Source organism: Ascaphus truei, chromosome 2 (genome assembly GCF_040206685.1).
Source record: "Ascaphus truei isolate aAscTru1 chromosome 2, aAscTru1.hap1, whole genome shotgun sequence".
Lineage (NCBI taxonomy): Eukaryota > Metazoa > Chordata > Amphibia > Anura > Ascaphidae > Ascaphus > Ascaphus truei.
In genome coordinates this window covers 240197059-240341237 of record NC_134484.1, presented here as the reverse complement: position 1 = coordinate 240341237, position 144179 = coordinate 240197059, and the positions used below count along the sequence as shown (strand labels likewise).

The window sequence follows — 144179 nt, the reverse complement described above, 5'->3', positions numbered from 1 at the left end:
CCGGAAACCGGAAGTCAACGTCACGCAGCGCCAGTGACACCGGCGCCATCTTGGAGGTGGCAGACCTCACCGGAACGGACGCCAGTCATGAAGGCCCCGCAGGCAGACAGAGCCAACTATTCACAGAGGGGGAACTGTCATCTCCCAAGCGCCAGCTGTGACACACATGTAGCAGGGAGTAATACAGCGAGGCACAGAGGGGAATAAAGAGGCACCCACACCCAGCGGGGACACGGCAGTTAGTCATATGCAGGGAAGCCCATAAAATTGTGGTAGGACGTGCCAGGGGGGATGGTACTATAAGGGGCACGCAGTAGAGGGAACATGCGAGCTAAAAGCCAAAGGGGGGATAGAAAGATAAAAGTATAGAAACAAGGAGAGCAGCCAACGGGCAGTGACAAGGGAAGGGCGTTCATTAAAACAGGGGGATAAATAACAAAAGTTTGAGTTCAGAGGTTTGGCAGTTCAGGAGACCCTACAGGGGCTATAGTTACAGCCGAGGTTTACTTCACTAGGGTATTAAAGGTTAGATCGTTTAGCTACATAAAATTCAAGGGGGTAGTTAAAGAGAGAGAGCGGGCCGGAGGATTGGAGGGGGCTTCATACCTCGAGGTCGGCATGTGCTGTGGGCGAGATCTAGGGAGGAGGGTCTCCCGAGATCCCGTCAAAGTCCTTTGGGGAGGGAGAGAGGGTAATGGCCCGAATGGTACGGGGTCCCACTCCCTGAAGGCGTTGGACTCTACTCCGGGACATGGGGGTCCCGAAGCAGAGAACATATTGTTCATACATGTATACTTACATGGTGTTTTTTCTTTTGTGTCATTTGTGTACCTGTCCTCATGTGTCTTACCCCTCCCCCCCCACACCTCCCGCCGGCGACAAGGTTAACCAGCAGTGCAGCGGACCCAGCTCAACAAAATCGAGACTGGAGCAGGACCTCATAGAGGAGACCCAGACCAACCCCAACAGCTAGCGTGCAGGCACCATACGATGACAACCTCAATGAATAGAGAAATACGATGCCTCTCCCATAACGTAAAGGGCCTGAATAACCCAGCTAAGCGTAAGTTGGCCTTTAAAGATTATAGAAGACACAAAGCAGACATCCTCTTCCTTCAAGAGACTCACTTTTCTAAAACCAGTTACCCCAAATATATAGACAAAGAATTTAACACAATATACCTAGCCTCCGCATCAGTGAAGAAAAGAGGGGTGGCCATTGTCTTTCATAAAAACTTATTGTTCGAGCTAGAAAAAAAGGTGATGGATACTGAAGGCAGATTTATCATTTTGATAGGATCCATACAAGGTCAAGCCCTCACATTAGTATCAATATATGCCCCATGCGAACAGGCGAATGATTTCTTTGCCCTCTTCTTCAGGCGGTTGCAACAAGAAGCAAAGGGCCAAATAATTATGGCAGGGGACCTGAATAGGACGCTAAACCCAAAGCTAGATAGATGTACAGCACCTAATCCTCCCAACAAACGTGACATACTAACCATTACCCATGGACTCCGAGACTGTCAGCTGGTGGATATATGGCGAGAGCAACATCCACAGACCAAAGACTACACTTTTTATTCCCACCCTCATAACCGATATAGCCGAATAGATTACTTCCTGGTATCCAACAGACTGGTCCCAGGGGTCTCCCATTCGGGAATACACGATATTTCGTGGTCAGACCACGCTCCTATAGAGATACGGTGTGAGCTAAATTTACTAGATAGACCGGGAGCGAATTAGAGATTAAATGAGCTACTGTTAAAAATTCCCAAATTTAACTTGGAAATCGCAGACAAAATCAGAGAATATTTCGAAGAGAATGAGGGGAGTGTACCTTCACCTGCCACATTGTGGGAGGCCCATAAGGCTACCCTCAGGGGCTCTCTTATGTGCCTAGCTGCTAGACGCAAAAGAGAACAAGAGAGTCAGATAAAAGACCTAAAAGGGAAATTGGCATCCCTGACCGCTTTACACAAAATCTCTAAAAAAGGGACAATCCTGGAACAAATTCAAGATACCAAAAAGCAATTACACTGGCGACACACTTTATTCGAGCTCGGCTAGTCCCACAAATTCGGGTATACCCGGGTGTATTGAGGTTTGTGACTGTTTTCTGCCCGAGTGCATTGAGGTATTTTCTAGGCAGGGATTGAAGCATTTTATTCCCGCTGGCTGCAATACTGCACAGTATATATATATATACTGCATTACAATTCATGAATTTATGCCATCTGGTAGACACGCGAAGCATTGCAGCCTATTAAATCCTAATCATTATCATTTAACAGATCAGCCGCCCGTCAGCCAGGCATGAACCCAGGCTGGGAAGGCAAACGCAACGGGGCTTGTCAGAGGTGAGGAGCGGCGCATTCCAGGTATCTGCCAGGTACATTCTGGGTATTTGCTCGAATAAAGTGTGTCGGTGCAGTAAATCTAAAGCTGACATCTCAGGTTGAAAAAGAAATGAGCTGGACTAAGCGTCGATTCTTCGAAAAGGCAAACAGGCCGGACACTCTTCTGGCGAACAGACTTAGAACCAAACAACCAAATTTCCACATTCAATCTATTCGTATGCAGGGAGGGGAACTTACCTCTAATCTTAAGCGCATCGTAGAGGAATTTAAGAACTACTATGAGTCGCTGTATGATGGAGGTAAAGTTGCCCATAATCACAAAACAAAAGACAATCTCCGGGAATTTCTGGGAGAGGCAAATTTGCCCACACTGAGTAGAGCAGAAAGAGAGGCACTACAGGAGGACTTCTCTTTAGAAGAGTTGACAGACGTCGTAAAGTCTCTCAAGCCAGCCAAGGCGCCCGGCCCAGATGGCTACTCAAATCTTTACTATAAAAAATACCTAAAACTTCTAGCCCCACATTTATTAAAACTCTTTAATTCGGTACTACAAGGAGCTTCGTTCCCGGCACAGATGCTCCAGGCGTCAATCTCACTGATCTACAAAGCTGGAAAGGACCCGGCAGACTGTAAGAGCTACCGGCCCATCTCTTTAATCAATACAGATACTGCACCGACACACTTTATTCGAGCAAATACCCAGTATGTACCTGGCAGATACCTGGAATGCGCCGCTCCTCACCTCTGACAAGCCCCGTTACGTTTGCCTTCCCAGCCTGGGTTCATGCCTGGCTGACGGGCGGCTAATCTGTTAAATGATAATGATTAGGATTTAATAGGCTGCAATGCTTCGCGTGTCTACCAGATGGCATAAATTCATGAATTGTAATGCAGTATATATATATATACTGTGCAGTATTGCAGCCAGCGGGAATAAAATGCTTCAATCCCTGCTTGGAAAATACCTCAATGCACTCGGGCAGAAAACAGTCACAAACCTCAATACACCCGGGTATACCCGAATTCGTGGGACTAGCCGAGCTCGAATAAAGTGTGTCGCCAGTGTATAAAAAAATTCTCTAAACTAATAGCCAATAGAGTGGGTACCGTCCTTCCCAAGCTGATACATCCAGATCAGGTGGGGTTCATTAGTGGTAGGCAAGCGGCAGACAACACCAGACGAATAATTGATGTAATTGATCTGGCCCAAAAGCAAAATATCCCTTCGCTGGTGCTTAGTCTGGACACCGAGAAAGCTTTTGATCGAATAGATTGGCCCTACCTGAGAGAGACGCTGGGGGCATTTGGCTTCGGAGGAAGTATTTTGGGAGCCATTCTGGCACTGTACGATGGGCCAGCAGCGAGGGTGAGACACCAGGGTTTCCCATCGGAGCTTTTCCAGATTCGTAGTGGCACGAGACAGGGATGCCCGCTGTCCCCTTTGCTGTTTGCCCTCTGTATTGAACCCTTGGCGGCACACGTTAGGAACAGCCCAGATGTCATGGGCAAGGAGCAGACACACAAAGTGGCCCTGTATGCGGATGATGTGATCCTGACATTGTCCCAGCCTCTTATCTCTCTACCCAATGTGTTCTCAATCCTGGGGAGATTTAATCAAATCTCGGGTTTCAAAATTAATCAGGCCAAATCAGAAGCTCTCAATCTAAATTTATCCAAATCAACAGAAAAACTAATTGGACTCAATTTTAACTTTAAATGGCAGCCCTCCACGATCAAATATTTAGGGGTAAATCTCACGAAAGATTATAAGACCTTATATAAGGCAAATTACCCACAGTTGCTCAAGACTCTAAAAGAGGATCTACGGAGATGGGCAGAATATAGCATCTCGTGGATAGGCAGGATTCAAAGCATAAAAATGAATCTGCTCCCAAGGGTGCTATATCTCTTCCAGACCCTCCCGATACCCCTGCCAAAAGATGAGATCCTCTCATTACAGTCCGCAATCACGAAATGTATCTGGAACAAAAAACGCCCCAGAATTAGGAAAGATATCTTGAGGAGGCCGACCTCAAGAGGAGGGCTGGGGGTGCCGTGTCTGCTGGCCTATTACGAAGCAGCTCAACTAACGCAGATTCTGCAGTGGCACACAGACCCGACCCTTAGGAGATGGGTGGCACTGGAGAAAGAGTGTTGCGCTCCGGTAGAATTAAAAAACCTGATCTGGCTACCCAGGAACAGCCAGGTACGGATGCAAACACCACTGCAGGCCATAAAAAATTCCCTAAAAGTATGAAAGGCCACCAAATTTAGATGTTCTCTCACATCGCAGCACTCACTGATGACTCCCATCTGGGGTAACCCAGAGTTCGCTCCAGGCCTAGATACAGCTCATTTCGCAAATTGGATTCAGGCAGGATATCTCCGATTGTACGATCTGGAGGGCAGGGATGTAATCAAATCCTTTGCTCATGTAAAAGAGGAAAAAAACATTCCGAATACTGAATTATTTAGATATCTACAGATCTGGGCCTTTTATAACAAGACCCCTATTCGGCCGCGGAGAACAAATTTCGAGCAGATGTGTGCCAGACAAGCGGACACACGGGGACTAACCTCTCGAATGTACAAGGAAGTAATCTGTCCCAAGACAGCAGACGCTCCCCGACTTAAATACATGAGGCAATGGGAAACAGACTTAGGAGATACACTAGAGGACGACGACTGGGATAGGATCCTACAGGCAGCGGCGAAGAGCTCTATCTGTACCACGCTAAAGGAGAACGCCTATAAAGTCCTGATGCGTTGGTACTATACCCCAACAAAACTCTCTAAATTCGTCAAAGGCTATTCTCCGCTCTGCCCCAAGCAGTGTGGAGAAAGAGCAGACCTGCACCACATGCTGTGGTCCTGCACTAAGGTGGCCCCGATTTGGGGAGAGATTCGGGAATGGCTGCAACAGCTAACGGAGCTCGAGGTCCCCCTAGATCCATGGCTGTTCTTGTTAGGACGGCGGGTCCGGGGGTTCTCAAACGCAACGCACAAATTAATTGCACACTTTGCCACGGCCACCAGATGCGAGATCGCAGCATTGTGGAAGCAACCAGAGATCCCGATTATACCCAAAATCAGAAACAGAATTTGGTTCGTCTGCCGGATGGAACAGTTGACAAGTCTGGTCAACGACACCGGCACAAATTTCCTAAAAGTCTGGTCGCCCTGGTTGACACAGACAGACATCCCGGGGATAGACGCAACCAACATACTGCAATAATAGTAAGAAAGGTGTTCTCCGGTAGCAAAATGGATCCTAGACATTAGGGCAGACGACGGTACTTACCTGTATTGAAACCCAACCTGGAGAGAAAGAGTTAGGCCAAAGTCACTCCCACGACGAGGATCCCATCAACAGCTATGGAGGATCAACTAGAAGAGCAGCTAACGCCCCAGTCGCCACCCCACCCCCCACCCCCCCTTTTCTTCCTAACCCTACCCTCCCCCTGTTCCCATGTTCGTCTGGTGCGTCATGTCATTTAAATGTATGTTGATTGGAGGAGAAAAATGGAAATAAGGTGATTCTTTGTAAGCCAGTGGATTGTGTTACCATATTTGTATTGTCTCACCCAATAAAATGAAAGTTACAAAAAAAAAAAAATGCGGGAAAAATGTGAACAGATCACCAATCTCTTCTAATATTAGAAGGCTTCAGAATTGATTAAATTCAATTTATTCAGTTGGAGAATGTACAGTTTATAGAATAGTGGTTTTCAACTTCTTTTTTGTTAAGGAACCCCAGAATTCGATTGTGAAATTCTTGGTAAACCCAACCCTAGGCCCCCCCCCAAACCTCTCTCACCCCCATCTCCCGCCCCTTACACTCTCCCCCTTACACTCTCCCCCTTACACTCCCTAACCCCACACACTCTCCCCCTTCCCCTCTCTCTCCTATACACACACACATTCTCCCCCTCTAACTCACACACACACACACACACTCCCCCTCTCATTTACACGCACAGACTCTCTCCTCCTCTCACTTACACACACATTCTCCCTCTCTTACTTACTTACACACACACACACACACACTCTCCCCTTCTCACACACAGGGCCGCCAACAGGAGGGACAGCAGGGGCAAGTGTCCAGGGCCTGTTGGCAGCGGGGGGTCCGGCAGCCATGCAAAGAAGTTGGCCCAACCTCTAGTTGCCACCGTCCTCAGCTGTCCTCAGCTGCAGGCCTCCCTCCACACTTATTGTCCCATGCTTCTGATGTCAGCGTGTCACAGAGCCTCCCTCTCATGCTGGTGCATGCTGGACAGTGTGCTGACATCAGAGAGGCCCGGCATGCGCCAGAAGCTCGGCATGGGACAGTCTGTGAGGAGAGAGAAGCCTGCAGCATGGGAGAGTCACGGCTCGGCGGCAAACTAGGTGACCGGTGGCTGGGCACCCATAGCCCTCGGGGTCCAGCCTGAGACCATCCCCAAGGTAAGTCTGTATTATATATGGATTTGTTTATATATATATATATATATATATATATATATATATATATATATATATATATATATATATATATATATATATATTGCTTTCCTGTGGAGGGTTTTTGTCACTTTTTTTACTCACCATAACTTAACTCAGTATTATGGTTTATATATATATAGGAGGTGGTGCCATGTTACTCTGAATACAGCTTCATTGGAACTACTGGACTGTGTGCTGTCTCGTTTTTTCCGGACTCCAATCTGGTCAAATCTACTTTTATATATATATATATATATATATATATATATATATATATATATATATATATATATATATATATATATATATATATATATATATATATATATATATATATATATATATATATATATATGTGTAATTTGGGGCTTTTTATATGTACTGGTGGGGCTTATATTATTTGTTTGTTTTTTTTATATGTATTTGTGTGTATATATATATATATATATATATATATATATATATATATATATATATATATATATATATATATATATATATATATATATATATATAGCAACTGTAAATATTACTGTATGTTCATTTGCATGTCTTAGACAGGTCTGCAACCCTGTATATGTATATACATATGTATATGTATGTATGTATTTATGTGGAGATAGGGAGTAAGACTGAGATGCAGGGGAGAGAAATACATGTGAGACGGGGGGGGCAGGGATTGAGTGAGAGTGGGGTAATTGATGGATGGGGAGACTGAGAGGTGAGGCTGAGGGGAGAGAAATACATGGGAAGAGGGAGGGAACTAGAAGAAGCTCGCGAGGTGCGAAATGGGAGGGGTCACAACATTGCAGACAGAGGTGGAGGATGGGGGGGGGGGTCCCCAGTCATAACTCTAGTCCTGGGCCCTGGGAAGTCTGTCTGCATCCCTGATTACACACACACACACACTTTAAGGGAACTGCCTGCGCTGAGGAGCGTGCGTTCTTACCTGATCCTTCCTCTCCCTCTTGTCAGGCGGTAGTTGACACAACTTCCGATGCCGGAAGGAGCAAAGAAGAAGTATAGCAGTGACCGGGTGGCTGCTTCTGCTGAGCTCGCGAGACGCTAGGTCACTGCTACGTGGGGTACTACAGCACTGCAAGGCCTGGGGCAGTTGGGTGAGTTGTCCCAGCTCTCACCCCCTGCCGTCTGCGGATGCCCCTGAGTGGTTTTCGCAGAACCCCCGGTTGAAAATCACTGATACAGAATATGGCTCCATGTTCTCAACACTTTTTTTTTTTTTTTTTACTATTTTCTTAGCATAACATAAAACATATACAGTACCCAAGTCTAACTTGCCCCTGGGTAATTATCTAATATGAATTAAATGTATATGTTTCTGAGAATTGATATTTCTATATTTTTGCAAATGGTGGTATTTTGTATATACTGTAAGACAATGAATGCCGTTGTACAGTAGTTTTGATGCACCGCTCCCTCACTCAGTCACCCTCCCCAAATACCATTCCCTACTTCTCTCCACCGTACAGCAAATAAAAATGCCACATTCACAGACAGGTTCACAAACCTGCCTTTTCCCATAATCACATACCGTACGATGCATCCACTGCAGCAAAGGATTCTTGGTAATGAAATGCAAAAAAAAAACCTTAGAGAGGTCTGCAACCCTGTCTTTCCCCATTGTCTCTTAGCATACAATGCTTCCATTGCAGCCAGGGATTCTGGGTAATGACATGCAAATGAGCACACAGTGTCACCTTTTGCTTCTTGTTCATGGACCCCTATAAGCTTATGCCTGTCATATTACACAGCATTTCAGCACACCCTGGGTTAAAGAAGTGCATAGCTAGTAAACCTACTCGCAGAAAGCGGTTTCAACCTTCTAAGTTTTATTAGTGTGAGGATTGTTACTACAGTAGCCTTGCAATGTGAAGCTGGTTTTTTTTTTTAAACCATAAGTACAGAGGCAAATGTGCCCGATCTGAGATTGATCTGTGAATATTTGCATTTGCAAATAAATGCCATATTTGCGTCAAATTCGAATGATGAAGAATAATTTCCACAACTCTAATAACAATTCCCTCAAATGTAATATAACTTTGACAGCCCGTGATGATTGAAACATTGGATATGGCCAATAAATAACACAGATCCTTCAGATTGTTATATACTGTATTTTAACTTCTGATTGAAGTCAGGCAGCCGAAGCAAATATTTTCTACCAAATCACAGAAACTATCTGGTTATTGACACCGATAACGCTGGGAAATATTGCAGATGAATATCTACTAGGAAATCAAGACTTGACACATGAAGGGTACAAAATTTGAGAAAAGTAGCTTACATATAAAATTGCAATGTACCTGAGGCATTTAACTACAGTACTTTGCTGAATATTGCTGCATTGCTATTCCAGCATAAATTTTGAAAGAAAGATCAGATCATCTAAAGAAAATAAATAACCATACAAGAGAAACACAGAGATTGACATTAAATACATTGCGAAAGGTATTTTTGATATAAATAAAAATAATTGTTTGTTCATATTAAACCATGAGACGTCAATCCAACTGAGAAATTCTGTAAATAAAAAATTGTAACGTTTACCAACACAATAATATTTGCTCTTCCTTAGAAAAAGTTTATAGTAAAAAAGAAATCTTATTTTATCTAGAGTATTTTTATTAATATAATTGTATCTACTTAATAAAAAAAAATTCTCACACCTTGGCAAACTTTAGTGGAGGGGAGTGCCATTTTTTTCCCAAATGAAATCAGAAATCATGTAAGAATCTTGCCCTGTAAAGTTCTCATATAAAGGACTCCCTTGTTTCAGAAATGTAAACGCTTTACATTTGTGTTTTATGTGGAATCTAGGTATTATTACCAAAATGAGCGCATGAATAAGAGATGTGCAAACTTTTCGCCTGACTTTGGGAACATGGCTAAAATGATCCCTTTTTGCGAACATCGAACTTTACGAAAACTTAATTTACAGGCAAAGTGAACTTTGGCAATTTTGCACCTCTCTAGGCCAGAACTTCACAAAAAAATGCATAAAACCTATTCCTACCCTAGCACAACCCTGGATTTTTTAAAAAAATCCTGATAACTCAACAAATAACCTATTCTTCATAAAGTCCCAAACATGTTGAGAATATTTGTACATGTTATTTGTACGTTTGAATTTACAGTACAGCCAAACATTTAAAAACACTAGCAGAAAGCTAGTACTCGTTCCGTCAAAATGTGTTATATTAAAGTATGAGGGAGTATCAGTAACATTCCCCTTATCTTATTTTTTCATGATGAATTTCTAGTGTTCAGTTTTTCAGTACGAAATAATGCTGGGAATGAAGATTATCTTTAAATATGAGAAAACACCAATAAGACCTTTTACGCATATGGTGCTTCCCACCTAAGAGTAAGTGGCTCTATGCCATGTGGAGCAATGATTGTCCAGCATGTTGATGAGGATGTGGGAAGGTAAGGTCACTGTGCTTCATATTTGGGGGAGCTGATTACTCTGCTATAAAAAAAAAAGTTTTTTAATCGCTTGAGAAATATGTTTTCAAGTTAGGATTACTTGGGATCCCTTAGTACATGTTTAGAAAAAAAATCAGTCCCTAATGTGAGCACACTTAAAGAAGAAACCTAGGAGGTTTTGAGAAGCTCTGTCCACTATACTGTAACTTTGTCTATAAAAAAACTCTAATATGGGTCTGATGTGTCTGTCACCAAAATGGATGCAATGCTGGCTTGACTCATAACTTTTCTTGCTCTAATATGTGATTAAACTAGACGTATCAAATACGGATGCTTTCAGATCTGATGCATTTCCTGCTTATACTCATTAGCTGAAATCTGTTCAGTACAATGGGAGCTGGCATCTGATTCTGACCTCTGTGGACTATTGTCAAAACTAGAGATAAATGAAAAAATGAAAACTCTGCAAAATTGTATGTATTAATTGGGTTAAAATGACTGTGGGCTTGAACTCTGTACCCAGTTCCCCGCTATACTGTACCACTACCACTTAATCACTGAAGACTCCACAATTAAATTAAATGTTAGTGTATGACACGGTAGCAGTCCAAGATCTGATCTTAAGGGTAAATTCAATATATGCTGAGGCGGCTATCTATAAGGATTTAAAGCCAAAAACACCCCCAAGCCCACTTGACCACTTTGGCATATAGAGAACTTACCACTTTACCCCTTATTCTGTAAGCTATGAAACTTCCGAGCAAGGAAATCCCCAAAGACTTCAATAGAGTTTCCATGCGATAGCGGCAGATTGGTGCTATCGCAGTTTTCTGAATATGGACCTTAGTCTCACATGGGTACATCAAGAGAGAGCAGAATTTCTAACAGCAACTAATATTTCACTTTGAATAACATTTCAAATGAAATACTAAAGCCTAACTTGTTCTTTTCGCCGTACAGTACCCGTCATTTCTATTTATTATGACACAAAAACAAGATTTTATACATTTTTTTTTTTTAAATCTTTGGGTTTTGGGTCACTTCCCCAAAATACCAGTATTTGTACAGACAATAAAAAAATGTAGTTTTTGTATCGCACATTTACACATTTCAGACTATTACACAGGATGACAGTCATTTGTTGTTTTCCCATACTTAATCATTACAGTAAAAGCTGTAATGAAGCGCTGAGGGGAAAAAAACATGTTATCATTATGTGTAGGTCACTTTTAACCTTGATATCCTTCCCTCCAATATAATCATGAAAAATCATATAATTGTCCTCAAACAATATTTGCAGGTGCTAAAACTTCTAGGAGGGCTCCAAGATATAGCATTCAGAAGAAAGAGTAGCACCCCAAAGCGAAAGACACTATTTTTCCAACATTTAGGTCTAATGGAATAGACCTTTCACAAGAATGTCTTTCCCATTGGACTGAAAGATTGGAAAAATGGATTGTTTTTCGCTTAAATTTGGAGTGCTACTCTTTTTTTCTGAATACTCCAATATAAACAGGCAAATACTGTAGGTAAGGCAGACACATAAGAGATTTTAAATAGTTGTTCTTGCCAATGACTTGATTAAAGTTTTGCAATACTTCTTTAAAACTACTTGAAGGTAAAATCTTTATTTGTCCTGTTAGGTACAAGAAATTGTAGTCCAGTCTTTTCGTCTTTCTGCTGTTGCAAATTTGTTGCATGCACCGGATTTCCTGCCTATAAATATCTTAGCATTGCATGACATTGTTAGTAAGGGCCTTTATACAGTACATTCTGCTCCATTTAATCAATGGTGGGGAAATAAAGGGCAAAACTATCCTAATCAAGAAATCAATAAATGCTCATACAGTGCATCTTCATGGGGCACATGGGGCACATTTATTAAATGCCGGTAGGAGTTATGGCACCCGTTCCAGCGTTAACTTCCATTGACTTCACTTGGACTTATCACACCCATTCTGGCATTAACTACTGTACCATTGAAGATGTGGATAAAGAAATTATCCTATCAGGTGCATCAGAATAATAAAAGCAGTCGCTGCAGATTGAATATCATAAACATATGAATATAAAGTATTAGATGGCAACTGGCCCAGCTCTGGGCACCAGTGGTTGCAAAAGACTCACGGTTAAGGAGAACGGCAATGCTGTGTTGGATCCTCAGTAGTGACGATGTAGTGTTGCACCGCCAACCCTGTCGTGACTGTGACGTCACGTGGGGCGGTCAGGTGACCGGCGGTGATCTCCTCCGGTGTCAGTGGGGTAAGGAAATACCGGTTGCCGTGCCTCGGATAGGCAGCTTGAACTGATGTGGCACCGCTAACTCCAGCGTGATAGCAGCATCGCATGGGGCTGTCAGCTGACCGGCGGTGTTCTCCTCCGTGTCTCCTCCGTGTGCAGCGGCTGCTCGGCGTGCATGTCAGCAGCAAGTAATAGTGGAATTCCTCCAGCAGCAGCGGGAAGATAGCGAAGCACAGCCGTAAGAAGAACCAGGGTTAACATAGGTGGTGACTAAAAAAAGAATTTATTGCACAAACATGTGTAGCTGGTGGATCCTTTGACGCGTTTCAGCCCTTAGGCCTTTGTCAAAAAGTTTTTCTTACTGTACCATTGATGTCACTAGTTAACACTGGAAGACGAATGCAAATTATGAAGTATGATACATTTATAAAAGTGAAGACTGAATTAATCATGAAGACAATGAAACTGTATATATTACATGCTCTGCAAACCCCAACCTTACTGGTTGGTAAGGGAGTTTATGCTGGCCTTAGATACAAGTTTTCCAATGTGTAACGCAGTATTCTTAGCAGTCCTTTTTTATTTGCTTTGTATTGAACGGGTAATTCTGCAGATATAGAGGGTATTGTTGACTTGTGCTGTGGACATTATGTTTTCTTCAGCCCAGGCTACCCTAACCTCAACCTAGCAAAATGTTCAAGACTCACTCATGCCTAAAGAAGCAACTCTCTTACACACAGCCAGCATTGATTTTATAATTATTATTTTATATTCCAAAAGCAAGTGTAGGCACATTCAATAACATTGTCAGTAAAAATTGATCAATTTGAACCGCCAATGGTTAGAATTAAAATAATCTAAAATATAGAATCAAACAAAAAGAGACAACCTGGCTAAAATCTATAAAAATACATTAATAAAAAATAAGCATTGATTAATGTTTCAATACGTTGGAGCCTTCCCCCGGCCATCAGTATAAATACACAAAACTAGTAGAGTAGAGCATTTATAATTCCTTGACATACAAGTTCAGTTTAATACTACAAGAACATAACATATAAATAACATGTCCAATGTTCAGTACTGTAACTGCAAAATGCTAGACAGAGTAAATTAGATGTGTCCTGACATTTGTACAGATGTATCTAGACTTACTATCCTCTGTTTCCCAATTTTCAGTGCTCCGGTGTGGCTGTAGTGTGGCTGCAGCTCTTGTGGCACGAGAACAATAAGCAGCCCAGGAGCATTAACTCTGCAGGGTTCCATCCTTTCAGACCATCTGTAGAGCGAGAAATACAGGTACTCGCCTTTCAGGTGAGCTGGGCAGCCAAAGGTGAACAAAAGAAAAGTGCGCAACAACAATATATATATAAATAACGTGATAAGTGTGATCAATTAAATAGGTGACCTTGTGTATAATTTGAAAAGTATGGAGCGTCTGCAGCTGTGACACCAGGGATGCTCTGGTCCCCCCTATATGCACACAAAAAAACAAGAAACACAGCGCACAACGCTCATAGTGTATTAAATGATATCTTTAGTAACCAAAATAAGGAGGTAAGTATTGTGCGTACATGAAATAAAATTTAAACAAGCATTTCAGGGTTATTGTTACCCAAGCACCAACGGACGCCCGTGATAGTCTCGTGGCTCTCTCCTTCTCGCTCCAACAACCTCGGTGTAGGGCCTGGAATCTCAACTCCAAACGCTGGTATTTCAGCCTCTCGCCTTAGGGTAAGGCTAATGCAGCTTCAGCAGTCCAGAAAAGACCTCCGCTTGTATGCGTTATGCCCGTCACTGCATGGATCTCGTTTGTAACGGAGCAGCGGGGTACACGCTGTTTGGCGTCCTGGTCGAGCGCTTCCGGGTCTGTGACGTCACAAAACCGCGAGACTTCGTCGCAAGTCTACAAGACACCGGACCGGTTCTCTGGGAGTGCTGGGATATAGAGGGTTCGCAATGTTCTTAGTCCAACGCGTTTCGAAACCACATGGGTCTCTTCATCAGGGAATAAAGACTAATCAGTCTATTGACACTTAAATACCCCTCATGCGTCACTAATTGGTCCCTCCATTAAGGGTTTTAACCAATCGCAAAGCAACGGGGAGGAGTCAAAGAGCTCCATGGTAACAGAGAATGCATCCTAACAAAAAAACTAAAAACAACTTTATTTATACATATTGTAACAAACAATTAAAGAACGGTGACTCTAAAATAAAGAAAAAAGAATTAGTACACAATACTATTGGCAGATGTATTTGAACATATTTAGTAATTTAAAAAACAGACAAAAATATATTTGAAGATGAAGCACGAGCTAAAAAATCAATGAATAGCTTAAAACTATAAATTAAGGTTAATAGAAATTTAAAAAGTTAAGATATTTATTTAAAAAAGTATGCCAGCTCAGAATATAAATGTTATTTGTAAATACATAACCTAGCTACATCACCAGTGTGGGATGGTCAGTAGAGGGACCATATATCTATATCCTCATTGAGGCCTCCCGGATATAGTGTGCCCAATTTATATATCCAGAAGGTCTCTTGAAAGGATAAATCTTTTACCCTATCCCCACCCCTTCTGCTCCTAGGGACATGTTTGATACCCTTAAAGCGCAGGGACATGGGGTCTTTATTATGATGTAGGGCATAGTGCTTGGAGAGGCTATGGGTTAACAGACCATTCTTTATGTTTCGTATATGTTCTTGTATACGTATTTTTAATTGGCGTTTGGTGCGCCCTACATAGAACAAGCCACACGGGCATTCTATTAAGTATACAATGTGATCCGAATTACAATTGATAAAATCTAATATTTCATAAGTTTCCTCAGTTTTAGGACAAACAAAAGTTTTACTATTAGAGTGTAGGTGTTTGCACACTGAACATATTCCACATTTGAAGTTTCCACAGGGTTTTTTTAATATTTAACCATGTTTTTTCTCCCACAGGTACAGTTTTAATATTTATGTCACTAGGGGACAGAGCATTCTTTAGATTTTTTGCTCTTCTATATATGAACCTTGGGTACTTAGAAATGTGTGTCCCCAAAATTGGGTCATTTGACAGGATTGACCAGTGCTTCTTTACAATCTTCTCCATATATGAAGTCATAGAATTAAAGTTTGTAATAAAGGCAACATTACATTTTTCATCACTTGCAAATTGTTTCTTTTGATGTTTGGTTTTTGGGACTAGCATTTGTTTTCTATCTATTTTTCTCACCCTATCAAGATCATCAGTAAGTTTTTTAAGGGGATAACCCCTTTCTAGGAATTTTGAGGTTAAATCACCCGCCTGTTTTTCAAAGTCTGTGTCCAAACTACAGTTTTTTCTCAACCTGTAAAATTGGCCCCCAGGTATGTTCTGAATCCAAGATTTTTTATGGTTACTTGAGGCCATCAGGAGGTTATTTGAATCCACATCCTTGAAATGAGTTTTGCTTATAAGGTTTCCCTCATCAGACACCCTCAAATTCAAATCCAAGAAGTTAATTTCCTTGACACTTTCCACATGGGTAAATGTCAAGTTTCTATTGTTATTATTTATATACTTCAAAAAAAGACTTACAGAATATTGGTCCCCATCCCACAGACATATAATGTCATCTATGAAGCGACGCCAAATAATAATATTTCCTCCAAAGGGATTGTTATTAAGGATGCAGTTATGTTCCCATTCTCCCATATACAGGTTTGCGAAACTGGGGGCAAATCTAGTGCCCATAGCAGTTCCGCAAACCTGCAGGAAAAATTCCTCCAGAAACATAAAATAATTATGTTTCAGAATAAAATGGATTGAATCCAAAATAAAGTTTTTGTTCAAATCATGTAATTCGGCATCGCTAGATAGAATTTTTTTTACAGATGCTAGGCCCTGTTGATGTGGTATATTAGTATATAGGGCCTGCACGTCACAAGTTAACCACCTATACGAATCCTTCCACTTTAGATTTTGTAACAAATTGAGCAATGAAGTGGAGTCCCTTAGGTGGGAGGGGAGTTTTTCAACATAGGGTTGCAAAAAGTGGTCAACATACTGGGACAAGTTCGCTGTTAGACTATTTATTCCTGAAATTATCGGTCTGCCTGGGGGGTTGGTTACTGATTTGTGGGTTTTTGGAAGGTGCTAAAATATCGGGATTTTGGGGGAACTGGTGAACAAAAATTCATACTCAGTCTTGGTGATAACACCAGAGTTTAATGCTTGATCCAATAGAGATCTAAGTAAATTTAGAAAATCCAATGGATCAAGCATTAAAATCTGGTGTTATCACCAAGACTGAGTATGAATTTTTGTTCACCAGTTCCCCCAAAATCCCGATATTTTAGCACCTTCCAAAAACCCACAAATCAGTAACCAACCCCCCAGGCAGACCGATAATTTCAGGAATAAATAGTCTAACAGCGAACTTGTCCCAGTATGTTGACCACTTTTTGCAACTCTATGTTGAAAAACTCCCCTCCCACCTAAGGGACTCCACTTCATTGCTCAATTTGTTACAAAATCTAAAGTGGAAGGATTCGTATAGGTGGTTAACTTGTGACGTGCAGGCCCTATATACTAATATACCACATCAACAGGGCCTAGCATCTGTAAAAAAAATTCTATCTAGCGATGCCGAATTACATGATTTGAACAAAAACTTTATTTTGGATTCAATCCATTTTATTCTGAAACATAATTATTTTATGTTTCTGGAGGAATTTTTCCTGCAGGTTTGCGGAACTGCTATGGGCACTAGATTTGCCCCCAGTTTCGCAAACCTGTATATGGGAGAATGGGAACATAACTGCATCCTTAATAACAATCCCTTTGGAGGAAATATTATTATTTGGCGTCGCTTCATAGATGACATTATATGTCTGTGGGATGGGGACCAATATTCTGTAAGTCTTTTTATGAAGTATATAAATAATAACAATAGAAACTTGACATTTACCCATGTGGAAAGTGTCAAGGAAATTAACTTCTTGGATTTGAATTTGAGGGTGTCTGATGAGGGAAACCTTATAAGCAAAACTCATTTCAAGGATGTGGATTCAAATAACCTCCTGATGGCCTCAAGTAACCATAAAAAATCTTGGATTCAGAACATACCTGGGGGCCAATTTTACAGGTTGAGAAAAAACTGTAGTTTGGACACAGACTTTGAAAAACAGGCGGGTGATTTAACCTCAAAATTCCTAGAAAGGGGTTATCCCCTTAAAAAACTTACTGATGATCTTGATAGGGTGAGAAAAATAGATAGAAAACAAATGCTAGTCCCAAAAGCCAAACATCAAAAGAAACAATTTGCAAGTGATGAAAAATGTAATGTTGCCTTTATTACAAACTTTAATTCTATGACTTCATATATAGAGAAGATTGTAAAGAAGCACTGGTCAATCCTGTCAAATGACCCAATTTTGGGGACACACATTTCTAAGTACCCAAGGTTCATATATAGAAGAGCAAAAAATCTAAAGAATGCTCTGTCCCCTAGTGACATAAATATTAAAACTGTACCTGTGGGAGAAAAAACATGGTTAAATATTAAAAAACCCTGTGGAAACTTCAAATGTGGAAAATGTTCAGTGTGCAAACACCTACACTCTAATAGTAAAACTTTTGTTTGTCCTAAAACTGAGGAAACTTATGAAATATTAGATTTTATCAATTGTAATTCGGATCACATTGTATACTTAATAGAATGCCCGTGTGGCTTGTTCTATGTAGGGCGCACCAAACGCCAATTAAAAATACGTATACAAGAACATATACGAAACATAAAGAATGGTCTGTTAACCCATAGCCTCTCCAAGCACTATGCCCTACATCATAATAAAGACCCCATGTCCCTGCGCTTTAAGGGTATCAAACATGTCCCTAGGAGCAGAAGGGGTGGGGATAGGGTAAAAGATTTATCCTTTCAAGAGACCTTCTGGATATATAAATTGGGCACACTATATCCGGGAGGCCTCAATGAGGATATAGATATATGGTCCCTCTACTGACCATCCCACACTGGTGATGTAGCTAGGTTATGTATTTACAAATAACATTTATATTCTGAGCTGGCATACTTTTTTAAATAAATATCTTAACTTTTTAAATTTCTATTAACCTTAATTTATGGTTTTAAGCTATTCATTGATTTTTTAGCTCGTGCTTCATCTTCAAATATATTTTTGTCTGTTTTTTAAATTACTAAATATGTTCAAATACAGTACATCTGCCAATAGTATTGTGTACTAATTCTTTTTTCTTTATTTTAGAGTCACCGTTCTTTAATTGTTTGTTACAATATGTATAAATAAAGTTGTTTTTAGTTTTTTTGTTAGGATGCATTCTCTGTTACCATGGAGCTCTTTGACTCCTCCCCGTTGCTTTGCGATTGGTTAAAACCCTTAATGGAGGGACCAATTAGTGACGCATGAGGGGTATTTAAGTGTCAATAGACTGATTAGTCTTTATTCCCTGATGAAGAGACCCATGTGGTTTCGAAACGCGTTGGACTAAGAACATTGCGAACCCTCTATATCCCAGCACTCCCAGAGAACCGGTCCGGTGTCTTGTAGACTTGCGACGAAGTCTCACGGTTTTGTGACGTCACAGACCCGGAAGCGCTCGACCAGGACGCCAAACAGCGTGTACCCCGCTGCTCCGTTACAAACGAGATCCATGCAGTGACGGGCATAACGCATACAAGCGGAGGTCTTTTCTGGACTGCTGAAGCTGCATTAGCCTTACCCTAAGGCGAGAGGCTGAAATACCAGCGTTTGGAGTTGAGATTCCAGGCCCTACACCGAGGTTGTTGGAGCGAGAAGGAGAGAGCCACGAGACTATCACGGGCGTCCGTTGGTGCTTGGGTAACAATAACCCTGAAATGCTTGTTTAAATTTTATTTCATGTACGCACAATACTTACCTCCTTATTTTGGTTACTAAAGATATCATTTAATACACTATGAGCGTTGTGCGCTGTGTTTCTTGTTTTTTTGTGAGCTGGGCAGCCGTCTGCAGCAGTCTCTGGATCCATATCCCCGCTCGCTGAAGGTAAGCAGGGCTGCATTTTCCCGTGAATGATGTAGATGCCCTTATTTGGGGCTCTACTTTATGAGGGGGAAGCTACTGTACACTATACTGCACCGACACACTTTATTCGAGCAAATACCCGGTATGTACCTGGCAGATACCTGGAATGCGCCACTCCTCACCTCTGACAAGCCCCGTTGCATTTGCCTTCCCAGCCTGGGTTCATGCCTGGCTGATGGGCGGCTGATCTGTTAAATGATAATGATTAGGATTTAATAGGCTGCAATGCTTCGCGTGTCTACCAGATGGCATAAATTCATGAATTGTAATGCAGTATATATATATATACTGTGCATTATTGCAGCCAGCGGGAATAAAATGCTTCAATCCCTGCTTGGAAAATACCTCAATGCACTCGGGCAGAAAACAGTCACAAACCTCAATACACCCGGGTATACCCGAATTCGTGGGACTAGCCAAGCTCGAATAAAGTGTGTCGCCAGTGTATGGCTATGTTTGGTCATCTATATCACCAAGGGGGCTGCACAGGACACATAACATGGCCATATAGCCTCCCCCCATGATGTAGAGCCCCATATAAGGACATCTCTCATACAGGGCAAGGAAATACAGCCCTGCTTACCTTAAGTGAGCAGGGACATGGATATAGATGGAGGGATGCTGAGACGGCTGCTGACTGCCTCGCAGCTCATCCAAAAGGTGAGTTCCGGTATTTCTCTCCCTGCAGATGCCCACTCAAGCGAAAGATTAACACTACAGGGTCCCATTCAAAAGCATGCAGCATTAATCCTTCAGGGCCGCATTACTTGCTGTCCATGACGTGGAGTGACCGCGTTTGGTCTCGTTTTCCCTTTTTTTACCCGTAGCCACAAGGATAGTAAATCTGGATAGATCTGTATACATATCAGGTGATGGTAGAAAAATTAGTTAATTGCAATTCGCTATACTAATCCTCCCTTACTGATGCATGGGAACACCATACAGTATACTGCTACCTTAATTTATGTTTTGTAACATTTTATACTTGTTTGATTTAAACATAAATTGCAAAATTCATCAAAAAGAATATGAATATTCTTAAACCGCAAACAGGGTCTAACTGTTGTAACTCAATCTAAACCCTCAAGAAATAATCAATGCACAGGGGCAATAATCCTTTTGCTTGATTTCATGCAAATACTGTTTTTTTTTGCTTTTTATCTATGCATAAACAAGCATGTTTGCCATAGTAACCCTGATAAGAACAGCCACAAGGGCATTTGTTTGACATGTATACAGAATTCACAGCTCATAATAGAAATATTATCTGTCTGACATTTATCATACAGGAATTTAAGCACTGACCTCATATACTGTAGGTACATTTTCACAAAAACAGCAAAATGGACTACAGATAAGGATTTGGGGCTCTACTTTATGAGGGGGAAGCTACTGTACACTATATGGCTATGTTTGGTCATCTATATCACCAAGGGGGCTGCACAGGACACATAACATGGCCATATAGCCTCCCCCCATGACATATACTGTAGGTACACTTTCACAAAAACAGCAAAATGGACTACAGATAAGGATAGGTTGACAAATCTAGTTTGCCTGTTACATACCATACCATCTACTTTATTTCTATATGTTATTCTTTGTATAATACATTTATTGCCATGGTTCATAACATGACAAATTGAACTTTTAAAATTGTAAATTCTAACTTTAATCTCCATCATATGCCCCATCTACACTTCTCTTTCAAGTTTTGCTTTTTGAAATCTGCAATGCTTTTCTCAAAAAAGCTTTGAATGATAACCCTGCATTAACCTTGTACAGAGCACCTCCAGACTGCCTGTGCTATCCTGGAAATGTGGCTTCCAATTTAGAAACTTAAAAACATAGATAACATATAGAAACCACTTGGTCCACCTAGTCTTCCCAGTTTTCAGTCTGCTGTAAAGCCTCAGATCCTTTATGATCCTTGACTCTCTTTCAAATCTAGCCTTATGTTTATCCCAAACATTTTTTAATTCACTTACTGCCTTAGCCTCTGCAACCTGTGCTAGGAGGCTACTTCGCAAATCCAACACCCTTTCTGTGAAGAAGTCCACAGAACGGACGTGCCTCTCATTTATCTGCTGTTAATAATTCCCTAACATTGTAGCCTCCTCCTGCTAGGGACTATTAGTAGTTAAGAACCCTAGAGTGTTAACTGTGTGGGGTCACACAGTTACTCCCCTCCCCATCATATGATACAAGATGGCTTGCAGAAAGAATAGCCACTCCCCAGCAGGTTTTATGACAATGAATGTCACCATAGGGAAATGGGAGCATATATATCTATATATCTATCTTGGTGCCCCCAGTGTTCTAGAATCTGGTTACCTGGAAGTAGCAGTTTGAGAGGGCCTCACTGTAAGTTATGTAAATATGTTAAGTGTGTAGTTAGGAATGTGTCCTTCATAGATAGAGGCCTTATTAATGAACAGGGATTGTTGTTTGACTAGAAGAGGAGCAGCCAAGTTGGAAGTTCTCAGAGTTGAATTTTTGGGTCCACCATAGAGTCCCTAGTGAAGCCCCGATCCAATAGATATGGACACGGTAGATGGTGCACAGAGTGATGAGATACTGATCCCTGATGATAGAGTGAACTCCTATCGACAGGTCCTCAGTAAACTCCTGCTCTATTAAGTATTGAGGAAGAATGCACTTCCACAGTAAAGTGATACTGATCCCCAAGAATAGAGTGTGTCCTCAACAAGGGTCTCCCAGATACACGGGCATTGAGGAAGCTATACAAGGCATTGCCAATCTAACATTACTAAAGGACACAAGTATAATTACCTCTCCAGTGTATGAATGAGAGATACCAAGGGGGATGAAATCCTGAAGAATGCCAAGTACCTTCCTTGTGTAGGAGTGAGAGCTAGCAAAGGAAGAAGCACAGAGTAACTATATTTTTTGACAACAGTTAACAATTACCAATGGATGTGAACAAAGCTCTTTATTTGAACTATAAAAGTTCCCGGTGCCCTTCATACTAAAATCTGCATATCTGTACTCAGTTTGCACTATTCTAGCACCCTGAAAAGGTATGAGACACTGAGCACAACCATGTAACTAGTTTATATGATGTAAACTCCTAAGAGCCGGGCAAAGAGAGTTATATCATCATGGAACTTACTCAACATTTTTTACAGTTGTGTCACTTTTATATAATGCAATACAATAATATCCTTTCCTCAGCAGCAGCTTTCACTTATGTGTTAAGGCTTAAGCTGTCGTCACTGTGCAAATAAAAAGCTGTAATTACCCATCTTATTGCTTTCTTTCCCATATCTGCCTGATTTTCGTGGTGCCATCCCCCTGCTTATAGAATACATCCTCTAAATCAGCGATTACTAAAACTGTGCTTTAGAATCTGAAGCCAGAACAAAGAGTTGAGGTAACCATTAAATATCAATTTGATGTTGTACATGGGTATTGATTAAACATTTAGAGTGTAAGATGATACTTAAAACTCTTAGTTATAAGTGAAAATGTATATTGTATTATTCACAATACTGGTATATAAATGCAAATATTATAAAATGCAATATTAATAAAAAATAAAATGTTGGAAAGAATGGAAAATTAACCATACTGTACTATACAAAATAATAATTAATACAAGTGGATCTAATAAAATGACAATAGTGACAAGTGACAATAAAAAAGTACCAATGTAACAATGATAAATAGTAGTACTGTATTTGTAGCATCTGTTCCTATTCTTGTTATCTGTCTTCAGGGCCTTCCCAAACTTTTTTAGACCCTTAAGCAATTCAATGGATGCACAGGTGTGGGCAGAAGACAAGGACAAAAGAAGATGAAGAGGATAAATCCTCTATAGTGTAGTGAAGTACTGTTAGTAGGTCAGTAATATAAAAATGGTTTGTCATGCACTCCCATATGGGTTGCTTGCTAGTAGCCTGTCTTAGTTGGATGGTCTTTGGGTTGATTTGTGGAATCATGTGTTTTGCTTTGCTCTTTGTGTGTGTGTACAGTAATTCCTTTATTGAGATTAAAAAGTAAAAGCATTACACTCAATGGGGCCTATTCAGTAAGCGTCGATACAGCACTTATCGACCAAAACGGCTACTCATTTTCAGTAAGCCTCGATAAGTGGGCGATAACGGCCTGTATCGCCGAAAAATCTTATGTACAAAATCAAATCGACGATTGAGCGGTGATAAGCCACTTATCGACAATTTTCGTAATGATCATAAACTCGCGCGATTCTAGTAGCCGCGATTCGCCTATCGCCGTAAATCGCCGCCTATCACCACCCTAAAAAGGCGATCTTATCCCCAAAATTCGCCTCAAAATTTTGGCAGATTGGTGGGGAGATGCGTCGATGAGCGGCAATAAGTGGGGACTTAGAAAAAAATGTGGCCTTTTTCCAGCATAGGATTGATGCCGGTGGTCCCCGGACCTCAAACCAATGTGGTTAAGCTCAGAAGACCCCCTGCACATCTACACTATGAAAGAAATGTATATTAAAAAACATTATTTGCGGGCGAGATTTTTGCTAGCAGAGGCGGCTCTCTCAGAGCAGCTCTCTCTGCAGCAGAAATGTATCGCCGGGTCAGGCCTTTTCAGAGGGTCGAGGCTATCGCTGCCAGCAAACCGCTCGTTTTGGGAATTTTGCTATGAACGGTAATGAAAGCTTGCTGAATACCGTGATAGCGACGCTAAAAAAAAGGCGATTTAAATGCCATGGAGATCATTTTTATCAACCTTTACTGAATAAGGCACATAGTGTTGCATGAATAGATGAAGTGCCACAGAGGAGATGCGTATGAATGATGTTATTTCCAGGCATTCACAGAGCTTCACTCCGCAGAGCTACCTTAGGAAGGATGCTTGGAGCACTACCATCCAACATGAAACACAATGTCGGCGGAAGTCTGGGAAGCCATGTGGGTGAAAAATAGGGAAACTATAGCACTCCCCTGAAATGCTGATAAATAAGTGGTAATAGGGACTCAGATGGTCAAATACTAGCCCTTAAATTTGTCCTCCAATTTGCAGCTCAACTTGAAAGCAGGATCATTCCTTGATCCTCAATAGTTAGTGATCAGAGAAGAGTGGTGAGCACATAAAACAAAAATGAAAATATAGTAATAAACAGAATAAATGTGTGACCACAAGTAACAGTATACACACAAAAGGATGGAAGAGTGTGTAAAAAATGCTAATAATATTGCAACTCACACGGGCATGTGTGAGCCTCTCCTATCATAGTTTCTTTCAGCACATGCTTCCAAGACGCTCCCTGTCACATCAGGGGTGGACAGCTTAATCTCACAGGGTAATCCCTCTTGCAAAGTCCCAAGCAGGGGGCGACAACCACAGAATGTGTAAGAAAATCGATAATTTATTGAACATAAAAATAAGCATAGAGAACTCACATGTAGGTACAACTCTATTGAACATAAAAATAAGCATACAGAACTCCCATGTACTGTAGGTACAACTCTATTGAACATAAAAATAAGCATACAGAACACACATGTAGGTACAACTCTGTTGAACATAAAAATAAGCATACAGAACTTTTCCTGAAACCAGGGTCACGAATGATGTATGATTAGTTCCAGTAAGCTTAACTCATGTCTTCCCTCTTCCAAGGCACAAACAAGTCCTTTTCTCGTTTTTAGTTTTATTGAGGGAAAATCACAGGGAGAAAGGTACTTGTAGATGTAATGTAGATGAAGAGTACTTCTCTGTCTGAAGTGCAGTGTATCAAGGATGAGACAGTGTAAAACAGAAAGGCCTTGCTGGGGTAAATAGCAGGCAGTTACTCACTCAGAGTCCAGGGTGAAAAGGAAGTGAGGAGCAAGGGTCACACTAGATGGGAAGTGAGACTATACTAACTGTCAGCAAGCATAGGGGGGTAGGAATAGCCCACTCTCAGCTAGGAGAATATGAGCTGCAGGCAACCAACACAGGCAACCAACAAAGGCTGTGTAAACAACATGTAACAATAATGTTGCCTTTTCACATGCTGCAAGCTGCTGGGACAGGGAAAATAACAGGCAGCCAAGCTAGAGAGAAATGGATCCCATAGCTGTAAAGGGGAACAGAGGAATATGGAATCTAGTACCAGGACACTCCCCGTCTGGTATCTGGAGATACCACTATATTCCTGGAATATGTGGAACATATGTGCAGTACAACAACATAACAATGCAAAGTACATGTCCACATAACGGTGTGATACCGGCCGGTACCACCAGCTTGAAATCCTTTGGCCATCTCGGTAAGGGAGGCCAGGTGGATGCACAGCTCTAGGTTAGCTTGATGCACCAAAATGTCTCTCAGAGTCCACGGAACTGGTAGTCAGTTCTTCTGTGTTATAGTCCGATTGTGTTTCTGTGCAGTACATAGTGAGTAGCACTGATACTTGAGGCCTTATCTTCATGTCCTTCTCAGGATCCATGAGTACAAAAGCGCCAACTGGGGTTGATGACGTTTCCGCGGGCTGCGTCAGAAACGTTGGTCCTGTGAGCCACGACGTGTTCTGTAGTTGCCCTGCAGGCACTAATCTGGTGGCATGGTCTGCAGGATTTTGATCTGTGGGCACGTGGTGCCATTGTTCTGGTTGGGTTGACTTCCTGATTCTTTCTACACGGTTGGCCACGTATACGTAGAATCTTCTTTTCTTGTTGCATATGTAGCCCAGTACCACCTTGCTATCTGTGTAGAATCTGACAGCATCTGGTCTGCAGTCCATCTCTTTTTGAGAAGTTCTGCCAGTTCTACCGCTAACACTGCGCCACATAGCTCGAGTCTGGGTATAGTGTGGTCGGGTTGTGGCGCCAGCTTAGCCTTGCCAAGGATGAACCTGATATGGTAAATTCCACCCACGTCCGTGGTTTTTAGGTAGGCCACCGCTGCTATGGCCTTTGTGGAGGCATCTGAGAACACGTAAAGGTCTTTGCTGTGTGCAGCGGTAAGAGATATAGGCGAGTAGGGGCGTGGGATCTGAAGTTGCTCAAGGGTCTTCAAGGAATACTTCCACGTTTCCCACTCTTTCCGTTTTTCTGGAGGTAGTGGGGTGTCCCAGTCCTGCTTCTCGAAGGACATTTCTCTGAGAAGAGACTTGCCTTGTATAGTGACAGGAGCTACAAATCCTAACGGGTCGTAAAGACAGTTAACAGTGGACAGGACTTTGCGTCGTGTGTAGGGTTTTTCCTCGATGGCTACCTGGAACGTAAATGTATCTGTTTTAAGATTCCAGCTTATCCCCAGGCTCTGCTGTATGGGAGGCGTGTCGGCCCCCAGGTCCAAATTCTTGAGATCGTTTGCGTGATCATCTGCGTGGAACGCCTTCATCACTATGGCACTATTGGAAGCTATTTTGTGCAATCTTAGGTTGGCATTTGCTAACATCTTTTGTGTCTCTTTGTTAACTGCCGTTAGGAGGTTGTTCTCTCCCTGGACATGACGAAGAACAGTCTCTTTTGTCCTTGTAAATCCCTTTGAGAAATGTCTCTGCGACTGTTTCTTTTTTGACGTGTGAGATGACAGTCTTTTTGCCACTGTGGCTTCACTTGCAGGGCGCAATCTTTTGCGGCTATGCCAGCCGTGGCAGCTGGCTGCTTTGACACTTGGTATTCTGCGGAGAGGAACAACTGTACGTCTTAGCCGTGCCATTGCTCGCGGGACAACCGTCCGATTGTTTATTGTCTTTTGGACGATCCCTTTGTCGGTCACCTTTGGGAGGTTACTTTCTTCCTTCAGTGGAGTCGACTCATCATCCTTAGCTGTCTGGACTACTGAGCATCCTAGGCCATTGTTACATCCCTCTGATGCGAAGATGTTTTTGATGGTCTCGGGAGTACTCTTCTCTTCACTTGCCCTTCCTGTCACTTGGAGATGGCCAAGACACGGTTCGGAGAGAGATGTGTGTCCGCATTCTGTTATCACCGTTCTGCGGGCGTTGACATAGTCAGGTTCGTGTCCTCTGTCAGTGCACATGTTGTCCACTATCACCCATCCTAGGTCAAGTCTTTGGGCCAATGGTGTGTTGCGGGGTCCGTTATGCTGTTTACGGACTTTGTGCACCCTCAAGATGTCCCTACTGAGCAGCAGCAAGATCTTGGCGCCTTGTTCTACCGGTGGGATGTAGTTGGCTATTCCTCTGAGGTGCGGGTGATGACGTGCCACGTCTGGTGTGGGAATCTCGTCCCTATTTGCAGCCATGTAGTTGCACTCGATGAGGGTGGGGAGAGCTATCTTCACTCTGTTATCCACTTAACTTATGACGTAGCCACTCACTCTTCTCCCTGTTGTCTCAGTTAGCCCTGCACAGGTTCTGAGGGTGTAGGGTGAGGCATTGTCTTGTGAGTTGAATACGTTGAAGAATTCCCTCTTCGCCAACGATCTGTTACTTTGATCGTCGAGGATTACATACATCCAGATAGCCTTCTCAGGTTGTCCCTGGGGGTGCACTGCGACAAGGCATATTTTGGAGCAGGATATTTTGTCACTTCCTTTTCCGCAAACCTCGGTGCACTGAGAAGTGATGGACGTTGGCTCTCCTTCTCCTTCCTCCCCGCCATGCTCCGCTACGGAGGAAGGGTTGTTGACTTGGTGGAGTGTCAGCGCCTCTGGATGTAGCGATGTTACGTGCTTGTCACTTTTGCACACTACACATTTGATGTCTTCTTTACAGTCTCTGGCTAGGTGAGTCGTGGAATTGCAGCACCTGAAGCAAACTCCGAATTCTCTGAGTAACTTCTTGCGTTCCTCTAGGGACTTCACCCTGAACCCAAAGCACTTGTTAAGTGGGTGTGGCTTCTTGTGTATGGGACATTCCCTGCTTGAGTCCCTTGGTTCCTCGTCTCCGGCGACCGACTGATCGGGAGTAGTTTGGGTCATGGGAGATGGGTGTTTGAGTGTTACCGTATCTCGCCACTGGTCTCTCATTCCTCAGACTGCTTGCACTGTGTGTGGTTTGCGCACCCAAGATGAAACTGGGATCGTTCCTTGTCCTTGCCGCTTCGCGGATGAAGCTCAAGAAGAATGAGAATAGGGGGAAGGCGTGTGGATTACTGTTGCGGCTGTGGCTATCCCAGGTAGCGTGTACCCTTAAAGGAACGGCGTCTTCTCCACGTGAACCTATCAAGTCTTCGGTGTCTGTGGAGTCACTCCCTCCGTGTTGAGATGGTGCGCTGGTGTTTACACTGAAGAGGCTCCTTACGTAGTCTTCAGTGCGTTGGATTGGATCCTCTGAGGCTATTCGTCTGTATGGTTGCTCCCCGCCGTCCTGTTGCGTGGCTGCTTCTAGGACTTCAGCTTGGACTATGGTGGCGGCGGCTTCCTTCTCTTGATTAAGTGCCTGTAGTTCCGCATCTAATTTGGCTTTCCTACGCGTAGTGGCTGTGGCAGTAGCGGCGGTAGCGGCGGCTGCAGTGGCAGAAGCATTAGCAGCGGCTGTCTGCTCCTCCTCTTCTATGCGCGCTCTTTCTGCTCTTACGGTTGCCTCTCTCCGACTATACTCGGCCCTGGCACGTGTGGCCTCTGCGGTGGCTCACGCTTTGGTAGCGTTTGCATTTGCGCTGGACGTGTTGCACTGACCTTGCTGACCTTGATGAATGCCTGGATGTGCTTGAGCGCTGTGATGCGGTTTCCAGCAAAAGATCTTTTCTCCTACTCTCAGCCTCCGTGATAGTGGTTCGCACGCCGCTGTCTCGTGTCAGGTCAATGTTACTCTGTAAGTCTCTTTCTTGTAGGCTTTCGCGGGTGTTGGCCCTGGTCAGGTAAGTAATGTATGCCTCTGACAGCTCTTGGTAACACGAGTGATCAGTCCTTAATTGCGTTATTGCCTGCTCGAGCTGTTGCGCATAGTTGCCAACGCTAGTAACATTGCGTATTCCCAGTGTGGTTGTTTCCCAGGCCAACTCTAGTTTAGCGCGGTGCGCTTCAATGTGAGTCTCATATTTTTCGCGGGCCTTTTGTGTCAGTGTGACTGTCCGTTTAGTGCGCCTGTTGCAGTTGCGCAGCGGTCTCTGTGTTTGAGTGGTCACTCTCCTGCGTGATGTCTGGTGAGGATCTGAGTTCTGCCATGCTGTAGCTGTGTGTAGGCCTTTAGCCAGTGCGTGTGGCGTGTGGTCTTTTACCTGCGTCAGCGATGGGCGACTGTCTCAGATTATGCCGAGCGGTGTCCTGCAGCATTCAGCGTAGGGTTAGCTGTACTCACAGGTGTCCGGTGGCTCTGACCCGTGTCATAGCGGGCGTCCGCTGGCGTGGCCCTTGGTGGCGCTAGCCGTGGGGACGTGCGCAGGGGTAGGTGAGATAGTAGCTCCTCACTATGGGGCTGTGCAGAGGGTGAACTCAAACAGAAAAAGGCAATCAAAGTTCTGTGTAAGATGTACTATCTGACTGCGGTGCTGCTGCCTTGTGTGAAGTTGCAGGCTCTGTGACCAGTGTAAATCTGCTTGCTTGTTTGTAAGGCTGCAGGCTGTGTGCAGTTTGCTGTATAAAGCTTGCTGCCCTGTCTGGCAGTGTAAAGCTGCTTGCTTGTCCTGAGGTGCAGAGACTATTCTGGATTAGCATAAAGTCTTTGAGTAGTAGCTCCTGTGTGATTCCCCAACACACGGTCTCTGTTTTACTTTCCTGAAACCAGGGTCACGAATGATGTATGATTAGTTCCAGTAAGCTTAACTCATGTCTTCCCTCTTCCAAGGCACAAACAAGTCATTTTCTCTTTCTTAGTTTTATTGAGGGAAAATCACAGGGAGAAAGGTACTTGTAGATGTAATGTAGATGGAGAGTACTTCTCTGTCTGAAGTGCAGTGTATCAAGGATGAGACAGTGTAAAACAGAAAGGCCTTGCTGGGGTAAATAGCAGGCAGTTACTCACTCAGAGTCCAGGGTGAAAAGGAAGTGAGGAGCAGGGGTCACACTAGATGGGAAGTGAGACTATACTAACTGTCAGCAAGCACAGGGGGGTAGGAATAGCCTACTCTCAGCAAGGAGAATATGAGCTGCAGGCAACCAACACAGGCAACCAACACAGGCTGTGTAAACAACATGTAACAATAATGTTGCCTTTTCACATTTTGTATATTGTACAACACAACCCATTTCGATTGAGAAAGTATTTCATTTTTGCACCAGGGTTATTTCAGTGATAGCCATGCTATTTTAGTTTCAATAGATATAACAGACAATATATTCTTGAAAAGGAGATTATTCTTGGAACAGCTGCTTCATATGTGAAGCATTATTTCTCTGAGGACCAATCATTTCTTCCAGAACAATGACCCAAAATACACAGCATCTGCTGCTTTCATAGAAGCTCAAGTAGTAAATTACTTTCAAAATGCACACAAGTATGGTATACAGTAGTTCTCCTTATCGAGTTCTCATAGAAAGATAAAACATTTTTTAAAAAATGAGTGATAACACTAATGATTTATAATATGAACCATTTTTTATTGTTCGAGCATGGGCTATATGTGATATTTTTGCTTATTATTGGCCGCTGGGCAGGGATTTGTTGGTGCAATCACTCCCAAACATTTAGCTTTCTTGAAGCCAACAGACTAGTATCTGCTCAATGTCTATGACCCCCCCCCCCCCAAACCCTATGTCCTGGAACTACACATTTTCTGTCTCTTTGCAGCTCACAGATTTGTCTCCCTAGTTCAGTTGCTTGTTAGTTCCCCTGTTCCAGCAGTTAGCTGCATGTGTAAAGATACATTATTGACACATTCCCTCTTTACACAGCCACTAGTTGTTTGCCCTGGCAACCTCCCATTTCTCATTACCATGAGAATGGTTTAGCCTGTTGTTCCCCTGCCCCTTTCTGTTTTATGGAATGGTCCTTAGACTCTTCCTGTCTACCACAGGGCAATGTGCCCTTTTCCATTCAAGCTGGCTTTGGGAGTACATTTTACACTCCATTATACTCACTGCAAGGCCATCCTTTTTTATCGTCCCCCCATACCAAGGCACCTTCAGCTAGAGAAGTACTCTCTCACTACATTTCACCATCTGCAAGTACCTTTTATCTTTCTGTTGACTCCCCAAATAAAGTTAAAGAAAATAGAAAGACTTTGTGTGCTTTCAAAAGGGGATGAGTTAAACCACTGGAGTCATTCACATCCTACATGTGATCCTGGTTCCTGAAGACCGTACGTGTCACTTTTAATGGGCTATCCTTGACAGGCTCCCCCATTTAAGTTTGGTGTGAAGCGCAGCACCCACCTTTGACAAGTCTAGACTTGTCATAAACCCAATATATACTGTATTTTTAAACTCAGACTTTAGCTCATTAACCCCTTAAGCAACAAAGGGATTAAAATATCTAATATCTCATGATATTATCATGACATCCTCCTAGTACAGCTCAACCCCATTATAACGCGGTCCTCGGGGGCCACCCAATCCGACCGCGCTATAAACGGGGTCGCGCTAATTTTGTAAAAAAATGGCTGCCGCACGCCCGATCGGGAGGAGGGAGAAGGGGAGAAGAGGTCGAGTGAGGCTTTGGCAGCCCTACACGTCCCCTAGCAGCCACCATACTTCTCCCAGCATTCCCTGCACTCCCCTCAACAGCTCCGCACCATCCAACCACCGATCCCCGCACCAATCCCCCAGCCTCGAACCGATCCCCCCCCCAGCCTGGCATCGAACCCCGCATCATTCCCCCCCAGCCTCGCACCGATCTCCGCACCAATCCCACCAGCCTCGCACCGATCCTCCCCCCCAGCCTTGCACCGATCCCCGCACTGACACCCCCAGCCTCGTGCCGATCCCCGCACCAATCCCCCAGCCTCGCACCGATTACCCCCCCCCCCCCCAGCCTCACACCGATCCCTGCCAGCAGCCCCACAATGCCCCAGCAGCTGACACCAAAGGTAGGGGGGCGGGGGGCTGTCAGTGTGTGCTGTGTGTGCTGTGTGTGCTGTGAGAGTGTGCTGTGTGTGCAGTGTGCTGTGAGTTTGTGCAGAGTGCTGTGAGTGTGTGCAGTGTGCAGTGTGCAGTGAGTGTTTGCAGTGTGTGTGCAAAAAAAACAACTTTTTTTTTTTTTTTAATTCGTTGTCCTCGCTCAAACCGCGTTATAGCAGATTGCGCTATAACGGGGTTGAGCTGTATCAGCTCACCATATTTACAAACAAAGTTAATTATAAAACAAAATATATAAAAAAAAATACTTATTGGTTTTAGATTTTGATAAAAAGGATTCAGTCACTCAGTTTAACTCCATAAATATGTTAGACTTTTGTCCGAAGAGGAACTGTCCCTTTAAGCAACAAATTATCATTTAAAAATGCTATAACTGATAACCTAGAAAAGTAAATTTAACATAGACGGCTACTGTAGGTAATCGGGGAGAATGGGTGATATTGTAATAACACTGCTGTCTTCAAAGTGTGTTCATATTCGAATGTCAGCATCTTGTGACTTTCAACAAGTGTCTTTATTATATCTTCTCACAGAGCCTAAAATTCAGTGTACAACATGGAGTATACTCCATAAAACATCTATCTATAAAATAATGTTGTTATAATGTCAATAAACATGCATCTGCCATCAAATAAAAATTGTGGAATAATGCAATTCATACATTGTTAATCACCATGGGCTCTATGTATCAAAGGCAAAATGTTGGACCAAAGTTGTTATTTTGTTGCAATACATACCAACGCCAAGCAGCATCTACAGGTATGTAATAATATAAGTCGTGTTTCAGACAAAAAAAGGCAATTTTTTGTTAACGCAACTGCATCAGTGCACTGGTACTAGTACATCTTCATACATATTGCCATATGTTTCTGTCATGCAAAGGTTGTTTTTAGAAATGAATGAGCACACATTATGTAAGAAATGAATTTACAATTACAAACTCAACTTATTCATCTCCTACATTTAACGTCAAAACCGCAGTAGAAATAATGGCATGTGTCTATGCCTTGTCATTTGAAGTGATTATCACACTTTTAAAATAATAACAGTGCATTCCAGAAATAAAGTACTGTACCTAAAGCTTTACAAATCTTTGTATGACACAGATTCTACTTGCAGAGTTAGTCTGCAATCAAGGGATTACAGTGTGGCAGTGTCAAGGTTCTGCTCGCCACAAACCAGGACCGGACCGCGAGGCTGAGGTGGGGTTGTAAAAGCACCGACCTGAGACCGCGCAGGCTGATCCGGGTTGCGCAGTTCGTAGTCGTATGTCGCAGGATCAGGATTGGAGAAGACAGCGTCGTCGTTGTACAAGCCAGGGTCAGAACAGGAGACGTCAGGATAAACATTGTCCATGCAGGAGTTTGGCAACAAGGAGATAGGAGAGACCCGCTTCAGCTTAGGAGCGCGGGGTTGGCCTTTGCGCGAGCGACGACCATGGCCCATGGTGCTGGTCACAGGAGATGGTAGGCAGACCAGAATGGCACACCGTCTTGCTGTACGGGTGCACCAGTGCTACAACGCAAAAGTCCTGAGCGGGCAAGGGAATCCACTGTTTCAGCGCAGGAACCAGGACACGGCCTCTCTATATTAGGGAAAGAGTAGGCCCCAGGAACCAGGAAGCTGTAGATACAGGGAAACCTCCGCTTCAGTGCAGGAATCCAGGAGACTGCAGAACGCAGGGACGAACCTCTACTTTAGTGCAGGAATCCAGGAGGCTGAAGGACGCAGGGACGAAACCTCTGCTTCAGCACAGGGGAACAGAAGCTGAAGGACGCAGGGAATACCTCCGTATCAGCACAAGGAAACAAGCGGCTTGAAGGGAGCTGAAGGATGCAGGACGTAACCTGGAATCAGCATGGGAGAACAAGCGGCTTGAAGGAAGCTGAAGGACGCAGGGCGTGACCTGGTATCAGCAAAGGGGAACAAGCGAGAGCTTGTGGCAAAACAGATGACATCCAGTTAGGACTATGCTCGGCAAGGAGCATTATGGGCAAGCAATACTTAAAGGCCAGCGGGCCAATCCCCGGCGGGGGTGTGAAGGTACTGCCCCTAATGAGTGAATGCAAGTATAGTTTGCAATGAAAGGCTGCACAGGTGCAATAGATACCAGAGGGAGTGTGTATTGCTTTGGTGAGTGAATCCAGGCTGCAGCAAACATCAGGAGAGGTGCTCCAGGACTGCACAAGTCTGCACGGTAAAGCAACCAGTAAACCGCGGAGCGGATTCCTTACAGTACCCCCCCCTTCACGCGAGACCTCCGGGCGAACATGAGCACACCTAGAGTTGGGGGACCGGGAATTGTTGCTGAACCGTCTAGGATTGGGGGTAGAGTCGTGGTCCAGAGACTCGTGGTTACTCCTTAGTGTACCCCCACCCCATGGTGAAAACTGCGGCCAGACAGGGCCATCCATGGGTCTCGGAGACATCGAGTTGTTCCTAAAGTTCTTTAGGTGGAAAGGGGATCCGTAAACGAGCAGTTCCTTGGTGAGTACAGTTCTAGGATATGAGATTGATGGAAGAAACATCCTTGGTACATGGCTTGCCTTGCAAAATGTCTTGGAAATCCAGGGCTGTGAAGAACCAGAGAGTTCCAGAGCAAAAACGGTAGAAGAACCCCCACTGAAAGCCCAGTCCTTAATAAAGAAACCTGAATCTAGAATCAGCGGCCCTGATAGTTGATCGAATACACCAGGAGAAACTTTGTAACAGAAAAAGTCTTGGCTGACCACTGCATGTTGGAATTTGCGAGGAATTTTTCCTCTAGAAGGCTCCCAAGTAATAGTTAGTAAAGGTATAGGCTGGTTAGAAGCATCTCCCGGTATTGGTATGGAAGGTGACAAGGCAAGCAGTAAACCTGGCATAGGGACCGAAATCTTGGGATACGTACAGAGTATTTCCAACTGAGAGGAAATAACAGGGGCAACCGAAAATTCCGAGGGACAAAACCATGGTTTAGCAGGAGCAGAGAAGCGAACAACAGTAGAGCTCTCTAATACTGGGAAATCTTCATTGGGAGAATATATTGTCAGTGAATCAGGAATAGTCCTTGGGATCTTCAAATCAGTAGCTTGAGAAAAAGGCAGAGCCAGGGTAGTGGTGGGAGGGAAGCTAACATCAGAATCTGAAGTCTGTACCTCAATGACAGGGCCCTGAGAATCAACAAGCAGCAAGTATGAACTATGAAAACTCTTAATGACATGCACCTTAGGAGTACAAAGAGTCTTCTCTAAAACTGCAATGGCCCTAACCACAGGGGTACCTAACCTGACAAAAACATGAATTGGTGTGTTTTCTAGTGCAAAATCTCTGATCACAGGACTCCTAACCGATAGTGAGGGTATCTGGGTTTGATTAGAGAAAAAATCAGATGTATTGATAAGTGACATAGAAACACTTACTGAGATTCTAAATTTGCTGGACATGTGAGAAAAAATACCCTTTAAGACAGGAGCTTTAATTTCTTCCCAGAGTAACCCCGTGTTTGCTGGGGCATATTTAGACACAGTACTGAGGGACTGGGTTTCAGCAAAGGCAGGACAGCTGAACAGCTCAGAGTTAAACCCCAGGACTTGTAATATATGCATGGTGACCTCAGACAGTACTAAGGGAGTGACCACAGATATGCTGATCCCTGGAGAATTAGCCTGGAGAGAGAAATCAGGGGGACCCCCAGACAGGATACTCCTTGTAGAAAGAGCTTCAGAATCAGAAGGGGAATCATTACCTCTCAGAGTCTCAAAACTAGAAAGACACAATTCAGCGAAAAGAGAAAGAGTGTGCAAGCTTTTTACTAATCTATATGGAAAAGCGTCACTTTTGGGAGAAAACCGTGCGTCAGCAAACATTCCTGGGAACATAATATGAACCCCAGGAGAGACATACAGACTACAGTATGCCTTTAACCCTAAGCTTAAAGAGGAGGAGAACTCAGACAGTACACGGGGGTTAATCATAACTGTACTGGTCTCTGAAGTAGGTATTTGGTAAGGGATGTCTGGGAAACCAGAACTTACTGCAGACTCCATAATGTGGGAACTATGCGCTGAAGCAGGGATCACCGCTATGTGGGCGACAGGCTGGTTCAGTGAAATACCCGGGAGAAGGAACTCTGTGACTAAGCTTAGGGAAAAACCTGACTCCTGAATACATTTAACAGGAACCAGAACTTTAGCCGAAGTCTCCGGAGACGAAACTGCGGAAACTTGAGCTGAAGCAGGGGATTTATAGCAAAGAATATCTAGAGACTCCGTACGGTTATGGGAATCCCTCAATGCAACCTCTGCTGTCTGACTTGTGGACTCATTCTCTGAGGCTACAACGAAGGCATTAACTTGGAGGCAGCCAGAATTTACAGGGGTTAATGCAGACATTGCCTGAGAGTAATACATAGGTAATTTTTTCTCTGTATTAGGAGAGACAAGGGATCTCTCCTCTGGAGCTAGGGGCGTGCCCGTGGCTGGCAGAGAACAGGGAATTATCAAAGGAGACTCAGAGAGCTGCCCCTCAGGGGTTAATACAGAAATGACCCTGGGAACAGAACTTAGGGATTCTTTCTCTGACGGGGAAAGTACACAGGACTGCCTAGCAGAGGTTAAAGCTGGAAAACCCTCAAGACCTAGAGAGAGGGATTCAAAGCTAGAAATAGGAGAACTAAGGGACTTATTCTCTGATACAAGAACCTTAGTGTTAGTTAGTGACACATATGTGTTCTCCAAGGGGACCTCACAGGACTGATCGGCAGGGGTTAATGTAGACATATCATTAGTGTAAGGGAACCCGGGTATACAATCAGAGCTTGGGACTGTGGCAGTTACTACGTTGGGAGATATTGGTAATAGTTCTGTTTGGTTATCTCCCGGAGAGAGAGATACGTCCCCCGGTTTAGCAACAGGACTGGTAGCCGAGGGATACCGCCAAACGACGGCGTGAGCGGCTAAGAGACGATCCTGTTTTAACAAGCAATCATCCAATGCACGGGAAAGTACATGCATCGTCTCGTGAGCGAGAGCCACCATGACGGAAGGTTCCAGGAATACTATAGGAATGTCCAAGGATTTTGTCAGGGCATTGAGTGTACTACAGGCGTTGACTAGTTCCACAGGACACAGCTCCTCCCCAGTTAAAGGGGAATCAGGGGAGCAGGCAATTTTAGCAATGGCCAAAACACTGGCCAGATACTGTTTTAAGTCTCTGAGGCAGTAAGCCTTATAAACCAGATTATTACGGCATTTCTTTTGCAAGGGAGTCAAGCCCTCCAACATAAACGGATCTTCCATCAGAGGTATTATATCGCACAAATAATTATCCTCAAACTGGGACTGGTCTACAGGCTGGGACAGGTTTTTAGGAAAAAACTTACCAACCCACACCTCAGCGGGGTCCGAGTTTGTAGGGCCGAGCATACTGTCAAGGTTCTGCTCGCCACAAACCAGGACCGGACCGCGAGGCTGAGGTGGGGTTGTAAAAGCACCGACCTGAGACCGCGCAGGCTGATCCGGGTTGCGCAGTTCGTAGTCGTATGTCGCAGGATCAGGATTGGAGAAGACAGCGTCGTCGTTGTACAAGCCAGGGTCAGAACAGGAGACGTCAGGATAAACATTGTCCATGCAGGAGTTTGGCAACAAGGAGATAGGAGAGACCCGCTTCAGCTTAGGAGCGCGGGGTTGGCCTTTGCGCGAGCGACGACCATGGCCCATGGTGCTGGTCACAGGAGATGGTAGGCAGACCAGAATGGCACACCGTCTTGCTGTACGGGTGCACCAGTGCTACAACGCAAAAGTCCTGAGCGGGCAAGGGAATCCACTGTTTCAGCGCAGGAACCAGGACACGGCCTCTCTATATTAGGGAAAGAGTAGGCCCCAGGAACCAGGAAGCTGTAGATACAGGGAAACTTCCGCTTCAGTGCAGGAATCCAGGAGACTGCAGAACGCAGGGACGAACCTCTACTTTAGTGCAGGAATCCAGGAGGCTGAAGGACGCAGGGACGAAACCTCTGCTTCAGCACAGGGGAACAGAAGCTGAAGGACGCAGGGAATACCTCCGTATCAGCACAAGGAAACAAGCGGCTTGAAGGGAGCTGAAGGATGCAGGACGTAACCTGGAATCAGCATGGGAGAACAAGCGGCTTGAAGGAAGCTGAAGGACGCAGGGCGTGACCTGGTATCAGCAAAGGGGAACAAGCGAGAGCTTGTGGCAAAACAGATGACATCCAGTTAGGACTATGCTCGGCAAGGAGCATTATGGGCAAGCAATACTTAAAGGCCAGCGGGCCAATCCCCGGCGGGGGTGTGAAGGTACTGCCCCTAATGAGTGAATGCAAGTATAGTTTGCAATGAAAGGCTGCACAGGTGCAATAGATACCAGAGGGAGTGTGTATTGCTTTGGTGAGTGAATCCAGGCTGCAGCAAACATCAGGAGAGGTGCTCCAGGACTGCACAAGTCTGCACGGTAAAGCAACCAGTAAACCGCGGAGCGGATTCCTTACAGGCAGCTATCACACCAGTTATATACTCTCTAACAGTGGTGGGTTGGTTAAGTCAATCAGGGGTCCTTTCTTGCAGTTTGTTTAAAAAAAAATATGTTTAACCCAGGTCCCCTCTGGTCCCCCGTAGCCCCCTACCTCCTGGAGCAGGTGCTCTAGTCAGCGCAGGCAGGGGTCAGGTTCAGGTGCCGACGGGAAGGTTGCGCAGGCGAGCGCATCGCCGGAGGATCCAGCAGCTCCCTTTGCAGGGCACCGCCATGTTGTGATTGGCTGCGCATGCGCAAGGAGCCGCGCATGCGCAGTATAGGTAGAGCGGCGGACATTAGTTAGAATAGGCTCCACCAGGGACTACAACCACCAGAAGCCTCAGTGGCTGCGATCACATGGCAATAGGCCAATAGGGCTGCAGCAATCCCCTGCTCACCAGAAAGATACTTCCTGCGCGTTTTGCTGCCACGTTAGTCGGAGCTGGGAGAAGGAAGGGGTAGGTTGTGTGTGAAGGGGTCTGTGGCTCCTGCACTAGGCAAGATGCCCCCTGTTAGGCCCCAGATGGGCCCCGACTCCCCTCAGTTTGTGGTTGCTGCAAGGACAGGCCCATAGATAGGGACACTGCCCCTGTAGTACCAGTGAGAGGGAGACAGACAGGACATGGCAGTACCCTGTTCTCGGGAGGTCTGGGACCAGATACCTGCTGTCACAGAGACTCTTAAAGGTAGTACAACCAAACGGGACCCACCCACCCAAACGGGACCCACCCACCCAAACGGGACCCACCCACCCACCCTAGAGGCGGAGCGTCGCAGTTCATCAACGGGTCCGTGAAACCTCATCTGTATCATCGGCATCATCTGAGTGCCCAGGTGTGGACACACCCAGCAGGTATCCATTTTACCAAGTGCACCAACTTTACACGGGCTGGTGGGGCAGTGCTGTCACAGACACGTGGGAGGGTGAATGACTCTATGAACACAAGAGTGTTATGTGCTTAGAGACACCCTAGGACTTGGGAAGGTACACCCGTCAAGGGTGAGGACACGGTGCAAAGGGGGGCACGGTGAAGGGGTATGGCCCTGTGAGACTTGTATGTTATGTAGAGTTAGTATTATTGGACTGTGTAGTAAAACTGTTATATCTATACACGTGTGTTTTATTGCATGGGGTTCTAGTAACGGGGTAATTCCACATAGTAGAATCCCATACAGGTGGAGGCGCTACCGAGCACCAATTGATGTATACCCCAGGTTCCCAGCAGCAGAGGCATAGGTTTCCGGTGAGTCACAGGTAATGCATTGCACCACATACACACACACACCGTAGCCCCACATCTCCCAGGGGTTGGGAAAGTGTGTTCCAATTAAATCCACCTACCTTCATGCACCATTCAGACATCATTGCAGTCTGAGCCTCATGGTAAATAGCTCCCGTCTCCCTTCCTTCCCATCGAAATGGAAGCAGGGAATAGCTACAATATGAGTTTGGAGGAGGACACTGGAGCATGAAGGAAGGCTCTCGGCTCTCCCACCCTGTCAGCGGCCCACAGCAGACAGAGATAACACCCCTACGATAGAGGGGACAGGGTCCCAGGGCCACCGACCGCTTTAATGGGGCCCAGGACTAGAGCTGGGGCCCATGTCAGCGGCCTTACGAGCACCACTTTTTCTCTCCTCACTCTCTCACCCCCTCTCTATTTTTCTTCCTTCTCAAACTCCACTATCCTCCATGTATGTCCCCCCTCCCTGTCTTATATCCCTTTTCCACCTACCTCCCATTCACACCCTCTCACACTCATATAACCGCCATCCGTCTCATTTACCTCCCTCTCCCCTTCCTTACTTTTACTTTAAAGATGCAGTTCAAGCAATATCTTATGTGCGTTTTTTTTATAAATCAGTTCTATACTATGAGAGAAAAAAAATTGGTTCTACTGCTAAGCTAGCCATGTGTGGCACAGATGTAGCAAAACTCACTGCCACAATTTGGAGCCACTATTGCGGCTGGAGCACAACTGCATTGCGGCCGCATCGTAGCTAAAGCTCTCATGGCTGGGAGCGCAGTACAATTCTCAGAAGGATTAATGCTGTGTGGATCCCTGCTTCTGAATAGGACTTGCTACCGGACCAGCCACCAGTCTGTAAGAGCTGTGTAGATAGAGCAGGGAGAAGCAGTTTCACTCTGTCTCCCAGCACAGCTTTTACAGCAGTTCTCTCACTTTTAATAAAAAAAAATGTGTACATAGGATTGAAGCAGGGGGTCTTCAGAGCAGAATCCCATTAGTTTCAGGTCTTTGGACTCCTGCTTCCCAAGATACAGACCTCTTTAGTGGGTGCCAGTACCTCCTGCAAGATTAAATCTCCCGCGTCATGGCTCTCGTGACTGGGATATTCAAATAGTGCCGAGATACCGGTACCCACTGAAATTAGTGGATTCAGCTCCGGAGACCACTGCTTAAATCCTATGTACAAAAAATAATAACTAAAATAAAATTATACCCAATTATTAAAAAAACATACAAAATACACATTATAATAAAATAAAAACACAAACATTAGCCATTTAATCCATTGATTGTTACTGTGGTTACCTATGCCCTCAATGGTGGCCTAGAGAGTTACATTTGGCAATCAATGGACACCCTATAGTAAATAAAAGTAGTACTTACCCCTGCCATCCTCCTGCAATCCTGCCATCCATCCTGAAGATCATCCTCCTCATCTGCACTGACATTTAATAAAGGGCTGATACCCAATCATTACAATACCATCTACTAACAGTAACCACTTAATAATAATAGTGGCCAATAGATATGGCTAATAACGCTTTTGCCCTTACAAAAGCATACAAAATATACATTACAATAAAATAAAAACACAGAAATTAGCCATTTAATCCATTGATTGTCACTGTGGCTACCTATGCCCTCAACAGAGTCGTCCCCCAGACGGACTGTTTGGAGGAGCTGTTGCTGCATCCGGGGCTGCTTCTTTACACCAAGAGTTGTTCTACAGTGCTCACTGCAGTGATAGAGGCTACTATCAGCCTCTTATGTACTGTACACCTATTGATTTGATGTCTTTCTCCTCACTGGACCGAGAACGCTGCCATACACCTCTAAATTGTTTATGAGTGTTGCGGGACTGGCTGGATTGACGTCGACCGCAGCTGTAGCCTGTTTACCTCCTTCCCTCCTGATGCACGCTAAGTACTGGCTATGCTGAGACTATGCTCTGATTTTTTTTCTGTGTCTATATTTAGTTGGTAGTTGCTATTATTGCCTGATATTCTTCTTCCAGGTAGGGAGGAGCACTTCATCAATCGTGTAACATAAAAGGAGAAAACAAGAACCAGAATAGTATAGCCAGCAAAAAGTATGTGATATTCTCAATTAAATTCATATTGGTCTAACTCACAATATTCCTCCCATATCATATGACATGTCAGAGATTCATCTCTCCCTGATAGGAGCCCTTTGAGTGTGTTCTGCGGTTGGGATCCTTAGTATCCTCTAATAGGCACTCATCAATTCGTTACCCAGATGGAAAGAAGAGATACAGCACAATAGTGTAATATTGCATAAAAAATGTATTGCACACGTAGTAGGTAGAACAATTACACTCACATTTCAGTGGTAATAAAAACACAACAGAGCACACCACTCACACAATTGATTTTTGTAAATATGTAATCATTTTTACACAAATGGGTGCTACCTATGTACTATAATAGATGAATCTAAACATATAAATGAAAGACTGAAAAGGACAGTCTGCCATTCACAGAGAGTACATCTGTGAATAGCAGACTGTCCTTTTCAGTCTTTCATTTATGTGTTTAGATTCAGTGGTAATAAACAAACATGGAAGAGGATCGCTGAGTTGCTGCTCATCTCACCGGACTCGCGTCAGATCACTGTAACCCGTACACGTCCGCATACGTCACTTCCTGTGAAGTTCAACTGTGGGCGGAAGTGGCTTCTCTGCTGTCCCCGAACTGTGATACCAGTCCTGGCAGGCTCCGGTCCTCCAACGATCATAGATTCAGCGCGTTTCAACTGGGACATCGAGCAGTCCCATCTAAGGGCGTTGAGCAGCTATTATAACTTATATATTTTTTTCACTTATATCACATTCGCATTGCATGTTGAAGGGTTTAACACCAAATTGAGCATTTTTTCATCATTATATTTTATTGTCACACATTTGTGGTTCTCACTTATATTAATCAGTTCCCTTATATTTAAATAGTTCAATTTGCACTATTTATAATACTTTAGAAGCGCCCATTTTTTTTTCTTCATTATTGCCTGATGTCTGTTCTGACACTATTGTCTGTATCACATTTATATGATGGGAATCTAGGTTCTATACAGATTATTGGTTCCAGTGTCTTAATGCTTTTATCTATTGTTATTGAGGGTATTCTTCAGGGACTTAAAGGGAACATTTGTTCCCTTTTTGGTTTGCAAACCATGACATTGTTATGTAGTTGATTCTGTGTGCTACAGTTCTCTGCACTAGCACTTTATTCCCCTCAGCACTATACATTGAGACATATTTCCAATGATATATGAACTACAGTTTGTAGACCAATACGATTGGTGGATGTACCATGTGAACAGGCGTCAACTTGGTCAGAGAATCACTTCTCTACCAAACTTGATGGAATCACATGGTATATCCACCAATCGGATGGATGTACCACATGATGCCTTCCCTTTTTTGGGAGATCTAACATCACCTTAAAGGGAGCAACTCACATGGTTACGCACCAACCAATTAGGTACCATGTGATTCCCTCCCTTTAAGGTGAGGTCATAGCACCCAAAAAATGGAAGGAATCATATGGTACATCCACCAATAGGATTGATGGATGTACCACGTGATTCCATCATTTGGATGAGAACTTTTTCTCAGCCAAAATTGATAGATATTGACATGGTACAGTAAGCGCAGGATTTAGAATTTTGCCGCAAATATGCACTTACCTTTTTGTCGCCTTTGCCTCCTCATGCAGCATCCCAACGTCACGTGACAATGCGTTTCCATGACAATGGGATGCCATGTGAGATCACATTGTAGCATAATTTGATGCCATAATGCTGGAGAAGGAGGAGGGAGAAGGAGGAGGTCTCTCTAGCAATCAGTTTATTTTTTGTGGAGATGAGTGGGGCCTCTGTAACCACAGAAACGCCCCCACCCCCCTAGTAGGCCTATGCATAAATACGGCATCATCAGAGGTGAACCCCATTAATTTCAGGTCTGGGGAACCCTTGCTTCCCCAGGTTCAAACCTCCACAGGGGGTGCTGGTATCTCAATATATTTAAATCTCCCGATCACGTGGGCCATGGCGTGGGAGATTTAAACTTGCAGGAGTTACGGCAGCCCTTAGAGGTCTGAGCCTCAGGAAGTAGGGAATCACTGGACCTCAAATTAATGGGGTTCAGCTCTGGAGACACTCTGCTTTAAGAGTAAGTCTTGCAACATCTGTAAATTTGACCACTAGTGTCTATTTGTTACATTTATGTGTGCTATATTTTCATGTTAAAATATTTTCTTAATAAAAATCTGACATTTCATTACATTTAACATGCGTTGCCTTGGTTACAGCAAACACAACTTGCCTTGGACCCGGTTAGTTACACTTAGATTGAAAAAAGGCAATTGCTTCCAAACCATCAAACCTTCTAGTGAATAACAATCAAATGTCTCCCTGCATCAACAGCAGCATGATGTATCTGCTCTACAACAAGAATGAGTGGCACATTTTAACCAGACATTCCTTTACTTTTTATGTCTTTCATTATTATTTTTATCTTGACATGTTTTCCCTTTTGGTGACCTTCTGGAGATATACTACATGTACAGTAGCTAGTTGCCCCGTTTTGCATATTATTTGTTTAATATTTGCACAAATGCACATTTCGTGGTTTATTATTTGCACATTTTAATCACACTATTTTATGAGAGCCCATTCCTTTATGAATTTTTATTCCCTCTAATTTAAATTGGTCACCACGTGTAAATGTATAACTGTTGGGATGAAAAGCTCTATTTCAGCTCCCCTCTATCAGCTTTACTCCATTGAAAACAATTTTATTCTAGCGCTATACCTGTACCTTCTTGAGAAATAATGATCCAACATATTTTAGACAAACAGTTTTTCTCTTTATGCCCATTTCAAAATAATACTGTATTTTACGCAAAAAGTTTGGTTGAGTGGTTGAGGCTTCATTATTATTTGTGGTACCAAACTACCCTACAACAGTAGGTTATCATTGTAATTTACTGTTTGCACATTATTATTTGTACTCATATTACAATCAACACTGCAAAATATCTTTACATCTTGAATGATCCATTGCATGCCCTTCTGATAGTGAACTGATTAAGGGCCATATTTGCTAAGAAGTGGTGACATTAAAAAACTACTAACAGCCCATTTAAGTGAAAAAGAGCTTGCGCTCGAAACGCGTTGGTGGGGGGCTTTGTACCCCGTAATGCTGCTGTTATTACTTTTGTAAGAATCCATTAAATATGTTTTTAATGGGCACACGCTCCTTTTGGATTTCCTTTATTTTTTGATCCTGTGTATTTGGTGCCTGCTTTTTCCTGTCTGCAATCATTAAAAAACTACTAACAGACCATTTAAGTGACATCACTGCACATTCCAATGAATGGGTCATAAGGTTCCTGGCTCTACGGCAAGTTGTCCTACAGCTTAGCACCACTAAAAAAGACCCAAGTGTGCATGTTTTTGTGTTTTGTGAATGATATTACAGCATATGCATTCCACTGTTTGCTAAAAAGTATGCACAGTATGTAAATATTTATCTGGAATACATAGACTGTATGTGTTCCATAGAAGTACACAAGACCCACAAAAGACAAGACATATCCATATTTCTACTCCGTTCAACTCTGAACCTAATTAATACTTGGTTTTGACAACCTGCGCAAATGACCCTGCGTCTTCTTGTGTTTTAGAACAAAAAAATTAGATCGATTGTAAGCTATATGGAGCAAGTACCTGAAAAATATTTTGATTGGGAAAGATGTACTGTATCAACACAGAGAAATGTGTACTAGTTTAGGAATCTTAGTACATCTGGCGCATATGCTTGTGCAGATACATTAATGCTCCCTCAGACCTCGCAGATTCTTTGTCGCAAATACTGTAAAATGGAAAAAATGGAGCACCACGAGACACCTACAGTACTATTGAAGCTCCCCAAATGCAAACTGCTGCAAAAATTAAGCAAGGAAGCCGAAAGTGAGAATTTCTCTCTCTGCCCCAGTTTAACGTCCTAGACTGGAGTTATTTCTGCCCACCACATAGATGATTCTTAGGACAAGTACTTTTATCCATAGTCTAGCATGTACTTCCTTTTATCTGGTCCCCTCCTACAATGAAGTAAACAGTAAACAGCTACAAATATATTAGTATAATTTATTGCTATTTTTTTTTTTTTTTTTGTCGTTGTAGCTGCTCATACATTTACTGCATTTGGCTGTTGTTTGGCAACAGTTCCTACAAAACTGACAGAATTTACATTGAGAACAGACGACTGCCTCGTTTTTTTCCTGCCACAGGAGTAATTTTACACAGCAGTTGTCTCAGCAGCTGTTGCAGAAAATGAAGCCTTTTATTTCATGCCCTTGGTAATCACCATCATAGTTTTTTTTCTCTAAAAGCCATGGAAAACAAGTAAAAAAATGATTTGAAGGATTTACAGTGACCGGTTTAGAAAATCATCCATCTGCAAAATAAAACTTCGGCTCGTCTGGAAACAATATCCCCCTGTCAAAAATTGCCTAGCTTTATGCAAACACTTGCTTAAGTAATTATAGTAAAGACAATTCATGTTTTTTCTTGCATCTGTTAGGCATATTTATAAAAATCTAGCCTCGATTTTTTTTCCAGATAATGAAAATTGAATGCACTTGCCACGAGTTGTTGGTATTATAATTAACAATAATAAAGATAATCTATTCTCTGGATATGGGAAAAATTAGATTATATAACAAATATATACATGACTATATTTACTAAGCAGTGTTAATCTATAAAGCATCTTACAGTCCATGCAACTAAATGGCTTTCAAGGTGCCTTACGCCTTAGTATCATTTAGTGGCCCACATCACAGGTAAAATAAACCCCCCTACACCCCCTCCTTATTATATATTTAGATTAAAAGGTTAATTTTATATGAGAAAAGAGCGCATTTACTGTTGGGAGCCAATTGTGTCTTAAGATTTGATACAGTAATATGTCTAATGAACATTTTTTTGCTAGGTTATATCTTTATATTGATCCAGAGAATATTAAAAAAAAACATAATTCTAAAATTATTATACTGGGCAGTGTAGTACATTGAAGATGTGAAAGACAACAACAGTAAAACACACTGTACAAGAAACATTGCATTAATATTACAACAACCACTGATCCAGGGAGCTTACAATGTAAACAAACTTTAAACAATTATGTACAACAGATGTTATCATCTGCCACAATGATCTGCAAAGGTAGTAAACTCTAAATTTGTACTTCCCTTTCCTATGTTGTTTGTAACAACTACCATCCCCTTGATCAATGTGGTGGCTCTTCTCTGGGATTTTTTCCAGGTATGTGATGTCTCAGTAGCAAGAAGCTCAAATCTATACCCCATAGTTAAGCTGTGGTCTTACACTAGAGATTCAAGGGTAGAATTTGTTATCAAAATCTTCCTTTTCATTGTAACGATTTTCTACTTTCAATGTAATCCAGAGTGTCTGACCCCAATTTGAGTAAAAGTCCAACTCATTTTGAGAATGAATGAACTAGTGTAGATTGTGCCAAGCCATAATGCATGTTTTGATCACTGGCTGTTGTTTAATAGTTTGCTACAGCACCTTAGAGAATGGCCCCATGGAGAAAGTATTATACAGCATTGACGAAAAGATACTGTAGTGTGGTTGCATGAACCATAAAGAGTTTTCACATAGTTACTGCAATTTTCTTCACAAAGCTAATTTTAATCATCAATACAGTGTAGTAAATTAGACTCCATTGGATAACACAGTAAGACACATTATTATAATTAAGCTCTCTCATTGTACTTTGATATACAGTAGTAAAGTTGTACTGTACAATTTTGATAGAAAGAAAACTGAATACATTCAAATCAGTTTAAGGGAATTTGTAGTGTCTTGCATTAGATTTTGAACTAGGGTAAGAAAAAAAAACCCAGCACATAAGGCATTAAATACATAGCCATGAATGTTCCCGGAATCTCAGATAAAAATGACTGGATAACACTGAATAAATCAGGGTAAAAAAAAGAACTTATATATAACCAATACTGTGCATTTTTATGAGTGTACATATTAATTTTCTCACGCAAAGACAATTTAATTGTAAGATTATGTGATTATCCAGTCAGAACCTGATGTGCCGGCACATTATATCTCTCTATATATCTCTATATCTCTCTCTAGATCTACCTATCTCTATATCTCTCTATCTCACTATCTCTCTCTCTCATCTCTATCTCTCTATCTCTCTCTCTATATATATCTCTCTATATATCTCTCTATATATATATCTCTATCGCTATCGATATATATCTCTATCGATATATATATATCTCTATTGATATATATCTATCTCTATCGATATATATATCTAGCGATATATTCTATCTCTAACAATATATATATATATCTCTATCTCTATCGATATATATCTCTATCTCTATCAATATATATATATATAGCCTGGGTCCCCCTGGTCCCGTTTGTCCCCTTACCTTTCCATAGGAGTATAGCAGCAAGGGAACTGCAAGTTCAACAGCCTCAAGGGCTGCAGTCCATATGTTGCCAGGCAACCAATAGGGCTGAGAGATTCTGACAGTTGGGATTCTGACAGTTAAGGTGGATGGGAGTTGGAGCCAGGGCAGACAAGGGGAAGGGAGTGTCTGAGTGTCAGTGGCACTGAGACTAGGCTAGAAACTCCCCTTAGGTCCCAGATAGGTCCCAATCACGTGAAGCGGGTGACTGCTGCAGGGAAGGCCCCTTAGATAGGGATGATTACCCATTTTACTATAGTGTCAGGGACACAAGGAAGACGCTGTGTGGTGATTGCGGTCTGTGGTCTGGGATCAGACCACCGCGGTGTTAACAAAGACTCTTAAAGGTGAGACCCTCCTACCGGAGTCCACCCAATACTGAGGCAGACACTATCGCTGAGGGCCACGTCGCTGGATCAGACGAATCCACATTTCTAAGTCAGCCGCACCGAGTACTGGAGTACTGTGCAGGTACCTCAACAAGTGCACCAACAGTTCACGAGAGAGAGCGCTACTCCTTACACTTTTGGGTGGGCTGGATACTGGGAAAGGGACAGCAGGGTATTGGTGCCTAGCACCCGAAGTACATTTGGGACACTCACTGGTGGTACTGGGTGGGGTGCTCATTATACTGTGATGTGGTGTGGTGTTATGTTATGTTGCATAATTGTTGTTATAAGTTACTGTTCAGTAAATACTGTTACATATAGCCTTGTGTGCAATTACTGACTGTATTGTGTTGGGAGGGGTTATCCCACTGTGTGAGGATACTTCCCAGGTTGATGCACTGTTAGTATATTCATTACACACACCCAGGGCTCCCAGTGGTGGAGGATCAGGCCTCCTGTTTGCCACTCAGGTAAAAGCATCACACATGGTCACCCTAGACAAGGGGGGAAAGGGGGCTACATATATCTCTATTGATTTATATCTCATTCAATAGATATCTGTATATATATCCCTATCTCTGTTGTTATATATCTCTATCTCTATCAAACTTAGTTAAGTTATGGTGGGTAAAAAAAGTGACCAAAACCCTCCACAACAAAGCATATAGCAAATGGAAATATTACTGTATGCTCATTTGCATGTCTTAGACAGGTCGATATATATCTCTATTAATAAGCAATACGATATCGTTTGGAAACTAAATCAGCAGGCACCACACACACACACACACACACACACACACACACACACACACACACACACACACACACACACACACACACACACACACACACACACACTCACACACTCACACACTCACACACACACACACACACTAGGTTGGGGGGTGCACGATTATGTAGGGGGGGGGCGCGAGCAGCTTGCAGGGAAACCTGGGGGTGCTCCGTGCTACTGCTTCTATGTCTGTGTCTTGCAGAGGGGGCGGGGCTTCTCTCTGCACACAGACAGCCCCTCCTTCTCTTCCTGTCTGCTTCCCGTTTTCAGCAGCATGGGGGGTTGGGGGATCGGAGCATGTCGCCCCCCAGGTGAAATTGTGGACTGATTAAGTGTGTGTGTGTTGGTGGTGGTGGTGGTGGGGGGGGGGAGTGATTGAGTGTGTGTGTGTGGGGGGTGGGGGGATTGAGTGTGTGTGGGGGGGGTTGGGGGGGATTGAGTGTGTGTGTGTGCGGGGGAAGTGTGTGTGTGTGGGGGGATTGTGTGTGGGGGGGGATTGTGTGTATGTGTGGGGGGGGATTGAGTGTGGGGATTGTGTGATTGTGTGTGGGGGGGATTGTGTGTGTGTGTGGGGGGGGGTAGGTGTGTGTGTGGGGGGGATTGAGTCCCCCCCTCCCTGCCTTTTGCCCCCCCCCCTCCCTGCCCTTTGCCCCCCCCTCCCTGCCCTTTGCCCCCCCCTCCCTGCCCTTTGCCCCCCCCCCTTCCACTCCATGCCCCCTGCCCTTCCACGCCCGGGCAACGCTGGGTATATCAGCTAGTATGTATATATATGTATCCCCCTGAGGAAGGTCCCATTCTGTAGGACCGAAACGTTGGGTTTCTGGATGTATTTTTGCTTTCGCTAATACACTTTGATTTTCAACACTGAGTGCTGTCTCTTGTTTACCAATCCTTGGAACGGTAACGTATAACTACATTCTCTATATGGGACGTGCACCTGTGGCTTACCAGCATCTATTGGAGTGCCAACTGCCTTATCTGACTATATATAAACATTAATATATATATTAACACAAAGACCTAGATATCTATGTAGAAAAATGCATTTGGCGCAAAAACATAACAAGGTCCCTAAAGTAATGGAACCTATTAAACAATAGGATACAAAATTGGCAGATACTGGTCAACTGTGATAGGACATGGAACTAGATACTAAATGTCTCAATATATCTACAAAAGAAACAATGTGGATGGAATGTTAAAAACAAATAGCAATGTGAACAAACATTGGCATTTGGTACTGCAAGACCCCATCCCCCCATCCTAAGTTTACATATCTGGCAATAATATATATACAGCTAAACCCCGTTATAACGCGCCTCGCTATACCGCGATTCGGTTATAACGCGGTTTTCCCATGGCTCCCGTTTAAAAAAAAAAAAAAAAAAAAAATTTTTAAATTTTTAATTATTTTTTTTTTTTTTGCACACTGCACACACTGCACACACTGCACACACTCACTGCACACACACTGCTCATTGCTCACACTGCACACTGCACACACACTGCACACTGCTCACACTGCACACACTGACACACTACACACACACTGCACACTGCACACACACTGCACACTGCACACACACTGCTCATTGCACACACTGACACACTGCACACACACTGCACACACACTGCACACTACACACACACTGCTCACACTGACACACACTGCACACTGCACACACACTGCTCATTGCTCACACTGCACACACCTCACACTGCACACACACTTCTCACACTGCACACACACTGACACACTGCTCATTGCTCACACTGCACACACATTGCTCACACTGCACACACACTGCTCACACTGACACACACTGCTCATTGCTCACACTGCACACACTGACACACTGCACACACACTGCTCACACTGACTCACACTGCACACACAGACACACTGCTCATTGCTCACACTGCACACACACTGCTCACACTGACACACACTGCTCATTGCTCACACTGACACACTGCTCACACTGCACACACACTGACACACATTGCACACTGCACACACACTGCTCATTGCTCACACTGCACACACTGACACACTGCTCATTGCTCACACTGCACACACACTGCTCACACTGACACACACTGCTCATTGCTCACACTGCACATTGCTCACACTGCACACACACTGCTCACACTGACACACACTGCTCATTGCTCACACTGACACACTGCTCACACACTGACACACACTGCACACTGCACACACACTGCTCATTGCTCACACTGCACACACTGACACACTGCTCATTGCTCACAGTGCACACACTGACACACTGCTCATTGCTCACACTGCACACACACTGCTCACACTGACACACACTGCTCATTGCTCACACTGACACACTGCTCACACTGCACACACACTGACACACACTGCACACTGCACACACACTGCTCATTGCTCACACTGCACACACTGACACACTGCTCATTGCTCACACTGCACACACACTGCTCACACTGACACACACTGCTCATTGCTCACACTGCACACACTGCTCACACTGCACACACACTGACACACACTGCACACTGCACACACACTGCTCATTGCTCACACTGACACACTGCTCATTGCTCACACTGCACACACTGACACACTGCTCATTGCACACACACACACACACACACACACACACACACACACACACACACACACACACACACACACACACACACACACACACACACACACACACACACACACACACACACACACTACACTTATACATAAATCAGCCTTACCTTACCTTGGGGATGATTTTTGAGGCATGTGGCTGCAGGGTGGGGGTGGTGCTGCGGTGGAGGGGGATGATGGCTGCTGCGGGGGCCCCCGATGCTGCGGGGGCCCCCGATGCTGCGGGGGCTGGTGGGATGGCCCGGTGCAGCGCGGGGGGGCATGGGGGGGGGAGGGCAGGACGACCCTGCGCTACGGCAGGGCCAGGGGGCCCTGTATTGCGGCGCGAGGGCCCTGTGCTGCGGCGGGGGGAGCCGGACCGGAGGGGAATCCCCCCTCCCATCTCCTGTCACGCGGTGGCAGGGGGAGCCGGACCGGAGGGGAATCCCCCCTCCCATCTCCTGTCACGCGGTGGCAGGGGGAGCCGGAACCGGAGGGGAATCCCCCCTCCCATCTCCTGTCACGCGGTGGCAGGGGGAGCCGGACCGGAGGGGAATCCCCCCTGCCATCTCCTGTCACGCGGTGGCAGGGGGAGCCGGACCGGAGGGGAATCCCCCCTCCCATCTCCTGTCACGCGGTGGCAGGGGGAGCCGGACCGGAGGGGAATCCCCCCTCCCATCTCCTGTCACGCGGTGGCAGGGGGAGCCGGAACCGGAGGGGAATCCCCCCTCCCATCTCCTGTCACGCGGTGGCAGGGGGAGCCGGACCGGAGGGGAATCCCCCCTCCCATCTCATGTCACGCGGTGGCAGGGGGAAGCCAGGACCACGGGTAAAAACACTGATGCGGCGGCCATTTTTTTTTTTTAAATTAGCGCGACCCCGTTAGTAACGCGGTGGTCTCGGGGTGGACCCCGAGGACCGCATTATAACGGGGTTTAGCTGTATATATATATATTTTTTTTTATATATTTTATATATTTTATATATATATTTTTCTACATAGATATCTAGGTCTTTGTGTTAAGACCAGCATTTAATGTGACAAAGTGAAGGTGTGAAAAGAGGCGTTAAACACTAAGGGGCCTATGCAGTAAGCGTTCATAAGCCACTTATCAATCACTTATCGCCCAAAATACTTACTGCTATTCAGTAAGCGGTGATAAGTGGGTGATAAAAGACTGAATCGCTCAAAAAAAATTGCTCATAAAAAAAATCACTGAGGCAGCGGTGATAAGCCACTTATCACCACTTTTCGGCATGTTCATAAACTCGTGCAATTCTAGTAGCAGTGATTAGGCTATAATTGCCTATCAACGCTCTAGAATGGTGATTTTATCACAAAATCCTCACGCCAGAAAAAAGTTGGTGTAAAGGTGTTGGAAACCTGCAGAGAAGCGGCGAGATGGGACTTAGAAAAAAAATGCATTTTTTCCTGCATATGATTGATGCCGGGAATCTCTGGAGCTGATATCTATTAATATTAGCACCAGAGACACCTGGCATGAATCCTGTGCAATAAAAATGCATTTACAGTAAACTTCATTTCCATAGCGGAAAGCCTCAGGGACCCCCTACTTCCCGAGATACAGGCCCCGTTATGGGGTGCCGGTATCTCCTGTCTGTCTTCACTGGTCCGAAAGCACTTAATAGAAAGAAACTAAAATATCAGATGACATAACTAAAATGTGTCTCAAGACCTGCATGAGTAGGGATACATATATACTGTATACATATACAGTGGCGGCAGAGTTTATTCTTATGCGGCCGCCACCGCGATTAAAAAAAACGCGGGCGCCACGCAGCAGTGCCCCGCCACGAGCCGGGAAGGCTCGTGGCCGTTTTCCCGCGCCTCGGGCACTTTCAATAGAAAGCGCCATAGCGCTTTCCTATTGAGGCGCGGGAAAGTCCGGCGATCGTGCGGGGAGCGCGCACGGAACTTTTGGAAACAAACCCGTCACGTGCCCGGCCAGCTCCCGTCTTTTGTGAGAATAAGCTGTGCCGGGACAGTATATATGTAGCCTATAGGGAACCATGTTAAAAATGGTTTTTGAAGCAAAAAGTGGCACTGAGTGCTCATTTGCATGTAATTTCCCAGAATCCCTTGCTGCAGTGGAAGTGCTGTATGCTGGGTGATAATGGTGAGAGGTGGGGTTGCAGACCTGCCTAAGACATGCAGATGAGCATACAGTTGTATTTGTATATATATATATATATATATATAATATATGTATATATTATATATATATATATATATTTTTTTTTTAACGACTGCTAACTACATTTGAGGGTATTTTAATTTCTTGTTCCTTGCTCTCTAATTATCCAATATACAGTATAACATAGACTGCAAGTTATTTGAGGCTGAGATTCCTCAACGTTTATGTTTGCTGCAGTAATCCATCTACTGTATTACCATTCCCTGTCTTCTAATGTCGTTTCTGTCTAGTGCTGTATGTGGGTTTTTACTACATAATAAACAATATACATACATTCTTCACTCTGTGTAAATAAAATCTGAAGTAGACATTTTAAATACGAACTTACCGGAATAATATTCAAACTGCTGGAGGTGTACTACAGTACTTTCCACTGAACACTTCAATCTCCCTTTGCCTTCTATTGCTATTGTATTCCTTCAGGCTGACAAGACTGGCTGCCAACAGGCATGCAGATAGCCTTCTTAAACAAATTCCCCAGGTTGGGCAACTGAGATACCCTTCAAGAAGAAAGATTGCTCCCAAAGCTGTATTTAACTGTTGAAATAATGAAAGAATTATGAGCAGGCACATATTTCATTTTTAAAATATGGTACTACAAACGTTCTCACAGCAATGCATTGCCACCTTTCTCTAGATGTGAACTTTCACAACGTGAGTTCTACGATGCAAATACAATAACATACTGTCCTAATCATCCTACAGTAAATTACATATATGACGCATGCAAATCAATGTATATTGTATATTCTTTTCTTTAGATATATTTCACCTAGTACATTTGTGTGCACGTGTACATACTATATTTTTTGTTAAGCATTATTGCATTGTATTTACATTGTGGTGCCATGAACTTAATACACAAATTATAAAATTAAATGTGTTCCAAATCAGTTCCCAAACCACAGGACAATATCTTTCAGTTAATTCCCCAAGTGAAAGCTTTTCTCTAATACTAAAATGACATTAACACTTTAGGTGCTTATATACATTTAGCTATTATTATTGCCTGTTCTTTTCTACAGATGTAACCCCCTCCTAAAGGGTTACTAGCAGTGTGTTTGCGGGGCCTACCCTGGGTTGCTATGGGGATCCAGACATCATGCTGGGGTATTTAAAGAGGAGGGACTGTTCTAGAAGGTTAGGTTCCAGGAGGAGAAGAGGAGAGAAGCATAGGGGAGAGAATACACCCATGTTCTTAAAGTAATAGTATAGACCAGACCCTTCTACTTTATTATTTGGCAGACAGGGATTGTAACCTTGTTAGTTGGATTCCTAGAGAAAACTAAGGAAGAACAGTATAGTTGCTAAGTGAAACGGCATGCGGCAGAGGGCTTTAATAACGAGGATTCCCAGATGCCGGTGGATCAGCTCTAACCGCGGATTTGCATTCACATTCCTCCAAGGCTGAAGTGAAAGTGGCAGTTACCATAAAGACCAAGGTATTGGGTTATGTATACAGGTCCCACTAGAATCTCCTAGTACTAAAGATACAAGGAGACATTTCCCAAAACAATAATGGGGTTCGGAAATTAGCACAGTGAAGAAACAAGATATGTACCTCCATTCCAGTTTTAAGAGTGGATACTGATGTTCATGTATGTCTGATGTAAAATACAGTACAACATTGTCACAATATGAATGAGCTTGGGGACACTAATAAATGACAATGGTACTATAAAAGCTCCTGGCAGCCATTTTTATACAACCTTGCTACCTCATCGCCCAGCTGCCTGAATTCCAGCACCCTGAGCCAAGGTAAACCATGTGGAGTAGTGTGACAGGGTAAATAAAAGCCATCATATGTTTAGTCTGCAGTGCAGCAGTGATGAGGTTAACTTCAGCTGGGAAGCTCATGGCAATTAGTTAGATCCCAGCTGCCTAATCAAGGTGTGTTAAAAACCCCAGGATGTGCACACATGCAGCCTAGCTGGTCAGGAGACAGGAGTGAGTTACTGAAGAGATATAAGATCTGTTTGCAAAGTACATGGTTTATGAACTGTTGTGTCCTGCATGCTGAAGAGAAACTGCTTTGTTTGCCATGCTGAAGATAAGCTATATTGTTTTGTCTTCTGAAGAGAAGCTATTTTGTTTTGTGTGCTGTATGTTTTAAGGCTAAATAAATAAGCTTTGTCAAGAGACCCCGCGTGTGTAGTTGCATGTACCCTGCAGCATATGGTGTCAGAAGTGCCGGGATTTGAAAAGGCTCCTGCAGTAAAAGGGCCACACACACAAACAAGAATGAGAAAAATGGAAGAAATTTTGAAAGAGTTTCTGTGCGAGCAGACCAGACAGCAGGGACAGTTAATGCAGGAGCAAGCCCAACTACTATTGCAGCAGCAAACCGGGCTCCTAACCCAGCAGCAAACAGCACAGGATGAGCAGATGGCCAAGCTGCTGACCCAATTCCAGGGGTCTGCCAGTCCAGAACTTGCAAACAACCCCCCGGTACTCCTGAGGAAAATGGTTCCGAACGAGGATCCAGAGGCTTTTTTACTGACGTTTGAAAGGGTTGCCGAAGCTCAGGGCTGGGCTGCAGATCGCTGGGCAATTGCTTTGGCCCTGCTCCTCATAGGAGAAGCCCAGGCCTCATATCAAGGCCTCCCTGCATATCAGGCAATGGACTACCAACAAGTGAAAGCCGCCATACTGGATCACTTAGGTCTGACCCCAGAGACCTACCGGCAGCAGTTCCGGAACGTAAAGTACACCGCTAAGATGAGACCCCAGGCCCTCGCTCAGCGGTTATTGGACTTGTGTACGCGCTGGGTACAACCCGAGGAGTGCACTAAGGAGGCAATTCTTGAGCAAGTGGTTTTGGAACAATTCCTACAAATAATACCCCCTTCATCACGCTCGTGGGTTAAACGCCACGCTGCTGAAACCCTAGCTTTGGCGGTCCGACTCGTGGAGAACTTCCTTGGGGCTGAGGAGCAGGCGAGTGTCCTGGACCCGACGGATCCGACTCCACCGGCACCTGCGGGCGCCCAAAGAGGGAGGTCGGATCAACGGAGAACCTACGGCCCATCCACGCGCAACCGCCAAGTCCAATGAAAGGAACAGTCTTTCCAGCAAGGGCAGAGTCTAAATGCTGGTCCCCGCTGAGATCATCATCTCCTTCCTGAGGTCAGCTGGTCGCAAAATGAGAGGAACTTCCAAGGACGTCGCCCGCAAGACGCACCAGATGCCTGGTATCCAGTATTCGGTCCAGCGGAGTGCTATCCATGGCCCCCTCTTGCGAGGGAACCCTCTCCATGTTCCGCCTGCGGAGAAAAAGGCCACCGGCAGGTGGACTGTCCACTGATGGATTGTTCATTCAGCAGGACCGTCGCCTCGGCCTTCACTGGAGAAAATTACAAGCCATGGCTACTTCCAACCCAGGTTGGGGGAAAAACCATTCAGGCCCTTGTAGATTCGGGCTCTGTGAAAACTCTGGTCTTACAGGAACTGTTACCGCGTAACGTGTGTTCTTTTGACTCCCCATGTAGTATAGAATGTATACACGGCGATGTAAAACGGTATCCGACGGTCAAAATCCGGCTACAGGTAAAAGGTCAGGAGGCCTACCTCGAAGTAGGAGTCACTCCTTGGCTCCCTGCCTCTATTGTGCTCGGCCAGGACTGGCCTTTCTTTTCGGACCTAGTGGCTCCTGTCTCTCATGAGGAGCCTTATTCTATGGCTCAGAAGAACCCTGGCAAACTGTTCCCCTTCTCAGCAGACATTTTTCCCAGTAGACACTGGGTTCAAAAGACTCGGAAGCAAAGACGCTCTGACAAACAGGACTGGTTGCAGAAATCTGGGTCCCAAGGTGACCTTTCTAGTAGCCAGAGGTCACAAGTGATGGCTGGGGATGGCCAGAGGGAGGGGGATATGGGCCCTGGAGATTTGCCAGACCTGTACCTCCCTGACTTTCGCCAAAGGCAAAGGGAAGACCCAGTCCTTGCTAGACAGTATGACAAGGTGGTGAAAATTGATGAGCAGATTTTAAATGCACAAGGGGTGACAGTATTCCCCCATTTTGAATTATCAAATGATATCCTGTATAGGGTGAATAGGCAGACACAAACAGGGGAGGTCACCAGACAGATATTGGTTCCCAAGGCGTTTGTTAAATCTGTGTTCACTCTAGCCCATACTGTCCCTTGGGGTGGTCACCTGGGCAGGGATAAAACATTGGACCGTATTTCGTCCTGATTCTATTGGCCACGGATGCATAGTGAAATTGCTAAGTTATGTGAGGCATGTCCAGAGTGCCAGCTAACTAGTCCGAAGGGACAAAAACCAGCCCCTTTGGTTCCTCTACCCTTGGTGTCAGTTCCCTTTGAGAGGATTGGGGTAGACTTGGTAGGACCTCTAGAACCTTCTGCGAAAGGACACAGGTTTATCCTTGTAATAGTTGACTATGCAACAAGATATCCTGAGGCATTACCCCTGAGAACAGCAATGGCGAAGCAAGTAGCCAACAAGTTGTTGGAGCTGTTCTCAGGGGTTGGACTTCCCCAGGTTATGTTGACAGACCAAGGTACAAATTTTATGGCTAAACTGATGCAGGATGTCTTAAAATTACTAGAGGTCAAGTCTGTTTGGACATCGGTCTACCATCCACAGACTGACGATTGGTGGAAAGATTTAACTGACCTCTAAAAGGGATGCTGAGGAAATTTGGAGATACAGAGAAGAGAGGCTGGGATGAACTTCTCCCTTTTCTGCTGTTTGCAGTGCGAGAAGTTCCCCAGGCCTCCACGGGATTCTCTCCATTTGAACTGCTGTATGGACGCCAACCCCGGGGTATCATAGACCTCCTAAAGGAGTCCTGGGAGGAATAGCGGTCCCAATCTAAGAATACCCTGCAATATGTACTAGACCTTAGGAAACGCCTAGATGTGTTCTGCCATTTTGCTAGGGAGAATCTTAGATCAGCCCAGTACAGTCAGGAGAGACATTACAATCAGAATACTTGCATGAGAGTGTTTCACCCGGGAGACCAGGTGATGTTATTATTACCCAGTTGCGAGAGTAAGCTCCTGGCCAAATGGCAGGGCCCATTCGAAGTACTCCGCCGCACGGGAGATGTGGATTACGAGATCGCTCAACCAGGGTCCAGGAAGGGTAAACAAATTTACCATGTGAACTTGCTGAAACCCTGGAAGATGCAGCGGTCTCTATTCATCCACCCGGTGGAGGAGGAAATGGACTTGGGTCCTCAGCCCCCACGGGAGAACATTGTGGGTGACGATAAAATCCCAATGGGTAAACAGTTGTCATCTGAACAAAAGGGGACTTGTTAGCAATAATTACACAATTCCATGATTTTTTTCTGATTTACCAGGGCAAACTAACTTAATTTCACATGCGATCGAGACAGCACCTGGGGTAAAAGTACGTTCCCATCTTTATAGGTTGCCTGAAAGTCGTAGGGCCCTGGTAGAGAAGGAGGTACAAGAAATGTTCCACTTAGGAGTGATTGAGGAATCATGCAGTGAGTGGTGTAGTCCACTAGTTATGGTCCCTAAACCCGATGGGAAGGTAAGATTTTTTGTGGAACTCCGAAAGGTCAATGCGGTATCCAAGTTTGACGCATCAGGGATGAAGTAGCTTCTGCTATGAAATGCGTTGGATAACTTGATTGAATAGCCCCTACAGTCTTATATCGCTGTTTTTCACCTCTGATTGAGGTTTAAAGAGACTTTCTCGCAGACTATTTTGTGTGACGTCATCAACTTTTGCGGCAGTGATTGCCTTACGGTAAGTCGCGACTTAGCCGCAAAACTGCATGGAGTTCCGGAGAGACGAGCCTGATGGCGGCTCCAGAGGGCATGGTACCAAGACGTCTTCATAGACTCCATACAGCCAGAAGGAGGGTCCCTTAAAGACAACCCGTGACGGCCTAAGACGGCGGACGATCAGCCCTATTCCACCTACCTTGGTGACACGGCGGTTGCTGCAGTTCAACGGTTCCTGTGCTTCTGCTGGTGCCGGGTAACATGTTAACCTAAGTGCACGATATGCCTACTTTTGTCCACATTGATGTACGCAGATATCATACCTTTTATATATTATAATCCCTTTTGATATACTTCACCATATGCGTTTGCGCTTGTTTTTTTCCTTTTCAGTTCCTGGTGTGATTGTTCACTCCTTTGTTCACAGCTGCAGACCTTAACCTTGTAAGGTTGTGTTATATTTATACCACTGAGGTGTATGGGGCATATTCCCTTTCACAATAGAGGGTTTTTTGTGCACTTTAAATTTGTTTTTCCAAGTGCAAAACAGCCTTTGCCACTCCCATGGGTTTATACCAGTTTGTGACAATGCCTTTTGGTCTGCATGGAGCCCCAGCCACATTTCAGAGACTCATGGATAAGGTGCTGAGACCCCATAGGACTTATGCCGCAGCCTACCTAGATGACATTGTCATTTATAGTAAACACTGGTGGGCCTAATAAATAGGCTGAAAGCGGTCCTCAAATCTCTAAGAGAGGCAGGGCTCACAGCCAACCCTAAGAAATGTGCCTTGGGTAAGGCGGAAACCAAATACTTAGGTATGCAGGAGGTGGAAAAGTAAGGCCACTAGCTGACAAGGTAGTTGCCCTGAAAGAAGTTCCGACTCTCCAAATAAAAACGCAAGTACGCTCTCTGCTGGGTTTAGCAGGATACTACCGGCGGTTCATCCCCAACTACTCGGAAGTGGCAGCCCCTTTAACGGACCTCCCAAAAAGTGTGCCCCTACACAAGTGGTATGGTCAAGGGTGTCAGAGAGCCATTGAGGACATAAAAAGGTGTCTATCAGAGGGTCCCATCCTTAGAAGCCCAGACTTCAACAGGCCTGCAAATGGATGCATCAGAGATAGGGCTAGGGGCAGTGTCGCCACAGCAGTTTGAGGGAGTTGAACATCCTATCCTTTTCCTGAGTAGGAAATTGTTCCTGAGGGAAAAAAACTACTCAGTGATTGAGAAGGAGTGCCTCGCAGTAAAGTGGGCAATCGAAGCTTTAAGGCATTACCTGGCAGGAGTCCATGTTACTCTGGTGACAGACCATGCTCCACTGAAGTGGTTAAATAATATGAAATATTCCAATGCTAGATTAACTAGGTGGTATATGGCCCTCCAACTCTTCTCATTTGAGATTCAGCACAGGCCGGGAAAAGAGAACGCAAATGCTGATTTCTTTCTAGAGAAGAGTTGGACGGTCGGGCTTCAGCCGTGCGTAGCCCCAGCCACACACTAACAGGGGAGGAATGTGACAGGGTAAATTAAAGCCACCAGCTATATGCCTGGCAGACATATGTTTAGTCTGCAGTGCAGCAGTGATGAGGTTAACTTCAGCTGGGAAGCTCATGGCAATTAGTTGGATCCCAGCTGCCTAATCAAGGTGTGTTAAAAACCCCAGGATGTTTACACATGCAGCCTAGCTGGTCAGGAGACAGGAGTGAGTTACTGAAGAGATTACTGATATAAGGTCTGTTTGCAAAGTACATGGTTTATGAACTGTTGTGTCCTGCATGCTGAAGAGAAACTGCTCTGTTTGCCATGCTGAAGATAAGCTACAGTATTTTGTTTTGTCTGCTGAAGAGAAGCTATTTTGTTTTGTGTGCTGTATGTTTTAATTCTAAATAAATAAGCCTTGTCAAGAGACCCCGCGTGTGTAGTTGCTTGTACCCTGCAACAAGTAGCTATATATACATAAAACTAATGTAACCTCCCTAGGATGCCAGGGAGGGAGGGTTACATGATCTCAGGGTAAAGTTAAAGTTTACACTATGTATTTGTAGCCAAGTTTAAAATTGGTGTACATATCTCTTTCTCATGCTAGCAGTAAACCTGGTAAGTATGCAGGAATGCCAGTAGTTATAATGGAGGTTTGCCCTCACACCCTGGTGAGGTGTCATATGTCCCATAGGAAGTGACAACATGCTGTGTGTCCACGGTTAGTGACATCAGAGAAGTGCCTGTTCCTAGGTGATATAAGACAGAGCACTGTCTAAAGTTAGTTGAGTTCCTGTTGCTGTGCTGCTCTGGTCAGTAAGAGGCACATGGAGGTCTGCAACATTGTTGCAGTAGTCTGATGCAGAGCTGTGAGTCTGGCAGCACATGGCAGACAGAGAAAAGCTGTTGGAGTGTTATGTAAGAGCTATGAGACAAGGAGCAAGTCTGAGTGCAGGCTTGGGAGGAGACAGCTTATAAGACTGTGACCAGGGACCTGGCACAGGGACTATCTCCCTAAAGGGGAGATAGGGAACCCACCAATTAAGGGAAGAGATACCTTTCAGAGGGAAGCAGCTGAACAATGGAGGGCTAAATACACCCCATTGTGGAGGGCAGCTGGCCCACCGTGCAATAAAGATGATGCTGATAACAGAAACCCTCGTGTGTAAGAGTGAAGTGATTGCACAGGGGGCCGCACCACAGAGGAGTTCCTCACCAGGACCATCCCCATGCGGACGCAGGGATCCTGATGAGGTGGAGGCGCTGCACTGGATATAGGTAGGACTCTGCACACTACCTCAGCTGCCTGTCTGGACGGGTCATCCCCATACACCATCATGCGGGAGACTCAGGAGTCCTGTAGCCAACAGGTGCACCACCAGACACAATCACACTGTAATGGGGACTGGTTAGACCACAGGGGCCAATATGAGATTGGGGGGGTCAGGCCAGTTCAGAAAATCCGTTACATATTATTTTCTCTTTTTGATTTCTAAGCATTAGCAGAGAACCTATCCCGCTTTCGAGACAAGGTGACATCATCTACTGTACTACAGGAAAAGTTTAAATCCACTTTTAAATGTAACCTTTTGGAAAGTCTGAATATTTGGAGCTGCGTCCAATCAAAGGTCTGTAAAGTATTATCTATATTTCTCTGAGACATTATTGAGAACTCTAAGTGTGTGAAGACTTTGTGCTGCAACTTTTTATATACATATATATGTATACATAAAATGTAAATGTATTTTGTTATTATTTTTTCACATTGAATTTTTTTAATGTAAACATTGGCCTACAGCCCACCTTTGGCTGATAGCGTTGGTAGCCATTCCTAGAGGGGCATTAGGTATATTGAGGGGATGGGGCAAGATAATGCTTTATGTAGAATATGCCCCCTAGTGATTATATACTAAATTATGGCATCGAATAGTCGGTTGGATAACAAGGAAGTAGTATTGAACCAATAGGTACAATAGCACATATGAAAGCATGCATGCCTGCATGGCCACTATGGCTATTAAAGTGTTAATGTAATATTTATTTTATGATTATTTCAGCCATATATTGCATTATAATATATACAGGTACCTGGCACCTGCTGGATTTTACATAACATAGCCAAATAGACAGAAAAAGCACTCTCTTTAGGGATATTTTACCGCATTTTGTCTCGACTTCTTTAGTTTTATCAGTACTCCTTCCTCCCCCCCCAAAAAAAACACCTTTTTTATATAGAATTAGCTGAGAAAAAAAAACATTTTAGGCACTAATATTTTTTGCAGTAGCTGCCTGTACGGTCAATATAGAATATGGTACTTAATGTTTTCTGACTTATCTGCTCATATTCTTCTATGATACTACAGACAGCTCTACGTAAAGCCTACATTAGATGTTCAGAATTATATTTGCCTGCTTGTGGTTTTATTTCTGTAACCCCTCTTTAAAGAGGCAATCCCAGCCGTATTTTAATACAGGATAGAAGCAGGGGGTCTTCGGAGCTGAACCCCATTAATTTTAGCTCTGGGATCCCCTGCTCCCTGAGAAACAGACCTGAAGGGGGTGCTGGTATCACCTGCAGATTTCTGCAGTTTTCACCTTCCTCATCACATGGGCCAATAGGAAGCCGCACCTGATAACGTCACAGCTTTCTATTGGCCCACAGGGTCTGGCCGCTTTGAAATACATACACATATTGAACCCCAGAGTGGCTACCGGCACCCCCTACAGAGGTACGTATCTCCGGAAGGCAATGCAGCGGGACACATACAGTATCTTATGAATAACAATACTTTATAAGTGGGGAAAGGAATCAGATGCAGTGGTCCTCAAAATCAGGGGACCACAGATTACAATTATGACAACAAAGCAGATATTACAATGACAGATTTCACTGCTCCAATGTCCCAAGGAGTCACTTATTTTGTCTCGGTGTCCCGTGTGCTAACTAAAGGGGCCACTGTTGGTGCCGAACAGCGTTGGAGCTCGTGTAGTCATGTGGTAAAGGATCTCCTGCTCGCCCGGTATGAAATTACAGGATCTGTGCACTGGAAAAAGGGCCCCAGGACTTTCCCCTGGAGTTTGTGTTCCGGCTAACCCATCATTCCAAGAGAAGGGAAGCCAGGTGCATAGTGAGCACTTTTAAGTCACTCCTTGACCTGCTCATAAAGAAACAATTTGTGCTATAGTGCATGCTGGAGATTTGTCTGTGGGTAAAGGACAGCAAGCCAGACACATCCCACTAAGCTTGCTAAAATGGCAGGTGAGTTCGTGGTGGCCCGACCCCAGCTTCGCACATGACCCCTGATGACTGCTCCGGACACAGTAAACCTGACACTGTAATTGGCAGAGCAGGTTAAATCCTGGTATTCCCTGTGCGCATACAAATATATGTATATGTATATGTATATATATATGTATATGTATGTGTATATGTATATGTATGTGTATATGTATGCGCGTGTGTGTGTGTGTGTGTGTGTGTGTGTGTGTGTGTGTGTGTGTGTGTGTGTGTGTGTGTGTGTGTGTGTGTGTGTGTGTGTGTGTGTGTGTGTGTGTTATATTAATTCACACGACATCTCTTCCTCATCCTCCTGCACTCTTGTCACATATAATAGGAATTTTTCTTACCTTAATCCTAGTCCTTTTAAATAAGGCATAACAAGTAAAGCCACATCAGTTACTCTTTTATTAAATATTTATGTTTTATCAGAGAAACCTAAACTAAACCAAAAGAAAAGTGCACATTCAGTTTTGTACTGCTGAATACATTTGTATTTTCCTTTTAGGTACAAAAGGATAAAATGTCAATGTTCTTAGAAGACATTCATAGTCATGAAAAAGGGAAGGAGTCAGCATAAATATGAATTTCAAAGTTACAAAAGATGAAATTATGGAATTTTTGCCTTTTGTAAACGATATTTTAGTTCTGTTTGCTGCTTTGATATTAGCCCTTTTTATGAAATCTTACATAAAAGCATGGCAAGTAAGTAGGCAAAAGAATGCATTATGTTGCATGAAATTGACCTAGAAAACAAATATGCTGTTGTCCATCTCTTCTTCATCCCTAACTTATCGTACAGCCTTTTACGTATTCTTGAACCACAGATGATCCTAACAAATAAAGATAATTTGTATTAATACAAAACACAATCAATTGCTAACAAGGCTTTTTTATGAAGAAAATGTACCAACAAAAATGCAGCACAGCAACGTTTTTAAGGCTGAGTATTACTGTCCCAACGCCAAACCTTAGTAAATTGCAGGGCAAATGACACTTGCCACATGATACCAAAAGGTGACTTCTTGATCACCTTGATAGAGGAGAAGCAAATCATCTGAAGCCTCAAACTTGGTGAATAAGGTCACTTGGTGAACAAGACATAGAATATAATAGGGGGTTAGGTGTAACACCTGCTTCACATCTCTAAAGTATATTAGTAAGTCTTTGACCTTGGTGATTACGCTTCATACTTGAAGCATTGTGTGCTCATTTACATGTAATTTCCCAGAATACCTGGCTGCAGTGGAAGCACTGTATGCTAAGAGAAAATTGTGAAAAGCAGGGCTGCATACTTGTCTGCGACATACTGTATGAATGTGCTCACAAGTGATATTTTTATTTCCAGCTTCAGACTAGGAACTCAATACACTATGGTATAGTTACTATGACAAACAAAGATATACTAGCTGTACATATGACGATCTAATAGATCATAAATGTTATTCATTAAAGATTCACTCATTTATTTTTAATCAAAGATTTCTCTAAAGACACAATTATGAATTTCTGGGTTCTTTTACGACACTACTCTAAGTGAATCAAACAATCTGACTCTTGATAGAGCAACATATAATTAATTGTCCATGACTAAAAACAGGCTTAGGTAGGCTAAGACACATTTTATCAAACGTTTGGCTTTGTGACTTATTGATTGTCATTGAAAAAGCCAGTGGTATGGCAATTTGTTTTAGTTTGAAACTGAATGGTAAATTTGTGTCTGATGGAACGAGTGGGATTCTTGGAATGAATATCATGCCTGAGTTTGCTGCACCGATCACTTTAGCTGAAATTATGTGTGTTTGTGTTCGAGTAACAGTGAGTCTTGTACTATTACATAGTCCTGTCAATGGCATTAGGTTTCTAAGGAGCATGATAACGCTCCTACTTCACGTTTCAGTTCATGAGGAGGCATTCCAGTTGGAGTAAGACTGTTTAAGAATTCTTCCAGGAATGCAAGTTGATCAGCAGCATCATCACTCACAATAGTATCCATGCTTTGCTGTAGCGATCAGTATGATGACAATATAATATACGTTTTATAAGTATCAACCCAATTTGTCAGTTTTTTTATACAACCGCATCACAATCTTATAATGATTACATAATGCTTTGCTTTATATTACAAAATATTAACCCTCTATTGCCAACGGCCATACCATGTGGATCCCACCGGTTCTCGTCAGATCACCAAAGTTAAGCAACATCGAGCATGGTTAGTACTTAAATGGGATGGAAAAAATATTTTTTTTCCTGCTCTGTGCACTTCAGTAACGAATCCCTGACAGCAAGGTGTTCCTAAACCAGGCTTAGTTAAGCTTGGAGGCATGTGAGTGGCATTACACAGGAGCTACCACCAGGGAGCCCTATGTTTGTTGCTGACATCCTTAGCTATATATACAGTATAAAATATAGACCATGCAAAATATAATTGATAAAACAACAACTTTTAAGACATAACATTTCTTAGCTGCTACTTTACATAAATAAATACTGGTGGAAGAGAAAGAGGATATTTTTCAATACAATGTTTACTTCCCTGTGCAATATCACATTGAATATTTTTGAATACATTACATTCTAGTGTAGTCACAAGCTGCAATTTTACTATAAATATTGCATCAGCTGTCTGACCACAATCTCTGTTAACCTCTATATATCACTAGAGAGGTAGAGAAGGAGAATAATAAGTCCTAAATGATTATGAAGTATTTGTCAGCTATTGTGAGAAAGTTCTGCAAGAAGACATGTTACTGTCAATCAGGGGAAATAATGCAGATTCTTGTTTTGTTTATCATAGTGGTATTTCATTTGATGCAAAGCTGCTTAGTAAATCTAAATCAATCTCCCATTGTGTAATTTTAGATGAATGTGTGAAGGTGCTTTGCATCAACTTTGCTCAGTCAACATCAGTGAGTGATTTAGGAAGTGATTAAGGTGTAATTAGAGGAGGAATGGTTAGGTGGTTTGTTGTTAAAGTGTAACTCGCACCAGTGCCTGATGTTTAGAATGTTAATGTTACATAAATTTGACTGAAAGAAGAATCCGTCACACTCAAATTGAAATTTCCTTCTGATTCTTTTTGTTACCGTAATTCTAATGTAATACTGCATACAAATAATTTGTATTTTCATTTCTGGGACCTATTTCCAGTTACCAGATGCCCAAAATGTCAGGATTTGCAATGTACAAACTTTTCACGTGTTTAAGCAAACATTCCAAATGTCACCCATTTGAACTCGGACAAAATTTTGTTTCAATACAAAAGTTTGCAACAATTTCGCTTAAGCACAAACAGGCACTGGGCATTGCATATTCAAATTATCTCGATTACTTTCACTTCCAATTATCTATCAAGTTAAAAACAAAGATTTAAAGAGGTCATGCGATTTCAGGACATTAATGAAGTGACATAGGGGCTTTTTAACAATATGGGCTGTTTTGCTACAATGTTTGGGGTCTACGAAGCTGAACCCCATTAATTTCAGCTCCAGGCACCCTCAGCTTCCCGAGATACACACCTCCTGTAGGTGCTGCCAGTATCTCTCTGCAGTTTAAATGTCCCGGTCACAGCTTCCAATTGGCCCACGTGACTGAGACATGTAAACTGTAGAGATATACACCTCCATAGGGAAGTGCCATACATCTCGGGAAGCAGAGGGTCACCGGAGTTGAAATGAATGACGTTCAGCTCCGGATCCTCCCTGCTTCAAACCTATTTAAAAAAACAAAACAGGGACATTTTAAGCTTTTATTACGGATCATCCTTTTTGGGACTGATCTGTGGAAATTCCTGGGTCAAAGGAACCGGACGATCCAAATTTCACCCATCTCTACCAAAACATGGTCACTACATAATGATCTGACACTGCAGGGGCCCTATGACATAGTGGCTATGTCATGCCCAAGTGGTGCTTATTTTGCAAGTTAGATCATGTCCTGCATTCCTATGGAGCGCAGGACGCAATATGCAGTGCAGGTAAATGGAAGAAGAGGATTCCACCTCTTCCATTTCCTTGTCAATGGCCAACGAGGTCCTGTGACCACTCTTAAAAGTGGTCACGTGACTCAGGGGGTATTAATAATAATGTCCATTGCCGGTTTAGGTAACATCATGTTATCAGCCCTGATGTAACAAAGCTTCGTGAATTTAGGCATAAACGGTTTATATTCTCCTTGAGAACAACCACCATAAGTAAATAAGTCCTCAACAATTCCCTTGACCACACCAATAATAAGTATCCATTACCATATTACACTTGCCAAAAATGAAAGCGTGTATCACAGACGCAAAAGAAGAATAAAGATCATAAGATACAGTAGAAAAATATCATAAAGATAGTCATTGGAAGCTATGTCAAGTCATTAACTAAATAATGTAATAGCTATTCATTATGAGAATGCTTCCATACAGAATGTAAGCAAAGTAATAACATCCAGATTTTAAAACTAACCTTTGTGCTGCTCAGCATTGGTTCAAAATGGCATTTCACTTGATGTATGTATGGTAAGACAATGAATTTGATAATAATTTCCTGGATGACTTAAAAATCTGGGGCATGGATTTTTTCCTGTTTCTGATATATAGGCGGCTTCTCATGATGTATAAACACAGGTGGTCCTCGCTATATAACGGTCCGTTATCCGTTGAACTGCTTATCTGACGCCGGATAATGCATTCCACTGAACACATTATCCGACGTTGGAATGGGTTATCCAACACACACCGCCGCACATTAACATGGGTTCCGCAATCCGATGCCGATTTGAGGAACGAATTCCGGTGGATAACCGAGGACCGCCTGTACCTAATTATATACTTTATGATGTATATTATCCTGTTCAGTATCCTTGTGATCATTTTTTAAGTGTGTGATATTTGTTTTTCAACCATATTACTATATTCCGTTGAAATAATTCTTTATGACCATGTTAAGTATTGGTGTGTGGTATTACTGACACTCGGCCAAAGCAAAGTTTTACTGGCACATTCGTTAACTTTATAATCTTTTATCCACAACCACTTCTCCTTTTAAGTGCTGGTCCTTAGAGGTGTCCTAGGATTACCAACACTCTCATATAAACAGTATTAATTGTACCAACGAACTGCAACTGCACGTAGGAATTGTGGTGCAAACTGTAAGCAAAGATGTTTTTTTTTTAAATCAAATTGAAGTGCAGATATCACACAATGTTTCAGGACTCAGCCTCTTCATCAGGTTTAATGAATTGCTGTTCATTTGTACAATTGTTCTGCTAATACTGAGTTGTGATTGAATTGGGAAGAGGAATCTTATTTTAATTAAAAGGATTTTTTAAACCTTAGTGTGGAGATGTTTACCGATATATAGATGTAGCCAACATTATTGCAACCCATGGTGTCTTGTGTAAGTCCTTCTGCAGCGGACAACAGTTTACAATAATGTTAGCTATATCTGTAGCTGACAAGAATGTTCCTCTTATCTCTGTGATGCCAACAGCAGTGCTGTCATTCTAAATGGTTACAAAGATACAAATGTGCCTCCCTGATGGGTGACACATGTATCCATGAGGCCTGTAGAGATAATGTGAATTGGTAACATTGACTTTTCCTATACTCAATGAATCTGTTGGATGAAACACAATATCATTTAATATGTTTGTGTTTGGCGATGATAAGCAGCACCGTTGTTAAATTACTGTTTTTATGGAACTGCAATATTATTAATTTAGTCAAGAAAGGGCTATTCAACATTTATTTTTCATTTTAAAAAATGACACAATTTTCGTTACTTTTTACGTAACTTCCGCTCAGGAACAGAGACTTGCAGTAGTATTCAATTTATAAAGTCACAAAGACGTAAGGACTCAGGATATGCAAACTAATTTATTTTATTCACATATGGAAGTTATGTAAAAAGTAAATATAAATGTAACAAGTACTGTAAATGTAAAACAAAGCTAATTTTTTTTTACAATGTCATGAAAAGCCTGACGAAGCAGTAAATGAGTGACCGATGTGTAGTCTTCCATTCCTGGCCAGTTGCGTGTAACTCATACAACTAAATAACCACAGACATCGTAACTTGGGTTCAAATGACCACAGCCTTTTATTAACCATAACAATTAACCATAAATATCCCTGGATCTGATCAGCATGTATCCCAAAACTTGTTAACCTCATCATGCTCACTACCATTTCTGACCCAGTAAGCACTCTTGGTTCAAAACCCCCAGGGTTCCTTTTAGGAGAACACCCTAAGGCCACCGAATCTGGCCAAGACCTAAGACTGCCTCCTTCAAAGCCAACATTCAACATTCAAATCAACATTTCTACAAATACCCACCTGATCAAAAACTGACCAGATTGCACCCCTACATTATTAACCATAATAATTATCCATATACTGAACTGTACAGCATGCCTGTACCTGGTAAGTAGAGAGACGCACAATTTTTTTGCGGATTTGGACGGTTCCTTTGCTCTGAGGATTTCCGTGAATCACTTCTGATAGAACAATCTACCATTTATATTTTTCAGAGACAAAGAACAATCTGTTTCTGGATGAATACTTAACAATCTGCAAATGGATTAAGAATCCGTTTGCGTATTGTTAAAGGAAAAAGCACAGAGAGATCTTTCTCATTTTAATAGATGTCACCTGTAGTAGATCCCTTCAAATATCCCTCCAAAGAAATTAGAGAGACATGCTGAAAACAGAGCACACCTGAGGTACCTGACTAGCATCTCTCCCAAAGCATATGCAGAGTATATTTAAATGAGTCCCATCCCACACTTCTTAAAATGATTTCCATACCAACTATATAGGCATCATACCCAACAGGACTAGAACCCACAACCACTTATTTTCTAGACCACAGCTCAAGCTGATGGATAGTATCATGGTCACATCCTACTTTTGAGCTACTCACTGCTCATCCATGTAGCATAATCAAGCTATTAGCGTATTTCACATGTATCTCAGGTGTGCTCCACAAAGAACATTAAACTGTTTACAAATACGTGGAAGTGGTCTGGTCTTAAAGGAAGCTAGGGTGAGGGAGCTACGACAGGTATGTGCACTAATTTTGGTGCTACATGAATGATATGCACAAAAATGGCTACGGCATAACACATAAGTACAATAAACAAATTACATTAATACCATAACACCTGCTTGCCCCTCACCACTTTCAAGACTGAGCAGGTGGGTGGGAACATTCTTAGAGGTGTGGATGAAGGGAAAGAGGTAGGCATGAGGCAAAATGCTTCTTAAATAACTTGACTACTCTCTCATCTCCTCTCTTAACCCTTGCACCTGCAGAGACCTTCTTGGATCAAAGGTCATGCCATCCCACCCTTAATGGGTATGTGTCACGGTAGACCAGGTCTTTTAACACATTTATATTTTTGGGATCATTCAATAGGCAAAACAAGGCAGTGAAATAAAATGTGGTTTAGTTGGATAAAATCTCGGAAATACAACAAAACACAAAATACAGAAATATACACACTTACTGGGGTCTGTGGTTTGAGATCTAGCCTTTCCCAGGTGCATTGCGCACACTTGCAAAGGCTTACCCTGATTGGAACCTTGTTCCGGACGCTGTGGACCAAGATTCAGCAGAAAATCCTAACAGGGACCTAGTCCCGATAGTCCTGGAACTGTTTTTTAGCAGGAACTCCTGACCGCGACTGCTATGTTCTAAAATGAGAACTTGGTCCTTGCGTCTTACTTAGTCTCTGCAGGGAATCCAAGAAGAACGAAGCGGTGCAACTCCCATGCAGTAAGGACTCAGACTAGGACAGTGTCACTCAAGTGTAAGCTTTATTGACACCCGACAGCCACCAGAACCACTCTGACGCGTTTCGCACGGTACACCGTGTTTTGTCAAAGAGAAATCTTCTTGGATTCTTTGCTACTCATCTAGCACGAGCAACCCGGAGCAGCCAGCGTCTCATTATCCAAACAGTGAGTACTTTATTTACTCGGTCCCACACCCCATACAAGACTTTCCTCACACCAGAGGCTATTGGGGGGAGTGTAACACTGTTATTCTATGGCTATGTGGATACTCTATATGTGATGCTGATGGCTGTTTAAAAAGCAGTTCAGGATTTTGCTACTGATACATTTTCATACTTGGCCTGCATTGAGAAGCGCCACAAGGGGGTGTGAGACTCCCAGCCTTTCTCAGTCTCTGCAGGGCAGACCTTCCTTGCTTCAAAACGAAGCCGGTTGCTCTTCTATTTGGAACAGAGCAACATTTAAAAGCCTGCACTAGCTTCATCGACTCAAGCCACAAAAACGTCTGGTTCTCTGACTCGGCCATCTCCTTACATACACTCGACTAAGCTATATTTAGCCTTGAGGTGGGACTAGCGACCAATCAGAGCGTGGGAATTCCCACCAGCCAATAGAAACATTTTAATGTATGAATGAATTTATGTGTTTTTAACTAATATTTGAATTAATAAAACTTTATTATTTTCTGGTCTTCTCGGGTACTATGGGTCTAAAGACCCACACAGTAATTATCTGTTGGATCAATGTTATCTGTCTACCTTAACCCAGCATTGAGTGCTATATATAGAGGAAACCTTTTTTGATCCTCTTTGGATCAACCCTGTCATTACACAAGAAATTTCACAATTCTAGGGCCAAGGGAACAGAAAAACAGAAAAAAGCAGGGGTCACTTAATTTTCCACATGTATATCCCCGGTCCCTGGCTTATGGTGCATATGTGGCTACCAGGGACCCCACGGTTTCAGAGGTAATCAGAGGGCTTAACCTTAATAATGTAGCCTGGTTACCCCTACCATAACAGTATGCTTTTATTGCTTAAGTGACATAGTTTAAAAAGTTAAAGGCCAGTTACAGGCCAAAACGTTGTGTTTCTTTTTGGCACAATACATTTTGCATGAAGAAAACCCATAGTGGTCTTATTCATCTACCTTACTTTGGATTTACTCTGGATTATTAGCAGGCTTTCCGTGGAACCAGAAGCATCAGTATTATTAGTGTCATAGATTTTTCCGTTTTGGTGTGCAGTAATTGCTCTATTTTTTCAATTGCTTTAATCACTTGCCATGGCACACATTAAGTACTGTATGGCAACATCTACATCTCTGGTTACCTGCTAATTACAGATGAAACCATGTGAGTGAGTGAGTGATAGAGAGGAGTGAGTATAAGAGAAGTTAGTTGAGTAAGGTGAGATAAAGAAAAGTGTGTGAAAGAGAAAGGAGAGGAGAGCAAGAGGGGGCAGAACAAAGAAAAAGAGGGGTGAGAGAGAGTGGGAGAGCGTAAGGTGAGTGAGACAGAGAAGAAGTGTCTGAAGGTAAGAGTGAGTGAGAAAGGGGAGAATGAGTGAAAGAGAGAGAGTGGGGGGATACGTGAGAGAGTGGGGGAGAAACAGAGGTGGGAGTTAAAAATGGCAGATAGTGAGAGAGGAAGTAGTTACAGAGAGGAGGATGAGAGTTTGAGAAGGGGGTGGGAGTGAAAGAGAGGAGGAGAGTGAAGGAGAGAGGGGAAGAGCAGAGAGGGAGGGGGAAGTGTGTGAGACAAGGTTGGGAGTGAGATGGATATAATATGCTGATATTGAACACACCATGCTATATAATTATGCTGATTATCTATAAGCTGGTAATACTAAAACACGTAATGCTGTATAATGAGGTTAAGTATGTATATGGTTATAATTAACACACCACAATTTCTGCAGCGCTATGTCCCTCCAGCAGCGCACCATGCTATGCGAGGCACCAAAGCTTTACTATTAGGAAAACGTTTGTAAAAAATTGGAATATCAGCCCCGCTAGCAGGTTTCAGATATCACTAAAAAAATGCATTAATAACCTAGATTTAACCTTTCAAACATGATGCAGCCATAAGTATATTATGGGGTGCCGGTAGGTGTTTCGCTCAGGGTTCAGATTATGGCTGCTTTTCAAAGCTCCCACATCCTGTGGGCCAATAGGAAGCTGTGACGCTATCCAGTGTGGTTTCCTATTGGTCTATGTGAAGCAGAGCTTTTAAAAAAGCAGAGAGATACTGGCACCTCAATAAATCCGGTGTAAAAAAAAATATATATATATTTTTTTTAAAGCACTTGAATTGCTTGTTTAAGTTATCTGTACTTTTTGAAATAAAGACTCAGTGTGATCTTCTTTTCCAAAATATGCAGGAACAAGTATAGCATTGCACATTTCAATTAAAGAGTGTTTAGTAATATATCATGTTGATGCCTTTGGTCTTTAACGGGAGACAGGACACTTTGCAGACAGACAACATCATTACGTTTTATTAATATAATATATATTTTTTATGCTGTCAGAAAAGCTGTATTCTTGGGTTTGCCTTGGCAATGAGGCTAATGGTTTGCATTGTAATAATTAAGTATGAAGGGCATCCAACTGCGAGAGTTATTGTACATTTCCAAGTTCTTGGTTTGGTTATATATGTAGCTCAGATGCAAGTCTGTCACTTGACTAGCATCGCTAGAGGAATGAGACAAAGTGTACACATAATGCTCCCGATCTGGCACTCTGTGAAATTTTACTTTGGCTGCGCTTCTGACATCTATAATGCAACAATTCATTCAACTGCAAATCCAGTATTATGTGAAGCCAAGAAACAGAATGAAATTGAGTAAGGTGTGTAGTAATGATGTTTTCCCAAGTGTCACCCTGAGAGTCACTCTCTGTTTTTCTAATCACTGGATTTCTGGCAGCACAAAATTACGTCTACAGAGGAACAGAAATAAACCTAGAAAGCTGAGCTGTAAATGAGCATGTATGTTTAATATGCTGCAGATGTGCACACAGTATGTATATTGCACAACACGGGACACTTCAGGGTAGCTGGCGGTCTACATTGCATTTTATTTCGCCGCAACATTTAATATTTTTTTGTATATTTGTATATGTTGCTTAGTAGAAAAAATAGACAATTTGTGAGTGATCAAGGCAGATCAAGGGCCATATTTACTAAGTGGTGCTAAGCTATAAGGCCCAATTTAAGTGGATAGGAGATAAGGTTTGTTTACGGTTTACCCAAGCTTAGTTAATATGGCTCCACATTTTTTTTTAAAACAGAGGGTGATATAAATTGTAAATAATATTAACTCAAGATGCAAGGTGGACACTAGCTACGGGGGTAACCCCATTCATTACAAGATGCAAAGTGGCCAACAAATTGAAGCATAATGTCATAAGAAGATCAAACTAGAATCAAAATCTTGAACAGATTCTATCCTGTCAAGTTCTTCTATACCGGGAACATTCAGATAAAAAATATGCATGGAATATTAAAAGGGTCATAGAAAAACTAAAGAAAAAAACTATTGTAGAAGTAGAAAGGATTGTACCTTTACAATTATGATTTTCTCTGTGACTAGAAACATTGGTTAATATATATATATATATATATATATATATATATATATATATATATATATATATATATATATATATATATATATATATATATACACACCACATATGTCCTAATAGTACATACAGAAAATCAGGCAGGTGTTTAGGGGAATGATCAACTCTGTAAAAACATTAATATATATATATATATATATATATATATATATATATATATAAATATATATATATATAAATATATATACACAGCTAAACCCCGTTATAGCGCGACCCATTATAACGCGAATCCGCTTATAACGGTATTCACGTGGCTCCCGTTTTTGTTTAAAAAAAAAAAATTTACAAAGTTTTTTTTTTACATTTTTTTTTGCACACTGCCACACTGCCACACTGCCACACTGCCACACTGTCACACTGCACACACTCTCACTGCACACACTCACACTGCACACTGCACACACTCTCACTGCACAACACTCTCACTGCACACACTCTCACTGCACACTCCACACACTCCCAGCACACACTCTCACTGCACACACTCTCACTGCACACACTCTCACTGCACACTCCACACACTCCCAGCACACACTCTCACTGCACACACTCTCACTGCACACACTCTCACTGCACACACTCTCACTGCACACACTCTCACTGCACACACTCTCACTGCACACACTGTCACTGCACACACTGTCACTGCACACACTCTCACTGCACACACTGCTCAACCCCGTTATAGCGCGACCCATTATAACGCGAATCCGCTTATAACGCGGTTTTCACGTGGATCCCATTTTTGTTTAAAAAAAAATTACAAATTTTTATTTTTTATTTTTTTTACATTTTTTTTGCACACTGCACACTGCACACTGCACACTGCACACTGCACACTGCACACTGCACACTGCCACACTGCACACACTCTCACTGCACACTGCACACACTCCCAGCACACACTCTCACTGCACACACTCTCACTGCACACACTCACTGCACACTGCACACACTCCCAGCACACACTCTCACTGCACACACTTTCACTGCACACACTCCCAGCACACTGCTCACAGCACACACTCTCACTGCACACACTCTCACTGCACACACTCTCACTGCACACACTCCCAGCACACACTCTCACTGCACACACTCTCACTGCACACACTGTCACTGCACACACTCTCACTGCACACACTGCTCAACCCCGTTATAGCGCGACCCATTATAACGCGAATCCACTTATAACGCGGTTTTCACGTGGCTCCCATTTTTGTTTAAAAAAAAAATTACAAAAATTTTTATTTTAATTTTTTTTGACATATTTTTTGCACACTGCACACTGCACACTGCCACACTGCACACACTCTCACTGCACACTGCACACACTCTCACTGCACACACTCTCACTGCACACTGCACACACTCCCAGCACACACTCTCACTGCACACACTCACTGCACACTGCACACACTCCCAGCACACTGCTCACAGCACACACTCTCACTGCACACACTCTCACTGCACACTGCACACACTCTCACTGCACACTCTCACTGCACACTCTCACAGCACACTGTTTTGGGCCTGCCGCTGCGACGCTGGGCTCAGGGGGAGCCCCCCCCCCCTCTCCCTGCCTGTATCTCTGTTGCTGTGGGGGAGGATTGAAGGGAGCTGGTCCCTGGCCGAGGAACTCCGAAAAAACTGACATCCCAGCAAAGGCTGCGTGAGCTCTCCTCCCCCTCGCAGCTTCTCTGCACAGATCAACTGTTGCAGAAGCTGGGTAAGTGCTGCTGTGGGGTGCGTGTGTGTGGGGGGGGGGGGTGCTGTGGTTTGGGAGGGTGGTGCTGCTGTGGTTTGGTGCGACGCTGGGCTCAGGGAGCCCCCCTCTCCCTGCCTGTATCTCTGCTGCTGTGGGGGAGAATTGAAGGGAGCTGATCCCTGGCCAGGAGCTCAAAAACAGCTGACATCCCATGAGCTCTCCTCCCCCTCACAGCTTCTCTGCACAGATCAACTGCTGCAGATGCTGGGTAAGGGTAAGTGCTGCTGGGAGTGGGGGGGGGGTGTCCGGGGGCCTGCCATTGCGATGCTGGGCTCTGGGAGAGTTATCTCAGCTCTCCCCCTTCGGCAGAGCGAAGTCCCAGATCACGGTGGCCATTTTTTTTTGCGGCGGCCATTTTTTTTTCGCGACCCCGTTACTAATGCGGTGGTCTCGGGTGGACCCAGAGGACCGCGCTATAACAGGGTTTAGCTGTATATATATATATATATATATATATATATATATATATATTAAGGTTGAAACATGTCTGTGAATGGTTTCTCTGGCTTTGCATCTGATTCCCATGCTGTGCTTTAAAGCGACAATTTAGGATTTTTTCTTTCAGAGGCAAAGAACAATCCGTTCATGGACAAATTTTGAGTGGAAGAGAGAGAATCCATTTGCAGATTGTTAAAAAAAGGAACATACTGTACACACACAGTAAGACCTGTCTAATTCTGTTAGGAGTTGCCATTACTATATACAGTATATATTCCCTCAAATAATTAGAGAGACATGCCTGTTCTGGAAAAGGAGCACACCTAAGGTACCTGACTGGGAGATATGCTGATGGCTATGCAAAGTATATTTAATTGAGTCCCAATCCACACTTCCTACTATGATTTCCATACCAAATATATAGAGTTGATAATAAGCCTAAGGCATCAATCTAATATTTGGAATGGTGACAGACCGAAAGGACTAGAACCCACAACCACTGCTTTTCTAGGTGTAGCCCCTGGTAGTATAGGGCATCTGTGGCTGAATCTGATGTTCCTCCAACCCACAGATTGAAGTGAGCATGCTCATCCTGCCATGGGAGAGTCTGACAGCTCTACTGCTTCCTCTCTTCCAGAACAGGAACAGGACTGCTCTAAATGTGGCATTCCCCTAATTAGGACAGAAGGGGTGGGCTCATGGTCTATACCTATTCCTGATAGGCTTACACAGGCCATGAGTCCCCACTTTACTCTTGTCCATCATAGAGGAACATGGGTGGGGGCACAAACCCATGGAATGAACCCCGTACAGCCTGCAGCTAGCAGGATTTACATAACAGGGTGGGGAAAGACAGGTATTATATGCATACCCTATTACACTCTCCCCTGGGTGAAATTCCCAACACCCTCACTTGGGTCCAAATTTGTTGCACCATCCATCAGTCAAGAATCTGCAAAATAGCTGGTCTAGACTGACTGTCACAGCTGTGCTTCACCTTGTTTTTAATTGTGTGTGTCAGAAAATATGTTTTGTCTAATCTCTATTAGAAAATGAAGAGAGAGAAAAGACAATCCTTTAGATGAAGGGTACTCCTAAATACTCCAAGTGGGTAAAATATCCCATAGATGTATAATTACCCAGACAAAGTAACTTTTAATAAGTATACATTTAAAAAGATTGAGAAATGACCTCCAAAGAGCAGAAAAATAGAGGATACATTAATGTAATACAATGCTGATGTATTAACCTAACTGAGTTAAAAAGTTATACATTTATTAAAAGACAGAATTAAGTGAATAATAAAAGAAAACATCATTTAAAAAAAGGACATGATCTGAGTGTGATCACAATATGTACTGGTCCTAGTAGTGAGACATACTACTTAGTGGTAATTTAAGCAAAATTATAAGCAATTAACATAGCCTGTATATTTACATTTGCAGAACAAAAGATTCCTGATTTAGAGCTTGTTTTATGATGCAGATTGAAAAATCAAAATGCATTAAATCCCACGTTGGTTTCTTCAGAGGAGCAGTCCCCTAGAAATAGACCCTATCTACAAAAAATACCCTATCCACTTAAATAGATAGGTACGTAGAAGGGATTTAATGCCCCTGTACAATCTATATAAATGAAATTGCACACATCTGGTCTAATAAGATGAAAATGTATAACATCCACATTGTACCAGATACACAGGACAGTCCTGTTCATCCGGATCAACCTTGTAACTTCGTGGAAGGCATCCGAGATATATGGAATAAAGCACAAAGATATTACTTAGTGTATATTGCTGTAGATATAGGACAAACTAACACATAACACTTGCCAGTGTATCTGGATATTTGTTGGACTTTATTTCCCAAGGCGCCGGTCTGTATTTATGTTTTCTTTGCATGTTTCCTGACTTAGTTCAGTCAGCGTTATCAGGCTGCCTACCTCACACATGCATGTGAGCTTCTTTGTACTTTTATTTTAGATTCATTTTATTTTTATCACATTGAGTATACACATATATTTTATGCATTATATTTAAGCGCTTTTTCCAGCACTTTTTCTTTTTTCTGATCCAGATTGTACCAATAATATTCATCTACAAATAATAATAGTGCTTGCTTGTCAAACCACTGTTATAATCCCAAGAGCAGCAGAGCTGGCACTAATTTTCTTCTAAGGCTGCGGCCAAGGTGGCGCTGAGCGTGCAGGTGTTCTTGCGCGGCGGCTAAGCGCCACGCATGCTCAGGCCCTTGCTCACGCTGGACACACATATTGCCACAATGTGTTTTCGTGGCCAGCGTGAGCACGCCCACTCAGCGGCACCCTGGCCGCAGCCTAAGGCTGAGTCCCTGCTGGCGCCGACCTCGCTATGCGCTTGGCGTGCTTACCTCTATACAAGTTAATGATCACGCCCACGCTCCTGCTGTGCGCGCGGGCATACACGCTCTCCCAAGCTTGTTGCTTGGGGAGACAAGGGAAAGAGTCTTTCGAGCGCAGAGCAGGGTCACATGACCCTGCTCTGACCAATGGGGATAGAGAGGCAGTATAGTCTGAGCAGAGAGTGGAAGCAGGGGGGCTGAGCAGAGAGAGGTGGAAGCACAGGCTCCGGAGCTACAAAGTGTTTATTGCCGAGACTCTGTCCTGGGTCACTAGGCATTGTAAGACATACACACACACCAGCCAATTACATGCCTCCTCCCTTCATAGCCACGTTGGTGATGTCACCACTCTCAAGCATGAGCGCGGTCAGCGCCAGCGGGGACTCAGCCTAACCCAGGTTGCTCATGTTCTGTTAATCTTTTATTTAGTGTCACCTGGCTTCAGTAACTCATTGCCCTCAGTACATATTACAGTGTACAATTAGAAACAAAAAGATATCCCTTTAAGGTATGCTGTTAGTAAACTGCAACCTCTCAGCTGGTTTTCTCACACTACTAGAGCTGTTGTTCTGAATAATAGAGATTGTTGTGTTAAAGGTCAGATCCTGTTGGGTCTGACACTATACACCATTCTTAAGGTGCCTTTGACTTGTCAACCCAATAACACTTTGTGTGCTGTGGGACGCAAGTGGAATCACTTCCTGTAGTTTGTAGAGTTTTATTTATTGTGAATTGTATATTGTAATAGTATTTCAATTCAGAATGTGTCTGACACTCCGACAAATGGCACAGTGAATATGTTTGTCCCTGTTCTGTTATACTGTAGCTGTTTTTGTTCATATCCTTGAATGCATATACCTGTAGTAGCTCCCTCCCCATGTCTTCCTTTAAAAGCAGACCACTTCCACATCGCGTGACGTCACGTAGGGTTCCTGTTGCCAATGGCAACGCAGCATCATTTGATGTCGCACAGCCATTTTTGTCTGGACCAGCAGGTGAAAGAGTACAATTTGCGGTGGAAAAGATGGAGATCGCCACACAACGCCGCCAGACCCCTCAGCCGGACCCCGCTGCAGGTACTGTATGCACTCAACAGCGACCAAAAATGCCTCGCCATAGGCGAGCGGCCGAGTGCATTTATCGAGCCCTGGTTATGACTATCGTCATGATCAAAGTTTTAACAGAGCGTTGAGGTTCTACCCCAGAGTCTTAATCCATATTTTTCATTTGTGTAGAGCAGTGTTTCTCAACCGAGGTTCCGCAGCACCCTGGGCTGCTGTGGGAGGATCAAATGGGTGCTACAGGATTTCTCCGTTCTCCCAGAGCAGTGAGAAAGCAGGTCAGTGCGAGAAGCCTGACCAGTTTCCCCCATTCTGATTACCTCCATTATCCAGAAGCAGCCAATCAGGGGGAAATGTCAGGAGCATTTGTATTCGGGGTGGGGTCATGTTCTGGGACATAACACCTGAGTCGCCCAAAAGGTGACAGCTTTTGGCGGCAGCCAAAGTGCGTCACCATTTGCTGCCGTTTGCTGCTGTTACAGCTGCTTGATTATTGGATTGGGTGAAGTATTCCAGATGCATATTGAAGCATTTCCATCTTCACATATCACCCTGCTCTCACAGCTCTACCCCCGCATAATCCCACTTAATTCTTCCCAAATGCAAACTCCTTCAATTAACAAGCAGCTATCAGAAACACACCCTGCCATCCCCCAGTACCTGATGTTTCCACTTCCACTTCCTTATAGACTGTAAGCTCCATGGGTCAGAGCCCTCCTTAAATACTGTAACAATGTATGTAAATGTTTATTACTTATTGTTTTTTCGTCCTCCAACCCTATTGTACTGCGCTACAGAATATGTTATGAATAAATGATAATAACAATAATAATGCACACAAGGAGGAAACAGCATGGACAGGAGATAGGGGAGGATTGGTGTCTGTGTGTCCTGTGGTGTGTGTGTATGTGTTTGTCTGTCCTGTGTTTTATGATAGCTCTGCCTATTAGACCTCACTGTCTCTGTCTTTTTTCTGCCCTGTACCAGCTAGGGATGGTAGAGCTGAGTAAATACTGGATCAGGTACAGTATTAGGCATTATTACTCCCATTATTGAATGTTACAGCCAATATCGCACAATTTACGGCTGTAACGCAATATCATACGATAACAGGAGTAATAACTTGTGCTATATCTGTCTGATATTGACACAGGTAGCATTTTACCTCAGCTCTGCCTATTTAAGAGGAAATTGTAAATAGCACTTTCTCGTGGATCCTGCAAAACCTTTGATTTTCCTATCATGCACAAAAATGTGAAGGCCAAGGAGATACTTGACCAAGTATGACATTCTCACAGGTGGCCTTTTCTAAAAGTTACAGTATGCCAGTTATCTATCGTTGCCTATAACATTGTCATACCCTGGCCAAGCTAGGAGGGGGAGAGCCAGGATATTCTAGGCCTGTTACAGTACCTGTATCACCTTCTTACAGCTAGCATTTTCTCACAACTGTGCCTATTAGACATTGTTGCTTGTGATATTTTCCTACCGTCAACCAGACAAGAAAAGATGGGATCAAAAGATGCTGGACTGGGTATGACATTCTCCCAGGTAGCAATTTCTCCCAGCATTGCCTGTTCTAAATTGCTGTCACTAGGTACGACATTTTCACAGGTAGCATTTATCACAGCTTAGTTTGTGAAGCATTTCTACCGACAGGTAAATGTAGTCATTTTTCACACTACATAAGCTATGCAATTCCATGCGGTATGCAAATGTATGAAAATGAGGCAGACTCACAAAATGATATATTCATGGGCTATTTATTAAGATGTGGGTTTGCCGACTACCCACAAAAACATAGAAAAGAAGAAAGAGTGAGGGAGGGAGAGAATTATGAAAATGTTGTGCAAAAATAGATTTGTACATGTTTGTGTTAGTTCTACAATAGGGTAATAGCATGTAAGAACTGTGATCATATTATCTACTTTGTGTTCAATCATCTTCACTTTGGAGTATTGTGTGCAGTGTGGGAAATGCATGCAGAGCAATTCAGTACTTGCTTCACTGGCATTACTGTGTCATATAGAGCAGTGGTGCACAAATTGGGGGGCACGCTCCCTTGGGGGTCGCAAGATTATTTATGGGGGGCGCAGGCGGAATGCATCAAAACTTGGTGTGTGCTGGCCAGCAGACACTGTGCATGGACGGGCGGGTGAAAAAGCTGTGCACAGGCGGGCTGGCCATGAAGCTGTGCGCGGGTGGCCAAAAAGCTGTGCGCGGGTGGCCAAAAAGCTGTGCGCGGGTGGCCAAAAAGCTGTGCGCGGGTGGCCAAAAAGATGTGCGTGGGCGGGCAGCCGAAGGAGAGGTGCGCAGGCGGGTGACCAAGCAAATTGGGTGCGGGTGGCCGAACAGGATAGTGTAGGAGGCGGCCACGTGATGGTGTGTGTGCACGCGTGGGGGCTGCGTTTGTACAGGGGAGGAGCAAGCCCCTGCACTGTGATGTCAAACACCCCTCCTTCCGGTGTCTGCCCTGCAATAGCGCTGTGTTCCTGCTCTCCTCCGTTGGTAACCTGCTTCGCTGCGATCCTCTGCAAGTGAAAGGGTAGGCTGCCACTATATCAATCTTACTATGAATGTACAGAAATAATTTTAAAAAAAAAGTGAAAACACAACATTGAAAACTTTAAAAAAAATAATACATAATACTGGTAGGTAGGAGTGTGGATGACACTGGGGACATCAAGCCAAAGAGCAGGGGGAATAAAAATGGGAGAAGGATAAAAGGGAGAGGAAGGGAAAAAAAGGGGGGGTAGAGAGGGAAGGGAGGTAGCAAAATGGTGGATAAATGCCCCCCCCCCCACCCCCAAAAGGATTGCCTTTGTGCACGTCCGCTCTCCCCAGCTTGGTGCTTGGGGAGACAAACAAAATTGACTTTGAAGCACGCTCAGCAGCTGTCAATGCACACAGAACACAGCCACAAACACACACAGCCACACACACACAAACACACACATTACACACAGAAATAGCCCCGATCCATGCTCCCCAGCTCGTGCTTGCAAAATCATGCAGGACACCCTGCGCTCATGCTTGGAGAGTTGGTGATGTCACCGCTCTCAAGCAAGAGCACTCTTAGCGGCAGCGAGGACAAAACCTAATTTTGCAAGCGCGAGCTGTTGAAATATGTAAATATTTAGACGTATTTGTATTTACTTTGTGTACCGTTTAATAAAGGAATTTTTCATGTGATTTTGATTACATTAGGCAGGGCGGCCCGAGAAATTTCATGGATGAAAAGCGGGGCTCGGTATAAAAAGATTGCTCACCCCTGATAATAGACCATGTAATTTATATGTATGTGATGTTGTCACGTGTAAAGATAATGGCTGATTTCAGAGGAAACATATCCACTCCTAATTTATTGGCATAAATATAAATAAGGGAACAGACAATTGGTACTTTCTTGACAAAGCAATGGTCATGAAAAATTCTATATCGGCCATTATGGCAGCTTCACAACACTTCTACAGTATGTAAAGTACATACTGTATGTATCAAAATTACATTTTTGTCCTACAGTACGTGATGCAGTTTTAATACAGTGTGTATTATGTTAGTCACTGTATCTTTTACAATATATCCATTTGTGAAAAATTTAATTAGACAGCTGTTTATATAAGGTGTCCAATTTCCGTTCCTTTGACTGGAAATTAGAAGCAGCATACTAATAGAGGAGATGACTACTTGAACTTCAATTACTGAAACACTTCATAGATAAGGAAAAAAATCTAAAATGAAATGCTGCTGTAAGATGCATTGCCCTGAGGAAACTGGAGGATGTTATATGAGTGCATGTACATGTGCTACATTTCCTATGAATTATTATAGGTAAAAACAAATCATAATGTTGGCAATCATTTTCATGTTATTGGGAATCTCTCATTTTGCCCATGTGCATCAGCTTGAGATGTACGAATGGTTTGCGAAATGTTTACGTTGTTTTCACACACCATAACACACCGACGGTCTTCACATTTTTTGCCGGTAAAATTGACTCATTTTGAAGAAATGGCGACATTCACAAAACATTTTCCCTCTTTCTGTCTCTCAACAATCCAGATGAATGGTTGTTAAATGTTGCTGATTTCACTCCTTTTTCACGGGGTGTAAAAATCCAATAATCGCCTGTTTCGCGAGCTTGTTATGAAAATGTTGCAAATCTCTACCTTAGGGAAAATGCTGCACACCACATAAAAATAATATAAGGATACAACTACCGGTGCTCCTGGTTCAGGATTCTCTGTGATGATCCAGCTTACAATGGAAGGTATAAAGAACAGGGCTCCACGGAATTTTCAAAAACTAATTTATTGCCAACAAAATGACTGACGTTTTCGGCCACACTTGGCCTTTCTCAAAGCAGAATGCCATTCTGCTTTGAGAAAGGCCATGTGTGGCCGAAACAGCAGTCATTTTGTTGGCAATTAATTTGTTTTTGAAAATTCCGTGGAACAAATCTCTACCTCACATTTGGGAAATGTTCATAGTAGGAGAAAGGGAAGTGGGAAGTGTCAAAACATTGTTCTTGGTCTGCGGTGGTGCAAACATTCCCGGATAGCAATCAGCATAATTATGAGAAACTTGATTAAGAGACTTCTTTCATTTAACTAATTCACAATTACAAAAAAAAGGTGTGCACCAGGACACATTATTTGCTTGGTTATTTAGATCTCCAAGTCTTAATAGAGTTTCAGTTATCCAGTACACATTTCTTTTCTTTTTTAGACAATCTGGAGGTTCACTATTCCTTTTTCTTTTCAACATTATTGCCTCTGTTATCCCTTTAATGCACCAATAGCAACAGCCCTGCCGTTAGCTAGACTGCAGATATCTTGAAAGATACTGTACTTACATTTCCATGTAATTTAAGGAGTTTGCAACTATGGAGTATTTTTATGGTGCCACATGGAAGAATGGACTTTAGATGACATTTTGGTGTTGCTGTGGTGTCTAACATTGTATTTCTTAAACAAATCAAAATATCCAAAGCAAGACTAAATTAAAGAAACAGAATCAGAATGTACAGTGCAACACACAATGGTACTTTAAAAAATAGTTTGCAGAAGCATACAGTATGGTCCATCACAAGTGTACCTAAAATTGATAACGACAGTATACTGATTATTAATGCCTTCAATAAACAAGTGACAATCAAATGATTACCATAGTTCGTTTATTTGGCACAGTAGGCATGTTTAAGTAATGGTGATCACTTTAACTCATCTATAATTCATATGTTCTCTAATCCTCCCAAATAAGCATGTTTATACCGTATTATATACATGATACTACAGTGTTTTAAGCTATTCGTTCTGGCATCACAAGCCATAATTACGATGAGAGTTTGTGGGAAACACTCAACTCAAGCAATAATGTAGCTGCAAGCAGAATAAAAAGGGAGTTGTGCAGAACAAACAGTAATCAAAGTCTAAAGAAACATTTGTGCTGTCTTTTAATTGTATGCCTTCAGCACTGTGCATGAATAGTGTCTCTTGGATAGCAATCAAAGATTATTGACATAATTATGACTATCAAACACAAAGGGATTGCAATATTTAAATGTTGGACAAGTAGGTATTGATCATTAACAAAAAAATGGAAAACCCAGTAAATACATACTTTGGAATAGATTTGCCAGTACCCAATGTTTGTCCATATACATGGTAAAGCAATGATCCGCTGGACCCGGTAGCACTAGGCTAAATCACACTACTGTTTAATATAAAGTATTCTACAGTATAATATCATTGCAATGTGAAAAATCATCCTCAAGGGATGTCAAGGGTAGACTGTTGAAGGGCTTTCTGACATGAGATCTCAATAATAAAGCACTAAGAGATATTACTAAGGCTGTATCTGTTCAACTTTGTTTCCAACCCTCCCTTTCTGCAAGGTTACATTTTTCTCTATAAACGCACTATGCTGGAAAACAAAAGCATACAAGCAACTCAAGAAGAGGACAACAATACAAACCGGAAAAAGACAAATCCTATGAAAAAGAGAGTCCTTGGAAAAGCGACCTAAGATTTATTTCAAGGACCTTCATCTCAAGGCTGAAATGAACTCATCGCAAGGACCTGCTGTGCTGCTCGGAAATGTGACCAGACATGTAAACAGATAATCTAATAAAAAATACCTAGAGAACAATATACTATCAATTTAAAGTGATGGGTCTCTTATAGGTGTCTTATACTCCAATAATAAAAGACCCAGCAAGTAATACCATTGCTGTATTAACAGGCAGGATAATAAAGTCTCATAAAACTACAACAAATGACTGAATAAAATATGATACTTTTATTAGCTATGTTTCAATATGAAAGCATCACTCAGGTCCCACTGATCAAAATCCTGGAAATATTGATTTAATTTTTATTCTGGCTTACCTGCAAATACAAAAAAAATGGTGCTTACAGCACCGGTGACATGTTAATCCAGGTAATGAGTGATGACATTCCTCTTATAAACAGGGTTTAAATCTGTTCTCATTAAAAAAAAAAAATCAAACAAATCTTCCACGCATGATAAAGGTCTCCTTAACTGCAGACATTGCTTTGCAACATCTCAACATTTCTCTCCAGCAGCAATGCTGGTTTTGCTTCCTGCTCAGAGTCTCAGAAACATACAGTGATGACAATCCTATTCCACAGCCAGCAATACTGACTAAAAGCTCCACCTACAGGGAAACAAGATGTAATACTGTCCCTGGGGAACAGGCACAGCAATTGCAGGTTTTTTTTTGGTATCATGGTAATTTCAGTTTTTTTACCAGACATTGCTTTTGCTTCACGGCACTTGCTTCACCTTTCCATTAGCAAAGAATGTGACAATGTCCAAAACTGCACTCCATTTCTAATATATTCAGTGCAGATTAATTGCCAGGCAAACATTCAATTACTTAAATGCAGTTAGTGTATGCAAAAATGGTGACAAAGTAAATTCCCCAGCTGTAATCATAATGATTACACAAGTTAAGTGGGAGTGAGTTCATGTTAGTAAGTTTTCTGCTTAGCCAACACAACCGACAAGGTAATGGCTGTATATAATATTGATATATTCACGCAACTGCTATAGAGTATGAGTCAAGTATATCACAATTTTATAAGATTTTCTTTGCTGCTTTGTCACCAGAACTTGGTCTTAATTCTGACACTATTTCTCTCTCTCTTTCCCTTCCCTCTATTACTGTTTTGAATGCATAGAGAAGATTGCTCCAAGATACTGTTCTGTTGAAACAGGCTGGTTAAAATAAAGGTTAATCCAGTCCTGCTGTCCCTTTCGTCAGGATCACTGCCAGTGGCAGATTTCCAATTTTGCCGCCCAGAGACCCATACCTTTTTGCCGCCCCTACATTTTTCATCCTGCCTTCTCCTCAATACACATACCGCCATCTCCTCATATGCATAATACCATTCTCTTTACGATACACATAATACCGCCCACTCCTCATACACCTAATACCGGTCTCTCCTCATACACATACAGTAACACCATCCTCTCCCCAATACACATATCGTCCTCCCCAATACACATAATACCACTGTCTCATAAACATAATACCCCCCTCTCCTCAATACACATAATACCGCCCTCTCATGAACATAATACCCCCTCTCCTCAATACACATAATACCCCCCCTCTCCTCAATAAACATAATACCGTCCTCTTCTCAATACACATAATACCCCCTCTCCTCAATACATATAATACCCCCTCTCCTCAATACACATAATACCCCCCTCTCCTCAATAAACATAATACCGTCCTCTTCTCAATACACATAATACCCGCCTCTCATCAATAAACATAATACCCGCCACTCATCAATAAACATAATACTGTCCTCTTCTCAATACACATAATACCCCCTCTCCTCAATACACATAATACCCCCTCTCCTCAATACACATAATACCCCCTCTCCTCAATACACATAATACCCCCTCTCCTCAATACACATAATACCGCCCACTCCTCATACACCTAATACTGGCCTCTCCTCATACACATTCAGTACCACCATCCTCTCCTCAATACACATAATATCGTCCTCCACAGTACACATAATACCACTGTCTCATAAACATAATACCAACCTCTCCTCAATACACATAATACCATCCTCTCCTCAATACACATGTAGCCCTCTTACCCCCACCCTAAATGAGATTGAGGTGGGTAGGTGTATCTGACTACTTATCAGTGTGGTGCTGTACCTGTTTGGCAACCAGGAGGGCGGAGCTTCCGCCACGGGGAACCTGGGGTATATACTTACACTCGGTGCAGCGCCTCCACCGATGAGGGATCCCAACGTGGTGGGAGTGTGCCCTCACCAGAACAACCATAAAGTAAATACACACAATGTGAATAAACAGTATTTACTGAGCATGAACGATAACTTCAATGAAACTCTCTTTGCATAACATCAATACATCATTACATCATATGAATAACATTGCATCACCCTGAATGCATACCATCCCCTTAGCCCACATGTCCATTATCATATCACCCTCAGTCCCATTGATAATAATGTGCTCGGGCACTTATCCCTTGAGTGTTCACAACAATAAAGAGAGTGTGAGTGTGAGGGATAGCGCTTCCCTGTGTTGGGGCCCGGTGGTGCACTTAATATATACTACCTCCCTGATCAGTCCTGATCAGGAAAGTCCTTTGTAGTCAGCAACTCCGCAACTTGGTCCCACGCTGTGGTGCGCTGCTCCTTGCAGAAATGATTACACCCTCTGACTCCTCCAAAGAGGGATCTCCAGCTGGAATGATCCTTTACCACAGTCTCTGCTATGGAGTCAGGCACTCTTCCTGCTACACACTGTACTGATAGTCAGGCACTGTCATGCAGCATTCCTCTTTCTCTCTGAGTATGGTGAAGGAGTCCCTGTCTTAAGGCAGTCCCTATAACATACAGTTATTCCTCTACAGTGTCTCAGGGGACTAACTGGGCCCTGGGGATATACCTCTAGCCTGGTCCCTGCATGCAGAAGATCTCTTGCTGTAGATTCTGTCTGATCCCAGACTCTGGCAGCTCACCACGTGCAACTGGCACTGGTGATATTACACACACTGTATAACTTAGAAAGCAACCCCCCCTTCTTCCTATGAGGGGCCTTTCCCTGACACAGCCAAAGCAACTACTCTGGCTGCACTGCACACAACACTGTTGCAACTTATTATCCTGCTCAGCTAAAGTGACAGCCTCCCTATCTGGGTCTGTCCCTATCTGCAGCAGCTCACTGGTTGACTCAGGGCTATCCCTAACTACTGTAACCACACGGCACCTGCCCTTACGCCAGGGAGAGCGCAGGGAAGCGTCCCATAGCCGGGGACCCACACTGGTAAGGGGACCAGGGCTATACACTCCCCTTGGTTAAAAACCCAACGCCCCCGCTTGGGGAACAGCATTGCACAGTACAAGAATACACAAGAAAAGTACATTCCCATATATATACATCTTAATGCACACCACCAGTGGCATACATCAAAATGACAATCATGGTGCATAAAAGATACCCCACAGTGATACCCGAGGCCAGCTGAGTCCCATAGTGGAGTGCCCCTAACGAATTGGGTGAGGGTATCTCCCTCTGATTTCCATGAATCACTGCCTGGTCAGTCACTGGTACTGAAATTATAGTCTCTGGTTTAGAGTCACTTCCGCCCCCGGTTGGGGAAAATTGCAAGGAGCCCTTGTTATTGACCCTTCACTGATCACCCGCATTCGTCTCGTGGGAGACTGGGAGGTTCAGTCTCTTGCCTCGGTCCACCACATGGCAGGCACAGTGCTCCATGTTGCTCTTAGAGGAGGCAAATTCCACTGGATCACTCGCAACACAGTCCTTGTCCCTAATCACTTGAGAGGCTTTCACTGGGAAGCAAGCGACTAGCAAAGTCTTTGTACTCAATGTCGTTACCACCTCCTGCAGGGGGTAAAGGGTTGATACCTTACCACTGCATTGATTCACGGTGTCCAGCAGGTCAGCAGGAACGCTGACTGTTACCACCTCACTAGTGCAAAAACAGAAAAAAGACCTCATTGTGTAATATAAATAACAATATTGTATTAATAATCAGGTGAGTATTGCACCTACATCAATATAGTAATATCAAGCAGGACATGTTAGGGACATGTTACCACTCTGTGCTCAGATGGGGGTCACCAGAAACAGCTCTCCTCCACAGAAGGGATTTCCCTCTGGATCAGGTGTAGCTGATGGAGTCGCCGCCACGGGTACACACTCCTCTCCGGTTCACAACACTGGTTTATCTCACTGCAGAGGGGGCTTCCCTCTGTCCCTGCTGTGTCAGGTGCAGCCGATGCGATCACCACCACAAACACACGCTCCTCTCCGGTCCACAGTGCCCACTTGGCTCACCACAGAGGGGGATTCCCTCTGTCCCGGCTAGGTCGGGTGTAACCGATGTAATCACCGCCGCGGGTGCATGCTCCTCTCCGCTCCACAGCGCTGGATCACAGGACGCTCGCCAGTGACATCATCAAGCGGCGCCAAGCATCATCAGGCACAAACACAGACCGCATGTGTATGAGTGGTATGCGAGTGAAGAAGTCCCAAATAAACAGTCCTGAACCACAGTGTGGTGAAAAAGTACAAAGGCAAATAAAGGCAATATAGAACCTCTTTTTGATGTATGGGGAATGCGCCCTCATTCAGTCTAACGCATTTCGTGTATCAAACACTTCGTCAGGGAATAGAGGAAATGGTGAGGGGGCGCTTATTATACCCACAATTCTCTAGTGATTGGCTAATTACAAAGGAACGCTGACTGTTACCACCTCAGCTGCACTGGACATCAGGGTAAAGTTGAATTGTCCCTCCACTTGGCAGATGGCCGGTACATACTGTTGATCCTGTACCGCCTGGTAGCAATACTTTTCTGGAAACTCGGGAGCATTGGATCCCAGTCCTGGGACCATTTATGTTGGAATGCACGGGCTCCCAGGTTGACGGGAGCTGCCATTTTGGACTGGGTCCCGCACGTAACTTCCCCTTCTTCTACTTCTGGTGCTTCCATCTGAGCCTGTGGGGAGTAATAGGGTATCTCACCACTCCGCTGGCTTGCGATGGGATCCTCTTCCTCCGATCTCATCTCCGGCTGTTCCTCCGACACACTGGGAGTTGCCACGGCCTAGGGACTCTTCTGCGGTTCCGGCCGCACCTGCGCTTGCTGCCGGGGAACGGCAATGTACAACGGGCCCACCACCAGGTCATGAGCAATCTCACCTCGGGCCCACGGGCCCACCGCAGAGCAAGCGGCAGCATCTGGATACACCTCATCTAGGGCACACGGACCCACAGCAGACTCTGTATCCGCCGAGATAGTTGGGTCTGCGTGTTTGCAGGAGTGGTCCGCCGGCTGGCGCATCACCACGAGTTGTTGGTCGCCGGAATCACTAAGAGAGGATGGGGGTAGAGACACCTTACCCTGTGATTCCGGAATCTGCGGTTCTGGAATCTGTGGTTCTGACTGTGGAACCGAGTCTACAACCGGGGTGCACGGACCCCATGGAACATCTGTTATAACACACACACTCGGTATGGCCACAGCATCGCAGCTGTCCATTTTGGTCAATGTAGCTTGAAAATCTTGCGGTTCTAGAGCAGAGTCTAGAACCGTAGTTAGTGCACACGGGGCCTCCGAAACCTCCGTGATTGCGCAAGGGGGGTTAATAACATCAACCCCCCCCCGTGTAGAGGCCAATCGCACCTTTATCAGCGGATTCCGGCTCTAGAACCGACTCTGGAACCGCGGTTAGAGTGCACGAGCCCTCCGAAACTTCTGTGAGGGAGGTAAATTGATTACCTGCATTGATTTATCCAGTTTTGAAGTCGACCGCTTCTTTCTTGGCGGATTCCGGAGTCCCCAGCAGCACTGGCTCTGGAAAATGTACTCCGCAGCAGGTACACCTGGGTACCCAAGTCATTTCACCACCTGGGAAGTCACAAGTGACACAGGAGTAGCGTAGACACCTTTTCCCTTCTATGAACACCACCTTATAGTGTAGAATCAGCAGCTCTGTGTCATAGTTCATACTACCAGACAAACTCAATAAATTTTGAATGCACGGACACAATAGAATGGGTACGTTCCCCTTCTTTGATAGCCAGACTCCATACACTTGAGGGTGTGATTTACTGCATCTTCTACTTCTATTATGAAGAACAGAATCTGCTGACTGCAGTTCATCGTACACTCTCCACTTGAGGTCATGCAGAGGAGGGGCACATTCTATGAGGGAGTGGTCCTGGCTCGACTCAAGTTGTAGGGGCGGGGCTCTGGTTTTCCCACCAGTTCTGGACAGATTTTTGCAACCCAATTTGGTGCAGGCTGGCAATCAGCAGCACATGTGCTCTCCTGACTTGGCAGGAGAGCCTATTTTAGATGTGACTCACTGGATGAGGGAGCCTCCATTTTGATCATGGTTCTGTTAATTTCACTAGGGCTCTGTGTATATAAGGGAGTAGCCTTCTGGTGGGGCCTCTGGTAGATGTAATACATGAGGGACAGTCTCTGAGCATATGTCATGCTCGGTGGCCAGTAGTAGGATAGTCCGCCGGCCGTCGGCATTAGGTTTCCAGTCTACAAAAGGGTCAGTGGCCAGACCCGGACAGTTCCGTACTTGCTTGCGCACTGTGAATACCCACGTGGAATTGGTGGATACTCCCACCACGGCAACCGCGCGCCTTGGATACCTGCTGCGCTAAGGCCCAATCATAGACCTCTTGCTTTGATGGCACGGACATGATGGGAAATTTAGATGAACAATTTGACACAAAAATAAAATAGGGCACCCCAGGTCTGAGATCTCAGCAGTGCCTCCAAATGTAGCCCTCTTACCCCCACCTTAAATGAGATTGAGGTGGGTAGGTGTATCTGACTACTTATCAGTGTGGTGCTGTACCTGTTTGGCAACCAGGAGGGCTGAGCTTCCGCCACGGGGAACCTGGGGTATATACTTACACTCGATGCAGCGCCTCCACTGATGAGGGATCCCAACATGGTGGGAGTGTGCCCTCACCAGAATAACCATACAGTAAATACACACAATGCAAATAAACAGTATTTACTTAGCATGAACGATAACTTCAATGAAACTCTCTTTGCATAACATCAATACATCATTACATCATATGAATAACATTGCATCACCCTGAATGGTGAGTAATGTTGCTGTATTTTATTCTGTTTTTTTTTATTTTGCAAATATCAATATCAGTGCGATTCAAAAGTCAAGCGATTCTCCTGTAAGCAATATCATTGGCTGAGCGGCTTCTACAGTAGATACTGCACAATTGGTGAAAAGCTAGGCGCATGCACATGCGCATTGGAACCTTCTTGAAACGCATATGCTTGTCATCACATCGACAGTAGGCGCATGCGCATGTGAACAGGGGACTGACCATTACAGTAAAACGTTTACTTTTGTTTTTCCTCAGTAAAGAAAACTTTGTCATCTCATGCGGAAAACGGCAAATGGAGGGATTTTGATGGATAATATCGCTTTGTGTAACAATGCCTGCACATTGCTGAATCGGATTAAAAAAACACGTACCGGAGTCTACAGTTTAGTGGCCATTGTTATTGATCAGGATATAATACCTGAAACAGTATGCTGATGTTTTCAGACCGTATACAATACTTTTTTATATATATACTGTATAATAAACCTGAGAAAATAAAAAGTATGCATTTATTCTACACTAGCTGATATACCCGGCGTTGCCCGGAGGCAGGGAGGGGACGGGGGGTGTGAAAGGCAGGGAGGGGGCGGTCAAAGGCAGGGGGGCAGGTGAAAGGCAGGTAGGGGGGCAGGTGAAAGGCAGGGGGGGCATCAAATGCAGGGGTGGGGCAGGGGGGGCATCATAGGCAGGGCTGGGCGTCAAAGGCAGGGGGCGTCAAAGGCAGGGGGGGGCATCAAAGGCAGGGGGGCATCAAAGGCAGAGGGTGGCCATCAAAGTCAGGGGGGGGAGTCAAAGGCAGGGGGGGTGTCAAAGGCAGGGGGGGTGTAAAAGGCAGAGGGGGCATCAAAGGCAGGGGGGGCATCAAAGGCTGGGGGGGCATCAAAGGCAAGGGGGGCGTCAAAGGCGGGGGGGGCGTCAAAGGCAGGAGGGCATCAAAGGCGGGGGGGGGCATCAAAGGCAGGGGGCGTTAAAGGTGGGGGGTGTCAAAGGCGGGGGGGTCAAAGGCAGGGGGGGCGTCAAAGGCGGGGGGCATCAAAGGCGGGGGGTCAAAGGCAGAGGGGCCGTCAAAGGCGGGGGGCGTCAAAGGTAGGGGGGGCATCAAAGGCGGGGGGCATCAAAGGCAGAGGGGGTGGTGCCCAAGGCAGGGGGTAGGTGGGGGGGGTGTCAAAGGCAGGGGGTGGCATCAAAGGCAGGGGGGGTGTCAGAGGCAGGGGGGGCATCAAAGGCAGGGGGGGGCATTAAAGTCAGAGGGCGGCCATCAAAGTCAGGGGGGGAGTCAAAGGCAGGGGGGTGTCAAAGTAAGGGGGGGGCGTAAAAGGCAGGGGGGGGGCGTCAAAGGCGGGGGGGCATCAAAGGCGGGGGGCGTCAAATCAAAGGTGGGGGGCGTCAAAGGCGGGGGGCGTCAAAGGCGGGGGGGTGTCAAAGGCGGGGGGGCGTCAAAGGCGGGGGGGCATTAAAGGTGGGGGGCGTCAAAGGCGGGGGGGTTAAGGCACGGGGGCCGTCAAAGGCGGGGGGCGTCAAAGGCAGGGGGGGCGTCAAAGGCGGGGGGGTGTCAAAGGCAGGGGGGCGTCGAAGGCGGGGGGGGCTTCAAAGGCGGGGGGGCATCAAAGGCAGGGGGGGCAGGTGAAAGGCAGGTGGGGGGGGCAGGTGAAAGGCAGGGGGGCATCAAAAGCAGGGGTGGGGCAGGGGGGGCGTCAAAGGCAGGGGGGCATCAAAGGCAGGGGGGCGTCAAAGGCAGGGGGGGCATCAAAGGCAAGGGGGGGCATCAAAGGCAGAGGGGGGCCATCAAAGTCGGGGGGGGAGTCAAAGGCAGGAAGGGGGGTGTCAAAGGCAGAGGGGGTGTCAAAGTAAGGGGGGGGCGTAAAAGGCAGGGGGGGGGCATCAAAGGCGGGGGGGCGTCAAAGGCGGGGGGCGTCAAATCAAAGGCGGGGGCGTCAAAGGCGGGGGGGCGTCAAAGGCGGGGGGGCATTAAAGGTGGGGGGCGTCAGAGGCGGAGGGGGTGGTGCCCAAGGCAGGGGGTAGGTGGGGGGGGTGTCAAAGGCAGGGGGTGGCATCAAAGGCAGGGGGGGTGTCAGAGGCAGGGGGGACATCAAAGGCAGGGGGGGGCATCAAAGGCAGAGGGCGGCCATCAAAGTCAGGGGGGGAGTCAAAGGCAGGGGGGTGTCAAAGTAAGGGGGGGGCGTAAAAGGCAGGGGGGGGGCGTCAAAGGCGGGGGTGCGTCAAAGGCGGGGGGCGTCAAATCAAAGGCGGGGGGCGTCAAAGGCGGGGGGGCGTCAAAGGCGGGGGGGGCATTAAAGGTGGGGGGCGTCAAAGGCAAAGGTCGTCAAAGGCGGGGGGGCGTCAAAGGCGGGGGGGCATTAAAGGTGGGGGGCGTCAAAGGCGGGGGGGGTTAAGGCACGGGGGCCGTCAAAGGCGGGGGGCGTCAAAGGCAGGGGGGGCGTCAAAGGCGGGGGGTGTCAAAGGCAAGGGGGGCGTCGAAGGCGGGGTGGGCTTCAAAGGCGGGGGGGCATCAAAGGCAGGGGGGCAGGTGAAAGGCAGGTGGGGGGGCAGGTGAAAGGCAGGGGGGCATCAAAGGCAGGAGTGGGGCAGGGGGGGGCGTCAAAGGCAGGGGGCATCAAAGGCAGGGGGGCGTCAAAGGCAGGGGGTCATCAAAGGCAAGGGGGGGCATCAAAGGCAGAGGGGGGCCATCAAAGTCGGGGGGGGAGTCAAAGGCAGGAAGGGGGGTGTCAAAGGCAGAGGGGGCATAAAAGGCAGGGGGGGCATCAAAGGCAGGGGGGGTGTAAAAGGCAGGGGGGGTGTCAAAGGCAAGGGGGGGTATCAAAGGCGGGGGGTGTCAAAGGCGGGGGGGTCAAAGGCGGGGGGGGCATCAAAGGCGGGGGGCGTCAAAGGCAGGGGGGGCGTCAAAGGTGGGGGCGTCAAAGGCGGGGGGGGTGGTGCCCAAGGCAGGTGGGGTGTCAAAGGCAGGGGGGGCGTCGAAGGCGGGGGGGCTTCAAAGGCGGGGGGGGCGTCAAAGGCAGGGGGGGCAGGTGAAAGGCAGGTGGGGGGGCAGGTGAAAGGCAGGGGGCGTCAAAGGCAGCGGTGGGGCAGGGGGGGCGTCAAAGGCAAGGGGGGCATCAAAGGCAGGGGGGCATCAAAGGCAAGGGGGGGGCATCAAAGGCAGAGGGGGGCCATCAAAGTCGGGGGGGGAGTCAAAGGCAGGAAGGGGGGTGTCAAAGGCAGGGGGGGCATCAAAGGCGGGGGGCGTCAAAGGCAGGGGGGGCGTCAAAGGTGGGGGCGTCAAAGGCGGGGGGGGTGGTGCCCAAGGCAGGTGGGGTGTCAAAGGCAGGGGGGGCGTCGAAGGCGGGGGGGCTTCAAAGGCGGGGGGGGCGTCAAAGGCAGGGGGGGCAGGTGAAAGGCAGGTGGGGGGGCAGGTGAAAGGCAGGGGGCGTCAAAGGCAGCGGTGGGGCAGGGGGGGCGTCAAAGGCAAGGGGGGCATCAAAGGCAGGGGGGCATCAAAGGCAAGGGGGGGGCATCAAAGGCAGAGGGGGGCCATCAAAGTCGGGGGGGGAGTCAAAGGCAGGAAGGGGGGTGTCAAAGGCAGGGGGGGCATAAAAGGCAGGGCGGGGCATCAAAGGCAGGGGGGTGTCAAAGGCAGGGGGGGCATCAAAGGCGGGGGGCGTCAAAGGCGGGGGGGGTCAAAGGCGGGTGGGGCATCAAAGGCAGGGGCATCAAAGGCGGGGGGGCGTCAAAGGCGGGGGGCGTCAAAGGCGGGGGGGCATCAAAGGCGGGGGGGCATCAAAGGCGGGGGGCGTCAAAAGCGGGGGGGGTGGCGCCCAAGGCAGGGGGGGCGTCAAAGGCAGGGGGGGCATCAAAGGCAGGGGGGAATCAAAGGCGGGGGGCTTCAAAGGCGGGGAGGGCGTCAAAGGCAGGGGGGGCGTCAAAGGCAGGGGGGGCGTCAAAGGCAGGGGGGCGTCAAAGGCAGGGGCGGAGTCAAAGGCAGGGGGGGCGTCAAAGGCAGGGGGGCATCAAAGGCAGGGGGGAGGTCAATGGCAGGGGGGGGGGTCAAAGGCAGGGGGGACGTCAAAGACAGGGGGCGTCAAAGGCATGGATTCCTCCCCCTGCATTTCCTCACCTGGCAACATGCCATGCTCCTCAGCCTGACAGTGGTCCTCTCCCCCCTCGTGGCCTCCGGCGACTCCTGGTGGCACAAAGGAGCTATTGCGCGGCCGCAACACCCTGCCGCCCTCCTCCTCCTCCTTGGGGATGTTGACCGGGGTAGCGGCGTGTGGGGGTGGGGGGTGCGCCATAGAGAGCGTGCTCTGTGCGGTGGGGGGAAGTGGTTGAGCACCGGGGAGCGGGGGTCCTTCCGGAGGCTGCCTGCCCACTGCCTGTCCCCCCGCCGAGGAGGGAGGGAGGGTAGTGAGCGCCGGGGAGGGAAGTGAGCGCCGGGGAGGGAAGTGAGCACCAGGGAGGGAAGTGAGCACAGGGGAGGGAGGCGAGTCCTTCCGGGCGTCGCCATCTTAGGCACTCGGTGTCGCGAGGCAGCTGCAGGAGGAAGGGGGTCCTTCCGGGCGCTGTCATCTTAGCCACTCGGCGAGGCTGCCTGCCCACTGCCTGTTCCCCCGCTGGGGAGGGATGGAGGTGAGTGCCGGGGAGGGAGGGAAGTGAGCGCCAGGGAGGGAAGTGAGCGCCGGGGAGGGAGGTGAGTGTGATGGGGAGTGTGTGTGTGTGTGTGTGTGTGTGTGTGTGTGTGTGTGTGTGTGTGTGTGTGTGTGTGTGTGTGTGTGTGTGTGTGTGTGTGTGTGTGTGTGTGTGTGTGTGTGTGTGTGTGTGTGTGTGTGTGTGTGACCGAGGGGGAAGAGAGTTGCAGTTGGGTGATGTCAGAGCCACAAATTTGATTGGCCAGAGGCTGAGGACCAATCAGATTCACCGCAGATAGCACTAACCTTTTGATTTTATATATTAAGATGTGTTCCAGTACATATGTGTATTCTATACCTGTGCAGCATGTACAGTGGTGACACATCTTATTCTCACGTTTCCCGCACGGCAGGATGTGTGTGGGCAGCGTGGTGACGCGGCCTGTCGCGTGTCACTGTGACGTCACCGTCACGTGCGCGCCCGGCTTCCCCGGCTTCCCCAACACCCCTGGAGTTTGAAGTGAGGTAAGCGGGGGTGCGGAGAAGCAGAGGGGCACAGCAGGCGCCGGGTTCGGGAAGGGGGACAAAAATGCGCGCGGAGTGGTGGAGGTGAACGGGGAATATGCGGCGGCGCGCGGTCTAGACCCGGCGCCAACCGGAGTAGATCCCGGCCTGCCGCCGGCAAAAGTTAGAATAAAAGCTGCCGCAGCAGTATTGTTTTAATACTCTTGTGATGTACAGTACTGAGCATGCCTACAGTATACAGTACAGTATGCCTGGACAGTACTGTACATTATCGAAACACTGTATTTTGTTACAGTATAAAAGGAGACAATGGAACAATTTAAAACAAATCAACATTTTCTTTTATTGGTGGAGTAAGTACAAAAACATTTATTTACAAATACTGTACAATGTTAAAACATTTTAAGTGTACAGCAATTCAAAACATCAACAGGTGTATGGTTTATTGCTAGTGAAACATTTATGTATAGAAAGTAAAAACATGTAGTCAGTCAGTATGGTTTACAGTCACATGGTGTTATTAAAAAAATTCTTTATTCATAAAATATACATAACGCAACATCTCCTTTATTAAAGTACAGAAAGTCAAAATTTTTACAGTAGGATGGTGTACAGAACAGTCAGTCAGGCCTGCACAACTCCAGTCCTCGAGAGCCGCAAACAGGCCCGGTTTTCTTGAAAACCGGGCCTGTTTGCGGCCCTCAGGGACTGGAATTGTGCAGGTCCTGTGTGTACAGTAAGTAAAAACATTTCTTTATTAATACAAGTTAAAACACGCAACATCTCCTTTATTAAAGTACAGAAAGTCAAAACATGTACAGTACAGGACAACAGTATGGTATTATTAAAAAAAAATCTTTATTCATAAAATATACAAAACGCAACATCTCCTTTATTAAAGTACAGAATGTCAAAACATTTACAAAAAATAAACAGTGGAACAGTTACGCAAATACGATCCACACCAGATTGTCCTTCCAGGGCCGATGCCTTGTATGGCGCAAAATGCCATTAATGGAGTCTCGAACGCTTTTCATTAAAGGATCTGTCATTGAAAAATAGCGCCGCAATTCCTCCACAATAGTCCTTCTTAAATTTTCAGGAAGCGCCCTTTTTTCGCGATTTCCTTCATAGTTCACTTTGTAGGCCCACTCGCAGTACACCAAGTAGGACACGTGGTGCTTAAAAATTAATATGGCATACTTGTGGGGTAAACCAGCACTCATCACCCTATACTTCTCCCTGAGTGCCGGTTGCAGCTCGCGCAGGATGATGTTGGGCATCGTATCGATGCAAGCGTATGTAGGTTGGATTCTGGGAGCGGGTGTGCTTCTGGGAGCGGGTGTGCTTGTGGCGGCGGGCGAGGGTAGGTTGTCTGGGAGGAAGCTTTCTTCCTGTCTTAGTCGCCGTGTTGTCTCCTGCTGTGGTCTTGATGGGGTTGTCATATTATCCTCCTCCTCCTCATACATGTACACAAAATCTGCTTGGTGTCGGGGATACAGGGGCATGAACACCAAGCAAATTATGTATCCCCGCTATGTCAGTCTCTATCTTCTCCATCCGTCGATCCATCTTCTCCATCCGTTGATCCATCTTCTCCATCCATTGATCCATCTTCTGCATCAGTTGATCCATATTTAGCATGGTCTCCAGAAGCAGATCTATCTTTACCAGCACAGTAGAGTTCCCGGGGATATCCACACTTAACCCATTCAGCATGCGGTCTAAAGAGCTGATTCTTGTGCATGGTGTTCTGTGGACATCTGGGTGGATGGGTGCTACGGAGGATGAGATGGGGGTTCCATGGAGAGAAGCGGCAGTGTCGCCGAAGAAGGATGGAGGAGGTGACCTGTGGATTTCCGGGAGAGTAGAAGCGGCAGCGTCGTCGAAGAGGGATGGAGAAAGCGGCCTGTGGATTTCCGGGCGAGAAGCGGCAGAGTCGTCTAAGCGTAATGGAGAAAGTGACCCGTGGATTTCAGGGGCACAAGCGGCAGCGGCGTCGAAGAGCAGCGGCGTCGAAGATGGCCTGTGGGTTTCCGGGAGAGCGGCGGCAGTGTCGTGGAGGACTAGTGGAGAAGATGGGCTGTAGATTTCCATGAGAGCGGCGGCAGAGTCGTTGAAGCATAAACGAGGAAGGGGCAAGCGGGTTTGATGGATTGGCTGCCATTTTGTGTTGCGCTGTGTGTACATCACCGAATTTCTTCCTGACATAATAAGGCTTACGTGTATTAAAACCCTTAGCCTTTGGGGTCAGCAGAAGGTTTTCTTTATTGGCCTTAGCCTGTCGCTTTGGCCTTGGCTTGGAAATGGCTGCCGCCTTTTGCTTTTTCTGTGTGACAGGCACGGCAGAGGCGAGTGGCTTCCTGCGTCCGTAGAATCGGGGTTGATCAATAGAAGCAGATGGCACAATGCAGTATCTGGACAAGGGCAAGTTCAGATACAGATCATCGAGTGGTGGGCTATGCAAAGTGTGTAACCTTTTATGCATGGCGACGAGGTACAGGTGTTAAAAATGGGCGTACTCTAATGTGAGTCATTAACGTATAAATACAACATCCATTTTGTGGATTCACTGCACATTGAATACACATCGACTAAACATCGAATATACATTCTTGTGTTTGTATTTATTTCTACTCGCAGCAATGCCTGTTAAAAAGATTTCAAAGGTTCTCAGCATGAGAATTAAGGAGATGTACACGAGCGGACATCGAATTGCAGATATCCAACGCTGGTTAGCTGCTTCTGGCCTCGTTGTGCCATCAACACGGATAAACCAGACAACGCACGAGGACACCAATGGTAACTAACGCGTAAGTATATTTATATAACTATATAATACAATAATATATCATATATTGCTGCATATTAATAGAACTATATATTGTGTAGATCTCTCTAATTTTATAGTTATTTCGGTATATATATATATATAACTACAGTATATATATTGCTGCATATTAATAGAACAATATATTGTGTAGATCTCTCTAATTTTATAGTTATTTCTGTATATTTTTATAACAACAGTATATATATTGTTTATATTGCTGCATATTAATAGAACTATATATTGTGTAGATCTCTCTTATTTTATAGTTATTTCGGTATATTTATATAACTATAGTATATATATTGTTTATATTGCTGCATATTAATAGAACTATATATTGTGTAGATCTATCTCATTGTATACTATTTTTACTGCAAATGATGTGCTGTGCTTGTGGCCTACTGCACTGTAACTTACCGGATTGTTATTTTTCTGTACATTGTAGGGAGACAACTCTTCTGGTCGACAAAATAAGTGAGGAGAATGATGAGAAGAGTGCATTAAGGGTCAAATACACTCTGCAGAAAAATCACAATCTTACTGTATCCGAGACCAGCATAAATAAGATGAGAAGCAGAATTGGATGGAAATATGGACGTGTGAGGTTAGTACTGGACAGTACAGGAGGTAAAAGTGTTGTTTAAGAAACTGTACTGTACCGCTAAAATGATTTATTCCTTGTCATTACAGAGCGTACCCCATGATAAGGGACGTAACAAAATCAAAAGAGTGGTCCAGGCCCATGCATGTATCGACAGTGGGGAAACTTTCCAGGATTGCATCTTCACTGACGAGTCTAATTTATCGCTGAAGAGATTTGCCACCTTTGCATTCCACATAAAAGGTCGCATATCTATGAAGCCGTGGCCAAAACACCCCGTGAAGATGCATGTGTGGGGTGCCATCTCTAGGCGTGGACCAGGATGCATTATCATCTTTGAAGGTAAAATATATCAAATATAATGTATAATGTAGCCTTATGCACTGTTCTGTACTAGTGTGCAGTTTTTTGAGCACTTTTCTTTTCTTGTTATAGGAATCATGAATAAAGCTTTCTTCCAAGACAAAATTGTCCATGAGATAGTGCAATACATCACACGCGAGTTCCCGGATGGTCACCGTTTCTACCAGGACAACAATCCGAAGCACACCGCGTCAACAGCGCATATCCTTGAGCGCGGTATCAATTGGGTGAAGACGCCAGCGGAGTAAGTGCGGTAACCATGTCTCATTTTTTCCCACTGTTTTTACTGTATACTGTATCTCTTAAACTAAATGTCCTTTTTTCCCCGTCCCTCCAATGACAGATCGCCAGACCTCAATCCTATCGATTTTGTCTGGCATCAGCTGAAGGACCATATCCGAAAAATCGTGAAACCCTCCAAAAAGGATGAGTTGGCGCAAGGCATACTGAGTTTTTGGAACGATGTACTCACCATGGAACGATGCAATAAATATATTGACCATATTGCGACTGTGTTGCACATTGTGATCGCGCGTAATGGGCAAGCATCAGGAAGGTAGTATGGTATAGTACTGTACTGTAGTATTGTAAGAACAGTATGATACAGGTAAGTATGGCACAGATTTTCCTAGTAGTCAGAGTATACAGTAGTTCCAGTATAGACTAGTTTGACAGTACTAACTGCATACTGTAGTCCAATATGGAGTAGCTATACAGTACACAATGCCATAATACAGTATGCACCTAAAGTAACTGTTCAATTTTTTTTCTTTCCAGAGAGAGCAGCACCAGCCTTATGGTTACAAAGTATTTAACAATAGTCAGAGTATACAGTAGTTCCAGTATAGACTAGTTTGACAGTACTAACTGCGTACTGTAGTCCAATATGGAGTAGCTACAGTATACAGTACACAATGCCATAATACAGTATGCACCTAACGGCTCAATTTATTTATTTCCAGAGAGTGCAGCACCAGCCATCTGGTTACAAAGTATTTAAAAGTTGTCACAGTATACATTAGTTCCGGTATAGACTAGTTTGACAGTACTACACAGCACACAATGCCATAATACAGTATGCACATAACTGCACTAATTTTTTGTTTTCTTGTCTTTCAGAAAAAAAGGATGGACTGGGGAAGACGGGGTATCGTGTAAAGTCTGTGAACTGTTTGTACAGTTAAGTGTACAGTATCTAAACTGCAGTCATGATGTACACAAAACCTCTCCTCTCTCAATGAACTACTGTACTGTACATATATATTATTATATATTATATGTTATTAATATTATTATCAATGTGCATTATTCATGATTATCCACCGGCCCTCAATTTACATCTGACAGAAGAACTTAATAAAGACTGCATTTTGTATTATTCATGATTATTTTTATATTTGTTTTTTTTTTTCCTGATAAAATAAAATAAATATTTATTTACATTCATGATAATCATAATCATTGACAACAACCCCCCCCCGTCTACATCAAAGAAAAAGAAAGGATGACAAAAAGTGGTAATTTACTGCATCAACAACATGAATCATATAATGTTTTTTTAACTCTCAATTCTCACGGTGCTGTGCAAATCAGATTTACATATCAAATTCGAGAAGGGATTTTCAAAAGCGTTACCGTAAACAAAGCCTCAAAGGGTTGGGGGTGGATGGATGAGTCATGCGCAGTAATCATCAGCTAGCTCCCATCCCAAAGAGGATTACACCCAGGCGCAGAGAGGTGACGCTCGGCTAGGGACGGATTAAAAACACAATGGCAAGCTTCAAAAACTGAATGACTCTGTAGAGGTGTCTGTCGATAAGAGTTTCAAATCTTTGAGTGAGCCTTGTGTGTGTGTGGGGGGGAGGGGGGCACAGGGTACAGCTGCATGAAGGATTAGCTGTACTGCAGTTCAAAGAAATGGCATATTTTCAAAAGGCAGGTCATCATAATAATTTGATCCCTACACCCCCAAATACAGTACATAAAAAACACACAAATCAACCATGTGCAGTCAAACGCACAGGTCGCAGTCAAAAGCTACAGCACAGATTTAATATTGTAATATCAAGTTGGTCTAGGCAGGCTTGTGGAGAAAATAAAAATAAAAAATGAGGAGAAATTTTTTTTTTTTGGTCACTCACTCTTGAACTTCGCATGCAAGCAGTGGCTAACTTACAGACGCATGCGCAGTAATCATCAGCTATCAAGCAGGAATGTGATTGAAACCAGAAAGACACACATTCAAAGGAATGGTGTGGGAGAGGTGTACTGTACTGTAGATAAGATAAGAACTTGTAAACAGTAAATTATCCTGTGTGTGTGCGGGGGCGAGCGAGGGGAGAGCGCTGTATATGCCAAAATGTGATACTGTTACAGCACAAGCCTATGCATTTCAACAATTTTCAAATGAGACATACAGCACTGCAAATTCATGTATAAATATTCAAATTTACAATTACTGCGCGTGCACACGCAGACTGTGTACTGACGTAGGTTGAACTGCTAAAGTATTAGACTTCCAAGAAAACAGCTCGCGAACGCCCCCTTGAGTTTTTAGATGGTATTGCAGTATTGCAGACAGTGATAATAAAATGCTAATATTACGAGCGCTAAAATACCGCAATACACTCCGGACAAAAAAAAACGCATCTGTCCGCGGTTATCAAAGTTGCGCCGATTCGGCCGCATTAGGATAAAGGCGGCCGCCACTGTAGCTAATAGGAGAGAATTCCGGGAGTTGTCCTTACGATAGATGTCTGTCTGGATATTATGATCCACATCTATGTAAAGATGCAGATCACGGTAGTTGATATAATTAGAATGAAACGTACAATATAAGTAAACTTGAGATTATTCGTACAGTATTGTGATTTAAGTAATCAAAAAACAGCTGTAACGTAAACTCATCCCCCTGCCAGATTAGTAGCAGGTCATCAATGGACCATCGATAAAAAATAATATGGTCGGGGGCGTGGCCAAGACATGAAGCAGGGAAGACGTGTGGCAAAGGAGCTTCATCCTAAAGATCCCCAATAAAGTATGAAAGGGGTCCAAAAAACAGATATTTTCCCCCAGGATTGAATATACTACTGGGGGAAGACCCCCTTTAAACGTGCAGGGCTACATACGGGCTGCAAACCAGACAAAGTAGAGCCCAGAGACAAAACAACAAAAATCTAAAATGGCGCGGCGCTTGCTTAAAAACAAGAAGAACCTTTCAAAGTATTGAGTATTGAGGCAAGGCAGACCGGAGACAGCTGGAAGGAAACTCAGACCTACTGAAGGGCCACAGGTCGCATACACTTACCCCTCACTACCCTGAGAACCGGCAGAGCTTCTGAGAGAGCTGAGCACCTAGACCTGCCGCTTGCCTGGCCATGGAGGGAGCTCTGGAGCTGTGCACAGGCTGTTAAGGGCTGCCCAGGAGGTAAGATACCTCATCATACAAAAGATTGCAACAAATAAATAATAAAGTCTGTCAAGAAATATAAGCACTCAAAATATAAATACCATACTGTATTAGATACACAAGGGAAAAGGGGTAAAGAATAATTAAATAAAGAATATTATATTATATATATTCCTGAACCCCCGCTCCGCCCTCCTGTTGTGGAGGGGGAACAAGACAGGGCTGCCACCTGAATCGAAGCTGCCCTGCTCTGTGCGTTCCAGCCTGTGTTCCAGCCGGATCCAAGATGGCCACCTCGGCTGGTCTTAAAGGCACAGTGTCCCCAGAAAAGCAAAGAAGTACAAAAAAAACAGCTTGACCTTAGTTAAGGTGCTGAACGATAACAGTATAGCAAGTAACATCCAAAAGCATAAGCATTTAAAAACTGCTATACAGGTGCACGCATGGTGGCTGAGCGGAGGCAAGCATGAATGCTGAGCTCCGTACACGGCCAGCAATAAATGATTAAATAAACCATAAAGGGGGGGATTTCCGGTGACGCCATCCAACATGGTGATGTAGTCGAGGAGTTCTGCGGACCCTCCAGAATAATTTAATCAATTCAAGCTCTTCCACTCAAATTTTCCGTACTTGGTGTGAACCCCTTGCAAGAGCAATAACAGTTGAATGTCCAAACAACTTAAGAAACCCGCGAACCAAGCGGTTACGAAGTATTTCTCCCCGCCGCAGAAAAGCCCTGAGATCCCGGCAGAAAACCAAGATGGCGCCGAGGCTCACATACTGCACAAGCCAAGGGAGCACGGCCAAAAGAAACCCTCCTGACGGAGGAACCCACCACGAAAGCATACCTAGAGGATCTCATGGCATCCATGCATGCAAAATTACATGCAAAATTACACCAATACCTCCAGGCTGATATTAAGACAGCGGTCCTGGAACTCAAGCAGGAAATATCAGGCCTCACAGAAAGAACGACAAGCCTGGAGGAGTCCCTACAACACCAGTCTGAAGCTGACGAAGAAATCCAGAGACTAGGAGAAGAAATCTCTCATTTAAAAGACGGATTGTAGGAGAACCGGGACCGATGCCAGAACCTGCACATTCGTAATATCCCAGAGGCGGATCTCCCTGGTAACCTCCGATCTTACTTGGCTGAGCTATTCAATTCAATCTGCGGCCCAATCGAGACCAGGGACCTGGAAATGGATAGGGCCTACCGGGCTCTAGGCCCCTGTTCAGAAGATCCCAACCGCAGGCGGGATGTCATAGTTAGGATTTATAGCTATACAATAAAAGAAAAAAATATTTGTGGCCTGCCGAGGAAAGGACTCCCTAACTTTTCAAAACGAACAACTTCAGATCTTCAACAATCTCTCAAGAATAACGGTGAACCGCAAAAGAGAAATGAAGCCTTTAACCTCCTTCCTACACGAGAATGAAATTAAATACCTCTGGGGCTTTCCATTCAAGCTGACTGCGAGCTATGGAGGTAAATATCTCACAATACGAAGCCCCGAAGATATTGCCCCATATGTGCGAGCCTTAGGATTAACCCACCCACTAACCTGGTCAGCTGACTCCCTGCAAGCAACCGCGCAGACAGAGGAAGACGAAGGCAGCTCTACTCGGTCCAGGAGGAGAACCGCAGCACAACATCAAACGAGGAATAGATGAAGACGAGAAAGGATCTCCCATCGCCAGAAGCCCACACAATCTTCCCAGGGGACAACTGAGACAATTCTTGGAACTCAGAGGATAACAGTAATCTGACTCTCAAAAAAATGCTGGGCTCCTTTGAGAGTCCTTTGGAGATCCCCCCGACTGCCGATTTCATGGAGATACCAGCGGCCCCACCATCACAGGAGAAAGTCGTGGCGGTCTGTTGCCCCTCATATTTCCCGGAGAACCACAGAGATGCCTTTTCACCTGAAGCTCCGTGCGTTGGGGCCGACAGATGGTTGCAGCCATGAGTTCCCCACTTGTAAATTTGCTATGGATCCCTTCGCCTGCTATGGATGGAGTACCCAACTGAACGGCAGGTTGCCGCAGGAGGGTGGGGGTGGGGGAGGTTGTGTCACCAGTTTCATAGCAGAGAAGCTTCGGCTGTGAGTACTGCCCCCCCCCTTCTCCCTTTGATATATTGGGGCTGTTGCCTTTTGGATGCCCCATCCGCCCGCGGCGGTCTCCGGGTGGAAATCGGGGGGATAACCAGGATGTATTTCTGGGTCTCAGTGAAAGTCAACAACGGACAAACACTCTGTAAATATGGGATTGTCAATATGTTAATGGTTTGCAGCCATTACCCCTCCCCTCCCCAAGTTAAGTTTGAATATATATGTCTACCCAGCTACCCCACTACCATTCCAGTTTAACAACACAAGTTCACAATGTTATTTTTGCTCAAAACTGTGTAGTTTCACAGCGCCAAACCTAGCCTCAGCATTTCACTGTCAGGAGGTTTTGTCTTTCTGCCTTTTGTTGAAAATGCTGTTATCAAATGGTTAGAATGTTTCAAACTAAGGTATATGTTCCCCCCGATACCCGCCCACTCTACCGCCATCCCCACACCTCCAAGAAAGTTCAGCAGCCTCAGCATTTTACCGTCAAGAGGTCCTGTCCTCCTGTTTGTTGTTGAAAATGTTAGTCGGATACATAACCATGTAAGGAACACGAGTCCCAAACAGATGCCTGGGTTTAAAGCACACTAAATACCTTGATCAACATGTGCCCTCCCCCCCTCCTTTCCCCTACCCACCACCCCCTCCCCACCCCCTCCATTCCCCTACCCACCCCTCCCCAACCCCCCTCCTTTCCCCTACCCACCCCCCTTAACCCCCCACCTCTCCTCCCCCCACTCCCCTTCCCCCACTCCCCTCCTTGAGAAAACGCCACAGTAGGCGTGAAACATGTGGGAGTGTACTGTAGTTAGTACTGAATGTTTTTTTGTTTTTTATGTAGTCCATTAAAGTATACCTTTTTAACCCATTTTTTGCTGGTGAGTGCCTACTTTTTGTATCATGGAGCGGCTGGATTTTTGATTCTTACCTTGTTCTATTGGTGGTGTTTAATTGTCTACCAGCAGTTTACCACCACACTGCTGGATTAGAGGCACATTTTTGAACAGGGATAAGTCCCCTGTTACATACCTCCCCTGTTTGTGGGAAGCTCGGGCTTGCCACGGCCAAAGCCCATCCTTCCACTTTCATTCGAGATCTTTCTGTGACTTAAATGAGAGTGGATGGAGGAGAGAACCCTCAGTCCTGCTGGGATTGGAGCCCTTTCTCCAGTTTATTTGTGTCTCCTCCCGAAGGTGCTTGAGCTCAGCACTCCTCAGTCGCTCGAGGAGGACTTTTTCCAAGTATAGTCTTTTTTCTGAGTGTGTGGTCATGAGATTTCCCTTGTATCGGGCGCTCCTCTTTTTGTAGATAGACTGTATGGCGACAGTTGCAGAGCGGTTAAGAATAGCCCTTTGAGTTTTCTTGCAGTTGTGTTAGCTGGCAGGAATATTCGGTGATCTGCTGCTCCCGCTCTTTCTCCTGCTGATCACATTCGTCATCATAGAGAGCGGTCTATTCGGTTCGTACCAAGTTCAGGTACCCCCACCATTCTTGGGGTGTTTTGTGGGTGAGACTCGGTTTGGGTTCCCCATAAGAGATGTCTTCCTCCTTATCGGACCAGAAGGGCCACTCTTCCGTGGGGTAGGGTTCATTACTGAAACGCCACATCTTGTCGTCCATTTTGGGGCTATCAGGTGTATTTTTCTTCTTGAACTCAGTAGGCGCTATTGCAGCTGTTGTCACTGTATTCGTTAGAACCCCAGATTGTGGTAGTCATACCGGTGGGCATATTTTGCTTGTAGAGGTCGTAGCTCTCACATGCATCTCTGTAGACTTTTTCTTTTTCTTCCCTTTGGTAAGTTTTGCAATATTAGCAGTACTGTGCATGCATTCACTCTCATCGTCTGAATTAGGCCTGAAGGGACACTGCTCCGAGTGGTGGGGTTCTTTACACCAGGAACACATTTTCTTCCCCATTTTTGCAAAATCTGAATTTGACCTCAGGTTGCCGGCCATTTTAAATTCCCAGGGTTTTTTTTCCACACAGGTATTCTTCACCTTGACCTATTGAGGCACTATTTCTTTAAATACAATGTTTGCTAGCTGCCTATTTCCTTGCTTCAGCAGAAGCATTAGCCTCACACCATTATCTTTTTAAAAGAAAACAATAAACAAAGCCTAGCTCCTCTGGAGCGCTAACTCACTTCTTGACAACTGACTATGGCTGGAAGGCAAAGCCCCTTTTTCAACAACCATATTACACATTATTGTGATAGGCAAGTAAGGTTTACCTGCTTCAGTACAGTCTCTCTCTCTCCTCTTGGAATCGGGGAAAATAGTCCATCTGTGGTTTTGTGGCTTTGTTCAGTGCAGTGTAGCCCTTTAATTCTGGTCTCTGCTGCAGGTGAGTCTTTGTTTTTGTTGCTCCGGCTGTTTGCAAGACTGCATGCGGGCAAAAAGCACCAAAAAATTGGACAGGCAATCACTGGGGCCCCTTTTAACTTCAAGGGCTACCTCTCATCCCAGTTCTGACACCATATGTAAGAGACGTGTTCAGAGGCACGCAAAGGAGACCGTTTAAAGTGAAACTTAAATGAGGCTTTATTGCACCTGTCGCTTTAAACACAGCAAATATGTAAAAAGCCGCAAACAAAATCTGCTCCACTTTGGAGTATATTTACACTTGTAGTCCAGCCCTCTTTAACTGCGTGGTTAGCCCAGCGATTCACTAGCCCAAATCATAGAGACACACACACATATATATAACAAAAAGAAGACAGTGCGGCTCCCATAGTATAATACTGTATATAAAATAATTTATTAAATGAATACCAGGAAGAGACGTAGTGTGCGCGCACGTTTCTGGCGTTCGCGACGGAGGTTACCAGATCAGCTACACGTGGATCGGCGCATGAAATGGAGTAACTGGTGATATGCCAAGACATCTACTGTATTTTCACTGCTTAATACTTTTTTTATTCATTGTGAGTGTCCGTAATCTAGCAGCACCATTTAATAAATTATTTTATATACAGTATTATACTATGGGAGCCGCGCTGTCTTCTTTTTGTTTTATAGAGTGAAGAGGAAAGTGGTTGGTCCTGAAGACTGGCAGCGGCAACCCACAGCTAAAGCAGACATTCTTTTATCTTTTTTGGGGCTTTTTCCCGTTCCTCTTCTCCCATTTTTTTTTTGTGTTGTGTTTTTTTGTTGTCTTCGTTTGTTATTTTATGTGGTATGTTGTTTTTATATTTGGATTTCACTGCTATTTAGATTGCTATTACTCCTCACGTGCCTACACTTTCTTCTATCCAGTCATCCAAGCTAGTGCAGCAGTAATTATCTCTTTTTTCATATATATATATATATATATACATATATATATATATATATACATATATATATATATATATATATATATATATATATATACAAAAACACAGAAAAAAACAGGCGCACTCATAGCGTAAAATTGTATAACAATAAATTTATGGAATAAGGGATAAAAATACACACTCACAAACAGAGCTGAATAAAATGCATTTTTGAGTACAACTCAGCCCGTTCAGACGCAGGAACCCAAAGAGGAGGACTTCGGTGTGATGTCCGCGGTGTGTCTTGCCACAATAGCCCCTCTATGTCCCAGCAGGGACCGAAAGCCACGAGGGATGTCGCCTTCCCCTTGCTCCGGCGCTACACAGAGCATACACTGAATCAAATCTCGCGTGAGCTCGATGACGTCAGCGAGGTTTCAGCCGGAGAGAGTTCACAATGTTAACAGGAACTTGAATGTCTGAATGGCTGGTAGCAAAATGCTAGCAATGCAGCAAAAGTGCAATATATGCAAATGAGTGTCAGTATAAAATATACAAACTGGACAGTAGGCTCCACAGCAATCTCTACGCGTTTCGTCTCGAACGAGACTTCATCAGGATATTTTTTATATATATATATATATATATATATATATATATATATATATATATATATATATATATATATATATATACTAGCTGATAAAACCGGTGTTGCCTGTGATTGCTGGGGCGGGGGGTGTGGAGGGGCGGGGAAGGGCAGGGAGAGGAGGCAAAGGGCAGGGAGGGGGGAGAGGGGGCAAAGGGTAGCGAGGGGGGAGAGGGGGTGAAGGGCAGGGAGGGGGGAGAGGGGGTGAAGGGCAGGGAGGGGGAGAGGGGGCTAAGGGCAGGGAGGGGGGAGAGGGGGCGAAGGGCAGGGAGAGGGGGCGAAGGTAAGGGAGGATGGGGGCGAAGGGCAGGGAGGGTGGGGGCGAAGGGCAGGGAGGGTGGGGGTGAAGGGCAGGGAGGGTGGGGATGGGGGCGAAGGGCAGGGAGTGTGGGGATGGGGGGAAGGGCAGGCAGGGTGGGGGCGAAGGGCAGGGCCGGAGGGGGTGAAGAGCAGGGCCGGAGGGGGTGAAGGGCAGGGCCGGAGGGGGTGAAGGGCAGGGCCGGAGGGGGTGAAGGGCAGGGCCAGAGGGGGTGAAGGGCAGGGCCGGAGGGGTGGTGAAGGGCATGGCCAGGGGGGGGGGTGGTGAAGGGCAGGGCCGGGGGGGGGGGTGAAGGGCAGGGCCAGGGGGGTGAAGGGCTGGGGGTGTGAAGGGCCAGGCCTGGGGGGTGCAGGGCCGGGCGGGGGGGTGAAGGGCCTGGCCGGGGGTTGAAGGGCCGGGGGGGGGGGTTGGAAGATCCCTTCCCGTGCGGTTACTTACCTCGCACTGGGCCGCGCTCCTCCTCCTCCTCGGGTTCCTCGGCGGTCTCCGTTCCCCCCGGCGAGGCGGAGCTGAGACGCTCAGATGAGGAGGTGGTGTGGGCAGCCGGCCCATACAGCTCCCGACTGAGAGAGCCGGAGCAGCGCTCCCGGGGATGGTGAGCTGGGGGAGCGGCCTCTAGGCCTGAAGGTGAGAGTGGCGAGAGCGTGCTCTGGTGGGGGGGTAAGCGGTCTGTGGGAGGGAGCACCGGGGGAGAGGGTGATGTTTGTCAGGTCCCGCGGAGTGGTGATAGGGGTGGTTCCGTTGTTGCGGTCCAGCCGCCGGGAAGGGTGGGGGTGGGTCAAGGCCGGGCAGCCGTTGAGGAGGGCCGGGGGGGTGAGAGGGTGGATGGGCGAGGGGGGGGGGTGTGGTGTGTGGTGTGTGTGTGTGTTTGTGTGTGTGTGTGTGTGTGTGTGTATCCTTCACTCCACCTCATGTGCGGGGGCGGCCGGGCCAAGGGAGCAATGTCATTGGCCTGGCCCAAGGTCCAATGAGATTGCCGCTAGGGACACGGGGAGGGACAAAGGGAGACACATACAGACATAGAAACATAAGACGCTTTCACAAATATATAGTAAGATATAAATAAATTAAACAGTCTTATAAGAAAGTCTTATCTGTCTCTTGTAGTTGTAGTGGGGAGGCTTCTCTCTTTCCTGTGTTACTGCCTTTTCCTCAGGGTATTTCCGCATTCAGGTTTAGAAGTCTAATTTGTCAGCTGCCAGTCTTTTGGCAGCTCAATACATCTCTGTGTTTCCTCGCTCAGTCCCACTTGTGAGACTCTGCTATTTCTGCTTCCTGGGTCAGCTCAGCTCAAGTGTGAGCTCAGGAAGAATCTCTATTTTCCTGTCTCAGAGGCAGGCTTTTCTGACACCTGTAATCAGCCAGGTGGTGTTGGTTAATTGTTTACCAGCAGTTAAAATTCAAAGTAAGGGTTCTTTAGTTAAATGCTTTGGCCAAAGTATTATAAACCTGCTGCCAGTCAAGGTAAACCCTATTAAACAGGTCGTGTACTACCCGCAACGGTAAACTATATATCAGTAAAGGAAAGATGAATGTCCCAGTCTTATGGAAACCCAAAGGAAGCAAGTAGAGGTCCCAGAGGAAATCCAGACAGGAACAGCATGCGATGGCAGGAACAAGAGGCATAGAGTACAGGAGTAGTACCTTGAATGACAATGGGCAGGTAGCAACTGCCTGTTATTTAAAGGGCAGCGACAGCTGTTGATAATGAGAGTCAGAGTGAGGTTTACTTCCTGTCAGGAGGAAGAGGGCAGGATTTGCCAGAAAGCAAGATGGTGCCGCTTGCTTCAGTATGATTGAAGTCACTTCCTGTTGCAGAGATAAGGCAGGTGGCGGGGCGGAGGCGCAGCCTCTGCGGAAGCCAGGAAGGGTTCAGGAAAACAGACAGAAATTAGATAGTCTTGACTCGCAGCTGGAGAGCGGCGCACGCCATCACGTGTAAGCGCTGCGCGTGAGAGAGATGCGCAACGCAACCGGGGTCCGTGGAATAAGTAGAAGAACCGCGGGTGCGTGCAAGCTCTGTAATGAGAATGGGGATCTGAGATGCAGCAGGTAAGGAGGGAACACGCAGCAGGGGGCGTGTTCCCCAATTCCTTACAAAAAGTAAGAATCACATAAGGTTTTGTTAAACCTCATAATTATTCTCTCATTCTCAAAAAAAAAAAAGATATGCCTTTTTTTTCGGATTTCAATTTCACATAGGCAGTGAAGGCTTTCAACACAAATTCCAAATGAAGGACTTTTCTGCCATGTGCATGCGTTTTGCTGCAAAAAACTTCAAGGCAGAAGAACAGTATGCCTGCTGCTGCCCCTACCCACAATCTTTATCCCCTCCCTCCCCAGGCCTTTCCCCTTGGGTCACTTGTTGACCATCCCACAGATCTTAACTCCTTGCTTGCCCCCCAACCCCCTCCCCCCCCCCGTGCAGCAACCCTAAAGAAGCAGATACAGGGGAAGCCTTGCTCTAATTTACATCTAGCTCGGAGGTATTTTTTGCTATGCCATATTATCTGTTTTGTGATTTATCTATTTTATTTTTCAGTGCAGATTCCTGGAGTCTGGAATCATTAAATCAGTGGGATGGTGATAGCAACAATTGGTTTAATCTCTCCTGGGCTATTCCCTGTCTAGATACATAGCTAGACCTGCAACCATGTAAAGTACAACTTACATAGACAGTAGGTTGAGCTGCTCATTAACCTCTCTTTAGGGTTTTCTGTATGATTGCATTTAATCTGTATATAAGAGGGGAGATTAAGAAAGTTTCCATTCTAAATTTTTGATGGCATATTCTATGTCCTTGCCTTTCGGGAAGTTTTGCCTGGTTTGTGAACTCCCAGGAAAAAAATTGCACCTCTTTAGAAAGGAGCAAGATAAGAAGACATGAGACGTAGATTAGGTCTAGAGATGGGTGAATTATGTTTGTGGATTTGGATTGGACGGTTCCTTTGGTGTGCGGATTTCCATGAATCAGTTTCAAAAAGGGTGGCAATCTACATTGCTGGATTGTTCCATCAATCCATTGATGGATTGTTCCTGTTTCAATCCATGCGGATAAATCCAAAACTAGCATTGGATACAATCTGCAGGGATTTTTAAGAATCCAATCAGCGGATTCCACAACCCCTTGGAGGATTTAAAAAAAAATCTGTCTATGGATTTTGAAATCCGCAGATTGGATTCTTAATAATTCATGTGGATTGTATCGAATGATGGTTTTCGATTAGTCTGCAAGGATTAAAACTGGAACAATCCATCAACGGATTTTGAATTGAAAGCTCAAGAAATTCTGGGAAATGGATTTTGACAGTTTTACCCATCTATAGTTAGGTCATTACCCATCAAGGAAACAAAGGTTATCAATAATGTTCCCATGTACAGGCAGTCTGTCAATGTGTACTCATAGAGTAAAAGGAGTGTATTTACAGTAGATATCCACAATACACTGTGAATAGTGCTGAGAAGCAGTGAATAACTACTCATAATGATTAGAACTTGGTGATTGGCATGAAAGTGCAGTACTTGATATTACCAATTATAGCTTTGCTGTAAAATCAAGAGCTGCATCATAAAAATGAGCACAAGAGTCATTATAGAGAGGTTAAAAAGGTTTCCATTAAAAGCTACATATATAATTTCTACCTCTTTTGCACTATGCCCTCATCTTTCTAAGTAATAAGAGTCCCCTAAGTCTGTATGCCCTGTTATATTTTTGCTAATGTAGAGAAACTGCCTGTAAAGTTTAATTGCATGTTTTTATAGAGAATATATGCACTGTACTCAAAGTAGGTGTTAACAAGCCAGCGTCTTATAAAATTGGTTCTTGGAGATGTATTGTTCTTAAAAGTCATTTGTGATATTCTTTAAAATGTTCAACTAAATTTGCAGGTGCAATGAAACTATAGAGGTGAATATTTTAAAAATTTGGTAATGGTAACCAGAAGGAAAAAAATCCCTTGCTATAAAAAAAAAAAGACTAGGGATATTCAACAATGCATCACTCATAGGCCCCTCTAAATGAATGCAAAGAGGAAGACAGTTGAGTTGACAGTATATTGAATATGGTCCATAGGTATGTGTCAATATAGTAAAAATGTCAGTAAATTCACTTTGGCGAGGATTTAATAAAGGTAATTAAATGGAAAAGCTGTCAATATCTGGAAATGTTGCCACTTTTTAAAATTAACCTACTGTATTAACTAAAGACATATTGCAAGAGGTAAAGTAGAAAAAAGAGGCTTCTTAACGCAACAGTTCTTCTTTGATTTTTTTTTAATACAGCATATGCATATGCAAAAGAGACATCCCTTTTTTTTCTCGACATGGGCTTAACAATTTTTGCCATTCTTACAATCAATCACTAGCTTTTTAATTCTACAGTCATGTATATGAGGTGGGTGGCATACTGTAATTTTTATTTGGGGGTGGGGGGGTTCAAAACATGAACTGTTCAAAAGATTTCTTTGAACTAATAGCCATTCATTATGTTCCAGGCTTTGTTTAACTGTGTACTGTAGAGTCTTTTTGAGGCAGGTTTCACACACACATGTGCACATGTGATAAGCCCTTCTTGGGGTTTTGTCGAGAATGACTTCTCATTCAATGTGAAATTTAAAGTCTGAAAAAAATAAAAAATAAAATAAAGAGACATCCCTTTTTTTCTCTCGACATGGGCATAATAATTTTTGCCATACTTACAATCAATCACTAGCTTTTTAATTCTACAGTCATGTATACTATACTTTATGAGGTGGGTGGCATACTATAATATATATTGGGGGATGGGGGGGTTCAAAACATGAATTGTTCAAAAGATTTCTTTGAACTAATAATCCTTCATACACACCTCCCCCCCACATACAAAGCCTACCAAACCAAAGTGAATGGAACTGCTTATCAACACCTCCCACAGAGTCATTCATATGTTCTAGGCTTTGTTTAACTGTGTACTGTAGAGTCTTCTTGAGGCCGGTTTCACACACATGCGCACGTGTGATAAGCCCTTCTTGGGGATTTGGTAAGAATGACTTCTCATTCAATGTGACTTTCAAGTCTGAAAAAAAAAGAGACATCCCTTTTTGAAAATCACATTGAATGAGAGTCAGTCATTCTCGTCAAATCCCCAAGAAGGATTTACAATATCACAATCATCCGGGTGTGCAGGATTATACCTGTACCTGTACAGTAGTTCAAAGACATACACCCATGAGCCTAAATGTGATGACACACATATGCGTTGCAACATGGTTCAAATGAGACATACACGCATGCGCATAAAAAAACAGTATGAAAAGAAGAGCAAGCCTAGCAAAAGTTGAAAGTATTGAATAATAAATAATACATATAGAATAAAAGATATACATTTTTATTTTTGGGGTTTCTTAGGAGAGTGTGATAATTCGCCGGTCTGGTGCTTCTGCCCCCTTAACCCTCACTCGCCCATCTGAACCCCATGGCACTCAAGAGTGGCAACCTAGCGGTAGTAGAAAGTGGGCCTATTCTGTATCTGGGTGCAGGCCTTGATGCACGGTGCGTGTGCGGTGTGCGGTCTCCCCATCGGTCTGCGGTCTCCGCCCCTCGGTCCCGCCCCCGCCCTGATGTCAGGACTATGCATCACGGTTGTGCTCCGCGCTCCGCCTCTGTTCCCATGTGCACCGCCTCTGGTCTCCGCCCCCGTACTGATGCGGGTGTCATGGCGCGCAATGACAGCGCGCGACCTGGTCGCCTGCTTGATACACGGGTTGTGCGCGGTGCGTGCACACTCTGATGCAGTCGCAATTGGCTGTGCAATAGGACGCACCTGCAAGATCCAGCAGCCTATCAGGTACCGCAGCCCCACTTCCTGGTTACCTCCCATTGGTGGGAGGTCCTTTAAATACACTCTCCGCACTTCCTTTCCTTGCTGAGCATAACTCCTGTTTGTGTGACACTGATACTCACTACGCTGAGCCTGTCTGCCTTTACCTTGCTGCCTGACCCAGTCTGGAACTTACCTGGTGATATTCTCCTGCGCTGACCTTTAGCTTTGGATACAACTACTCTACTCTCTCCTGCACTGACCCTGGCATTGGACCACGATGACGCTGCTCTCTCCTGCACTGACCCTGGCTTTGGCTTTATGACTAATCTACGCTCTCCAATCCTGATTCTTGCTACGTACCCCAACGATCCACTACTCTATACTCCAAGCCCCGGCAAGTACTTCATTTACGGTGTCTTCTATTACCCTGATCCGGCCTGCAAGACTATCCTACACTCTAGACGCACTCTTGCTGTTGTGGTTGGCGTTCTATACAAATCCCTACTTCAGCCCCGCTGTCGCGTATCATTTGTGGTGAGCTACGCGTTACACAGAGTTAATTACACATACAAGTCTACTGTAATTATACTGCAAAATGCAAACAAATGCAACGTCAATAAAAAAGTATTGAATATGAAAACATAGCAGCATACTGTATAAGGTTTTCTATAAAGCTCACAATTATTCTCTCCTAATCAATAACAATTCACAATGTGCAAGCAACATTTTAAATAAGCAATATTAGAGGTCCATTGAAATTCCTCCTTTTGCCTTTTGCCGCTTGATGTCAAAGTTTCTTTTTTGGGAAACAAAAAAAAGATGCAATGATTTCAGGTATTTCGCTTGCATCAAGTTGCGTCATTGAGAATTAAAGCAGCAGTTCAAGCAATATCCTACATGTGTCTGTACAATGAGTACAAACTTCTGATAGGCTCTGGCTCTTGAGCTCTGCCCTCTCCCTAAATGTCCACCAATTGTATCTTCTGTAGGAACTGCTCAGTCAATCATATTGCAGGACTACATTTTCAATAATTGTACAAGAATTGAATTAAATTAAATAACCCTGAGCAAAGCGATTGGTTACAGGAGAACAGGCTAATCTGCAGCTTACCTTGTCACTTGTCAGTGTGCATATTGTATTGATGCACATATTTTTTTTTTTAAATATTTTTTTTTAAACATGGCAGCTTGAACTGCAGATTTAAACTTAATACTGTACTGTATAGTGTATAGCAGGCCTGCACAACTCGTAACGTGAGAAGGGAAAAAAAATTGGGCCTTACGGATAAAATCATCATCATCATCATCATCATCATCATCATCATCATCATCATCATCATCATCATCATCATCTCTCCTCCAGCACCTCACCATCATCATCCTCATATCTCCCCCAGCACCCTTCATCATCATCCTCATATCTCCCCCAGAAACCCTCACTTCCAACCTTTGCGATACTCCCTATCTATCTCTCGTACCCCCACCTCTCCCCCTCACCCACACATAATACTACCCTGCCACATCAAACACACAATACCCCCCTGCACATCACACACATCCCACCCCCCTGCACCTCATATCCCTCTCCCCCTGCACCTCCCATCACTCTCCCCCTGCACCTCACATCATTCTCCCCCCTGCACCTCACATAATTCTCCCCCCCTGAACCTCCCATCACTCTCCACCTGCACCTCACATCACTCTCCCCCCTGCACCTCACATCACTCTCCCCTGCACCTCACATCACTCTCCCCCTCCACCTCACATCAACCCCTCTGCACCTCACATCAACTCCCCCTGCACCTCACATTAACCCCCCAGCACCTCACATCAACCCCCCTCCACCTCATATTAACCCCCAGAACCTCACATCAAGCCCCCAGCACCTCACTTTAACCCCCAAGCACCTCCCATCGACCCCTCCTGCACCACACATCAAGCCCCCCAGCACCTCACATTAAACCCCCCAGCACCTCACATTAACCCCCCAGCACCTCACATCAACCCCCCCTTCACCACACATCAAGCCCCCAAGCACTTCACATTAACCCCCAAGCAACTCACATCAACACCCCCTGCACTTCAAATCGCCCTTTCCCCACGCACGCTCTAGCAAGCAGCAGGCAGGAAGTGCCTCAATGCTAGAGCGCACTGCTACCCTGCATGGGGGAGAGCGGGCTCGCGGGGGGAGGGTAACAGCGATGGTGAGCGCGGGCTCATGGGGGGATGCGGGAGAGTGGACTCGGGAGGGAAGGGGAGAGCAGAAAGCCACCTCGGGCTGCACAGTAAGTGCAGGCGGGCCGCATGCGGCTGCCGGGCCACGTGTTGTGCAGGCCTGGTGTATAGTATACTGTAGTACATTATATTTACCTTCATTACAAACTTTGCCAAATGGGTGGAAATGAGCCACTGTCACTCCTGTAGTTTGCATTATATCTGACAGGTGACACATGACAGCTGGCCTGCTACACCTTTAGTTGACAGCTGATGAAGCTGGAAATCTTTTTGGTACACGCAAGCTTTCTAGTACCTGTACGTGAAATCAGACTCAGGCTGGAAATTTTGCAGGTATTCCGGCGGGGACAGGTAGCAAGGATTGCTTTTCACCAGGTTTTCACTGACGGTCGGACTGTTACTGTAAGTCTGTGCTGGAGCAGGTGCTGGAGCTGTTACCGGCACATTGCTGGATTGGGATTGACGGATTTTATATTGTTCAAACCCGACCTTTCTCCTTTTGCAGTTGCCATGATCAAACATGCTGTAAAAATCTGGGACCACACCCCAATATCCTCTTCTATCTCTGAGGGCAGGGTCGATACGAAAAAAACACTGATCGTTACTTAAGGTTTGTCTTATCGAACGCTTCCACCCACAAAAGTCAGGTCACAATGTGTCAAATTCATAGTTCGAAATTAAATATTCATATATTTCTTCTACAGTCGCCATCTTATCTGCATAACTACAGTCAGGTTTTCTATACGTGTACGGTGTACACATGACGACCAGTCAAGTCAGCAATTGTGAAGGGATAAGAATGTAGAAAAAAGCCCCCAGCATTGTGTCTTAGAAGTTTTTATTATGAAACGCCTAAATTTGATAACGTCTTCAAGGACCAAGGTCGATTCACAATGGACCACTGTGGTAGACTTGGTTTTTATCTGGTTTTTAAACACCTGCAAATTGATATAGTAGTACAGTACAGTACACATTACAATTAATTAATTTCTGCCACCTGGCGGATACGCGATGAATTGCACCCAAAGAAATCCGAAACCATTAAATAAAAACATATCAACCATGGTAAACACAGGGGTGCCTGGCATGCCTGGCAGTGTGAATGCAGCGTGAATACCGTGAGTACAGCAGCGCACACGAAAACGGCTCCGTGATATGTTCGAATAACGGTCGCTGCATCTGTATGACTAATTTAAATATTTTTTATTTGAATAAAAATAATATCAACAACTGCCATGTTAAACCGAAACATAACTGAGGAAAACTATTTATTTATTTTATTTATAAAATGTTTTACCAGGAAGTAATACATTGAGAGTTACTGCTCGTTTTCAGGTATGTCCTGGGCACAAAGTTATGATGACAGATACATGGTTACAAAACATTGTTACATTAAGTGAACAGGGTTATACATTATATATAAAGACATTGCTTTACATTATGTATTGAATGGTATGTAGGTATGTACAGTACCACCACAATTCCTATCACCATTAATAAACATTTTTATACAGTACAGGTAAGTGTTTTTTTCTGGATTAATGCAGGCAACGATGAATATTAGGCAAAAAACTACTGTCGCTTTTATCCTACACTAAACATACTGTACAATTTATGTAAGAAAAAAACATGCTTTTCTATTGAGTAATGGTTAGAGAAAGTGGGTATGATCAGTGAATTATTGACAAAAGCAGTACAAAAGGAAAAATGGACATTTATATACTGTAAGTAAATGTGCAGGAAAGCAAAGTAAATCAGGAAATGTTAACACTTTCTCTTGGACACCCTAATTTTGATTTTCCTAATAATTTAAGGTTACATTGTTGAATTTTTGGAATAATTTATTTTACCTTAAACTACTGTAGAAATCTCCAGAGCACCATCTATAGTTTGGGAAATACTGTACCTCTACTTATCCTGCATAATTCTGAGAAAAGAGGAACAATCTCTACGAAATAATTACATTAATTATCTTGTTGTGATCATATTGCTATTGAGCAATTGAAGCAAATTGTATAACAACATGTTTGCACATTTCTCTAGTTTGATGTATAAGGGGAAACAATGACAGTCAAATGACCCAGCTATAGATAGAATACAGGTAATGTTGGGTGATGTATCTAATAACCAAAGCTGTCCAGCAAAAAAATATTTTGACTGGGGAATTGCTGCAAAATGCAGAGTTTCACTTTTGCTGAGAATTGGAGTCATTGTTAAAAAAAATTGGTGCCAACAATATACAGCATTATAAAAGTACATATATAAACTGAGGGAGTGTTCAAAATCCTCATGCTTACATAGAAAATTGTGCAATGTGAGAGTACTTTCATAATCTGGTGGATTTATTTTTTAGAGAATTGCATGTAAAAGAGCACATACTGTACTAATGGATTGTTAATGAGACACGGAAAAGAATCAGAATTACATGTTAAACAATAAAGTTTGAGGGATTTTAAATATTTTGCATGAAAAAAAAAATCATAGCTAGATACAGAATAAAACTGCACATTTGTTCATGATCTGCGGGAGCAAGATATTATTTTATAATTATAGTGTGTCAATAGTACAATAGGAGTAAAACAAGGAAATAAAAAGAATCACACACACATTACAGTACCATCAATTTAGACACAATAACTCAATAGGTCAAAAGGTCCCTGCTCCAAGAGATCAAAATGGGACACACAAGTCTGAGTGAGGGGAAAGAGCACATATAAAGCAGCAATATACTGAGAGATGTTGTTATGAGCTGCAGTGATAAACATCCTCAGAATTACATAACAAATTGTTGTATTTTTTCAGACAAAAAAAATCTGCAGTTTAAATATGAAAATGAAATATTTCCACACCTCATAATGCACAGTAAAAAAAATAGATCATTCATAGTAGATGAGTTGAAAAAAAACATAGGTCCATCAAGTTCAACCTATGCTAAATTTAGACAACAGATACTTTATCCTATATCTATACTTACATATTGATCCAGAGGAAGGCAAACAAAAAACTCCATTAAGGGGAAAAATTAATTCCTTCCTGACTCCAAGAATTGGCAATCGGATTAATCCCTGGATCAACATCCTTCCCATGTATACTTATTTGGTATATCCCTGTATACCTTTCCCATCTAAAAAGATGTCTAACCTTTTTTGAACAAATCTATTGTATCTGCCATCACAGATACATGGGTAATGAATTCCACATTTTAACTGCCCTTACTGTAAAGAACCCTTTCCTTTGTTGCTGGTGAAATTTCCTTTCCTCCAACCTTAAGGGATGGCCCCGAGTCCATAGTACTGCCCGTGGGATGAATAGTTCTTTTGATAGCTCTTTGTATTGTCCCCGAATATATTTGTATATAGTTATCATATCCCAATTCAATATGTTGTGAACATTTGCAAATGGTGGAAGAGAGATAAATTGGTATGCAAATGAAATAAAATATTTGGAAATTCTGCAGAAGTGAGAAATAACTGGTTTTGCCCAACTCTAGTAATAACTAGAGATGGGCAAATTTTTGGGGTGGATTTGGATCCACCACGGATCGACCGCTTCCTTTTGGTCTCCGGATTGCAGTGGATCAGTTTCAAAAATAGTGATTTGTCGTTTTTTTTTAACACCAACAATCCTTTGATGAACTTTAAGAATCCAATCCGTGGATTCAGCAATCCATCAGACCCTATAACGCTCAAACCCTCAAACTCTCAGACCCTCAGACTCAGACTCTCAGACTCTCAGAATCACTCTCTCAGACTCTCAGACTCACTCTCTCAGACTCTCAGACCCACTCTCTCAGAATCTCAGACCCACTCTCTCAGAATCTCAGACCCACTCTCTCAGACTCTCAGACTCACTCTCTCAGACTCTCAGACCCACTCTCTCAGACTCTCAGACTCTCAGAATCACTCTCTCAGACTCTCAGACTCACTCTCTCAGACTCTCAGACCCACTCTCTCAGACTCTCAGACCCACTCTCTCAGAATCTCAGACCCACTCTCTCAGACTCTCAGACCCACTCTCTCAGACTCTCAGACCCACTCTCTCAGACTTTCAGACCCACTCTTTCAGACACTCAGACCCACTCTCTCAGACTCTCTCTCTCAGACTCTCTCTCTCAGACTCTCAGACCCACTCTCTCAGACTCTCAGACACACTCTCTCAGACCCACTCTCTCAGACTCTCAGACCCTCAGACCCTCAGATGCTCAGGCCCTCAGACTCTCAGACCCTCAGACTCTCAGACCCACTCTCTCAGACTCTCAGAAACACTCTCTCAGACTCTCAGAAACACTCTCTCAGACTCTCAAACACATTCTCTCAGACTCTCTGACATATTCTCTCAGACACACTCTCTCAGACACACTCTTTCAGACACCCTCTCTCAGACACCCTCTCTCAGACACACTCTCTCAGACACCCTCTCTCAGACTCACTCTCTCAGACTCTCAGACTCTCAGACCCACTCTCTCAGACTCTCAGACACACTCTCTCAGACCCACACTCTCAGACCCACTCTCTCAGACCCACTCTCTCAGACTCTCAGACCCTCAGACCCTCAGATGCTCAGGCCCTCAGACTCTCAGACCCTCAGACTCTCAGACCCACTCTCTCAGACTCTCAGAAACACTCTCTCAGACTCTCAGAAACACTCTCTCAGACTCTCAAACACATTCTCTCAGACTCTCTGACATATTCTCTCAGACACACTCTCTCAGACACACTCAAATATTCAAGCAAAATCCTACTGAATGCTCCAAAGATAATTGTTAAACTTGAGTGGCACTCAGTTGAAGTGAGTGACACTTGACAGGACCGTGGACACGGCAGTCAAGTTCAATGCACCGAGTGAGTGCGACTTAGTCTTCCTGAAGTAAAAAATTGCAAATTGAATACAAATACTCCAAATACTACCTGCACCGAAATCCATCACCAATGATGCTAAACAAGAATGACAATCAGCTGCAAGAAGTGACAACTTGAGATGCATGAGGGATGGTCTGACATCTTAGATCACACTGAGTAATTTTATGGGGCACAGATCATTGGGGGGGGGGGGGTCTGCAAAAGTTAATCATACAACAACATGTATTGAAGTCAAGGAGACCAATGATGCTGGGATTAGGTGTCACTCAGTGACTGATTGACAGGCCTGGTGGTGTCCCAGGGCCCTCCTGCCCTCCCCCTGTCAGGGCCCTGCGTGTCTCCCTCTCTTACATAGCAGAGCAGGTTCCCTCCTCCGCAGCTGCTGCCCGGTGTGGGGAGGAGGAGGGGAGTCGGTAGTGTGGTGTCTCTCTCCGCAGACTCGCTCTTCCATCCCCCAAGCCCCACTCCTCTTATACCCCCTAGCCCCCACGAGTGCTGCTTACACGCGCCACCCTGGTGATACTCAGGTCCTTCATCACCTCCTCGAAGGCCGCCATCTTCCCATTCTACTACTCCGCCTCCTCCACCTACTCCGGCGGCTGCTGCTGCTGCTCTGGATGTGGACGTGTGCGGGGCAGGGGGGGGAATCGGAGCAGGGTGGGATCGGAAAAGGGAGGGAGGAGTGTGGACAGACATGTGCTTGTTCAGAGCAGGGGGGGGAAATCAGAGCAGGGGGGATTGAAGCAGAGGGGGATCAAAGCATGGAGGATTGGAGCAGGGGGGGATCGGGGCAAGGGATGCAGGAAGAGGCGAGCCTCGCTTTGCAAGCTCAGATAGAGCTTTCTGCGGGCTCAAAAAAAATAATCTTAACAGCGTGCCAACACGCGGCAGCCAATCAGGAGAGGGAGAGGTTTTTTTTCTCCCTTTCTTGCAGGCGCATCACGAGCGCGCTAAATCCTGTCACCCAATGGTAACTGGGCAACAGGATTTATCGAGGGGCGCGGCTGCGCAGGGGACCCAAGCGGCTGGGCCCCTAACTCACGGGGGCCAGACCAAGTGATTTCGCGTTCCCCACCCCTGTGTTAAATAGTCCCTGAATGTTAGTGATGTGAGTGTGTGTGTGTGTTTGTGTGTGTATGTGTGTATGTGTATGTATGTATGTATGTATGTAAATATAAATGAATGAAGAGCCCACAGTGTATACAGCGCTTTACAAAAGGTGTGTGTGGAGTGGGAGTGTATATCAATGGTGTGGGTAGGTGTGGAAATGTGAGAGAGTGTTGCATTACTAAAAGTGTGCATAGATACTATGTGGTCCCTATTGGTATATAGGGATGGAATTACATAAAGTACACACTTTTAGTAATTTAACACTCTCTCACATTTCCTCACCTACCCACACCATTGATATACACTCCCACTAAACACACACACCTTTTGTAAAGAGCTGTATACACTGTGGGCTCTTCATTCATTTATATTTACATACACACACACACACTCTTACATCACTAACATTCAGGGACTATTTAACACCTAGTTATAAATCGCATCTACACACGGGGGAAGGACCAGCACAGATAACATTCCAAGAGACAATGTTTTTAAGTAAAACCCTTGCTTGCTTTATTCATTGTAACATCGCCGGAAGAAGAGATCATTGTATCTCGAAAGCTCGCACAAATAAAAGCATTTCGTTAGCCACAGAACGGTATTGTCTATTCATTTTTTATTATTAAGCTTGTCTAACACGGTACAGATACCTCTAAATCTGTATACAGTATACAGTGTTCGACAAATCACCCAAAAATCTACTCGCCCAACCAAAAAATCTACTCGCCACCTAGTCCCGCCCCCAACCCCGCCCCCAGTCCCACCCCCAGTCCCACCCCCAACCATAGTCCCGCCCCCAACCCCGCGTTTAAAATAAAATATATAAATAAAATACATTTAATAAATTCCTAGTCAGAACAACATTCGTTTTTGACAAATATACTTTCCCCGTTTATTGTTCTCTTTTAGAACTTATCTCTACCTAAACAAGGGGGTGCACTACTAATGTAGATCAAAATAATGCGAGGAAATCAGATCCTGTCATGTGTTGCAATAAATTTATGTTTAATTATTGATATATTTTTCTGAATTATATATACTTGATTCGTTTTTTTTCTTATATATTATATATATATATATTGAAAACTGCGGTAACATTGGCCCTTTCTGAACAACTCTGGCCCATCATGCAAAAAAATTGAGAATATTTTAATCAGACTCCTTTTCTGAGAGGTGACATCTATATTCTAGGGACGGATTGCACCTCAATGAAGTGCTAGGAGGGACAATGCTAAAAAGGTTGGAGGAGATTTTAAACTAGGATGGAGGGGGGAGGGGAATGAAACAGACAATGAACTAAATAGAATAGAGGATGATACAAGGTGGTATGGAGGTAGAATGGGGGCAAGTGCGAGTTTGACAAGCAGTGAGACACCCATAATAAATACAGATAATACTAGAAAACTTCTAAATACTTAACCAAGTGGGCGCAGAAAGGAAGGAGCAGATAAGATAATAGTACAGGCTGAAAAAAAACTTAAATGCATGCTTGCTAATGCAAGAAGCCTGACAGATAAAATGGGGGAGCTTGAATTAATAGCTGCAAGGGAGCAGTATGATATCATAGGCATTACTGAAACATGGTGGGATGAAACTCATGACTGGACAGTTAATTTAGAGGGTTATTCCCTTTTTCGGAAGGATCGAACAAATAGAAGGGGAGGTGGAGTATGTTTATATGTTAAACCGAATCTAAAACCTATTATAAGGGATCATGTTTACGAAGGGAATGATGAAAATGTAGAGACTTTGTGGATAGAAATTAGCAGTGGAGGTAAAAGTATAAAGAAAATGTTTGTGGGAATATGCTATAAACCACCAAATATCTGTGAGATTGAGGAAGCTAAAATACTTTTGCAAATGGAAAAGACATCAAAACTGGGTCATGTTTGCATAATGGGGATTTGAATTATGCAGACATAGACTGGGGCAATGAGATTAGCGTTACAACAAAAGGAAAGAGGTTTTTGGGGGTGCTTAAAGACAATTATATGACCCAAATTATTGAGGAACCAACCAGGAGAGGGGCAATACTGGATTTGGTCATATCAAACAATGTAGAAGTAATATCAAATATTCAAGTCCTGGAACATTTGGGTAACAGTGATCATAACATGGTCTCATTTGAAATAAATTATAAAAAAATAGATTTCTTGGGTTCAACAAAGACCTTAAACTTTAGTAAGGCAGATTTTAATAAACTGAGATCTAATCTAGTAGTAATACAATGGGATGATGTTTTTGCAGGGAAAAATGTAGAAGATAAATGGGCAGTCTTTAAAACATTGTTAGAAAGCACACTTATCAGTGTATACCCTTGGGTAATAAGTATAAAAGAAATAAGTCAAAACCAATGTGGCTAAATAAACGGGTAGAGTAGGAAATGGACAAGAAGAGGAAGGCGTTTAGATTCTTTAAGTCAGAAGGGACAGAGACATCGTATCAGAATTATAAGGAATGTAACAAAAATTGCAAAAGGGCAATCAAATTAGCAAAAATGGATAATGAAAAAAGGATTGCAATAGAAAGTAAGGTCAACCCTAAAAAGTTCTTTAAGTACCTTAATAACAAAAAAAATGAGAAAAGAAAATATAGGACCATTTCAGTGTGAGATGGGTAGGCAGATTATTGGAGATAAGGAAAAAGCTGAGGTATTAAACAAATTCTTTGCCTCTGTGTTTACCAGGGAAGAATGAAGTTCAATAGTAGTGCCGCAGGAGGAAGCCACAACCTCCATATTAATGAACAATTGGTTAACTGAGGAAGAAGTTCATAAGCGACTTGAAAAAATTAAAGTAAATAAGGTACCTTGCCCCGATGGCATACATCCAAGAGTTCTCAAGGAGTTAAGCTCAGTAATAGCAAAACCATTATATTTAATATTCAAGGACTCTATTTCCACAGGCTCAGTACCACAAGATTGGCGTAAAGCAGATATGGTGCCTATATTTAAAAAGGGAGCTAGATCACAACCGGGAAAATACAGACCTGTAAGCCTGACTTCAATAGTAGGGAAACTACTTGAAGATTTAATACGGGATAATATTCAGGAATACCTAATGGAAAACAAAATTATTAGTAATAGTCAGCATGGATTTATGAAGGATAGATCATGACAAACTAACCATATTTATTTATTTGAGGAGGTAAGTTGGAATTTAGACCACGGTAATGCAGTTGATGTGGTCTACTTAGATTTTGCAAAGGCTTTTGATATGGTTTCACACAAGAGGTTGGTGTACAAAATAAAGAAAATTGGACTCTAATAATATATGCACCTGGATTGAAAACTGGTTAAAGGACAGACAACAGAGGGTTGTCATAAATGGAACTTTTTCAGGTTGGGCTAAAGTCGTGTGGGATCGGTACTGGGACCCATGCTTTTCAACTTGTTTATTAACGACCTTGAGGTTGGGATCGAGAGCAATGTCGCCATCTTTGCTGATGATACTAAATTGTGTAAGGTAATAGAATCAGAGCCGGATGTAATTTCTCTTCAGAAGGACTTGGAGAGACTGGAAACCTGGGCAGGTAAATGGCAAATGAGGTTTAATACAGATACATGTAAGGTTATGCATTTGGGATGCAAGAATAAAAAGGCGACTTACAAATTAAATGGAGATATATTGGGGGAATCCTTGATGGAGAAGAATTTAGGAGTGCTTGTAAACTGCAGGCTTAGCAATAGTGCCCAATGTCATGCAGTAACTGCAAAGGCAAACAAGATCTTATCTTGCATCAAACGGGCAAATGATGGAAGGGAAGTAAACATAATTATGCCCCTTTACAAAGCACTAGTAAGACCACACCTTGAATATGGAGTACAATTTTGGGCACCAATACTAAGAAAATACATTATGGAACTAGAGAGAGTGCAGAGAAGAGCCACCAAATTAATAAAGGGGATGGACAATCTAACTTATGAGGAGAAACTAGCTAAATTAGATTTATTTATATTAGAAAAGAGGCGTGTAAGAGGGGATATGATAACTATATACAAATATATTTGGGGACAATACAAAGAGCTTTCAAAAGAACTATTCATCCCACGGGCAGTACTAAGGACTCAGGGCCATCCCTTAAGGTTGGAGGAAAGGAAATTTCACCAGCAACAAAGGAAAGGGTTCTTTACAGTAAGGGCAGTTAAAATGTGGAATTCATTACCCATGTATCTGTGATGGCAGATACAATAGATTTGTTCAAAAAAGGTTAGACATCTTTTTAGATGGGAAAGGTATACAGGGATATACCAAATAAGTATACATGGGAAGGATGTTGATCCAGGGATTAATCCGATTGCCAATTCTTGGTGTCAGGAAGGAATTAATTTTTCCCCTTAATGGGTTTTTTTGTTTGCCTTCCTCTGGATCAATAAGTAAGTCTAGATATAGGATAAAGTATTTGTTGTCTAAATTTAGCATAGGTTGAACTTGATGGACCTATGTCTTTTTTCAACCTCATCTACTATGTAACTATGTAACTATGAATATCAAGCGCGAAATTTGGAAAATTTGTACGTATTGATTTGTGAGTAACAATAGTTGCAACATCTGCCGTTTCTAATATCATTCTCACCGTTAGATGTCAGGAACAATGCAATTTTATATGTTAGTACTCTATGGTTCGTTGATGAATCCCTACTACGCGGTCAATGCATGGCTTTGCGTAACCCCCACATTTTGCGCTTAATCTAATTTCGTTATGATTTTGGGCGACGCGAGCCATAGAAAGGTTAGAATCCCTATACTAAGAATTTGCTTCAAATTTGTTTTTTGTTTCAAATTTGTTTCAAAATGCAGTATTTCGTATGTACAAAACTTTTGTCTAATTTTCAATACTGCAATTATTTTCAAAGCAAACATAATTATTATACTATACAATATGGATAAGTTCCCAGCACACATGTACAAACTAATTAACAATTGGAATAAGCCACATTTATTTTAATGTGTGAAAGTAGAACATAATAAATCATAAACACACCGTATAGTATGTGCAACAATTGTAGTAATGATTACTGTGAATATATATATATATATATATATATATATATATATATATATATATATATATATAGGTATCAGTACCGTGTTAGCCGAGCTTCAATAATCAAAAAAATAAAAAAATAAATAGATGATACCGTTATGTGGCTAACGAAATGCTTTTATTTGTGCGAGCTTTCGAGATACACTGATCTCTTCTTCCGGCGATGAATCATTGTAACATCGCCGGAAGAAGAGATCAGTGTATCTCGAAAGCTCGCACAAATAAAAGCATTTCGTTAGCCACAGAACGGTATCATCTTTTTATTTTTTTATTTTTTTGATTTTATATATATATATATATATATATATATATATATATCTGTTTAATAAATGTCAACTTGAACGAAGGGAGAAAAACGGGGAAAGGGAAGAGGAGGGAAAGGAAGGACAAGGGGAAAAGGAGAATACAGGGGAATAAGGGGGGCAACGTTTCAGGGGGTGAGTCCCTTCTTCAGGCCCGTTCCCAAAGGTCAAAGTGACCAATGGTACTTCCTGTTAGCCCTGTTAAGGAAAACTCCCTAAAAAACAGTTAACATGTCGCAGATGCAGGGTTTCAAGAGAACACACCCTGTTTGTGTCAACAGGGTATAAACCCTAATGGGAGGTATGGCTCTATGGGTACAGCAGCTGAGGTTGTAAACTAAAGGATAGTGGGCTCCTCCAGGGAAAGTCCAATGAAAGCCTCAGTGGGCAATATGAGGAGCAACCTACCCAAACACAAAAAGGCCCTCTATTGACACTGAAAGAAGCTGTACATTATGGAAATAACAAAGTCTGCATAGAAAATACAGAGACAATCCTGACAGAGCATTATAGATTGACGTCCCATGGACTGCTTGTACAGACCAGATGAGGTCTGCAGCATTGGAGTAAAGAAACCAAAAAGTTACATCTGTTTTGGGGAATTAGCCCTTGGTGTTCCTCTTTCTTCGTCCTGCATGATGTGGTGGTAGTGATGCTTGTATTTGTAAGTATTATACTGTTTGATAAGTATCATAAAAAAACGTAATGGTAATAATGCCAAATATTTATGAGTTCTATATACATTTTTGGTAAAAAAAAAATGAAGCAGTTTTTATTGAAATTGTAAAAAAAAAAAGCTATTTTAATTTCAGCATACAGTATATGTAAGTTTTATGTAATTTCAAAAAATACAATTTTATTTCACGGTTTAGTATTGTTTTTATTTTAAATTACATACAGTATGAGGACTACCATAATTTTTCAGTGCTTAGGGCCTCTAAAATTCTTAATCTGGCCCTGGGGAGTTTACAAAATTTATATGGAGTTGGATGTATAAAAATGCACACTCACAAACATAACGGGAATAAAAGCATTTATGAGTAATACTCAATCGCCAGCCATGATGCAGGATACCAGCCGCTCCGATGTAACCGTCTAATGTGGGGGAGAAACAACAGCTACTACGGTGTACTCCGTGTACCGGAAGAGGTATGAAGCGTCTCTCCACTCCAAGCCCTACGTCACTGCAATAGGTCTCTGGTCACAATCTCGCGAGATCTCAATAACGTCACTGGGCTCTCCGGATAGACTGCAGCAACCCCCGCAGGGATATCAATGTATATGGCTACGCTTGATATTAAAATACCAGATAGAAATAGTCCCGTAAGTGAGATAGCATATGTGCAATAAAACTGGACAGTGTAGAGTCCACAGAACACACCCTACGCGTTTTGTCTTTAAAAGACTTCGTCAGGGGGTAATAGCATAGATGTGAAGCATATTTTTATAGTCAGTTTGACCAATCAAACAACAGAAAAGCTAATTACAAAATGGATATCAGATGTGTAGTTGGGAATTAAATTAACCCCTATAGATGCTGGAATACATCAACATTAAATGTCAAGAGGGAACTTGATAAGATGATATATATCAATACAATGGAACAAATATAGAAATATATAATCGTATAGTATAATCATATAAAATCAACAATTAAGGGGAAAATTGATAAGGGTAGAAAATAGTAAACATTAAACATTGGCTAAACAGATGCATTTAGACAAACTTGTAGATTCATATATTGAACAGATGTTATGGGTGCTGGAAAATACCATAAAAGAGATTCAGAGGGACAATAGGTAAGAGGAAAGAAGGGAAGGGGAGGGGCAGAAGTGAAGAGGGGAATACATGTCAATATATTGTAGATGTACCCAAAAATATTTTTGGTAAGTTTAACAAGTGCAAATACTAATAAAAGCATAAGCAAATACACCAAACTACAATATAGGTGTTAGTAATATAAATATTTAATCGTGTAGCAGAGGAGAAGAGACACACAAAAGTGTCAAGACCGATGGTGGCGACAGTGTTCCTACCATAGGGACGCTTCACCCAATAATATACAGCAGCGGTGCGCAAACTGTGGGGCGCGACCCCCAGGGGGGGCGCAAGACTACCGACGGGGGGCGCGGGGTTTACAGAGGCCCCGCGCGCTTCCCGAAGGCACTTAAATTAAGTGCCGGGGGAGCTGCAGGGCCTCTGCAAACCTAACTTACCGTGGCTCCGGCGGCTTCCTCCTGCGTCACCATGGCAACGCGGCGTCAAAATGACGCTGCGAGGTCATGTGACGTCACGTTGCTATGGCAACGTGACGTCATTACGCCGGTGCGCGGGTAAGTTGGGGTTGGGGGGGGCGCGGGAGTGAGGGGACAGCCGGCAGGGGGGCGCAGGGAAAAAAGTTTGCGCCCCCCTGATATACAGTATGTCATTTTATATCTAAAGCCTTTCATTCAGGACTCTGAATGATCTAAGCTGCTCAGAGAGAGAGAGCACAGGTGAGAGATATATGTGAACACAACTCAGATACCTGGGAAATATGCTAATTCTAATATTTAAAATATATACAAATCAGTTAAAATGGGCATATTTCCCAGTTATTTCCAGTGTGCTCAGGTATCTCTCTCCCCCTCCCCAGCAAAAATCCAAATTGCAGTAGCATTATTTGCTCGTGTTAACCTTAATGGAGCTAAGTGAATATGGGATGAATATAATATAGTCTATAATAAGCTCATTTGCATATCACTTAAAATAATGTCTGTTAAAAATAATTCTATACATTTTACGGGAGTAAAACCTAGTTATTTGCTTTAGGAAATACTGTGGTATGATTAACGGATGTTAATCTAGGGTATCATCATGTTAAATAGACTAATGGTGCTTAATTAAACTGGCCCTAAATGTTTTTGCCAAGTATGGCATTATCCTATTAAACACATATTGATGCATCTGATGGGTGCTACAATTCAAGACATATTTGTGCTTTATTATGACCCATATCAATTAAATAAATCCTAATTTTTCTATTTGTCTGTTTTCCAGTAACATATGTTTAGTCTCTTAAACGATTTGATGCTATTTGCCGTGCCTTAATAATGGTATTTAGAACATTACATGTACATGCAGTAAATTGAGCTGCATGGGGTTTAGTAATTGTGTTTGTAGGTCCAGATGTTATGCTGTGAACTGTAAATCTCATGTGATTATTAGCCTAAAGATATGTTTAACGAACATAAATGTTTCAGTGTGTAGATGTCTCCAGTATATGTTATTATTTTCAGAAACCTCTCATGATTAATTCCCCCCATCAAAGTCTTGTGAGGCTAGTTTATTATGAGGTATATAATGGGACTGATAATGAATCCAGTTATGGTACTGCTGTAGTTTGGCTTTAATCCTCTCCAAATGCCTATTCCAAGAGACAGTTCATTTGACAAGTGAAATGGTCTACTGAAAATGTGAAGCATAAATTATATGAGCTACTGTACATTACTAACACGACTATTGACCAAAACAATCAAAATCATGGAATAAAGTGCTTCCTATAATTTTACATAACATGCCTATAATAATTGTATGTTTACCAACAGCCACCAATACAGTAATACATAAGACACACATTTTGTAACGTTTATACTACATTTTAGTACTGAAATAAGGACACACATTATTTAATAAAAAAATCTTAGTACATATACAGTATTGGGTTGAAAAAATATTATGAATGCTTGTTCTGACAATTGAATATGTGAATACTGTATGTGCTGTTCTGACTTCATTCTGCTTTAGCTTTCAGCCAATTTAGCACTTACAAAGTAGAGTGGAGCAGGCGTTTCAGTGTGAAGTCATTTCTTCAATGGTATTGTATGGATCCCGATGAAAAATATTAAACTACTGGTCTAAAGCTTTTAGTGTTTTATATGGAAGATCACTCAAACACTGAAAACAAAGTTATCCAAAAGGCAATAGAGCTATTGAAAAAGGTTCATATGCTGCTCCATCAATGGTGTAAATTTAAGCAAAATGGCCCATATGCTTGTACTGAGCATTAGGACCTACATATGCAGTGGCTGTTATTCGAACAAATCACGGAGCCGATTTCGTGTGCTCTGCTGTATTCCACGTGACATTAACGCGGCCATTCGCCCCAGGCACAGTGTTTATCGCGGTTGCTTTGTTTGAATTTCATGGATTCTGTTCTTTTGTGTGCAATTAAATGCAATGAAATTAATGAATTGTAATGTGTACAGTAATGTGCTACTATGTCAATTTCAGGTGTTTAAAAACCAGAACACTAAAATGCCATTTTCCGCACTTGTCTGCACTCACGTCTAAAGGTGGTACGGTTGGAAGAAATTACGTGCCATCACATGGGTATCCCTGCTGTGTTAATCCGATGGGCCATTAGTCTCTGAAGAAATGTCACTGAAATGTTTGCAGCATGTACTGTACCCAGCATGTATCTGGATCTTGTTGGTGATAGCCCCAGATTTTCCAAGGCAAGTTTATGGCAAGTTTTAGAATACTCGTCGGGCCACCTGTACCTGCCATTGACAGCCATGTGGCGTTGCCCCGAATGAAAGGGTTCATTTTTTTCAATTTCTTTCTGTGACCATGGATCAATATATGGGAAGGTTTTGACACAATGCAAGTATATAATAATGCAATAAACTAGTACAAAGCGGTATTTACTGTGACCTGATTGCTTATCTAAAATCTGCCAATCTTGGAACTTGTTGTAACGAAAGACTGAAAGGTAGATTGGTGGTTCATTATAAGGTAACAACTGTTGCATTTGACAGACCTAAGAGGAACTTGCAAAGAATTGCAATTTACTGTACAGCCATGATTGCCCTTCGTCTGGGTAGTTTGACCAATTGTCTGGTAAGAAAAACGAGAATTTGTAGGTGAACTGTTTTTCTGATGAAAACTCCCATTTATCACCTAGGAAACCTGTAAGGACCTGCAAGACTGCATGACTATTGTAACAGATCAAAAAAATGCTTTCCAAAAAGTGTATTATTGTAGTTGACAGAAATGTGCTTTTAATGCAGCATTTCCCTATCACATGCTGCTTAATGATAGTAAATCTGTGTTTACACTTACTGACCTCAAAAGATCTGTACTGTATATTTAATGAAAATACAGCTAGGCATATCCCCATCAAAATATTGTTTCTTGTTACAAAGTCTTAATTACTATAGTACCAGCAATATTTTTTCAGATATGGCCATCTTCATTAGCATTACTATATGCAAAAAAAGATGAAATATGTATAGATCGAAAAGCATGACTATGAGTTTGCATATATTGAAAGAACACTCATTATCTTAAGATTTTCCAACTACTGTTTAGCAATAGACGTGTTCTGATATTATGGACGAAGACTTCCTACAAATCACAGTTTCACTTCTTCTATCACTGTTTCACTTCTTCCATCACTGTTTCACTTGTTCCACCGATAATCAGTAGTCACAGGGCACCATCGAAATTAACTTCAGACAATTTTACCGGGCAGTAGGTAGCATTTCCTTTGCTATAAAAATACCAGTGGTAAAGTTTGTTGCGAGAGAATTTGCTTTTTACATCAATGTCAAATATATTTAATACATATAAAAAAATTATAATAGTTATTGATGCATGTCTTGCCCAGTATTAGTTTAAGTACCTCCTGCCACAAAACCAATTGGCTACACATATCTAAAATTAGATACAGTATGATACAGGGAACAAATGAAGAACAACTATTTAATGTAAAAAATACCTACTGTATGTGCTGAGGTCTAATGTTTTACCAAATATATTGAGAAACTGAGTTAATAATTTCTCTGTTCATCCACGCTATTTTGATTTCCAAAGTGGTCGAAAGGATTATAAAAATGAATGGACGTGACAAGGAACAGTTTTTTTCTCTCTCTCTCATTTATGCTAATACCAGATTAGCGGTAAATTCTATATTTCCCAAAGTGGCCATTAGGGCTGTTTTGGCCAAATATCTCGATTCAAATCTATAGGGATTTTCGTCTAAAAACAGCCCGCACTGCTGCTTTGGCATATATAGTACACTGGCGACACACTTTATTCGAGCTCGGCTAGTCCCACGAATTCGGGTATACCCGGGTGTATTGAGGTTTGTGACTGTTTTCTGCCCGAGTATATTGGGTTATTTTCCAGGCAGGGATTGAAGCATTTTATTCCCGCTGGCTGCAATACTGCACAGTATATATATATATACTGCATTACAATTCATGAATTTATGCCATCTGGTAGACACGCGAAGCATTGCAGCCTATTAAATCCTAATCATTATCATTTAACAGATCAGCCGCCCGTCAGCCAGGCATGAACCCAGGCTGGGAAGGCAAACGCAACGGGGCTTGTCAGAGGTGAGGAGCGGCGCATTCCAGGTATCTGCCAGGTACATACTGGGTATTTGCTCGAATAAAGTGTGTCGGTGCAGTATGTACCCCCTAGTGTAGATATAAAATATTATTGATACGTTACTATTATTCAGATAAGAGATTATCAGAGTTTAGTGAATACCAAGTAAATAGATAATTGTGTGATACATAACTATTTGCATTCAAACAATATATTCTGCTTGATAAACAAGCACATACTTGAAATTAGATTTGTTATACAGATGCAGCGGCCATTATTTTAACAAATCACGGCTCCATTTTTGTGTGCGCTGCTGTTCTCCACGCGGCATGAACGCGGCCAATCGCCCCAGGTACACGTGTTTATCGCAGTTGCTTTATTTGAATTTCATGGATTGTGTGCAATTAAATGCAATGAAATGAATGAATTGTAATGTGTACAGTATTGTGCTACTGTGTCAATTTCAGGTGTTTAAAAGCCAGAACACTAAAATGCCATTTTCTGCACTAGTCTGCACTCGCGTCATAAGGCGGTACGGTTGGAGGAAATCCCGCGCCATGACAGGGGTATTCCGAGGTATACACCGCGATTGGTTAAAATAATGGCTGCTGCATCTGTACTTGCCAATAAATACAAATAAATATCACTCAATCATTCTATAATAGAAATTCCATTACAATTTAGGAGAAAGGATTTAACGAATACAGCAATGTTGCTTGCAGTTTCATATCGACAGATAAAGGTTATAATATAATTTTCACATCAAGGATCCTTGTCAGTGGTTGCCTATAAAGATCATATGGAGTGCACTCTAATTTGTCCACTGACTTAAAGCAATTTTAAAAGCAGTTTCTATGCAATTGGAGATGGGTTGACAGCATTATGTTCAGTCAGTTTCAGTGTTATTTAATACTGTAGTGTACTCTATGAACACTTTGCATACTAACAAATTGAATTATGATAAGAATAGTTTAAATGTTACCGAAGGTGCTACATGACTGAATGCATTTAAGTTTGTTGGAACTCCGTTATATGTAGACTTAATGGATTTACAGTTGTTAGTATTTGGGAGGAGATGCAGTCTAGTATTTATTGCTAATTTCCATATCAAGTTGTCAAGTTTCTTGTTATATTTTAAGGAGCAAGGCACTTAGATGTTCTCATCAAGCCTATTGCAATGTGTTTAAGGCAGTAAGCAGTGAACAGGTTCTTAGTTATGCTTTTATCAAGCCTAAAGAACTGCTGTCTTGTTTCTTGCAGAATGCATACAGTATAGGCTTTCAATCAAAGACAAATATGTTGCACATTTTTTTGATGTATAATTTAAACTGGTGCTAATCATATCATATTGGAGAAAGAAAGGACATGTTGACATTGACATTGCAAGTAAGAAGTAGTTATTTATGCTTTTCATAAAGGAATGACTTTACAGTCTTTGCTAATCTTGTGCGTGACTTATTCTCTCAAATGCAGATTTATATTTTGTAGAAGGTCTTTATAGGAAAGCCAATCATCTGGCATAAGTGTATTCTTGGTCCTCAAGGACATACTCTTACAGTATATTAGAAAACTGCACTTTCACTCTCAAGCTTGGCTTTGTAGACTGATCTTCCAGATTTATGTTCATATTTTGATGTTTATATGTCAAGTGTTTATTATGGTTGCAGCCATGAATTTATTAACCCCACCCCCCCTGAGAAAGATATTGTCACAGAATTTGCCATGGCTTTCCAATTGCAGTCTTTAAGTTTTGAGAGCTTTCAATGTGTTGCTACTTATTGTATAGTAGCACTCCAAGGATTAGTTTATCAAAAGATCCTTCTACATGTGGCTTACCCATTTTTTATGATCTGCAAAGTTATCATACTGTATGATACATGACTGTATATAGTCAAATTAATTTATATATAGTATAACTTATTTAATGGACTATGAAGGAAATTAAAACTAGTTGCCTTGTCTGTTAAGGTTGTCTCTGCTAATATTCTTTGGAGCAGTAGGCGTATTACAAAACCCTGAAATAACTATTTTTGGTATAATTGAGAAACTAGAAAGGACTTCCATCAACAATTATCTTATAAGTACTTTTTTAAATGATTCTCAAGTACATGTATAAAGTGTATGGAATTTCCTATGAATTATTAGATTCTATGAAACTGTCTGCTTCAGGGAGAACACAAAATAATTGGAGAGAACTCCACAACAGTGCATCTAGAAATACTGCATGCAAATGGACATAACAATATATATATATCAGAAGTGGCTGTGATTCACAGTTGATCAGGACTTATAAGGAATATTCCTCCCGAGTGAGTACACTTAATATTGTTGAAGTCGTGCAGCACAGAATGCAATGTGCTGCGTGATAGAGGACAAAGAATGAGAAGCTGGGCATGTGTGGATAGGACTCCCCTTTGTAAGGATCTGTGAGGCGCCGTGCGGTCACCGCAAACAAAACTTACCCTCCATGCGTCCAGCTAACAGCACCGCTCCCAAACCTTACCCCAAGGCCTGTTGTCATTTTAGGAGTGCACGTGCAGCTTGCGCGGACCTAAATGCCAACTCCGCTGGCTCCACCTCCCGGTTACCTCCCCATGGTGACATCATCAGCAAACGACATGCGCACACTGCACGCGTACAGCACACACCTGTATCTCTTAGTAATTCATCAGGAAGATTCTGCACACCTGTCTCTTGCAGCTGAGCTCCCTATCAGAATCCTGCTCATTGACATGCCTCCTGCTCTCATTGGTCACAACTCCCTGTAAATACTCTGTAGTGCCAGAGGCAGCCGATGGACTGAGCATAATCTCTGTTTGTGCATGTGCTTCTCCACAGTCTGTTCTGTTCCAGTTTTGTTTGCTTGGCCATTTTGCCTGACCCTGACTGTATTCAAACTCCACTCTTCTCCTTTCCTGACCAGGCTTACGTTTGTCCATCCGCATCTCTCCATTGCTGACCTCGGCTTACTCTTGACGATCCGTACATCTCCCATCCTGACCTCGGCTAAAGCACCCTCAATGATCCGTACCTCTCCACTACTGACCCCGGCAAGTATCAAGACTACTCCCACATCTGTTACACTGACTCGGCTACCCCGACTACTCTACACTCCAGGCGCGCCCACGCGGCTGTGGGTTGGCGTTATATACATTACCCCACCTCAGCAGCGTGGTCACATCTTGTTTGTGGTAAGCATATCGTCAAACCCTTTCCCCCTGTTTCACTTGATATTCCCGCTCTGAGATGAATGTTCCGACCATTATGAGGATCAATCCATGGCTCCCACCTTCTATAGTGTAGTAAGGTATTATGAAAAATCACTTGATGTATAGAAAGAATGGAAGTACTCACTCAGTCCCTGTTGTTTTATGAATCCATGGGCGTTCTCTAGGCGCATGTGTAGCCGCAAACGAAGAGATAAATGGTGGTATACCCTGCAATGAACTCCCAAACTGGACTGCAAGTACTTGGCATATAAAAACGAGGGTGAAAAACACTAACGCGTTTCGCACCTACTGCTGCACTTTGTCAAAAAGTATGGGCTCTGACTATCTGATGATTCTTGTGTAGTCACTCAACACCTGATCCGCTGCCTCCTGTTCTCAGAAAAAAAAATCAATGTCGAATTAAAGACTGGTAAGTGAAAGAGAAGCTGAGGCTCCATTTGCTAGTGTGCCAAAAGAGTAGGTGTTGACCTAACCAATCACATTGAAATAATTTTATTTAATCATTTAGCTATGTGTGGCAGGATGGCCGTGATAAGTGAGGAGACAACACGACTTTTCTGGTGAAATAGTGCTGGTGGATTTATTTGCCCAAAAGTGTAACCGAAACAATGGGTACTCTGTCCCTTTAAGTGCAATAAACGTAAACAAAAACCTAACCCCGGTCGGGGCACTGACAAAACAAAAGTGCCGGCTATCTACCTGGCTGGCTAGCTAACTTAGTCCATGCTAGACCCCATGCTCATGTACACCGGTATCAAAACCCCAATAACAATTTAAAACACAATCATTTCCACAGCGGCTATCTGCTATGGTAGTGAAGCAGCTTTAATAAAATTTTTATTAATAGTGTACGGGAGCAGGGGGTCTCCTGAGA

General features: G+C 43.8%; 1 long non-coding RNA gene across 1 annotated transcript; it reads left to right on the top strand.

Annotated features, from left to right (window-relative positions):
- Positions 1 to 48936: 48936 nt before the first annotated feature.
- LOC142487185 (uncharacterized) lies at positions 48937 to 96097 on the top strand. Its single transcript, XR_012799161.1, has 4 exons — positions 48937 to 49307; positions 82266 to 82447; positions 82612 to 82710; positions 95909 to 96097. It is a non-coding gene; the product is annotated as an uncharacterized LOC142487185 (long non-coding RNA).
- The last annotated feature ends 48082 nt before the right edge of the window (positions 96098 to 144179 follow it).